Raw genomic sequence first — 144179 nt, forward strand, 5'->3', positions numbered from 1 at the left:
GTGGTAATATTTAATTGCGGTAATGTTTATGAGAATATGCAGCATAGCACCAGTACTAGCTGGGAAACTTCAAATATTCCTGATCCGCACCTTATTAGACGCTTTTTTAAGCACTTTAAAAATGATTTAATTTAAGCTAAGTTACCCACATCCCTTATTGTTAAATTAAATGTGGATGTTTCACATTTCTCAACAAACGTAAACATTTATTAAATACATATTTGTCTGGTTTCACACGACCCTGATACCTAATGTTACGTAAGGTAGTCCTAGATTAGGGCTAATCAGAGCCTGCACTTTACTTTAGGGACTTGAATGCTATTCAAAATGTAAGCTTGCATGATTATTTTACCATTTATAAAGAAAGAGCAAAGGCTTATCCTGTCCTTGTTTTCTTTTTGTTCATCTTGTCTTTCTCAATGGTGTCTTTTCTTGGGGGGAGTCAGTTCAATAACACTGCTGCAAGCTTTAAGCTATAATCACTAGTATTGTTGAGTAATTGTATTACTCAAGTAAGAATATGCTTTACATTCTTCTATTTTGAGGAAAGTGCAAAGACAAAGGGTCATTTTCTGAGAGGAATAAAACCATTACATTATACTTGCAAAAAACAACTTAGTAGACAAAGGCCAGCTGAATTATTGTTATTAGTAGTTTTTAACTAGTTGTATATTTTTTTAAAGTATTGTATTCCTGTCCATGCCATTGCACTTGCTTGAAAATTGGGCCATGGGAGCTTTAAGCAAAGAGAATCACAAATAATACCAAGATCAAGTAAGTACAATCCATATCAAGATAACAGATCTACAAAAATGATAATCGTGTACAGGTGAGCATTATACACCCAATGTAAAATGTTCCAGTGTGCTTTGTCACTGAAATCAAGTATTTTAACTAGCCTGACATAATACACAATAGTGATAATCAAAAAGCATGTAATGTTGTTCATTAGCTTTTATAGACAAAATGTATTGTGAAGTTGACCGGTATGTCTTACAGTAATTTAATAAAAGCTACACTTAAGATAATTATATTAATATAATTGTACATCACAGATTAAAAGTATAATTAAAGAGTATTGCTGGAAACATAAAAAGCACCATCAGTAGAGGCAGCCTAAATAATTACATATAAATAAAGATATATGTTGTAAACTGTGTTTTATGTATTATTCCATATAACCCTGAGTCCTATTTCAGGGATCTACATTTCCATTGAACTGACTTCCATCGCATGGTTTGTATTTCCTTAACTGCTCCATAAAGCCTGGGTTTGGACAGATAACAGGTCTGGCATTCTTCACTAATGAAAAAGCATCATCAAAATGCAGGTATTCAGTGGACATCAGGTATCCGATGACTATCGAGGCAGAGCGGGATACTCCAGCATTGCAATGAACAAGCACAACTCCATTCTGGAAAATGAAAACACAGGGGAAATGAATGATTACAACATTCTCATAAGCCTTAAAAAACAATGCCAGGGTTTTAACAGTACAGAACAGCATGCAGTGTTTGCAAGAAACGTATTACTTTACCGTTGCTGTAAATCATGTCTGTATTGCAGCAATCTATTTTAACACATGAGGTCATCATAGGTCATAAATCACCTGGGGAACACATTTCTCCAATTTTACTCGAGAGAGATACAGACAATGTTCCCTCCTGCAATTCTATTGGTAGTTTACTATTCCCACCAGCATTGTTGCAGGAGAGAGTATGAACTGGAAAAACTGATCTCCTGGTGAATGCTCCAGAAAAACCTAAGAAATATATTTCCAGCTAATTAAGGGCTCATGTGAATCTAAATATCAAAACAAATGAGGATTATGTTTAAAAACATATACTGAGGTACAGACAATGTTTCTTGTAAACACTGCAGGGTGTTCTGTAACACTTTAGATTGTTGCAGAGCACAGTGCAGCTTTATGAACAAACACATTACTTAGCATTGCTGTACTTATCTCATAACTACAATGTAGTCAACTACCAGACAATTATATCAGAAGCAATAGTTATATTTAACTGTGGCAACAGAGTAAAGTATTTTGGGAAAAACCATGTTCCCTAATTGCTTTGACGAGATAACTATGAATAAATGTATCCCAAAGATTATTGATGGGCAAAAAAAAAAACAGAGGTAATGTTAGATAGTGCTAAGAAGCCATCCATGTTTAATGATCAAAGGTGTATCATACCTGTTAATATGAAATATGCATTGGCAAAACAGTGGCAAACGCTTACTATTCATTTGCAAATGGAGTGGAAACTTATTTCTAATTGCTGTTGTAATTAGAAACCTACATGAGCTCACTTCATGCAACTGTGTCAGGTTGCTGGTAATGATACCTATGGCTTGGTAAAGAGGCTGTATACAAAACAATGGTTAGTGGCGATATGATCTTTTTACACAACACTAAATAATACATTGTGAAACACCTAGCACTGCCCTGCATATACGATACAGAGAATCAAGTTTGCGTGCATCAATGGATTCTGCTGCATCAGGTAAACTGATCTGTCAAAGTCAATCATAAAATCTACATAAAACTTCTCTTTCTGTTGAAACATCTGCCAACTGAAAAAAAAAAATCAAACAAAAGACCCACTCCAATGTTAAACATATAGACTACATTAATTCCTTTTCTGCTGAATGGTATCTGCAGTTTAGAATTATTATGATGTTCAATCATTTTTTTTTTAATCTCAGGTATATAGCATTTACTTTTTTACTACTAATAATTTGACAACAACTAGTTCTGTGTGGTCCTAAAGTTACGTATTGTCATTTCTGACCTCGAAGACAGTGTATTCGTCCATATATGTAACTTCAAAAACACACAATCAAAAATGGTAAAACTTAAAGAATGAAGGGACATAGACAAACATTTGGCTAGTTTTACATTTTGGCTAGTTTTTGAAGCTGTGATGAACACACCATCTAGAGATCAAAGATGTTTAGTTTATAAGTCAACACAGATCAGTGAAAAAAAAAAAGCTGGGCAGGATAACTTGGTGACTGATTTGTACTAAATGGCCTGTCAATACATCAATACATGAGATATGACACACATATTCCAAACCATGTACAGAATTTACCTGTGCCTTGGCTTTCTCTATAAACTTGGAGCAGTCTTGAAAAAATGATGTTATATCAGTGTCCGGAAGATCCAGTATAGAAAACGCTTTATAAACAAACTGCTCTGGAAAGGTGTTTTCAACTCCATATGCAACATTTAGTACATGTGAAACCTAAAACAAAACAAAAAAGTAACACAATTCAACTTCTTCCAAAAAAAATAAAAATAAAAATAAAAATCACTCATTAAAAGTCATTTATTGAACAATATTACATAAGGTACTAATCGGTAGTCCATTAATCTATGAAAGCAGCAATCATTTCAATATTCACTATAAGCAGATGACAGTGCCAACATATATTCTATGTACATTTTTACCTTAAATTTTTTCAGTGTCTCAAAATCCTGAGCAACGTCTTGTGAGGCTAGAAGAAAAAGGGTGTATTAATTAATTAATTTGTGTGCATCTTTCATACTTCTAACATTAATGATGAATTCAATCAAATACGTCACGTATATGTAATTACATTTGAATTACCAACACTAATATAAAAACAATTCGGTATAACACAGAATTCTGTAGGACTTAATTATACTGGTTTTGATACTGTAACTTTACCAATTCAAATGACACAAGATAACACATCTCCTACATTGTTTGACAACAACAATCAACTTGTCACATCTGAGATTAAATACCTGTCAGACAAACTATGATCACTTCACATATTTAGAGTTTTAAAATGTTGTGTTAATATTGGTTTAGTACTGAGTGTTACTGTACATAAGCTATAACTACTGTAAATAGTGTAATCGCTTTCTCTGAAGAATGCTGTAATAATAAATATGACATATTTCGAAAGCTTAAACTAAGGCGGAATAATTACACGTTTATCTCACCAATTAGTAGCCAGGGCTTTATAACTCCAACTTGAAGGTCCAAGCTGAGATCCTGGACATATCCACAAGCTCCCTCGGGCTGCGCTGCTTCTTCCACAACCTGGACTTTGGAATCTTTCCACGTTTCTATAATTCTCTTTCCAGTTAAAGTGGTTACCCTGGTGCATTGCTTCCTCAGAGCGTTCTTTGAAAAAGACTGTATTTCCTGTGCAAGTGAATGCATCACATACAGTAACAATTGCAAGGTAACAGCAACAAAGATTGTTTACAAAAATCCCAACAGCTTCAGGCGCTCTTCTCTGTCCACACTTAAATATATACTTAACTTCCACTGTATTCTGTAGTGCTAGTCATAGCTGAAGCAGAATTGACAGAAAAAAAAAAAGTTTAACCCTTCGTGTCATTTGAATGTGCGAGGTTCAGAACAGCACCACCTAGTTGCTTGGGTGGTCGTTTTGGTTCTTTAAATTAATTTTCCTGAATGAATGTGTCCAGAACTGTAATAATAATAATAACACTACTACTACGACGACTACAACTACAGCTTTTTTGACCGGTTCTTCAGTTAAATTAGTTAAGGATCATTCCTGTTAGCACCCTCAAGGGTGCTAAGTAGAATTTTTTTCCAGCTGTCCTTTGACAGCTGGTGTAGTTCCCATTTTATGAGTCTTAAATAGGACTACTACGACGACTACGACTACTAATAATAATAAGATATGTATACATATTAAGAATTATTTTGTGGTTATTGTTAGTCCTCCCCTGGAAATGTGTTAATGTCTAGTGTATGAATATACACATATTAGCGGTATATATAAAACAGCACCGGTATAGATACAATTATCTTCCCTAGTTGAGGGAATCCAAATAAATCTCTACATGTTGTTATACCGAATCTGGTACAATAATACTTGCATGTGAAATTAGCAAATTCCTCAAAATGAGATGAAATGAAATGTATCTCTCGTGCTAACGGTTGCCATGTGTGTGTGTATATCAGAACAGAAAGCAAACGAACCACACATATTTAATCAGCATGATTGTTGCCATACATTGGTGATCACTTTCAAGGTGAATTAGGATTTGTTTTATGCCAGTGGCATTTAATTATGTATTTAAAAAATAAACAAAGAGGATGCAACTGAAACCTGGCAGTATACAGACAAAATAGACCCTGCACCATATTTATAGAAGCAATCTGTGCCCAGCACTCAGTAATGTCACGTGATATGCGTCGGTGTTGCAGGAAACGGCCTCGTTCTGAGTTAGGGCAACACCTAGAGAAAACAGGGAGACGCTGGAGGGAGAGTAGGGGTCTTTGACAGGTTGTTTACCCATAATATGGGAAGATTTAAACACTAAATTGTGACATTTAATATAAATTAATCATTATACACCACAGAAGGAACATTTAAAGGGATCGTTTTTTGTAAAACACTAAGCAGGCAGCATGTCGCGGGGAGTGCTGCAGCCTAGCCAGCAAAAGCTGGCGGAGAAACTGACCATCCTGAACGACAGGGGCATCGGGATGCTCACCCGCATCTACAACATCAAAAAGGTGAGGTGGAGAGGAAACGAACACACTTCCCCTCATTGAAATAATGATTTCGGATATATTAATTAGCCTTTTGTTAAGACGATTGGGAGCCATAGCATGAAACATGACTGGGCAGAGACTGGATTTAGGAATGGGATGTAGACGGGAAGAAATGCAGCCAAGGCCGTGAAAATAGTATTACTGACACCGTACAGGCAGCCTGCGAAAAACAGATGGCAATGTTTTAATTTCCTATTTATATGTTGTATTTTATTTGAATCTATCTGTCTATCTATCTATATATATCTATATATCTATATATCTATCTATCTATCTATATATATATATATATATATATATATATATATATATATATATATATATATATATATATATATAATCTCTATATGGTGTAGCCTACAATCGGATCTACTTGTTATCGCATTCTTATGAGCATGTATGTAGTTAAAACCGTGTATGTAGGCTACAGTAACTAGCACCATACTGTAGCAGAGAGTGATCCGTGCATGTTGCAGCCACAGTGTTTACAGTACATTTTTATTTTAAAAAGATGTTGACGTTTGCCGCGATTACAGTCTTCAATTCGCAAAACTACCAATGCATTACACTATTTTTCATTGTTAGTCTTTTTACAATATTGCAGTCTATTTGTGGACCAGTAATTTACAGCTCTTGAAGAATGTTATCACTACATAAGAGTAACTGTAGTATTGTCCACAAAGTATCGGTTAGAAATTAACATACCAACCAGCATATTTAAATCACTGAAAGTTAGGATTTCAGGGACTTTGCCCATACTGTAGTTTGTGTCAGCTGTACTTGTTAATATAATTAGACCATTTAAATTCAATATTAAACCATGCTAAGTTGTAAGATTGTGTGATTAGTAGTTTGGGCAGCAATGCATTGGGGGCAGTATGTTTAGTACACACGGTAAGCCATTTGACTGAAAAAGTTCCAATTTTTTATGCAAGTAAGGGTATCATGAGCTTTTCCGCATCAGCTGTGGTTATTTACTCTCAGATGTCAAACTACTATGCAATGGAGTGAAAAATAAGATACTAAATGTAGCCATGCTTTGCTTTGAAAGTACAGCAGAGGACATAATTTGATTTATTTATGGTGTTTTTGTAGGTTTTATTATTTTAGTACAATGTATTTGTTACATTTTAACAGTCTGGGCATTACTGCAATAAGATATATTCTCAGGTAATACATTGCGTGTGATGGAGATCATAACAGCAGTGTGGAGTAGTGGTTAGGGCTCTGGACTCTTGACCCGAGGGTCGTGGGTTCAATCCCTGGTAGGGGACACTGCTGCTGTACCCTTGAGCAAGGTACTTTACCTAGATTGCTCCAGTAAAAACCCAACTGTATAAATGGGTAATTGTATGTAAAAAATAAATTGTAAGTCGCCCTGGATAAGGGCGTCTGCTAAGAAATAAATAATAATAATAATAATAACTTTGGTCTGTATTGCTCAGCTGTGATATTGGTGATCACCATGTTGAAACATGTTCAGTAGTAGGTTCAAAATGCAGACTGATTTTAAAGGGTGTACAGTATGTGAGGGTTACTTTGTATTATTCCACATTTGGAAAACATAGTTTAAGTTCATGAAATAGTCAAAACAGTATGTTAAGCCTTTTTGTAAAGTAACAGCCACATTTTAATAAGGTATCAGACAGGGGTGGGTTATTTAGACTTTAGAACATTATAGCCGGGAGCACTTTTAACAGAAAAATAAACTTGCCTTACCTTAAATATATAATACGACAAAGAATTTGAATAATGTGTTGTCTTTCATTGACTATCTGGTTGCACTTTTTTATGTTCCACATTTTCTTTTTTATTACTGTTTTTTATTATGGTAAATTACCAAGCTTATTTAGGCACGCTACAATTTGACTGGGGAAAGATAATGTAGGGTTATTGGAGTTCACAAAAAAAAAGGTAGCCTTTTTATTTATGTGAAGTTTTCAGGGCATTTTGTTAATGTATGACTGTTTTAGTTTTTTGCTGTTCTACATTTTTTTGAATGCAGCTGTTAATTTTAACTTTTTTTTTAACACAACAATACTCACACTTTTGGTCACCATCATAACTGTTGCATGAAACCGGAGTGTAATCACCCAGCACCTCTGCACTTGAGCATTTGTCAGCTGACAAGTGTTCAGCTGATATCGCATCATGTCTTTCTTCTTAAAGGCATACAGCCTCTATATATGAACCCCCAATATTTCTCACAAGCACCTAGGTAGCCTACATATTGTTACGATATCACAACAAAGGAATACGCTTTTTTTATTTTTTTGGTGCATATGTATAGCGATTATGTGCTATATATCACCTTACAGTACAATAATATGACCAAAAATGGACTTGATGATAATACCAAAAAATAATCTTGATATTTTTTTTAATAAAGTAGCCGGCGCAAATATAGTATTAGGTGGTGGATTGTGCCGATTGCCGGCTTATTTTGACCCCCTGTAATAATAATTTTTTTTTTTTTTTAGAAGTCATTTTTTAACTTTTTAGCCTCTCGAAGTTCTTAACACAGAAAATCCGCCCCTTCAACTCTCGGATTGGTTAAATGTTGTGTCAAGACGTAACACAGCTGCCATGTGGTTCCAATAATTTTTTTTTCACCCAGCAACGCGCAACTGATCTAGTTTGCTAGAAGCAAAGTCAATCCTTATTGTTAAAGGCACAGTAGCATCTGCAAGACAGGTGGATCGGGTTTTTTCAGGTGGGCGGCAACAGCCACCCGGCTGAAAAGGCCGAGGGAGAACCCTGAGTGTAGTAGCTTTTTGGGCTTAAACAAAGCAGGCAGCAGAATGATATGTATTTCCCCTTAGAATTCTATTATCATTATCATTTCTTAAAATATATATATATATATATTATTAGAACTACTGTGTACCAGCCAGAAGGTGCAAAAGAAGAAAGGTAATGTGGGTACACAAAAATATGAATTGATCAATTCTCAAGTCCTTCTTCAGCTGGATATTTTTATCTACCTACATTACCTTTTTCTTTTTGATTTTGCACCTTATGGTACACAGCAGTTTTCCTTTTTAAAATTATATATATATACACACACACACACACACACAGTGCCTTGCAAAAGTATTCAGACCCCTGACCAATTCTCTCATATTACTGAATTACAAATGGTACATTGAAATTTCGTTCTGTTTTGATATTTTATTTTAAAACACTGAAACTCAAAATCAATTATTGTAAGGTGACATTGGTTTTATGTTGGGAAATATTTTTAAGAAAAATAAAAAAACTGAAATATCTTGCTTGCATAAGTATTCAACCCCCACACATTAATATTTGGTAGAGCCACCTTTCGCTGCAATAACAGCTTTAAGTCTTTTGGGGTAAGTATGTACCAGCTTTGCACACAGTGTTGGAGTGATTTTGGCCCATTCTTCTTGGCAGATTTGCTCCAGGTTGTTCAGGTTGGTTGTACGACACTTGTGGACCGCAATTTTCAAATAGTGCCACAGATTCTCAATGGGATTGAGATCAGGACTTTGACTGGGCCACTGTAGGACATTCACCTTTTTGTTCTTGAGCCACTCCAATGTTGCTTTGGCCTTGTGCTTGGGATCATTGTCCTGCTGAAAGGTGAATTTCCTCCCAAGCTTCAGTTTTTTAGTGGACTGAAGCAGGTTCTCTTGCAGTATTTCCCTGTATTTTGCTCCATCCATTCTTCCTTCAATTTTAACAAGATGCCCAGTCCCTGCTGATGAGAAGCATCCCCACAGCATGATGCTGCCACCACCATACTTCACTGTAGGGATGGTGTGTCTTGAGGCATGGGCAGTGTTAGGTTTGCGCCACACATAGCGCTTTGAGTTTTGGCCAAAAAGCTCTAACTTGGTCTCATCTGACCACAAAACCTTTTCCCACATCACAGCTGGGTCTCATGCTTTTTGGCAAACTCCAGACGTGCTTTCAGATGGTACTTTTTGAGTAACGGCTTCTTTCTTGCCACCCTCCCATACAGGCCAGTGTTATGCAGAGCTCTTGATATGGTTGACTGGTGCACCATTACTCCACTCCCAGCCACTGAACTCTGTAGGTCCTTCAAAGTGATTGTTGGCCTCTGTGGCTTCTCTCACAAGTCTCTTTCTTGTTTGAGCGCTGAGTTTTGAGGGACGGCCTTTTCTTGGCAGTGCCTGGGTGGTGTGATGTAGCTTCCACGTCCTGATTATTGATCCAACTGTGCTCACTGGGATATCCAAACACTTGGATATTATTGTGTACCCTTTCCTTAATCCTATGCATTTATATTACTTTATCTCTAACTTCTGTAGAATGCTCTTTGGTCTTCATTTTCCTTCAGATTCACAGCCTGACCAATGATCCTTCAGCAGTGGGGTTTTTATCCAGAAAATGTGACAGCAACTTTAATGGTTCACAGGTGGAGGCCAATGGTAAGGTAATTGTGTCCTCGTTGGGGCAATTTCTTTCATCGGTGTAAACTGGAAGCTTCCACAGCACGGGTTGAATACTTATGCAAGCAAAATAATTAAGTTTTTTATTTTTCTTAAAAATATTTCCCAACATAAAACCAATGTCACCTTACAATAATTGATAAAATAAAATATCAAACAGAACGAAATTTCAGTGTACCATTCGTAATTCAGTAATATGAGAGAATTGGTCAGGGGTCTGAATACTTTTGCAAAGCAATATATATATATTAGTGCTGGGACAAACACAGGATTTTCATGTTCGGATATTCGCTCATAATTTAAATATTCGATTGGATATTCATTCGTCTTTCAAAAAAGTAATAAAAGCTATTATATTGCTGTGAACACAGGCAGAGAGAGCATAGCGGCAGGGGGAGTGGCTGTGGCCCCTGTGTGTGTGTGCACCTTTATTTTACAGCAAGACCTTACAATATGTAACACGTTAAAGTAGAAAAATATCCAAGGAGTAAAGAATAAGTTGTGTAGGACTTGCTTTACCCCAGTGAATTAACTACAAAACAAAGGATGCCAAATAGCAGTTCAAGTTAAACGTTGTTTTGTTTATTCCCAAAATAAATAGTACATAAAGTTGACAATTTTTAATTTGTCATTCCTTGCCATTGCCATTTCTTCACAGTAAACGTGGCCATCGACACGTTTTCATAAAGTAATAACATGAGGTTTACTTGTGCCTTATTGTAGCTGAACGAAACCAAACAAAAACTGAAATTTAACTTTAAACACTTAAAATAAAACAAATGTGGAAGAATTGCATTGTAAAATGAAGGGGAAAAAGACTCACCGTTTTGGTTCTCATTTGTTACATTCCACATAACAAAGTCACAACAAAAAATATATAATATACACAATCTGTATAAAAATCACTACACAACATTTTCAGCAAGTTGGGCACTGTTTAAGCGAGGCATTTCAGAATTACCTTTGCCTTTTTTCTGTCCTGAGATTCTCATTCGCGCTAAAGCAGCACAACGCTTTTCTGACCCAGATAGCTTTCTATAGAGAGCACTATGCATGCACACGCATAATCTGGTTTGTTTACTTTTTGCTGTCTAAAACTTTTAAATAGAGACTCAAGAGCTGCTGTGTTGATCCTGTGTTTTTATTTATATATGTTAATCTTGCATATCACACAGAGTTCTTTTTCATTTGCCATGTTTGAAACTGCAGCACAACTTTTGGTGATGCGGTAAATAAAGACTGTGCTATTTGTGTTCTGCCTTATAACGAGTATAAAAGGGCTACTGTAGTGGCATTATGGAGCAAATGGGAGCCAAGATCCTACTTTGTTATAACCAATTCCTTAGTATAACGAGGCACGTTATAACGGGTGAGCACTGTGTGTGTGTGTGTATATGTATATAATATATATATATATATATATATATATATATATATACACACACACTGCTGTTCAAAAGTCTTAGACATGTTGCATTTTTCTACTGTGATGCATTATGAGTATCAACAATTTACTCAAAAGTCTCCGCTAGTGTTTTCTATATATATTCACTTAAAGCAAATCGTACTGCTGACACCTCTTGGCATGTCAGTTTCTAGATGGCGCTGTGCATCTGACTGGTACCTTTTAAGCTTTTAAGTCCGATGCCATCTGGTGGTGTACATTATTTATCAGCGTTGGACACAATCAGTAAACCTATTATTTGCAGCATTAAGTTTGCTGTTATTATGATGGATTGGTGGCTGGTGCAAAAAAAAAAAAAAAAGGAAGAATCACAACAGCAGTGACATACAGAGAAGCCAGTGGCATGGTGGATTTATTACTGGTAGATGTACATGTGTGTGGAGTGGGGGTGTCAAGTACCACCGACAAGAGGAAGGGGGCGGAGTCCAAAGAGTGAGAACCACTGGTCTAGAGGCACACTCATTCGCTCTTGTTAGTGACAGTCAATGTTTCTAGCTGCCTGTTACAGACCTTTTGCTGCTAGTCAAACTGACAGGCGGCTTCAGTCTCTGCCCATCAACTAGCTTTTGAAACCTTCTCTTGACAGGTATTTACCAGTTAATGGAAACACTGATTGGCTCGTAGAACCACTGTGCCACACTGATTTACAGTACAGTAGCTTATAGCTTAATCATTACATTGCCCAGGTGGGTTAAAGATCTGGACTTCTCTGGTCAATTGTTTTTGCTATAAGACCTGGATAATTGTCTGTTTTTACCAGATTTGTATAACTTTGATCCTTGCTGCCCATTCATATACACACCATGTTTCCAAGTTCCCAGTGGACAGCTGTGAACTTGGAAAAACCATAGATGCCACACTGCCTATATGTATTCACTCCTCCAGCAAAAATCTTAGTAGTACAATTTGCACTTGCTGTAAACCATACAGTATTTAAATATTGACCTTGCATTGTAACCCTGTACTGCCCTGTAACACCTGTAAGTCGCCTTGGATAAAGGTGTCTGCCAAATAAATTAAATAAAATAAATAACAACATAACTGCCAAAAAATGTGTTATTACAAGTACAAAGAACAATATACAGCTTCCCTGAACTGCAATCAAGGGTGTTGGCCACATGTAACCTCCTGCTGCTACAAGCAGTGTTTCAGTGACAGAGTGGAAAGGCTTCAAGGAGGGAGGAAGCTTGTGTGCCTGCACCTGAAATGAAATACATTGGTAAAATTATGTCATCAGAAATTATATTTGACCAATATGATTGTGGAACACTGCAGCTTTAAAATATAGATTCAAATAATAATGAATGCCTCGTGGCTGAATGAGTAGCCATGTGGAAAATAGGATTAACAATAATACATTTTGACTAACGAACACAATAATTAAGAGCATTAAAATACCAATGATACATTTTTTAAATTGAAGCAGACTCATTTATAAAAACGCCATATTTCTGTATGATGCTGTTCTTGCAGGCCTGCATGAAAGATTTCACTCTAAGAATCGAAACATTGTTATTCTGGCAAAGAACCACCTCTGGAAACATTTGCATGACTCATGCATAGTTAATTTGAAGTTCATGATTACATAGCAGACTTTAAACGCATGTATTCGGTAGCTTTACTGTATATTTTCACTAGTGTATGATTTGTGTTTTTATTAGCAATTCATAATTGTCTTTTAGACACACTGCTTTAACAACTTTGTATAACATTTTGTTTCTCAATGTTTTTATTATTATAATTTTCCCCTAGTCTGCATCCATAAGCTCATCTGTTCAGCAAATAGCCACCAGAAAGATTGTGCTAGATTCTGCTCCAGTTAGCCACAGTATGGATTTAAAATTCCAGTTGTTAAAATACATTGTTAACGGTTGCGAACTGTGCTGTTAGTTTTTTCAAAATGACATTAAAACAACAAAGCCTTCTGAAGAAGCTGACTGCAGTATTAATATAGTTATTTAAACCTGAAAACTGCATTGGCCATTCATGCAAATGTTGTGATATAAAAAGGAACTATCAGTGGTTTGATGACAGCCATTCAGGGACCACAAATGCAATTGTGAGTTGGGACTATTACTTGTGGAATGATTTGACTGTTTTAAACTGTCCCATAATCTTGTTTGTTTTAAATTAATAGAACATTAAATTATACAAACTTGTCCAATAATTTAGATACATTTTAATTTATAAAATAGACATAAAGGTACAACAGAACAGGTTACCAGGGGACTGTCAAGATATAATAGGGGTTAGACCTAAAATAATAAAACCAGTTGTCAAATCCTCATTATTATTATTATTATTATTATTATTATTATTATTATTATTATTATTATTACCTTGCTACTTACTCTTTAACTGAGTTAAGCTATCAGTAACTGCTGTATTAGATATAATTTATGTGAACTCGTGCATTGACATAGTAAACTGCATAGGAGGCTGTATGGTCCAGTGGTTAAAGAAAAGGGCTTGTAACCAGGAGGTCCCCGGTTCAAATCCCACCTCAGCCGCTGACTCACTGTGTGACACTGAGCAAGTCACTTCACCTCCTTGTGCTCTGTCTTTCGGGTGAGACGTAGTTGTAAGTGACTCTGCAGCTGATGCATAGTTCACACACCCTAGTCTCTGTAAGTCGCCTTGGATAAAGGCGTCTGCTAAATAAACAAATAATAATAATGTTAAAAACAATAATTCATCTTTACTGGCAGACATTAACCAAACTATTGAGATACCAGTTGGAGGCATGACATTGTTTATGATAAACTTCGCTTCTGTATGAAAATATATATATTTTTTATGCTTTGAACATTTTTTTTTCTCTTTAGGTATTAAATTATTCATTGGCCTAGACAAAAAGTACCGTATTGATCTCCTTTGTTTTACTTGCATGTGTTGATCCTTTTACTAATCACATACTACCTGAACCTCTGTGAAACATGAATTGAATTCATAAATACACACAACTGCCACAATAATCAATATAGCATGGTGTGTATGTTAGCTGTGGGAACAAAATTATATGCATATTTGAGCTTTGTAAATTACATTGTTTAGTAAAGTTAAAAATATAATGCATTTGTTTCCAAAGCTAAATGTTTGAAATTAGAATTGCATGTTAGATGTTGGCAACCTGTGTTTATGTGTAATTTTCTCTCTTTTTGTTACAATGCTTCCCCAGCAAGGACAAGTTTGGAAGGTTTGCAAAGCTTTTCACCTCCCTCCCCCCCTCCCCCCTCCCCTCTCCCACTTTCTGACCAGTATCACATTCCATGACTTCTCTCTCTTTGTAATTCACAATTCAGAAGTAGAATTCAAGGCTATTGGCAGATCAAATAAATGCTAATACAGTAAGAGGAAATGTGATTCTTATCTAAACAGTACATTGTAAATAGAGCTGAGACAGCCCTGTCTTTTTTTGCCTGACAGCTGAGCAGTCCCAGGTAAACTCCATGGTAAGCTTGTTATATTGTTAAGTCTTATCATGGATATACACGGTACAAAGAAAAAATTCTCTTAACAAATGTATAACTAATCCATGCATGAGATTGCTCATAATCAGGCTTTTGTAGCTAGGAACTAGGGATTTGGTAATCTCCATGGTCACCTACAAATATAAATGCAGTGATAAACTGTATAAAAGACAAAAAATATAGTGTGTTTAATATACTGCATTTAAAGACCACTGTGACTTGTTTAATAATGGTAATTTAGTACTGAAACTTAAATTTGCCTTTTTAGAATTTTACTTTTCTAAACCTTTCATTCAGTTACTTTTTATTCTAGTTACTGATAAAGAAATGATATATTGTAGTCTGTTAATATTTAAGCTGGATAATTAATGTGGATGGAAGCGCCACATGACATCAGTTCTAATAAGTTATGTAATTTAGACATTAAATCCGACTTAAGTATTAAATTAGATTGCATGACTATACTACAGGACCAGTTTTTTATTTTTTTATTTTTTTTTCTTCCTTTCTTCCTTCTGTGATTTGGCCAAGATAAAGCTGGCAATTTAAAAAATATATATTTTAAATAATGTTGCAGTTTTAGACAAAGTAAAGGTGAGGTTGTAAATAAAATCCATCTTTCTTGAAATTTGTAATTTAATTTAGGTAACAGCCAAACTACTAACAAACGATGAGTAAACATGAACAGCACTGTGATGTGATGTGTGACCTGGTCTTGTATTAACCCCCTTCCCTTACCTGTGTTTTGGGACAGTTTTTGCAGCAGGTTTAGACATTGAGAATACTGCGTTTCTTCCATCTTTAGTGTTACATGATTGATAAAGTTTTCTGTAAACAGTATTACAGTAAGTGAGTAATCCTGACTTTACTCCTTCATTTGGATGCCAGGTATATAAGCGGACTGGAGGGGGAAAAAAAGGAATGTAGTTAGAGAAACACACATTTATTTCACAAAACAGCACAACATGCATGCATCCCATGAACCATGCACAGTCCTACCTCAATTGCACCTTTGTCTAATTTTTTACAGCATTGTTTCAGATAATCAGAGCCTTGTGTTGGCACTTTAAAGTAAACTAAAAACTCACCTTTTCTTCCTATAGGACTGAGTCTTTTCACCCTCCGCTGTGTTGCACTAACTGCTTTGAAACTTCCCATACAGTATCTTTCCGTAGCAGAGCATCTTTGTATTCTTTCTCCCATTGCATATCCAGCTGTGACAAACCCCTGCACCTTGCCTTCTCATCTTGTCACCTGTCCACTGAAAACCAATCCGTGTTTTACTCTACTATAGTAACTACTGTAGCTTTGCTTACAAAGGTATTCCTACTATAGCATTTGTATCTGTTTTTATTATTTCTACTCTTATTTTAGGCATGTGGAGACCCCAAAGCAAAGCCGTCATACCTTATAGACAAAAACCTTGAGTCTGCTGTCAAGTTCATTGTCAGAAAATTCCCAGCTGTGGAAACACGCAACAACAATGTAAGTGGTGAAATAAGCATGCTTTTCTATTGGTACTAGACTGCTCTACTATGAGGAATACAGTAAATGTGATTCTGTAGTACTGCTCTCTCTTCCATGCTCTCTACAAAAGACTATATGTGTTTTTTTGTAAATATGTATATATATATATATTTTTATATTATTTCTTGTTCATTAATATGTGTATAGTGGGCTATGAGGAACACTGCCGTGTACATTAGGGATGTGTTTTCTGTGACGGCTGAACAGTTGTGCTGGAGTCAGAACAAAACTATATTTTAAATGTAGAAGCAGTATAAAATAAGTATTTTGTTCTTGCCAATTTATTTTACAGTGTACATTGTAGGGTGCAATGAAATGGTACTAATGCTAATTAGGAGGAGAGGCATATATTTTAATACTACAGGAGCTACACCATTAATTTGTAACCAGGTTAATATAGTACTGTACAAATTTAATTTCCGTTTCAAGTACATTACAATGTATATAATCTCTGTGTTCCTTGTGAATATGCTGAATAATTAGTATATAAAGTATCTTGTTTCTGTAAGCAGTTATTCAAAGTTTAATAAATACATACACCTTTTATTGTTTTCTTATTGTTGACATACGTTTGTTTGTGGTAGTACAAATATACAATATTACAGTGCAGTAAACTTTATTTACCGGACTTTATTTTGCTTGATTAAGCACTGTGTCACAGCAGTAAGTACCTTTTTATCTGTAAGCAGGTAAGTTTCTTCTGTGATTCTTCAATATATAAAGATTCCTCAATATATAAATCACTGCTAATTGTATACTGTAAGTTTTCCTGTAATGTGTTTTCCACATCCTTGTATCATTTATGATATTTCAAATATATCTGGCATATCAGTGGTTTGCTAAAAGGCACTAATCATGAAATGGTTTTATAGTTTAACATTAGTTTAAAAAAAAGTCAATATTTGTTAATGGTTAGAAATTACACACAACTGAGGTTTTAAGTAGCTACTGGACTACTGTATTTACAGTACATGCCTCCAGCCTCATCAGTTTTATTGTATTACATTTCTGTTCATATTTATTTATTTATTTAATGCCTTTCTACTTTTCATTAAGAATTCGGACTCGCTGGATCCTGTTGATTCCCACCATATTATTATTAGTTATTCTTAATAGTTACTACTTTGAATCTTAACAACATTGTCAGTTACAGTGTGTGACAAAAAAAACTGCCCACACTTGGTAATGAAATTGCAAACTGACAGATTATGACTATGGCCCTCCATAGCCAAACAAACAAAAGAGATCCTGCCCTCTGCTGTGTTCTGTTGAGGGTTTGAACAGCACTGTAACTTGGCCTGGAATGTGGGTGTAGTCTTTTTACACACCCACTTTAAATGACCTCATTCCTGACCTCGGCAGCTGATTTCGTTTTTAGAACACAATTGAGACAGATAACCAGGAAATAAAAATGTATCTATTTCCTTCTCTATCAAAATAAATCTTTATGTGCCAAAACAAGTGTTTTTTTTTTTTTGTTTTGTTTTCAATTCATAAAAATAAACATCCCTAAATCCCAGTTTTAAAGGAACATCTTTCAAAAAATCATTTGATGCATTTCTGTTGGTGTAAACTGTATTGTCCGCTAAGTCAATTTGGCTTGCTTGTATGTGAAATGTTTTGTTTAAAGGATTTAACATGCACTTGTGCCTCATGCTATAGTGTTTTAATGACTTAACCGCTTATTTGGAATGCATTACTGCTGCATCACATGTAACTTGGTCTCTAAGTTTCTCTTACTGTATTGTTTTATGTTTTTGGTTCTACATTTTATTTTGCATGCGTAACTTGGCTTTTTCTGGATATTCTTTTGGTAAGTTTGAACCTTTTTGGATTTTTTTTGTTTGTTTGTTTTTTTGTTATTTTTTGTTTAAGCTAATTGTTACTCTTTTATATTACATATTTCTAATACTTGATCGTTGGAAATCCAAGAATTTATACATTTGCTTTCTTTGCAAAGGTAACAAGCTTACCTGTAATTTGAAATTAATTTCTCTATTATGAAAAGAACATACTTACTATACACTAATTAAGGTAAAACAATTTCTGAAGCAAAATGTAATATTTAAATTGATAAAACTTGTTCTTGGATTCCTAGATTAAAAAGTGTAGCCTAACATCTCAGATCACCAATTCATCCAACTGATCATCCTTCCTTCTATTCAAGTAATAAACCACTGACTAATAGTGAAATGTCATATGCACGATATGTAATATATTAAAATATCTAATATAGGTGCACTCCATTTATAATGGATCCTGTTAGAACGTTTACAACCAGACTGTTTACAATGTATTGAGAAAGCATGTTCCTGCTAAACATGGGCTTTAATGGGGAATTACTGTGGTTAAAACTGACTCGCTTATAACTCATATACCGTTTTAATACGTACAGTTTTCCTGTTCCACAGGCAGGTCTTTTGTGTTTAATACGTACAGCTTAATACATACAGAGCTGTTTAATATGTACAGTTGTCCTGTTCCACAGGTAGATATTTTGTGCAAATAAGGTACATCCGGGACAGTAAATGATGGTCACAGTGGCATTTGTGACGTCAGGCAGGAAAACAGTTGCTGTTTGCTTTTATTCTTCTATGTTTTTGTTGGCACAGCCGTTGTACAGTTTAAACGTATAACATACACAATTTTAATTGCATTTAGCCAAAATATAAATTCGTAAAATTGTATTACGTATTGCATTGTATGGCCCACAGGGGCGTGTTTTGTTAAAAATAATAAACTCCCATTCTTTGGTAGTTGAGCTTTCTTGTATTGTTGATATTTACTGGTATTCATGTATTTATTTGACTGGGACAACAAACAATTTTTAACATTTGACATGTCTACAGAGAGTAAATATTTAAGGTACTTATATTCACAGTTACATACAGCATTGTGTTTACTACGTACTTCGTTTATAAATGACTGATTTCCATTGACCCCACCAGTCCGTTATAAGTGGAGTGTACCTGTAATTGTTATGAGCTGAGATTGACTTTGAAAAATAAGAACTAAAGAAAATAACTAAATCCCTGAATTACATAACCTAAAATTCTTAGATTCTTGACTAAAGAAATCTATTTAATTGAATACCTCCACGTGGTGGTATGTATTCTGGTGCACAGTCTTTTAGTTGATTGCATCATTCTATCCTCAGCAGCTATTTTTCTGGGGGGGGGGGGGGGAATTACTACCCTTAATGCTAAATAGATGATGTTATGTCAGCACCCTTTTTTCTGCTTATGAAACATTTACACTTTTCACAAGCATGTGTGGTTTAAGTCTGGTCATTTTGATCTTTCAAGGCAAGTTCACTAAATCAATAATTTAACCTGACAAGCTTTGTTACCAAACTGTTTAACTATTGACATATCATATGTAAAAGTAGACTGGAAACAGCCAACCTGTTGAAAAAGCAGTCTGACTTTTTTTGAAAAAAAGGTGGTAGATTGCCTTAAAATAGATTTCAAAACATTTCTGCAAAAAATAAACCTATAGATCTTAAAGACTTTTAAAGCAATCCTGTATTACTGTTGCAAGTATTCATGTTTAAAAAAAAAATTTAAGTTATTTATATTTATACAACTTCCTTGTAATTACACACTGAGGTAGGTTAAGTGCCCATTTCATTATTGGTAATTCTCTACAACCACTTTTGCAACAAAGATTTTGAGAAACAACATATAAAGTCTCTGAGAAGTCATTTTTCTATTTAAAATCCCACACCCTTTCGGTTACTGCATGTATGCGGTAGTTGTAACATGATAGGTTTACAATTTATGCTATACTGTATAATACCCCATTGAGTTCACTTTACAACTGTGACTAATGGGGATATTCTGCATCAAGAATTGCAATGCTTTTAAGGGTCATTAATATAGTTAATTGGCAGATGCCTAAATAATGATGGGGTTAGCCTTTGTGAAATAGCCTAACACGACTCAAACCTTATAATTACTGAAGTAAAACATGCATAATATCTAGTCTACACTAACCTTGCTTTGCATTCAAATTTACTTCAGACTTTACGCACATCAACTTCGGCATACCAAGACAAAATACTTTTTGTGACTTATTTGTTAAAATGATCTAGTCAGGACCCTCTCGTAAACAGGCCTCTGCCTCAGTGTGTTAATTTCCTGTAAATATACATAAAAAAAAAAAAAAAAAAAAAAAAGCCGACATGGTCACTTTTTATTTGGCAACTTGTTAATGGTGTTTGCAACAATCTAAACCTGCACTTTATTGTAAGTTAATTTTTGGCTATTGCTAAAATGAACCCTGTTGATATGTTTGGTTCTGCTGCAGTATAATCCTGGTCACACCTGTTTACTGCTGTTTCTATATTTATGTTACAGCAACAGCTTGCACAACTACAAAAAGAAAAGTCAGAAATTCTAAAGAACCTTGCTTTATATTACTTCACCTTTGTTGATGTCATGGAATTTAAGGTAAGTACCATTTTAGCATGCACTTGCATATTTAAAATTTACCTGGAAAACACATTGTATTTCTGGAGGGAGAAGGCCCTGTGTAAATCGTGACATTAGCCCAATACCGCAATTTTTACAATATTCTTAAGAAATAAAAATAAATTATTTCATAATTATTTGTATTTCATACAAAAAGTCACATTAACAAAACTGTACAGCTCTGCTGTGTGCCTGCATGTACTATTCACCATGCACATAGTGCTGTGCAGTGCTTGTCATGTGACAATATGCATTCTAGGCAGGAACTTAAAATACTACATACTGTAAACAAGAAAATGGATGTCTCTAAAAAGGCTAAAAATGTGTCTGCAACAGATCACGTAAAGCAGTACCCAGCAGGAGTTTTACACAGTGATGGAGGTAAGCTCTTCTGTAAGTCCTGCAATGTTACTGTAGATCACTACCGAGAATTGGCTGTTGACAGGCATTTAGATTCAAGTATTCACCGAAAGAGAAAGGTGGAAATCCAGAGCAGTACTGCGACTGCTTTACTTGCAAAGAAACAAAAAACGGTGACTTCCATGTTCCAAAAGTCCACTGAAAACCATGAAGCACAGAGGCGTTTGTTTGCGCAAATATCCCTCTTGACAAATGGGAAGTAGTTACGTAAATTCAGACTGATTGTAGCAAATGTTGGAGTGATTCATTCATCAGCCCAGCTGAGACATGAATACTTACCTAAAGTTGCAGAGTATCACAAACAGAAGATTATGGAATTGGTAAAACAGTCTGGTTGCTTGTCAGTGGTCACTGACGAGTCGACCGATGCCTAAGATCAGTATGGGTTATACATTGTATTTGTTTTACAAAACCTAGATGGTGAACATGCATCTTATGTACTAGAACTGACAGCTGTCCTTGCAGATACACTTTACCTACAGGCTGTTAATTACAGCACCGATTTTGATGATGTCAGTGCATTTATCTCTATATTTGATGTTTAATAATAATCTGTACACATAATTTATAAAATAGTTCCGTGCACATTCTGTGAAGTACGACACTTTACCCGTGACACTGCCGTGAATTTTAAAGAAAATTCCAGTGATTTTCACAGTGCCTTAATCAAGTGCCGTTTTATTTCTTCACCTGAGGACCGGGCAGTTAGTATTTATTTTCTGCAGGGTGCATGGCAAGCTGGAGAGGCTGGGTTCTCCCTCAGTGCATTTCATGCACGGGAGCCGGGTCTGTGTTTCAGCTTCTTACTTTTCATTCATCCTTTTCCTATTTTTGGAGGTAGGTGGCATTGCGCCACTGCAGTTGTTGCATTAACTATTCATCATTTTTATTTTTCCCCATCATGGTTTGGCGGCTTTGTCTTTTGGGTGGAGGTGGCCCTACGAGCCACTTCCTATCCGCAGCACTAGACTACATGATGTCATCGTGTTTTCGCTAGTCGGTCAACATTGCAGATAGCTGTCAGCACCCAAGGCCAAATTCATTATCATTAATTCGTCTGTTCAATTGCAATTTAAATCACATTAACAGTATAGTTACATAAATTTATTAAATTTATATCAATCCAACTTCCTAGAAAGAAACTGTATTTTCTGAACAGTGTACCCTAAACATTTTAACACATTTAATGTCTAGGATTCTGTTTGAAAATGTTCTTCCTTTTCTTTAAGGACCATGTTTCTGAACTCTTGAACACTATTGATGCGTGCCAAGTCTTCTTTGACATTGTAAGTTGTTTGAGTTTAATTACAGTAAAATACATAACACATGTTTGCAGATTGTCTAACTTCTGCTTGTTTACTTTTTTCTTACAGACAGTCAATTTCGATCTTACCAAGAACTACCTAGATTTAATTGTTGCCTACACTACACTGATGATGCTGCTGTCTCGGATTGAAGAAAGAAAAGCAATCATTGGACTGTACAATTATGCCCATGAAATGACACATGGGTCAAGGTATAGACTTTATTCCATTTTCTAATTATTAGTATTGCATGCTTTTTAAAAGCGGCTATTAGTCAAGGCAAAGGGGATATGGTGATATCTGGCATGCTTACATTTTCAGCTTAATCAGTTCTGGTGAAAGTTGTCTGAATATTCCTGAACACGGGGTGTCAGTTTTTTACATTTTATTTTGTTGGAAGTTATTTCTCATACTGTTAGTGTAGGTTTTGACACCAGATGAGGCTATGTCAGTCAGGTTCCATTACCAGTGTTGTCCAGTAAAAATAAAAAAATGAAAGGTTTCACTGCTACATTGTTTAAAGCCCTGACCATACAAAACATCCGCATCTTGCTTTTTGTTATGCTTTGTTATTTGTAATGCCAGGAAAGTTTGTATCTTTTTTATTTTTATATAAAAGTATGTTTGTTGTTCTACATGCTGTTTATGTAGACCTTGGGACCTGCTTTTTTATAGAACTGACATCTGTAATATTTGTTTTTATCCTTGCCCAGTGGGTATAATAATCCTCGCCAACCTTTATTCATAGATTCCTAGTTTCCTTAAGGCCTTACAGATAGCACTTGAAACTGTTTGTAACAAACTTGACAAATATGCATGTGATTGAGGACCCTCCATACATGTGTGTACTGCTTTAGTTTTGCAAAATAAATCTGTGTTAACACAAGAATCAAAACCATATCAAGTCTAGATTAATTGATAGATAGAAAGATATTTATTTTTTGTTTCAAATGGCCAGTGACCGAGAGTATCCCAGGCTTGGACAGATGATTGTTGACTATGAAAATCCTTTGAAGAAGATGATGGAAGAATTTGTGCCCCATAACAAGGTAAAAACCTTTTGGTATCTGCAAGATCTTCAAAATAATGTTGCACAGTGCAGCAAAGGCTTAGTAATAATTTGAATATATGCATATGTTCAAATTATTACTATACAAGTTTCAAAACTGGAATTGGAATTTAAGGGTTCTATAATGTATATCTTTGATTCATTACATTTTTAATTTTAATCTCTACTATTTTTTTCATGATGTGTCATTTAGATATTTGTTTCATCCATAGAATATATGTACAGTATATGTAAAATCATATTTTAGTACGCTGTATTTAATACTAATTTGTCAAAGCAACTTTTTTATTTTTATTTTTGCAGGCCTTGTCCGATGCATTGCTTTCACTTCAGATGGTGTATCCTCGGCGAAATCTCTCCGCTGATCAGTGGCGCAATGCCCAGTTACTCAGTCTTATAAGCGCTCCGAGCACAATGCTTAACCCTGCTCAATCAGACACTGTAAGACATGTTTCCTTGCCATACGTACTAGCTGAGGTTTCCAGCTTTGTTAAGTCTTAATTGATTAAATAGTTTGCTCTCAGTGTAACATTGCAGCCCAATTTGGATGCATTGGTCTTCCTCAGCTAGCAGGAATGTAAAGTTTCTATACAGAGAGTTGTAAGAAGGAGTCGATAGAGGTGTGGTGCGAGAGGGCAGCAGAGAGAACGGGGTTTGAACTGAGGTTTTGACGGAAGGAGACAGAGGGGTTTGGCGGAGCAGGAAGGGAATGGAGTGACAAAGAAGATGATAAAGTAGTGGTCAGAGATGTCGAGTGACAGAGAGGGTGGGGGGCAAGCAGTCCCCGGTGAAGACGACGTCCAGTTGACGGCCTGCTGCGTGAGTCGGGGGTGACGAGGAGAGACAAAAGGCAAAGGAGTGGAGAAGGGGGAGAAATCCAGCAGAGTGGATATGGTTGGAGAGGTGGATGTTGGTCACCTTGTAGAACAACAGGGATGGAGGGAGAGGGGAGGGAGGAGAGGAGGAAGACAAGAAGGAGGGCGATAGAGAACAATGAGGAGGCGGCAACAAGGGGAGGTGATTTCAACAGCATGAAACTCAAAGGTGCTAACAGAGTGAGAGGAGAGAACAGGGGGGACAGAAAAGAGCAGGGAGGGAGAGAGCAGAAGTCCTGTTCCCCCACCCCGTCCAAAGGGGCGAGGAGAGTGGGAGAGAACAGAGAGAGAGGAAAGGGCGGCTGGAGTGGCAGTGTTATCAGGGGAGATCCAGGTTCAGTGAGAGCTAGGAAGTCAAGAGAGAGGACGGAGGCAAAGGCAGAGATGAAGTCAGCCTTGCTGGAAGCCGAGCGACAGTTCCAGAGGGCGTCGGAGAGAGCACGGGTGTAGGGTGAACAGAGGAAAGGGGGAGAGACAGAGAGATGAGGTTGGAGGAGTTATATTTGTGGCAAGAGGGAGGAGACAGAGGACAGGAATGAGGGGAGAGTATTACGGGGATATTAAAGAGTCAAGGTAGGGAGCAGTAGAGGAAAGGAAGTAGAAAAGACTACAGGGGAGGGTGGTGCCAAGAGGGAGGCGAACAGATACAGGAGGAGCGAGTTGTGCCATTTCTTGGTTTCCAAAATCATTGCTAGTTCAGTATGTAACTATTAGACTTATTCATTGTCAAACAAATGCTGATATTTCATGAACCTTAGTGGCCCAGAAGGCATTTGTTCATTAAAAAAGGGGTTCATTGCATAGATGCTAAAGATTTAGCATTCATATTCGATTTCTGTGCTTCCAGATTGTTTTAACATTTTAGCATGGAGATTCTATAGTGAAGACTAACAATTTTGTTCCATTCCAGATGCCATGCGAATATCTTTCTCTGGATGCTATGGAGAAGTGGATTGTTTGTAAGTAAAATCTTCTTTTAAGATTCCTGGTTCTTCATATTAGTCTTTGTTTGGACTAGTAAGTAAACTGGAGCAGAATACATTATTGTATAAATGCCTAATTGTTCACAAGGTGGTCCATTCAGATGAAATATCTGTAGAATGTTCCTATATGCAAATATAAATAGTCTACATTATACATACAGTAAATATTATACATGAATTGATACCCTCCAATCTTTTATTTTTATCAGATACAAGATTAGGTAGAAATAATGCAGTTTTCTATGCTTTGGCTCAGTGCTGCCTCCCTGTGGTGAATTTAAATAGACAAACAAGCAAACATTTTACATGAAAAGAGCCAACGTTACTTTGATCAGGAAATACTAAGCAACTATATTTTACAAATAAAGCTTTTTTTTTTTTTTCCCCTAGTTGGGTTTATTTTGTGTCATGGAGTCCTGAACACGGATGCAGCTGCACTTAGTCTGTGGAAGCTTGCCCTTCAAAGCAGCTCTTGTCTCTGCCTCTATAGAGATGAAGTCTACCATATTCACAAATCTGCAGAAGACTTATTTGTGAACATTAGAGGGTAAGTCATTTAGTTATATAACTACCATAGAGTGACCCTTTGCATCGTGTCACAATTATCAGCATACAATATGTCTAATTTAGACAGGTATGTTTTAACTTTCACTTGTTTTTTTAGTGTTTACTTTCAGTTTATGTGTGTGAGGTCCAGTTATTTAATGTAGTTCAATTTTTTTTTTCCAGTTCAATTTAATGTACATAGTGTAGGGTTTATCTTTAAAATTGAACCATTTACATAACCTTTTTCTAATTTAGAGAAATCCTTGTAAATGTGTCCTTGTGTGATAGTGTTTGTAAACTGTTAGAGTAGTTAAATTGGAAATGTATATTGTGTTTTCAATGTCTGCAACGTGAAAGTTTGATGTTGTGATGTATTCTCTTTTTTTTTTTGTTTCAGCTACAACAAACGTATTACTGACATCAGAGAATGCAAAGAGGCTGCATTAGCACATGCGTAAGTATGCATTCCAGTATGTTGGTATATCTTGTTGCATTCAAAATGAATAAATATATATTCTCAAACAGACCTGTAGTACTGGTCATTTAGAAAAGAAAAAGAAAAAACAAACAAACATTGGAACTTGTTTAGAACTGGACATAATATATTATTTCTAAAGTCACAATTTAACTTGAGGCATTCTGAGCATTAAACAGTTGTTGTGACGATGTCATCTTTTATCTGAGACAGAGCAAAAAGTATTTCTAACAGATCTCGGAACGACCAGGGACATATTGGTCAGCAGATATTGAGGATAAGGTTTAAGACCATATAAGGCATAGGTAGTAAGAAGAAGAACTTTAAAATAAAAATAATAATAATAATAATAATAATAATAATAATAATAATAATAATAATAGCATCATTAATAAGACAAACTTGAATGAGATGGGTGCATTAATTGTATCAATTAAATATGTGATTAAAACTAAGATTAACTAAGATAAAAAAAAATTCAATCGCAATAATTTTTTTTAAATCGCTGGACAGCCCTAACGTACGTGTGTGTGTGTGTGTGTGTGTGTGTGTGTATATAAACATATAAACAAACACATACAAGTAAAGAATGACATTGTGACAGGTCTTCCCAGAAACAAAGCTGGTTATTGTAGTCATCAGTATATGCAAGCCTTTCAAGGCAGAATTCAAAGGTAATGTAGAAGCAGTAATATGTGACTGTACTCTGCTATAGATCTTTATTATTTTTTTATTATTGTTGTTCCTTAAGTGGATCCATGCACAGAGAAAGGCGCAAGTTTTTAAGGTCTGCGCTGAAAGAACTAGCCACAGTTCTTGCTGACCAACCTGGATTATTAGGCCCAAAGGTACTGTTGTCCATTTCTTTCCCATGCCAGAAAATTTACCATTTTGTATATTAAAACAGTTTTTAGTTCCTTGTGTAGTATGAAAGTTGCACTTTGTTGATCTCATGAAATGAAAATAATATAGTGTTGGTTACCAAATTTCCAATGTTCAGAATAACTTGAGGACTGTAGAAAATCTACAGGCTAAAAGTTACCGTATATCCAAATATAAATGTCATTTGTAATGTATTCTCCATTTATGGTAAATAAAATAGAATAATCCTAATTTCTTCTAGGCACTTTTTGTATTTATGGCTCTTTCCTTTGCCCGAGATGAAATTATTTGGCTTCTTCGCCATGCTGATAACATCCAGAAGAAAAGTGCAGATGATTTTATAGACAAGTAAGTGGGAGTAAATGTATGTGTACAGTGGTGCCCATAAGTATTGAAAAACTACTATCTGCGAAATTATCTAATTCATGTTGATATTTTTACCACTTGCGTAATGGGGCCAAGTACAGTATGCATGGTACCATATTATGAACAGTCAACAATTGTTATTTTAATTACATATTGTTACATACCAGTATTGTTAAAAAATAAAATCGTAATGAATGTAAAAAGTTTTGAAAACAATGTTATTAATGTTTTTTCATTTCTTGGATTCATTGTCTTGTGATGTTGTACACATCCTGTAAATCAAAGGTAATCATTCTTGACTAGCTCAAAGGAATTGTGCTCAGTTAGTGTCATTTCTTTTTTTAGGCATATTGCTGAATTGATATTTTACATGGAAGAACTGAGGGCACATGTGCGGAAATATGGACCAGTAATGCAGAGGTACTACGTGCAGTACTTATCTGGATTTGATGCTGTTGTACTGAATGAACTTGTTCAGGTAAGATATGCTAAATTCAACCCTATGTGTTGTGGTTATAAAATAAATTGCTTCAGAAAATTGGTATTCAAGTAATGTACGTACGTACATACATACATACATACATACATACATACATACATGCATACATACAGTAGAGTGTCAGTTATCCAATCTTTCATCAACCTTACTGTCTAATCAACCGAACGCACCTGTAATCATGTGATGAATTACGTGTGGTGTATTACACACACAGCTTTTGCTGCTAAAACAGCTACGAGATTTTAAATTGTTGCAGTTAAGCAAATTAAATCTGTCACCTCATTCTTGATTTTTCTTCGATTTCATCAGTAAGGGCTGGAGATCCTGTCTGTTATTGAGCAGCTAAGAACTTTTATTTTATTCATTTCAATTGCACGTTATTACAATGCCTTAACAGCAAGTATCAAAGTATAGAAACAGAATTTTTGAAGTTTAATGATTCCTAAAGTTCTGTAATGTGTTTACTGAATTGTATTCTTTTGATGATTTTCAAACTTGTATTTGCTATAAAATGTTAACATATAATGAATAACACAAATAAATGATCTAAACTGTGTTTTTCATTTATCCTTTATGCTCTGTGTACTACATACCCATGTTCAATATAGAGATAAAACAAAAATGCTGCTAATAGCAATAATAATCAGTAAACAGTAATTATCAAATAAAAATCAAACAACGTCAAAATGTGTGCCATTATCGACTTGCTCTGTGCCATGTATTGAAATGTTCAATACAACAGAACCCGGGGTTGCCTTCGCAACCACTGCACATTTTTCTTGTGTATTTTCTTTTGTTTTCATTTTCGTAGCAGACCCTGCACCTTTTTTGTGGTCTCTGCTTCCCTTGTGTTGGAGGGATAGTCACAAATGCGTGTACACAGCTACTTTGTGCAGGCATTGTGATGGATCTGGCTGCTGCAGACGCCTGCTTTATTGCCTTGTACCCAGTGCTGTGTTTTGATAGTATTTCGTCACAGCACTGCCATTTCAAACCAAACAGCTTCCCGTTTGCAGCTGGCTTACCTGTAAAGTAGCTGCATGTTCTTTTGTTTGTACCGTTTGTACTGTTCTTGGCTCCACATCCTCTTCATCATCATCGCTGAGTGATAAGTCAGCATCACTGTCGCTGGTATCGAAATCCTCCGAACCAACTTCACTCCCGTTGCTCATTATAGAAAGACTACGTACGTTGCCATGTTTAGCTTTCGCTAAAAACTATATAAACTACAACTAAACAAGTAAAACTAATAATAAAACAAAAAATAATCATTTAAAACACTATATATATACTTGTAAAAGTTGAATGGCTTCCCGCAATATATCTGTCTTCTAAACGCCCACAGGTAGATTGGAATCGCTACATGACATGCAATTGGATACAAATGTCACCTGACCCTCCCCCGACTTTCATTGCACATTCCACAGTACTAGCACTGCCTTAGAGAATGAAACCTGAAATGCTAGACTGAGAAACTGATCATAGAATAGAATGGGAAACTTGACATATGCAGGTACAGCATGGTACTGTAAGAGGGTTTTTATTTGACGTACGTGCGTACGTCATGGTGTTGAAGTGGTTAATACCGGTTTGATTATCCATACAAATCGATTATGCAAACTAGTATCGGTCCCAGTTAGTTCAGATAATTGACTGTAATGTATTGTGTGTGTGTGTGTGTGAGATTAACAGATTAACCCGCTTTATATCACGATTGCAGTGCAGGCATACTTAGTGATATAAAGCCGGTCATGATATAAACCGGGTTTCATGTTTGTCTATGACAGCACATTACGAGTGCGAGAAAAAAAAGAAATAAAATAACCATGAATTAAAGAGCAGTGTTTTAATACTGTACATTTAGTCGTTCTTTACTCTTAAACAAATGCATATAGTTTGCTACAGGACAAATACGTTTTGTATCATTATCTGGAATGAAACAGTTTGTCTCTCAAAAAAATGGCATGAATTGCCATCTGATGAGAGCTATCAATTAGGCGTTGCACTTGGTGGGGTGTTTTTTGCGAATAAGACTGTTAAAAAAGAAATTTGGTGACATTGGTGTTTTGTAACTGAACTGTATCCCGTTAAGACCGCCCACGCAGCATATGACAGGCTGTACAAAATGTCAGTTTATCAGCCGAGATGATTATTTGTTGTTCGTTGCGTTGGAAATTAATTTTATTCTGTGGTAACTTAGTAAAGCCCAGCAACGCAGCATTTGACAGGTTTCACAAAACGTGACAATAAGTTGGTTTGTGAGATGATATTAAGAGAGGTAATTTCTCAAAGAACCTATGGTGCATGGCAGGGAGTTTTTTGCAAAATCGTGATAATAACCGTGACATGATATTAAGCGCGGCGATATAAAACGGTTTCATCTTTTTGACCATTCTTCAACGCAAAATTGTTCAAGTTCATTCAAATTCCGAGGACTTCTCTTGTGCACAGCCTTTTTCGACTTGCTCCAAAGATTCTCAGTTGGGTTTAGATCGGGACTTTGACTAGGTCATTCCAGAACTTTGATTTTATGCTTCTTTAACCATTCTGAAGTATTGATGTGTGCTTCGGATCGTTGTGGTGATTGGACAATATCTTTTGGTATGCTATGGAATCCATTTTACCATGTATTAGAACTAAATTTCCTGTGCCATTAGAGGAACAACAGCCCCATAGAAGGATATTACCACCTCCATGCTTGACAGTAGGTATGGTGTTCTTTTCTTTGTACGCCTCACCAGACTTTCTCCAAATGTAACAACTATCGACGTGACCAAACAGTTCGATTTTTGTTTAATCACTCCACAAAACCTTTGACCAGAACTCATATCCATCATTCAAATTTGCAGTTGTGCAAACTTTAAGTGATTTGTCCTTGTGACGTTTTCTTAATAGTGGCTTTTTCATCGGCCTGCGACCATTGAGACCTTCACCATGCAATACTCAACCTATAGTTGAAATGGAAATCCCAGTCCCACTTGCAGCCAGTTCACTTTGAATATCTTTGGCAGTCAATCTCAGATTGTTATTAACCTTCCTCACAATTATTCTACTTGGTTGTTCTTGGTGAAAGAACCTTCTTTCTTCCAGACCAAGGGAGTGTTGTGACAGTACCATGAGTCTTGTACTTCTTGATAATAGAAACAACTATTGAAATTGGGTTACTCAAATGCTTAGAAATCTTCTTGTATCCTTCTCCAGCTTTATGACAATAAATAATTTTCTGCCTAAGATTAGATAGCTACTTTTTCCCATATTGACTTATTAGGTAATGACAGCAATCATCCTATGCCTAACCCTTTTATACTCTGTAAGAATGTTCACCTACTATCCAGCATTTTCTACATCTATTGCTTTTTTCCTCATCCACAAAAGCAAAACTTTTGCTACATTTCCACTGGGGTATGTAAACTTTTGACTACAACTGTATGTGTGTCTCTCTCTCTCTATCTCTATCTAATGTAACCACTAGATGGGGTGCAAGTGCTTAAGTACTTTTGAGAAATGAGTAAGGATTGAGGCAAAGATATGAGATTTAATGCTTCAAAGCAGTTCTCTAGCATAACTGGAGCTTTTTAAATATATATATATATATATATATATATATATATATATATATATATATATATATATATATATATATATATATACACACACACACTTGTGCAAAAGTCTTAGACGTTGAATTTTTCTACTATGATGCATTATGAGTGTCAACAATTTACTCAAAGCCTCCACCAGTGTTTTCTTCTATTATAACAACCTTGACTTTGCTTGAACAAAAGTTATTGTATTTCTTGCTCTTATTGTATTACTTGTATTGTAACACTTGAAATGTATTTGCTTACGATTGTAAGTCGCCCTGGATAAGGGCGTCTGCTAAGAAATAAATAATAATAATAATAATAATAAAGAAGGAAAAACATTGAGTGAAATAGCTCGCATCACTTGATTTTCAAGGTGTGGTATCTGACACATAATCAACAGGTACAGAGAAACATCATCTGTAATTGACAAACCCAGGACCAGAGCAACAGAACTGGCAGAAGGCACAAGTGTCGTTGTCCATCCATCAACAGTCCAAAGCACCTTTGACCACTGTGCTATAGTCCAATTTCTGTGTTCTTGTGCATATTTTAGCCTTTTAGTCTTGTTCCCCTTTCTTAACAGAGGTATTCTGATTTCAAGAGTGACCTTTGTATTGTTGATTTGATGGACAATGACACCTGTGCCTTCTGCCAGTTCTGTTGTCAATTCAACGCTTGTCTTCTTTCTATCCCTTAAGGATATTATCTTCACGTATTGCTCATCCTTGTTAGACAGCTTTTCCAGTCCTGGGTTTGTCAATTACAGATGATGTTTCTCTGTACTTGTTGATTATGCTTCGGATACCACACCTTGATAATCAAGTGATGCGAGCTATTTCACTCAATGTTTTTTTTCTTTATGCAAGTCAAGGTTGTTATAATAGTAGAAAACACTAGTGGAGGCTTTGAGTAAATTGTTGATGCTCATAATGCATCAGAGTAGAAAAATGCAAAATGTCTAAGACTTTTGCACAGCAGTGTCTGGGTCCCTCGTCGCTGTTACAATTATATATATATATATATATATATATATATATATATATATATATATATATATATATTGACAAGTGGCGATAGGCAACACTATTTCTATTATTGATATTATTTAATGTATTACTGTATCATTCCCCAAATGCTGGTTCAAAAAGTAAATATATTTGTTTCTGTTTATTTCAGAATCTGTCTGTCTGCCCTGAAGACGAATCAATCATCATGTCTTCATTTGTGAACACAATGACTTCCCTCGGTGTAAAACAAGGTTTGTTATATGCTGCAAATGTCAGTACAGTACTGTAATTAGTCAAAGATGATCAAAACTTCTGTTTAACAGTGGGTTAATATCTATTTTGATCAGTGTAGTTTTTATTGTCCTTATTTTTTTCTTGTTTAAACAGATTCATATTATCCATGGTATAGATGAGAAAATATGTTATGCTTTATAACTGAGTGAAAATGTAATTTATTTATTTATATATATATATTCTCAGTTGAAGATGGGGAGGTGTTTGATTTCAGAGGCATGAGGCTTGACTGGTTCAGATTGCAGGTAAGTCCCTATATGTAACTTTAGACACTAACTCTTGAAAAGGCCTGCGTGTATCATGTTGCCTTGTATTTTATCAATACTATTTGTCAATGGCTGTCACATGTCACAAGGCTTCTAAGTGCTTTTATAAAACCAGTATTTGATACTGCATCTCTGGGCTTTAGTTACCTGTTATCTCTGACTTCTCGCTGGATGTTGTATTATGTGTGATGGACTAAAATAAGACTTTCACAAAATAAGACTTTCAAGAAGAAAAAGAAAAGAAAAAAAAACTCTAAAGCAAAATTCACTGATTTATGGGCAGCATTAAGGCCAATGTTGTTTTGCAATCTCTAAAACGGCATTCTTTTTCCAAGGCAATTTTGTGACCGTTATGGACAGTGTTACACAACGTACAGATTTACCCAATGGTGGTGTTCTGGTTACCAAGCAAAAAAAAAAAAAAAAAAAAAATATATATATATATATATATATATATATAATAAATGAAAAGGTCATGTAATGTCAGATGTTTTATATTCATAACCTTGGACAATTTATTGAAACAGTGATTGTATTAAAGTTGGCTGCCATTTAGGTCAGTTGAATGTGACCCACGGTCTTTACTTCTTAAAACTTAAGCTTATGATACCCAGAAACGTTAAGACAAGTCTGACAGGCATTTTTCTGGCAGATTGGACCAGTGCTGCTTGAAAAAGGAGATGCACTGTACTCTCCAGTATTACTTCTGACTTTAAAAAAAAAAAAAAAAAAAAAAAAAGGAAAGGAATGTTTTTCTTTTATGTGATTTGTTTGATCTTTTAAACAGCAGTAGCTTAAAGAACACAGCCATGGGAGATAGAAGCAGAGAACAGCCAGAAGCAGTTTACTGAGAAGAGTTCTTGATTTTTTGTTTTTGGAAAAAGCTTGCAGGCTAGTTTGGAGAACCGGTTTTTATCACAGCTGCACAACTATTTTCTCAAGTCAGTGTTTTTATTCACGGACATGTTTCCCCACAGGTTATCAAAGCAAAGATATCTGGACAAGAAAAAACTAATATTTAAAGTTTTTGAATATTGTATTAATATTTAAAATAAATGATTTGCTAGCGCTTAGTGCAAATTTAAGGAATACACACTACATTTGAGCCAATGTGAGAACAGCTGTAACATCGGTTTGTGGGCAGCAAAATAAAATGTAGATTGATGCATTTTTGGAAGCTGTGATAGATTTTAAAAATAATCCATGCTTACTGATTTACAAAGTTAATTATAGTCTTCAAGCTAAGTGAAAGTATATCATTCCAATCATCGGTGGTATCAGTTAGTAATGGTTATAATTAGGGATTCTGTTTTTTAGTTTTTATTAATTATATTTTTCAGTGCTTATTTTTAGCTATTGAGTTTTATGTACTTTTTTTCAGGGCTTTTGCTTTTTATGTACTGTTTGAAATTATTGTTTTCAGTTAATTTCCAAAATGCTTGGGCGTTTTTTTCTGTCGCAAAATGTATTAACTTGACAGTACTTGCACACTTCAGTGTATCTTATTTCCTTTGCTGCCTTCAACAACGAAATCCTTATGGTCACGGCCGTATTCTTCTGGAGTTTGTGTGTGTGTGTAGACATTTTTTTACATTTTGGCTCAATTTGCAATTCTGTTTTAAATTCCACGAGCATGGGGCTCCCGAGTGGCGCATCCGGTAAAGGAGTGCAGGATGCGCCGTATAGCCTGGAGGTAACTGTTTCGAGTCCAAGCTAGTCCACTGCCGACCGTTGACAGAAGCTCCCAGGAGGCGGCGCACAATTGGCCAATTGGCTGAGTGCTGCCGGGTGGGTGGGTGTGCTTAGGCCAGCAACCGCTGTAGACTGGCTGGGCGCCTGCGAGCTTGCCTGTAAGCTGCCCAGAGCTGCGCTGTAGCTCTGGGTTGGCTGCATGGCAGACCTACAGAGTGAAAAGAAGCAGTCGGCTGATGGCACACGATTTGGAGGACAGCGTGTGTTTGTCTTCGCCTTTCTCGAGTTGGTGCAGAGGTGGTAGCGGTGAGCTGAGCTTAAAAATACAATTGGACATTTCAAATTGGGAGAAAAACAGAGTTAAATCAGTTGGCAATTTACTACATTTATAAACAAAAACAAAAAATAATAATTCCACATGCGTGTAAGTCAGGGGTGTCGAATCCTGGTCCTGGAGGGCCGGTGTCCCTCCTGGTTTTTGTTCCAACTGTTCCCTAAATTACTTAATTAGAACAGTAATTGGTAATAATTGATCCAATTAAGTAATTTAGGACACAGTTGGAACAAAAACCAGAAGGGACACCGGCCCTCCAGGACCAGGGTTGGAAAGTGTAAATACTACCTATCGTCCTACTGTAATACAGCTTTACATCTCGCAGGCAAGAACATCTTGTTTTTTTAAACATTTTGCAGTAAAGTTTCCCTTTTATGGCTTTTAAATATTGCAAGGTGAATGCCTTTTCTTACCACCTTTGATGCAGAACGCACTCTTTTGTAACCTAAAAAATCAATTGACTTAGTGCTTTTTTTGCTGGTCATCCAAATAGACTTTAGTGCAGGTTACAGATGGTTCAGAATGCAGCTCATGTTCTAACTAAAACAAAGTGTGCTGCAAATTACACCTGCATTGTAATAGCTTGTGTCCTAACAACACGAATCACACCCCTCATCCAAACAAACACAGGATTCTGTAATGTTTTTGTAAGCTAATTGATTTTTGTGGTTTATCTTGAATATGACATCTTGTGTGGTGTTCATTTGTATACCTACTGTAATTCTACATAAATGGGCAAAAGAGTTGAGTAATGACTCTCTTTCTCACTCCACAAGCTAATGTTGATTTTGCTGTTGCAATTGTTTTTACCCTTGTCTGTTGTACAGTATGTGGTGGGAATAAAATGTTGACACTGGCCATTTTAATGGTGATTGGGCTAGATCCCACACTGTATAAAGGATTAATGTTTGAAATGTGTTTTGTTGGACAGTGGTCTTGCTACCATCTCTAAAAAAAAAAAAAAAACATACAATACTGTTATATTTGAAGGTCTGACTTGTTTAGCTTTAAAAACTACATTATTTGTATTTTGGGATCAGCACCTGTTTAATGTAATTTTGCATGTGGTAAATTCTTGGCAGTAACCCTACAGTTGGCAGTAATTAAAAAAGCTGTTGTAGGTCATGTCTGATTAACGACTGGCTATTATTTTTTTGCACTGACGTAATGTCTGATTCTTTCAAAGGAATGAGTCTGATTTATTTTTTTGTTATAGGAATGTTACGCTGTATTTTTGGGAATCTAAACCACAATTTACATACCCTTAAAGCAGCAAGTGTTTCATTTAAATATGATTGTGCCTTCAAATACTTTAAGTAATTAACAGATGAATAAAGTGGAAATTTTGCATGTATATATGTTACATTTTTATTGAGAATCATGGGTTTTGACGTCCATGGTGGTCAATTAAATATCATTAAAAAATAAAAACCCATTTTGTTAGGAATTGTCACCCAATTCACCAACTTTCTTGGCATAGAGTTTGTGTGTGTGTGTGTGTGTGTGTGTGTGTGTGTGGAGGATCTTTCAATGTTATCCCCAAGACATTTAACTCTGGAGATTTAAATTGGTGTGCAAAAGAAAGAATCCAGGATAGTTTCAGAATTTCTATAGTGTTCGGTTTTGTTTTTCAAGTGCATTGATAGCTGTTGCCTTACTTACACTGAAAAATACAAACACTGCCTATTAAATATTAGTTTAGTCTACTAACTACAATTGTGTTTTTTTGGGATAGGCTTACACCAGTGTATCCAAGGCTTCACTGGGTTTGGCAGATCACAGAGAACTTGGCAAGATGATGAACACTATTATTTTTCATACTAAAATGGTGGACTCCTTGGTGGAAATGTTGGTGGAAACATCTGATCTTTCCATATTCTGGTAAGAAAAATGCATTAGATGTATCTATTGTTATTATAGCATTTATAGTGTTTAATAAAACACAGCTTAATATTACTAGAGTGGATACCAAAGGAGGAACCAAAGTGCTTTTTTTTTGACAAGTGATTTATGAATTTATTTTATTTTTTTGGTGCATTGGAAGTAATTGTATCTTTTAATTTTAGATATTTGCATAGAGTATAAAATGTATTTACTCTAATAGCTTTTACAGTCGTGCTTTTGAGAAGATGTTCCAGCAGTGCTTGGAGCTGCCTTCACAGTCCAGATACTCCATTTCTTTCCCGCTGGTTTGCACTCATTTCATGAGTTGTACCCACGAGTTGTGCCCCGAAGAGGTAAGAATTTAATAGTACATAACCAAAGTATGCATATTTGTATGTTACCATAAGAATGTACTGTACTGCACAGTAAAGCTAAATTGTCTGCATCAGCAATTTATTTGGTAGTCTTGGCTTTCCAATGATTGAGCCACAAGCTGATGTGTCTGTATATCCTCCAAGGTCATGCAAGTGAATGTACTATACTGTGACACGGGTTGCTTTGTTTTATGTTCACATTAAGGCAGCACTGTATATAATCTATACCAGTATATGTTTTACATATACTAGAGAGCATACAGGGTTTCTTTTCCATCACAAGTAGATTCAAAAGCAAATGGTTAATCTCCAGTACTACAGAGCAGCTTTTATTTTTCAGTCTTGATAGATCACTAATTTCAAAGAGGATAAACGGAAAAGGGTAGATTTTGAAACTGTCAAACATTCATTTAAAAAAAGGGATTACAAAAAACACATGGCAGCCTGGGAAATGACTGCTTTCTGTGCTTATTCGTGTCTAACTGATAGGGTGATCAATCTGTGAGAGCAGGAAAGTATCTTACTGAGACTCAGGAAAGGAATAGAGCCAATATATGTAACTGGAACATTTTGTAATACAAAGTCAGAAACTGAGTTTTTATTGTTATGTTTTACTCAACTAAAATTTCATAGCTGGAGAAGTTTGTAGTTTATATAAGGCTAGGAAAACATGCTTTAATGAATTGGCAATTCAACTAAATACAATGATAAGCTACAGCAAGTGACTAGGGGTTATGAACTAATCTGAAAGTGCAGTTACAACCTTTTTGATTAGGCTACTTTCATGGAACATGAAGTAGTGTTGTGTCCCGAAGCACAACACTGGTAGTGATCCAGCCTTGTAAATAAAATATACGTTTTTGTTTTTATTACTATTTCACTAACTGGCATGAAAAAAATGTCTAAAAGGCATTGTAATGTGCTCTTTTTTTCTTTACACAACTATGAATCTGAAAGCACTTAAAGGAATAAAAGAGATTTATTGAGCCATACAAGGCTTGGATTTCCCTTATTCAAACATTCAACTCCCTTTCTCAGCATGTCTCTAAAATGTTCCTCTATGTCCACTCTAGACAGCTTTAGACAGCTGCAAACATTATTTATGTTGGAGAAGCACTAAAAGTTTCCAAGAAAATTTCCATCAAGGGCAAAAAATCTCTTTGAGAACAATTTATAGTAACAGTAAAGATCAGGAAGTTTGCAGAAAAGGTCATGTTCAGCGCTAGTTAAAATTAGACGCAGCCTACTGATACCTATGTACAATATATAATATCGCTTTTCCATTATACATGTAATGTCTTTAGATGTAATAATATTGTAAATTGATCTGTACGATGCAAGGAAAACAAAACCTGGAAAAGTGAATTTTAATGTGGCGTTACACTTCACATTCTCAGCCAAAAGTAAAACTGCTGACTACAACAGGATGTGTGCTTCAATTAAACTGAAAGCTGAAAACAGTCTCTGAATTTAAAAAAAAACTTACATCTAGTCTTGCATAACATTGCCAATTAAGAACAGATTTTGAAATTCTGGCGTAATTATTTGTAGAATGTCTGAAATATAGATTAATGCCACTCTTTCTACAGAGACAGATAACTCCACTCAAAACTGTAAACTAGTAAACAAATCTATTGTCAATTTGTATATATAAGCTTTGATATAAAGCTTGTATCTCATAGTCTAGTCTGTATGACCTTCTATCAAACAGTAATGTAACATTTTTAAACTAACAGTAAATTCAATGTCTTTTTTTTCTTCTTTTTACAGCGACATCATATTGGAGATCGGAGTCTCTCTTTGTGTAACATGTTTTTGGATGAAATGGCAAAACAAGCTCGAAATCTCATTACAGACATCTGCACAGAACAATGCACTCTTAGTGACCAGGTAAAATGATGATTGGTGAAATGGTTTCAGAACTATTTTATAAAAATAAAACAATAAGATTTTAAACTTTTAAATTGTTTTGTTAGTTTGTATCCTTCTGCCACTGCAAATTAGTTCCTATACTTTGGCTGGGAAAACCACACAGTCATGTGATCTTGTTTAGCCAATCATGGTGTTTAATTTATCTAAGCCATTTGATAGTTTTCATTATTGAAATTGAAGTTCTCTAAACAGTACCGAAACATGTCTGTAGAAATATGCTCACTGACACTCCCCCCCCACACACACACACACCTAAAGTCATTATTTTTGTTATGGAAATGTAACAACTGTTCTATGGGATTTTCCTTTTACTCTTAAATGCAGTTACTGCCGAAACATTGTGCCAAAACCATCAGTCAAGCAGTGAACAAGAAGTCGAAAAAACAGACTGGAAAGAAAGGAGAACCTGAGCGAGAGAAGCCTGGAGTGGAGAGCATGAGAAAGAATAGGCTTCTAGTTACCAAGTGAGTAAACTGTGCCATTGTTCCCTTTTAATTTAACAGTACAAAGATTAAAAAGAACACACTTACCTTGGACTCTGTGGAAGACAAAAAACGTCTGTGTTTGGTTGGACTTTGTACTAACAGAAGTAGATTGGAGTAAAATAGAGAAAACCTCCACAGAGAAAGGATGGCTATTTTTAAATGTAGTAATAGGGGCGCAAAACAAATACATTCCAAAAGTAGACAAATCAAGTCTAAAACAAAATGGCCAAAATGGTTTAATAGATAAATTTAAAAAAATATTCAGAGAAAAAAGGCACTTTACAGAGTGTTTAAAAGGGACCAAGACAAAGTACACAGAAAGAGTACTTGAAACTGCAAGTGCAAGTCAAAAAGAAAGCTAGAAAGGCCAAGAGAGCTAGAAATGAACATTGCCAAGGAGGCTAAAACCAATTCCAACAAGTTTTTCCAATTTTGTAACCGCAAAAGAACATTCAAGGAGGAAGTAAAATGTCTAAGAGATACAAATAGCAACATCATAGATGAAGAGAAAAAAATAGCAAATATATTATATGATTACTTTTCACAAGTTTTTACAAAGGAGGATACGGACAGCATGCCCCACATGCTGACCTGTTCCTATCCAGATTTAAATAACTTCAGCATAAGAGGCAGAAGTGTTAAAGGGACTAGGAGCTCTTAAAATAAACACATCCCCTAGGGCCGCTGAGATCCACCCAATAGTACTCAAAGAAATGAAAAGTTATTTACAAACCTCTAACCAAGATCATGCAACAGTCTCTTGAGACAGGGGTTGTACCAACAGACTGGAGAATTGCAAACATAATACTGATCCACAAAAAGGGAGACGAAACCAAACCAGGTAACTACAGACCAATAAGCCTGACTTCTATTATATGTAAACTGTAATATTATCCAAAATGGATAATTACCTATATGGTAACAGTATCCTGGGACACAGTCAGCATGGTTTTAGGAAAGGGAGATAGTGTCTAACTAACCTGCTTGATCTTTTTGAGGATGCAACATCGACAATGGATAATTGCAAAGCATATGACATGGTTTATTTAGATTTCCAGAAAGCTTTGACAAAGTCCTGCATAAAAGATTAATTCTTAAACTGAACACTGTAGGGATTCAAGGACATGCATGCACATGGATTAGGGAGTGGTTAATATGTAGAAAACAAAATACTGATTAGAGGAGAAACCTCAAAATGGAACAAGGTAACCAGTGGAGTACCACAGGGACCAGTATTAGGTCCTCTGCTCTTCCTAATCTGCATTAATGACTTTGATTCTGGTATAGTAAGCAAACTTGTTTAAATTTGCAAACGACACAAAAATAGGAGGCGTGACAAACACTGTTGCAGCAGTAAAGGTCATTCAAAATGATCTAGACAACATTCAGAACTGGGCAGACACATGGCAAATGACATATAATATAGAAAAGTGTAAGGTACTGTACAAGGCAATAAGAATTTCCATTATAAATACCATATGGGAGACATTGAAATTGAAGATCTGGGAGTTTATGTTGACTCAGGAATGTCTTCATATAGACTATGGGGAAGCTGTAAAAAAGGCCAACAAAATGCTTGGATATATAGTAAAAAGTGTTGAATTTAAATCAAGGGAAGTAATGTTAAAACTTGACAATGCATTAGTAAAACCTCATCTAGAATATTGTTTTCAGTTCTGGTCACCTCACTACAAAAATGATATTGCTGCTCTAGAAAGAGTGCTAAGAAGAGTGACCAGAATCATTCCTGGTTAAAAAGACATATCATATGCAGACAGGCTAAAAGAATTGAATCTATTCAGTCTTGAACAAAGAAGACTACGCTGCGATCTGATTCAAGCATTCAAAATTCTAAAAGGTATTGCCAATGTCGACCCAGGCGACTTTTTCTACCTGAAAAAAGAAACAAGGACCAGGGGTCACAAATGGAGATTCAAAACATAAAATAGGAGGCACATTTTTACACAGAGAATTGTGGGAGTCTGTAACGAACTCCCCAGTAATGGTGTTGAAGCTGACACCCTGAGATCCTTCAAGAAGCTGCTTGATGAGATTCTGGGATCAATAAGCTACTAACAACCAAACGAGCAAGATGGGCCGAATGGCCTCCTCTCGTTTGTAAACTTTCTTATGTTGTTACTGTAAAAACATTAATTGACATTTTGAATGAATCATAATATTTACAGTATTACAGACTTTAAATACTGTGCTGCAAATAGAGCTTGTGGTGTGGGAGAGACCACCATAACAGCCTAGTTTCTTGGTAAAGAGAAAGGTTGGTGTACTCAGTAGAGCTCTAGGCAAGAGACGTTGAGCTGTATTAAGACCCCCAAATCAGAGCTTGGTGAGGTGGAGTAGACAGGATGCTGATTTAATCAGCCACGTGTTAGGACTGTCATTGTTATAACAGGGATGGAGGGATTGTGGGTAGGGTTAGAGTAGTCGTGGTAACCCGGGTGGTGTGTATCAAAGGATACTTGCCAAACAGCAAGGCATACATGGCATAGCACCTTGCTGTTCATCCATTGATGAAGGTGTTGAAATGCTTTCTTTTTTCTTTAATGAAGAAAATCCATTATGGCTTGAGAGAAAATGAATTATTCCTATAATTTATGAGGGAAGGCTAATCTGATTTTAAATGTTGATGCTGATTTACAATGTTAAATATCCAAAGAAAATGGTCTTCTGCTTTTTGTTAATGCTGGTGGTTGTGTTTATTTATTTGTTTTAGCTTGGACAAACTACACACTGCTCTTTCTGAACTTTGTTTCTCTATCAATTATGTACCAAATATGGTTGTTTGGGAGCACACCTTCACTCCAAGGGAATATTTGACTTCACATCTGGAAATCCGCTTCACCAAGTAAGTCAGACTCGGTTATTTAGTTACAGCTACCATTACATTTAAACACTTGTCAATTCAAGGTGTTCAGGAAATAGTTTCTAAGAGTTTCTAATCCCTCTGTAATGCTGCTAGGGATTTTCAAAGAGTAAATGAGTACCTGGCTCTTACTTGGATTTTAAATATATCTTTCTAACAAGATTATGATATGTTTTACATTGTTTTCAAACATGCTGCAATGATTTACCTAGTAGGTTATGAAATATGTTCTAATGTAAAAAATAAAAAACACACACACTATATATATGTGTGTGTGTGTAATTTTGTTTTATATAATTTTATTTATTTTTAAATAAAGATCATAATGTAAACAAATGTTGATTCAAATTAATTTCAGATCCATTGTTGGGATGACTATGTACAATCAGGCAACACAAGAGATTGCAAAGCCCTCTGAACTGTTGACAAGTGTAAGGGCTTACATGACAGTGCTACAGTCCATTGAAAACTATGTACAAATTGACATTACAAGAGTGTTCAACAACGTCCTCCTACAGCAAACCCAGCATTTGGATAGTCATGGAGAGCCTACGATAACCAGCCTGTACACCAACTGGTTAGTGCTTAAAGAATCATATCATGTATTCGATTTCTATCAGAAACATTAGCTATGTTAAATTTATTTCTAATGTTTAACTTTACAATTTTTTTTTTTTTGTGAAATGCATAGTTGTTTGTGAAATGCATAGTTACTCCTGCATTACTAATTTAAATGTAAATGCAAATTCCAATTTAAAGGAGGTTTGAAGGAGGTGTGGGTCCATGTCACTACATTTGTATTGTAGCTAACAAGTATATATTAGAATTTTAAATCAGTGAAAATGTATTAACTGTAACCTTATGATTTGTGATGTCACATTTATGATGACATCAAATGAATAAAGAAGTCTATTTTCACTTGGATCATGGCAGTTACAATGATAAAATGCTACTGTTAATTAAGATGTGTGAAATAAGAATATAAGCCTAAATAAACAAATCAATCAACCAAAATAAAACCCATAAACCCAGACAAAGCACTTGTTTACACTGCTTAATTAGTTGGTCAATTCACAAACAGAATGTATTTGGTCTGTTTGATGAATACTAATTGTAGTACACTGATGCCTCCCTTTGTTACACAGACAGGTAAACCCCCTGTTGCGAGGAGGATGCGTTAGTTAGACCTCCTGTCTTGTTAATTAAATTCCAAAGCGTCAGCCGAGGATTTCAGTTAACAAGACAGAGCTAATTAGTGCACCCTTCGAGATTAAGTGGGTTTACAAATGTATGCCCCAAAGAGATTTTTAATGTCACATTTGATTTGTTTGCATGTTCTGTCATTGTTTTGTATTTAAAGTATGTTTCTAAATTGGTTGATTGTGAAGTAATTTGAGAAGCAGGTGTTGTAGAGGGGTGATTGGCTGGATGCAAGGCCAAGCAATGTTAGGTTTGTGGGTTTTTATCTTTTTGAGCATTGGAGCAGAAAGATATGTTAATTTGTCAGACATCTGTACTTCAAAAAGTGTCGCTTGTTGGCAACAGGATTTTCCATGATTTGGAGGCCCTGTGGAAAATACAAAAATACACCATGTATGTTTATGATGTTAAGAAAATATCTTTTTTATATATATATATAATATTATATTATACAGGTATCTGGAAACTTTACTGAGACAAGTGAGCAATGGACACATTGCATACTTCCCAGCAATGAAGGCCTTTGTGAATCTGCCTACAGAAAATGAGCTAACTTTTAATGCAGAGGAATATTCAGACATTTCAGGTAAGAGAACTATAAATGCAGTAGGTTACAGAATTAATAACACCGCCTGTTAGTCACCTTATGAGCAGATAATCTCTAGAAACTAATCCACACATTTTATATGAAGGGTCATCAATCAATAATAATAATACAAATTCCACAAACTGGATAAAATGTATTCAGATGTTTAATCAACTATCACTTACTGTAGATAGATTTGCTGTTTGGACCTTTGTTTCTTGTATTGGTTGTTATTTACTATTTCTATCTTTGCACAGGGGCTGTTAAGTGTCCTTTTATGAACTGGCCACTTATTTGACTACTGCATGTGGGGGTCATAATTCTGTATCCTACTGTATCTATACCAATATGCTGAATACGTGAGACCAAAAGAGCATTAGAACAGCCTTCCAAATTATATATGATTTGTGAAAGAATTAAGGTGGATTTGGTTATCCTCAATTCATATAAAAAGTACAAAAAATGTTGTCTGCACATTCTTGTTATACAGTTCATGTTTGTATTTGTATATTGTGTTTCATATTGTGTTAGTTGCTTTAATTAGTCTTACATTAAGAGACCTGGGTGTTACATTAGCTGTATTTTTCTCTCACAGAGATGAGGGCTCTTTCTGAGCTGCTGGGTCCCTATGGTATGAAGTTCCTCAGTGAAAGCCTGATGTGGCACATTTCTTCTCAGGTGGCTGAACTCAAGGTAAGGTTATGCTTCCATTTCAGCATTTCAGTATTGTTGGTTAATATCAGATATGAAGGGCAAGACTGGGCAACATAGCAGTGTAAATGAGTATTAGCTTCTCCGTCCAAACCTGAAACTTTTTGTATTGGCAATGAAAAGACAAGACAGAGCCAGTAAAAAAAATAATGACATTTTGGAAACCATGCTAACCCTATTAAAGTTGTACTTTTCATTGTTTGTTAATGAGGTGTTTCCCACAGTGCCAATGGAAGTTGCATAGGTAAAGTTCACTGATCAACCGAGTTGTTTTAACCTAGTTTAAGAAAATTTGTCTTACTGTTTTGTTAGTTGGTTGTCTGTGTGTCTTTTCAGCTTTATCTTTTAGTCATTTTGGTGTTTTAACACTTACTATTCATTTTTGTAATTTATATTAAAACAAAGAATGACGGTGACATCCTTTGAACGCTAAAGAATAAAGAGATATCTGAATACCCCAAATTGACTCCCTAACATCGTAAGATGTGTTGGTTAATGGGGGGGGGATAGTTTTAATTCTAGAAGTATTTTGATATTTTGAAAATAATTTATAATTGTTCAACTACATACACTGAGCCAAGAAACCTATCGGGAACTATTACATGGATCTCCGTGTCTTCAAGAAAATTGGATAGCAAGGACATCTGGTATTCATAAGTTCATTCTCCTGTTTGCCAACTTGAAAAGATTCTTATTACCATATTGAACATGTGTCTGACATTGCTTCCCTTTAGAAACTTGTGGTGGATAATGTTGAAGTGCTTACACAAATGAGGACCAGCTTTGACAAACCAGACCAGATGGCAGCACTGTTCAAGAAATTATCATGTGGGTACTCGTCAACATCTCAAACACTGGCAATAAAATATCCAATTCAACTCAATACATTACTCTTTACCAATAAACTGTTATTGCACTTAAATTGTGTTGAACTCCAGTGTTCTGTGATATAATCATGTATTATAAATTATATAGATCAGTGTGTTCACATTTGTAGTTGTTTAGGTTCAGATTAGAAAATGTGTCTTAAATTTTAAGGTACAGTATAAATTATATAGCACCTACACTGTTCAGTCTATATCCCTGTGAAGGATTACTATTTGTTGGTATAGAACATTTTATTTTGTTTGATAATCATGCATCCGTTTCAGTGCTTTGTGAGTTGGTCCCCTTATTGTTTGTTTTAAATTCAAGCCTAAAAACATTTTTGTTTTTCTCCTTTATATTTTAGCAGTTGACAGTGTACTGAAAAGGATGACCATTATTGGTGTAATTCTCTCATTCCGCTCACTAGCCCAGGAAGCCCTTCGAGACGTAAGATCATTTTATTTTTATTTTGAATTGTCTATCTGTTTGGCCATATTTAGTGCCATCATCTGTGCCCCCCTGGAGCACTGAGTGATTCAAGTACTCAAAATGACCTTATTTGCACTATATGACTTCATGGAAACCTTATGAAAAGTCTATGTAAGTCAATTTGAATAATTATAAATTATGTCCTGCACTCTCTCCACATTATGTATGCTTCTTCAGGTGTTGTCCTGTCACATTCCCTTCCTTGTAAGCTCAATTCAGGACTTTAAGGACCACATACCAAGGGAAACGGATATGAAGGTAATTATATATTCAACTGTCAGTGTTTTGTGTTATAATTTCTCTAGAAAATAAACTATGTACGCGCAGGACATATTCCACATTTGTCACTGTGGCAAAAGGTGGGAGTCCTAATTTACCAGCGAGTGTAGACACAAACTTGTCAATTTGTACAGGTTTTTTTTTAATTTTTTTATTTAGTCGTTCCCAATTATTTTTTTTATTATTTCTCCCAATTTGGAATGGCCAATTATTTTTAGGCTCAGCTCACCGCTGCCACCCCTGCGCTGACTCGGGAGGGCGAAGACGAACACATGCTGTCCTCCGAAGTGTGTGCCGTCAGCCGACCGCTTTTTTTCACACTGCGGACTCACCATGCAGCCACCCAAGAGCTACAGCGTCGGAGCACAACGCAGCTCTTGGGCAGCTTACAGGCAAGCCCGCAGGCGCCTGGCCAGACTACTGCTGTCACTGGTGCGCGGTGAGCCGAGGACACCCTGGCCGACCTAAACGTAGCCCACTACCCCCCCCCCCCCCCCCCCTCCCCCCCTCCCCCCCTCCCCCCCCCTCCCCCCCTCCCCCCTCCCCCCCTCCCCCCTCCCCCCTCCCCCCTCCCCCCCTCCACCCCACCCCCGGACGGTGCTCGGCCAATTGTGTGCCGCCTCCTGGGAGCTCCCGTCCACGGTTGGCTGTGGAATAGCCTGGACTCGAACCGGCAACGTCCAGGCTATAGAGCGCATCCTGCACTCCACGCAGAGCGCCTTTACCGGATGCACCACTTGGGAGCCCCTTATTTGTACAGATTATTAAAAATCTATGGCACACCTGCTTGTAAAGCTGTCTTTAGACCCAGCATATTTCTCTAATAAGGTGGAACTGATAAACAGCATGTCATCTAAGAATTGACAACAACATGTAATTATGACCCTAATGTTTTGCTCTCTGCACCTTTGCGTAGAGCTGACATGCATGACAGAAATGTGAAATATTGCTGTATTAAACATACACAGCCACAGACATTTATTATTGTTGTGGGTTTGTCATCAGGTGGCAATGAACGTCTATGAGCTTTCATCAGCTGCAGGCTTGCCCTGTGAGATTGACCCAGCCTTAGTTGTGGCATTATCTTCCCAGAAGTCTGGTAAGTCACTTGGCAGTAGAAGATTCAATCCCTGACTTGTTTTGTTTTTAAGGTGCTTAAAATATAACAACATTCCAAAATAAATGATACAACAATACCTCAAAATTGACTTTTGTATCCATGCCTACCTTTCTGGCCTGGCTTGTTTTCATAAGTGTACAGTAGACTTGACTACATAAGAAGCCAGGAAGTTTTGCCATATGTGCAAGATCTTGTCTAGTTGGGCTAAAAAGTCTGTTTCTTCAGAACCACATAACTACATTTTATAGAAACATACTATGAACGTCAAGTTTTCAGCTGTGCATTATAACAAGATATCTCAGAAAGCGGAGCTTGAAAGAAGGCTTCATGCTAAGGCATGGAGAATGTTTGTTTGAGAAAGGAGACCTACTGTAGTTCAATTCAGTGATGTATTAGAAATAATTGTAATAAACGACTTTAAAACCTCAATATAAATTATATTTGCTACTTTGCTGTAAATAGATTTTCATATATACACTTAGCTGACAGTTTTGCTTTTTTACGCAACAGAAGGGTAATTTTGGAGTTGCTGTGCAGCAAATGCAACCACAAAAGTATCTTCAGTTTGAGTCTCCTGTTGCTGGGCTCTAAAGCACATGCAATAACAACACTGCTAACACTCACAGAGCTTTTTGGAGCCTGTGGGATTTCAGGCCCGTCTCTGGTCTGTTGAAGATTTTTGTTATATGCCTCTGCAGTTTAACATAAATCCCTTGTTTGGTATCAAAATACTCCCTGTTATTAAACCTCAACTGACCCAAACATGCCTCCTGAATTGTTTCCAAATGTTGTACTGTTAATATAATTTACAGTTAATTACTTTGAAATATTGCATTTAGTTTGTTTTGGCTCTGTTACCTTGTAAAATGCTTACTGTTATTAAAATGTATATTGTATGTTACAGGTACATTACCAATAAACCTGAAAAAGTATTTAAAAAATCTAAAGAGTTTTAAAATGTATTTCTTATTATTTTCAGAGAATATCAGTCCAGAAGAAGAATACAAAATAGCCTGTCTCTTGATGGTTTTTGTGGCAGTTTCAATGCCAACCCTGGCCAGCAATGTGATGTCACAATACAGCCCTGCTATTGAAGGTAAATTAAGAATTGTAGAAGACAAAGCAAGTATAACATTTGTTACTATTTATTAATTGCTTTTATTTTCACATACCATGTACGGTGCATTGTAGTTGACATAAGTAATTTATTTTAAAGCCTGCTCTTGAGGAGTTATATCATGTAATTACAAATCCCATTTTGGTTTGATTTTAGGGCACTGCAACAACATTCACTGCTTGGCAAAGGCAATAAACCAGATAGCTGCTGCATTGTTTACCATCCATAAAGGCAGCATTGAGGACCGCCTCAAAGAGTTTCTAGCTGTAAGTATAATTCTCAAAATCAAGTTTTCAAACCCGTTTTGTTTTAAAAACCAAAAGTAACTTGCATCATGAATTGCAGTACCTTCAAACCCAATCGTTTGTAAACAGCATTTGTGACTTTTTCAAGTTTTCTGTTACTGCCCACACTAATCCGCAACATTAGTATGTATTCTCTTTGCTGTGAATGCTAAACAAGCATAAAAAAAACAACAGACAACATTGCACATTAATTTATAATTTAAATCCTGGTGATGTTATCGTGAATTATGCTAGGATAAATTGTAATAGGAACTCAAATGTTCTGACATTTGTTTCTGTAAAAATAATTAATTTACTCATGATCCACATATTGTTGTATTGAAATTAGTAAAGGTGTCTGATACACCATTTTGACAAAAGTTGCACTTGCATTGACGTGTTTTCATGGATGAACCATTTTGAAAATCTTACAGCTTCTACTTCACAACATACTCTTGAAACATGTATTATTATTTATTATTATTTTCCCCAATATTTATTATCTAATGTTCCATAAAAGCTACATATTCTTCTAAATAATTCTTAGTAACTTCAATTTTTTTTTTTCCTGGAACAGATTAAAGTTTTTCTGCACTGTTTAAGACATGTGTGCCCTATTTTCAAGTGGAACAATTGAAGCATTTGCCAGCAACACTGGTTTATGGTTGCTAGTTGAAATCTTTTATTATAGCCCTTAATATTTCTTGGTAAAAACCCATTAGCACAGGCGTTGTTAAGCCCAGTAATGCTGCTTTTATCAGGAAATCACCAACTACACTTTTTGTAATCTCCACGGGGCACCGTTTCAGTAGGAATTTCCCCAATGTATAAACAATGCCGACTAAAATAGCATTAAGGTGACATTCCAGTTAAGTCACTGTCTGTAAAGCCAAGTCACAGAGAATCCATTCGTTCTGCAGAAATTGCTGAATTTGGCCTTGTAACTAAAACTGGCAGATTTAGTTATTGTGTGTAACATGTTTATAAAAGTATTTTTGTGCGCTGATTGATTTAATATTTATTTCTTCAAAAGCTTGCATCTTCCAGCTTGCTGAAAATCGGACAGGAGACAGATAAGACAACGACACGGAACAGGGAATCTGTTTATTTGCTGCTCGATATGGTGAGTCGTTAGTTAAATTGAAGCTTTACTCATAACCTAGGGGATAGTGCTAGAGCAGAGTCAACAAAGGGTTTTCCGCAAACATCCATGCTGCCATAAGTCACGAAGCACTGGAAACACCACTTGACATAAGGACAATAGCAAGACATTTTCCGCTAAAGTCATCATTTCACTTGACAGTGACCTCACTCAGTTGCCTAGACATCTCTCTCTCTCTCTCTCTCTCTCTCTCTCTCTCTCTCTCTCTCTCTCTCTCTGTCTATTTTCAAATTGGAAATTAACTGGGAACTAATTTCATGGTAATGCTACGAATTTTGAGTTTATTGTGCCAAATAAGTACAATTACTTCATTGCAGTCAAGCTCATCAGCAAACATTTAAGCTTGTCTTTGAATCTATTGATGTTTGCACTAGCTTTGTAGTAGGACAAATACTACGTCATTGAAAGAGCATGCAGTGCACTGTTTGTTAACTTTACCTTTTTAATTCTTATCAAACAGGCATTTTTAGTGTGGTGCTGTATGGTGCTCTCTGAAAACATTGAAGCTGCATGGAATAGATTAGTCATTTGAGAAAAGAGATTTAAAATGGTACTTTGTGCGCAGTCAGTGGTTTTGACAGGTTCTTGGCAATTTTATTTTTTTTACAGATTGTGCAAGAGTCTCCTTTCCTTACAATGGACTTGTTGGAGTCTTGCTTCCCCTATGTCCTGCTGAGGAATGCATACCATGCAGTCTACAAGCAAAGTGTCACATCTTCAGCATAAATATCATCATTGAACTGGAGCCAAGGCATGACCAGAATAATCCTTGCTTTGGTAATAACATAACTGTGGGGTTGTTTTACATTGTAGTCTTAAAGGATTTTGTGAAATCAGATCACTTTTTCATAAAGTTGTATTAATGGCCAGTTGTTTCCTATAATGATTATAGTAATCTATAAGCTTGGTTGATAAGGATTAGTGGCACTACTACAACCATTTCTGAAAAGGACCTGTGTTAGAAAACACTACTTTAATTAAACTGATTTCTTGGTTGGATTTTAAGTATCTTCAGTCATGTAAAATATGTTGCTTGTTTATTGATAGCTTTGCCTAAATGATAAATATTGATATATTTTAGATGGTGGTTCTAGCTTTCATCTGTGTGGGTTATAATGTGCATTTTTTTGTGGATTGGCTTTTTTTCTTTTTTCTTTTGAAATATTTGCCAAATTATGACAGTATATAAAATCTCATTTTGTTCATTGTTGGGCAGAATTGTAGTTAACTACAAAATATTCCTAGCAACAGAACATGTTTGTACAAAGCATAGTATAATTTTTTTAACTAACTTTCATGGAGCCTTGTTGACATTAACATCACCATTGTACCCTTCTGTATGGTATGATAAACATTATTACATATTTATCGAATGTTGATAAATTGCTATCCCTTAACTACTTTTTTTTATATGTTTTAAATTTTTGAAACTCCTGTGTGTCTTCCATAACATAAAATAAACATTAGGTTATATCCTGTGAAGCTTCCTGATTTATTTTTCCTTAGTGATTTAATGTATTTATTTATTTTGTGTGTCTTTGTATATTAGTTTATACATGTCATATTTAAACTCGCTACCAATAGTTCATTTTTCATAGAGGTCTGATGATTATTGTAAAAGCTGATCAGAAACATGTAGGCTGTCTTTCCAAATACTCACTCACAAAGCGCATTCATTATCTGGTGCAATATTAAGTGTCATGTACTTTAATTAGCAGCAGCATGTCTATGTCTTCTAAAAATATTATTGGAATAGGTCAATTATTGTAAAAAAAGGAACTGTGGCACAGACCTAGTGCACCAATAAGATCGTCTGGATGATTTGTCATGTATCGTAACACCAGAAACACCTGGAGCAAAGAGCATCCCGAGATTTCAGAGCTAGTGAGAATATTGTTGAAACAATTACATCAAACAGCCTTATGAATGAGTGAAAGAAACACATAGGGCCCTATTTAGCAAAGTTCATAAACCCCAAAAGGCAATCGCAAAACACAGTTAGAGCACCAGAATCAGGCGCACCTGTGGGCAAACAGACTGCCCACCTATGTGATTTAGCAACACATGTTTTTGTGCCCACTCGATAAGTTAGCATCAGCGCTTGACATGGGCTGAACTTGGGTAGTGTCCTTCATTTAAATACAAATGTAGCGATTTAGCAAACCATCAACAGCGTTAACCTTTGCATTTCAGTAAACATGTGAAAACCAGGTCTAAACTGCGCAAATTACATGGTCGACTATAAATACCAGTGAAACTACCAGAGAAGCAGGAAAAGAAGAGAGACAGAAAGAGAAATAAAAGAAATATGAAGTGCACACTGGATTAATGTGATACTTTGTACTGTGATTTTTTTGTAAGTCGTCCTGGATAAGGGCATCTGCTAAGAAATAAATAATAATAATAATAATAATAATAATAATAATAAGCCTGTCGCACACAATGTATGCAGCGATTTTGCCTTTACAGACAAACAAACACTGACATCTGCCAACTGCTTCAGGCTGACCTGGAAGGAGACAGGCGGAGAGCACACAGTTTGCCTGTAGCGCTAAAGCACACACACCAACACAGAATGGGCACTTCTACGTAAAATCGGAAGAGGACCTATCCTGTCAAAGTGCAAGTAGTGTGTGATCTGTGATGCCAACAACTAAATCACAAATGTGTATGCAAACTATCGTTGCTCCACTCATGACTTGTTTATCATCACTAATTCACAGGTGGCAGCTGCGTTTCAGCGGTATAACAGTCTGAGAGGCTGGTGTTAGGGTACAGCAGTTGTCCACTGAAGCGGTGGCTACTGAGACCGCTGCCAAAGGTTTAATCGTACCTTTAAATGTGCTCATACTGTAATTGAGCGAGAATTTGGAATCCTCAAAATGTGATTCCGATGTTTGGATGTCTGTGGCGTAACACTACAATACACTCCTCAGAAGGTTACACAACATAGCTCGTCGTAATGGATGTTGAACTTACAGAGGAATAATTTGAGGGAAGCAAATGCTGAACGTGAAGCACCAGTGTTGGAGGTTGCAGATGCTGCAAGTGCCAGGCATGTCAGACAAAGCCTTTTAGACGGGTTCACAGGTACGCATGCGGCCCAATACAAAAATGCGGACTTTGTTATTGTTGTATAAGACGCAAATGTATACCATCAGTAGGCCTATATTTTTTTTTTTAACAGGAAAGCATTTATAATAAAGGCAGCGACGGTGCTCACGGTTCGAAGGTGAGCTATACATGCCGAACTTAAGGAAAACTCCTGATTCTACATTTTTGTGAACATGGCACTGGAGACATATTTGCTGTAAATAGGTTTGAAAAATGCTTTATCATTTATTTTTTAAATTATTTTTTTAAAGCTTTTCTCTACCTGAGGAAAAAGTAAATGTGACTGTTATTATTTTCAATCAATAGAATATTGTAACTACACACCAGTTCTGAAGTCTGATCATTTTGTCATAATACAGTATTAGAGACCATAATTACTTTAAACTGTAATTAGTAGCACAACCTAAATCCTGCATAATTACACAAAAAGAAGTGTACTCTTACCTGGTTGTAAATGCTGTATGTTACTATGTTGTACTAAGTACAGTAGCCTCTTTGCAGATCTTATTTTTACATGAGTGGCAAACAAAAATGTCTGTCTTGCAGTGGAAATGGCATGTGACACAGATTTCTACACACTTTTTTTTTTTTAACTGAAAAAAAGTGTTTTAACAAAGTAAAGCCCTAATGTGAAAAACTGGGTCAGTTGCTAACCTTTAGTAGTTCCAGTTTTATTATTTTGTTACAATAAGATTATGCAAGTAGAAGTAAATGACTTGTAATGGAAATGGCATGGATAATCTGCAAGTCCTTTGATCTAAAACAAATCTTAATACCTTATCCCTGTGAAGTGACCAAAGCACAATTATTAAAAGCTGCAGTGGTTAAAAAGTAATGTATGCTGCTGCATTATTTTGAATCGTCATTTCTTCCTAAGGCTTTTAACTGCAAAGTTAATGTGTAGTATCTCACACAAATACAACAATACATTGGGCAAAAATGTAATCTAACTCAGCCCTTCACTTTGACCTGGGGCTAATGTTATTTGGTTCCCTTTCAAGTATGAAATGTAACCATTACCATATGGGTATTTACCTCTTAAAGACCCAAAACTTGAATAAGATATATCAATGGTCCACCCCCGAGGGCATAAAATACTTGCAGACCTCCATGCCTGTTTCCTTTCAAGACAGACCTTTTCCTTTCAAGATTTTTGAGGACGAGGCTACCTTTATTCCAATTTTTTTTTTTTTTTTTAATTTAGATTGACCAATTATTAGTTTGGACTGTCCAATTATGTTTTTTCTCCTCACTGCAGCAAGTCCCCACACATCACAGACATTCTGAGGGGGTGTGAGTGTCCTCCGATCTCACAAGCCTAAAGCCAGAATCGCTTTTACACTCAGCAATCCAGAGCAGAGGTGTGCGGGCTACTGATCCCGGAGAACAGAGATCAGCCCTGCTTTTTATCCACTGTGAATGTGCTCAGTGTCTGGCCAGTAGGGTTCACTGAACGATGAGAAGGAATCCCTGCCGGTTTCCCATCCCCCTCCCTGGGAGCATCAGAGGCAATGTGATGCCCCCTTCGGAGTCCCCAGCAAAGTTCGGCCTCTTTGCACAGTCCAGACTCTATGACTCATCCTGTGCTCCCAACTGCAGCGCTTTAACCAGATGAGCCACTCTGGGACCTACTGAGGATTTTCTTTTTTGAAATCCAGTTGTCCTGGGGTCATGTGGCTACAGCTCCTGCTGTTCCCCGGTCGATAGACACCCTATATAGGGTGCATGATGCAGAGAAGCTGGGCCTGGCCCATTTTCTGCTGGTGGAGGCTTCAATTGTTACCTTGGTACAGGCACCTAATTTAGCCCTGCTGTCCAAGGACGCTACCTGCCCCAACAAGCACTGCCGGGTCTCGGAGGTGATCCTTAAGCGTGCCTATGTAGCCAGTGCATTCGCATGGCTAGGCAATTGTAATAGCATTCTGGTTGCCTACCAGTCCCATTTGCTGAGGTCCCTTTCTGACAGTCACAGGCCCTGTCCAGAACAGTTGGATGAGCTGCGCCTGGTTAATAAGAACATGCTCGAGTGCATCAAGGCTCAATGGGCAGGCTATAGGGAGGAACCTGGCTGTGTTGATAGCTGCACGTAGGCAGCTTTGGCTTTCCCAGGCATGCGTGCTTGACAGGGACAAAGCACCGCTGTTGGATGCCCCTATTACACCGGGGCATACATTTCGTCCCACAGTGGACGAGATGCCTCAATTTTTTAGCCCTAGCTACTTGTTACTGGGGTTACTATGGTAATGCACAAGGCAGCCTCTCGGCTTAGCCTTGTCATTCTGCAATCTTGCTTTGGTACACTCACCCATATGGTAATGGTTACATTTTGTACTTGAAAGGGAATGTTAGGTTATTATCATAAGCCTGGTTGTCTGAAATAGAAATGTAACCATTAACCTACAAGGTCGCTGCGTCCATGAATACAGCAGGCTTGAAGGAAAGATGACGTGAAGATCTGTGAGAGCAGTACTTTTATGCCCTCGGGGGCAGGCCATGACTGCGTCACAGACTCTTTGATATATCTTATTCAGGTTTCGGGTCTTTGAGAGATAAATACCCATACGGTTACATTTCTATTTCAGAATGTGGCAACAGTTTCTAGATGACGGAGACCAGACACGATGAGATACTGGCTTGATATTAGGTAGAAACATATAATTAAGAAAGTAAACAGTACACACTTTATAAATACTCCTCTATTGGTTTCCACACATCCATTTCTATCAGAGATGTCATTCCTATTACATAATGCCTGTGGGGCAATTAATTGATAGATGTATTATACATGAATTACTTGCTGTTATGTACTTGTGCATATATGTTTTAAAATAAAGCTGCCTGGTGGTTATTCTATATGGTACAGCTATGTAGAAAAGACTGAATATAACCTCTTAAAGCTGTTGGTTCCACCTGCTCTTTTCTATACTTGGCTTGTGGACCCAACTACAGTTGGAAGGAAATGACCTCCTACTACAGTATATACTTTGCATTCCACCACAGCAGTGTATTTATCTGAAAGCAATTTAGCAACAATAAATAATGTTTGTTTGTTTGTTTTTTTGTTCTTTCCCCAAATGACACTTCTTGTTAATGCAGAACTGTAGGCAGTTTCATTTGGATTGTAGTTGGTGCTCTATGTTGTTCAGAAAACAGTTTTTATCTCCCCTAACACTTAGTTGCTCACAAGGGCGGGAAATAGAATGGTAGCTCCTCTTCACTTCATTTGGTTCATTAGGAGAATTTGCTCTCCAAAAACATGCAACTGTGTGAAATAAAGTGAGTAGTATTGTAGTTTGAAGAAAGTGTGTTGTCAGATCTTTAAAATGTAGAATGTGTCTAAGGTAATGGGGAAAGGTGGGCATGCTTGCGCTGCAATCCGACTTTAATCAAGTCTTTTTTGTGTGAGCGCTAGTACAAATCACTTGAGCATCTAGTTCTGGTAGACAGTTAAGCACACTAAAAGATGACGTTTTATGGATTGCTGGTTTATTTTTATTTTTATGTGGCATCAATTTTGCACGCATCAAATTTCAAGTTATAGAAATTATTTTAAGTTGTTTCAATTAAAACCTTTAAAATATCATCAAAGTCGGGAAGGTTTGCAGATCCTACAAGAATATTACCTCGCAAGAACCTGCTTTTGAATTTCTTCTTTACGCCTTGAATCAGAAAAGGGGGTGCTGTTGTCAGTATATTGCTCTTTTTCATACAGTCGTGGGGGAGGGGTATATACCTAATGAACGCAGTTTTCTTTTAAAAAAGCATTAACACGCATATTAAACGCACCGACATTGCCGTGAAAGAGGTATCATATGTTAATTATAGTCGTAGCGCGGCTGAAGTATTTAAAGCAGAACTTATTTAAAATAAAACTTCCATTTAAAAAAAAGTAGTTGTTCTTTTTTTTTTTTATTTTTTAAATCTCTTCATTGTAACATTTTAAGAAGATATATTGTGGAACACAAAATAAAAGCAGTATCTTTGAATCTGACAATTTATTAGCATTTGAGGATGCATCTCATCTTTAAGGGTTACTAAAGAAACGCTGCTTCGGAATATGATGTCATTATGTTGTTAACAGCACACTTGGAAGGGAGGAAATGGAGTGCATCCTCTGGCCCATATCAGCATTAAGGCTCTGGAAATAAGGAGGAGGGGGGTCTGTCCTGTTAGGAGAAGGGATTTGCCGAATAAAAAAAGACCTATATCTGAGAAAGAGAAGTCATTTAACAACCACTGCTCCTGCTGCCACCAACTCTACAGCTCCACAAACTACAGCTGCAAAACCAGGAACGAATATGATAAGCATGGACCTTTGGTTAAAACTTAGTGATTTTAGGATTTGAATTTTTTTTTGTTGTTGTTCCCGAATGAAACCTTAATAATTTTGTCTTCCTTAAATTCGGATACAAAATCGTTTATAGTTTTAAAGAGAATATATAGGCTATATATATAATATTTAACACTGATCTTAGCCTAAAATATAGTTTTCGGATTCGCGCTTCAGAATTATTTAACAGGTATATACTAATCAACCAGTATTATTAACCTATTAAATCGATCTGCTGATTATTATTATTATTATTATTATTATTTAGTTTTCTTTTTTTTTCTTTCTTTTTTTATAGTACCAGGTTGTGGGGACATTTAAAGACAATGTATTCCAATGAAGTGATTGTCTCCTTACTCGTCGTTATGTGTCTGGTTGGAATGCCCAGAGCTCATGGAGCTGCATGTGAATCGATCAGGATCCCTATGTGCAGGTCAATGCCTTGGAACATGACAAAAATGCCGAACCATCTACACCATAGCACCCAGGCTAATGCCATCCTCGCCATCGAGCAGTTCGAGGGCTTGCTGGGGATAAAATGCAGTCAGGATCTGCTTTTCTTTCTATGCGCCATGTATGCACCGATCTGCACCATAGATTTCCAGCATGATCCAATAAAACCTTGCAAGTCGGTCTGCGAAAGGGCCAAAAGTGGCTGCGAACCTGTCATGAAGAGATACAATCACACCTGGCCGGAGAGTCTCGCTTGCGAGGATCTACCCGTTTATGATCGAGGGGTATGCATCTCACCGGAGGCAATAGTCACGGCAGAAGGACCAGGTAAGTTAAGATAGATGCACTGTTTTAGTGAATATTATTGCCTGTATACTGCCGCTACCGACCTCCTTGACAATAAAAAAGTAGACATTATTTAAAAGCAACCAGACAGGTGTCTGATCAACCATGATATTGTGGGCAAATGTAATGTTGAATGCAGTAATTCGGTTGTTATAAGGTGTGTATATTTAATTATAACAATATGTTCCCAATACCTGCCACAATTAAGGCAAATGAAAAATGGTTTAGACTCCAAATACAGTAACCATTTAAAAGGGTAAACTTTATTAAGACAGGTCGCAAGATAGTCAGCAACTATAGTATTCTTCTAAAATAAGACTGTAGAGTTACTAAAATGAAAATATATATGAAGTATACTGTCAGTGATGTGCACATTCAAAAATATGAAAATACCAGTTGTTAGTTTACCACTACAACTTATAATTACAGAAACAATTGAACAAAACAGATATCATTTTGGACAGTATAAGGTAATCCTGGTGGCAATCACTTGGAAAAGTACTGTACTAACCTTATGCTGTTTTAAATCACACCTGTCCGGATTTAAGAAGCAATGCCAGATTTCCCAATGGACTCTCACAATGGTAACTGCAGAGGCACCAACACTGGTAATTATTTTTCTTTTTTAACCTCCTTACACAATAAACAGTGCTTTACAGTGTTTAGGTTTATGCTATTGTTATGAAAGTGACATATATAAGAACTGACCATAAATCTATAAAATGATATATAGAGAGAGACTTTGTGTATGTATATATTCCTGTGTTGAATTTAAATTCAGATAAAGATTAAAAAAAAAAAGTAATGAGCTTTGTTATAGTGTACCAATAAAAATAAATGTGCCAGCAAAATCAAATATATAAATGAACACAGAATGTGTTGAGGTTAACACACATTTTGTTTGCAATCTTTCAGCCATAGTCACAAACCATTTACCATTGCATTAGAGTTTGCACCATTTTTTGTAAAATAAAACACAAACTGCTACAGAACTAGCTACAAAACACTTAGAGTATTTTAGTGGTGTTAGCTTATCACAGTTGTAAATGCTGTGTGCACATAATGTTATATGTAACACAAGTTCATTTTAATGTACAGCAACCATTTTTTATCATGTATATATAATGACAAGTCTATTGCTTTTATACATTTCAATTGACATTCCATTTCATTTACTGTTTGCTTTTTGAGTTATTTAGACATTTTATATCACAGTTTTACTGTCACTAGGGCTGTTTTTGTTTTAATGAGTACCCAACAATAAGATCACCCCTTGACTTCCTTTTAATATATTTAAGTCAGTTATTTTAATGAAGCAGATGTTAATCTTAATTTAAAGAAATAGCCATGATTTGTGTTTTTTAATCTTTTGGGGGATTGATGTCACCTGTTCTGAATGTCTGTTTCCATTTCATTTCTTAGAACGCTGCAAGTGCAAACCGATTAAACCCAATCAAAAGACGTACATAAGGAACAATTATAATTATGGTGAGTTGAGATTGTATCTGATACAAGCATGTTATATGATCAAACTAGAGATGTGTGTTTGGGATCCAGGAATCCAAGACAATTTGGCTTTTCCCATTTTGCCTTTATGCGTTCTGTATAATTAAATTAGCTGTCATAAAAAAAATATGCCAGCAGAATATTTTTATGATACTGTATTTTCCTGCTTTGTTTATTTAATTCCATTTATTATCAGGTACAAGTAATTGTTGACATGTTTGCATGCCCATAAATATTTACCCATCATTTTCTCAGTCTACGCTGTTGCCACGTTTTACTATGCTGGCATATAGACCTGCTGTTATCAGTGTGATAGTTTAACAGGTTTCTATTTCTTTTTTACAGTCATTCGAGCAAAAGTGAAGGAAGTGAGAAGCAGGTGCCATGATGTGAGTGCAGTGGTTGAGGTGAAGGAGATCCTCAAGTCCTCCCTTGTGAATATTCCCCGAGACATAGTGACACTCTACTCCAGCTCAGGCTGCTTGTGCCCGCCACTAAATGCCAATGAGGAGTATATTATCATGGGTTACGAGAGTGAGGAACAGTCCAGGTACAAATCCAGAAGCAATCAGAAGTTGCTTACAGTTTGTTTTGCTTCAGTCTCTATTTATCAGGAACCTGAGTCTACACGTTCAAGATTAAATAATTCATTGATCAGCGCCTAAAACTGTTACTTGATTTTTTTTTTTTCAGGTTACTCTTGGTTGAAGGTTCTATTGCTGAGAAGTGGAAGGACCGTCTTGGTAAAAAAGTGAAGGTAAAAAAACATGAATATTCTATACATAATACATAATACAGAAAACCTTTTACATTGCTTCTTTAAATCCACAGTTTCTCTGTTATAGTTTAAAGTGAAAGGGACACATTTACTAAACTTTTGTTCCACTGTAAAGTTTACTCTTCAAAAGTGGAGGAAACCCCAAACCATTTCCTATTAAAGATATAACCAGTAATTTACAAATATGTTAAAACACATATGAATGTGTTGCCCTAGTTGTATTAAGAATATAATTTAAAAAAAAGTTGAATTTTCTTTTTTTCCAGCGCTGGGATCAGAAACTTCGCAACCCAGGAAAGGGAAAGAGTGAATCAGTCTCTGGCAAAAACAACGCAAAACAAATTCGTCACTAAATGCAATAATTTATGCAGAATCAAATGGACGAAACATTGAGAATGGCATTCTTGAAGCAGCGAAGAAGAAATTGCACTATTGAGCGTTTTTGTTCTAATGTTGACTAAGAAGTTTAGTTGATTTTAGTTGTTCTTTTTTTTTTGGCTTTTTTTATTATTCTTTTGCACGAAGAATAGATTATTTTACTGCACTGTCTACAAACTGGCAACTGGCTTTGCAGGACAATAAGTGAAATTTATGGTTAAACATATATCTGATTTCTCCTTACAATGATACCCTGAAGAACAATGTTGGATATTTATTGAATGGGCAAATACGCACAGAATTGGAACTGTGGCTAGAGGAGAATTAATCTGGTACACAATAGCTCAACAGTGTCTGTGCTCGTTTAGCCTTACAGTGCAATATTTAACTAAATGGAATTTTAGCTTAAGAGATTTAGGAAAGTGGAGTAACACACTTGTAAGAAAACACTGTGGAACGAAAGGACAGTTTTTTGGCAAGGTTTGATGATAGAAGACTGGGTAATAATGACTTAAAGGATAAAAACCACAATTCTTTATTATTATGTTAGCCTTGATTCCTTTATTATTGTAGTCAATTGAACAGACCTGTTGTTATCCAGTTAACATTGCCTTCTGTTTCAGTTCAACATGCTTGTATTAAACACCTTGGAGTTAATTAAAGCATAAAAAGCATTAAGTTCTTGAATAATTCAAATGTATTTCTGTTGTTTTAATAACCAGTTGCAAAAATAACTGCATTTCATGATGTTTTCAGTTTTGAACCCTTGTTCATTTTGGTTTGTAAACTTAACAGCCTTGTGTTCTAGAAAAATCCTGCGCTTTGTTATTTTAAATATATATATTGAATGTTATTGACTATTTTATTTTGACTAGAAACCCTTTTTCATGGATTGCAAAACATGCTTAATAAAATGAAAAGGACATGCATAGAGATCTAACCTTTTAATTTCACAGGGGTTAGAAAGAAGTTGCTGTTAACAGATTATTTACTAAAATTCCTATACATTTGTTATCAGCAGTACAGTTAACATAGCATGACAGGATATAGAACGTATAAGCTTACACATTGCAGTTATAATGTTTAATGTTTAACATTGTGTATATACTTGACAACAGGAAATACATTACTAGAAATCATACTACGTGTTGAAAATATGACAAATTCTATAATCAACGACATGCAAAATGAATTGTAGCATCCTTATGGATGAAGCACAAAGGCAACATGCCATTAGAAAATATATTCATTATTTTCTGGGTTTGGCTTCGTAGTGCTGCTTGTGTATACAACACTGTTTTTTTTTTGCAGCAGCAGCAGCAGCAGACAGTATCAAAAGTGTTGTACCATGTGCATATTTACATGTTGTCAAGCAAGTGATGCTAATCAGGCAATGGGCTATAAAATAAAAGCCTTCAGCTTGAAAACTTTTGTTTAGCGTACTCATTATCTGGTATTTGATTTTATTACACCTTAACATAAATCTGGCTTGGATTACCTTTAATAATGCGCATAAATATCTCAAAGTACATTGGGGAATTAATCCAAAAACAACAGTGGCTTTTCACTTGAAATATTTTTGTTCTTATTGAATAATGTTCTTAATTTGCTACTTTTTGGTCATATTTAATCTTAATTTGTTGAACTATATCCTAAAATCAACTTTCCCTGGAGTGTATTTTAATAATTGGTACTTAAACCACGAGGAACATAAATAAAACCGGGGATAAAATCCAAAGTCAATATGCTGCCATTGCATTGGATACATATCAGTTGGCAGGAGCAGTCAGTGAACCCATAATACAATGTAGATTGTGCTACCCTCTTTTAGCTTTGAGAGTGAATAAAAGGTAAAGTGTTGCCAGATGCTTGGCCTGGATATGGGAATACATTATTCGGCCAGGGCAATCCTTCTACAGTATTGAGGCTCATAAGATTGGAATTAATCAATACACATGTTCACATTTTTGAACAACAGTAAGGAAGAATAACATACAGTATTATGAGCATGTGAGAGGGGTGCTTAGCAAGTTCTGAGGAGACCACACCTCTGTTTTGAGTTTGGAAGACAGTTTGTTTACTCGTTTCTCAACCATCATATCATCTGAAATTGATTTCTGGTCACGCATGGAATTAGTACTGTATACATGTAAAACCCAGCTGCTTCAGTGAACTCTTCCCAAAACCTGTCAACCATATAACTCTGACTTTTGTTTTACAGACGATTGTAGTGTTTTTAAACTAAAAGCTGTTCAGCCCCAAATAACATTGTGCAACCTACAATGCATTCATCACCATGGAATGCAAGTTTACACTACTTAGTAAAAGCACTACATATATTATAGTACCTCATGACACCAAGCTCAAAACTGGCAGTTTGTTGTTGCATTGCTGCTATTTTATTCATCAGTAGTAAATAAATAGCAAATTCAGCTAACCTAATGTAAATCTGTGATTTCTTGAAATGCTTCTCAAAAGCTCAATTTAATAGAATAGCTTAGTTCAACCTGAGACAGGAAACATTACATAAGTCAAACACTGACATATATACATGTTGTCGCTCACTATGAGCACACATCTTTTTACTACCTGTATTATAATGCAAGTCATCAGGGTTTTTTTTTTCTTGTCTAAGCAAAGAAACTCTGCAAGAATAACCTTCAGCAGATCAAAGACATCTTTTCAATGTTATCATATAAAAATGTGGATGATATCTGTCCCTCTGTGGATCACCTTTCTGTATTCTTGAAATGCCACAGAATAGAACTGTAGTTAAGCTGACATACCTAATAAAGTAGTGGAAACTTTATGTTAAAGTTCTATTTTTTTGCTTATTTTAAACAAAAACTTACTGCATTTAGTTTTTCAGCCAGTGACACTTAGCAAATCACCAAAGTGGGTAGCTAACAAATAGAGTGGTGTCCAAAGCAGGAAATCTAAGCTTACACAAAAAATGAGAGAGTTTCAAAAAGTCAAACATTTTTAAAAATCTGCGTCCCATGTAAGTTGTTACCCCTAACATTTGAAATTGTATTTCAGTGTCTCAATAATGTATTGTCTATGTACTACAGAGACTTGGGTTTCAGTTTAGTTATGTGGACGTTTTAAAACCGCCCCCCTCCCCCCCCCTCCCCCCCTCCTCCCGGCCTTGTTAGGCAACACCAAGCAGTGCATATTAAACTGATATATGACTTCATTTCTTTTTGTTGGCACGTACTGAAATGCATTACTGCTGCTAAACTTGACCTTGACAAATTGAGCTATCAGTGATTAACAAGGTGTGTATGTGAGTGATGACAATGATGACAGCTTTTTAAACCACTGCTGATTATAGCAGGAGCATGTAAAAGTATAACTCTTAAACTGTAATGCAATTCAAATTGGAAAATGCAAAATGTTAAGACAGCAGTGCAAATCAGACTAAAAGCTTCCTAGTCTAAATTTGCATTTGTTAAACATGACTAAAACAAGATACTGTCAAAGGAAAGAAAAACAAAACTACCAGCGATGTCTTTTTTAAAATCAAATTACGAAAAGGACTGTATTAAATTAATACATTTCTTTTCAGCACTGAAATTCTCAAAAAAAAAAACCAAAAACATGGCAATATATGTCTATAATTGTACACTATTCTCATTGCAAGAACACCATGTCTTTTTATAAAAGAAACATTATAATTTAATAGGAAACGTGATGTACGTCATGAATACGTAAGTTCTCTGAGGTTTCTGAAGCATTTTTGGGTACAGAATATTGACAGAAAATTCCCCCATATCCTGTACAGCAATTTTAACATTGGTCAGAGGCCAAATACTCCGATTCCTGAAACTGTTACATCCAAATCTGTACAGACGGGTATGTTTTACAATCAGATACATATTGGTATTTAGTATAGTATAATATCACAATGTTACGGTCTGTTTTTCAGCATACAGTACCACACAGTATACTGTAGCAAACTGTAGCAATACATTCATTAGTTTTCTGTATATTTCCAAAGTTCAAGCTGTTTACAAACCCAAACCATATTCCCATATTGAACATTCCTGGATCCATTCCTATAATTCACAGAGATGGGATTCTAAACGATTCAGAGGAAAATTTATGTGCAAGGTGAAACTCAATCATCAAGTGTGTAGAGTTTATAGGAAAATTAACACAAATGTATAATTTATTGTGACATAAATTCGGTCTGCTGCTGTGGGATCTGTTGATTGTAGCTCTGTGCAGCCATCTTGACTGCTGCAGTGTAATATATCATAATGCCCAGGCACATGATATAAGATGGTTCCTTAATCAATTTGGCTCTGAAAAGGACAGCCCTCAAATGCACAGATTAACTTGGTTAAATTATGTACCATGTGGGAACCATCAAACACTCCAGTGAAGATGTTAATCATTTTTATGTGTGTGAGTCTGTAAGTTTCAGATTTTTTTTTTTCTTCTTTTGCATGATCAGCATCTGGCGAACCATTATGTAAAACAGCTGATGAGTTACTGTATGGTCGTATTAACAGTATACAACGCATCATATTTAATGACTTCCATAAGTACTTCCACAAGCTACAGGCAGCTTGGTGTAACATTTCGCATTGCATTGAATGTCAAAGATTTCACAAGGTTTGATTTCATTGGAAATATTAAAGTACAGCCACTGGCAGTAATTAAATATAATCCATACTAGTGATGGCTGAGTGAGAAAACTAGAATACATATTTGAGTATACTGCACTGTTCAAATAGTTTAGTTTTCTGCTGGCAGGTGAGCTTGTGTTTTTATTACAAACCTGCAACATCATTTTTGTTTTTGTATGTTGATATGCTGTATATAAAATCTGTTTTGACGTATAACACCTTTATTTCCGAGACAATAAATACATTAAAGGCAATGGTTAGTTCAGTAAATGCATCATTCAAAATCTTGACAGGATAAATGGGGTTTCCTTTAATGCTACCAGAATAACTATTGACCATGTAAAGAATACCTGTCATAAACTGACAGTGGTAGAATTTAAAAAAACAAGCTGCTCTCAACAAATTTATAAATTCTGCAATGGAAAAACCTGCCAAGATTTTAACAGGCTTCAGAAATTGGTAGAGAAATGTAAAAGCCCTCAGTTTTCAAAACTCTTACAAACTGCCAGAAACTGCAACTGTTCTCAATACTGAGTAAAGAGAAAAGCCCAGATCCATTAAACAGTGTGGTGTTTGCACACATTTTCATAAATTAAAAAAAAACAAACAAAAAAAACACATTTTTGTTAATTTCAGGGATTTAAATACACTTTTGTTAGATTTGTAACATTAACAGTTTGTTTTCCCTTTTTTATTTTTATTTTGTAACACACCTAGATCCTTGTTAACTGAATATTTTTAAATAATCACCTTTTCTGTTAATGCGTTTGAAATGCAACCATAAGTAAACCCTACCATTCCAAAACACTGCACTTTCATACAACACACTACAGTATCCACTATAGGAATCTGTAGTGTTTTTGGACATTATTTGATAGGCAAATACAATATGTTATAAAAGTGATATAGTATGTCGACAACTGTCAAAAGATGTGCAATTACAAAATCCAGCAAGCAGGTGGAACAGTGTGCTATCCTGACAATTATTTTAGCAACAATAATGACAAACCTATTTTATTATATCTCTACTACTTGATTTTTGATGAAGATAACTGAGAAATTAAAGAACTGTTACTCTGCAAAACTGAGTAGGCCTACCGTCAACATCAGCATATTTATTTGATTTGATAAAATGGAAAATACATTTGCAAAAATGCATTACCCTATAATGTACTTCCAGCTAAAAACTTAAAACGGACCTCATATTGTAAACATTCAGAAATGCCAGCATTCATAAAAAGTCTTCTACATTTTTTAAGTTAATTTCTTTTTGCTTCTAATTAAATATTGCCTACTTCACACAATGCTTTTTCTTATTTTGGATCATGATACAACTGATTCCTGAACCAAGTTTGATCTCAATGCATAGTATTTGCTGGCATATTTTAAAAGCGATATCTTAACAAGTCACCCACTGAAAGAAAAGCATGTACTGTACCAGTGTAATGATAGTCTAGTGTGTCACTGTCCCCACCAAATTAATGAAATATTTTAAGTTATCATCACCTTTTCTGTTTATCCCTCAGAACTCAGCACTGGCAAACTGCCAACAATATAACTGTCCTCAGTAAATAAACAGTGAGAAACTGCCAGTAAGTATAACTGACCTTAGAATTTTACACTCAGAAAAACTGCTGACAAGTATAACTGTCCTTTGAGGTTCCCCCTTCCTCTCATTTCCTGTTTTACGGGGGCTGGTTTCATAATAAAGAGGCAACAATGAAAGTGCTAGGGGATCTGAAACATTTTAAAGAGACATATAAACTTTGATATCTTTTAACCAAGTTAAATATTTCCTAGCCATATATGAAAATATAAATGCTGTCGGATGCTGTGATTTAGAATCCTAACAGGAAATACCACATTTCTGACCCAGCCTACTAACAAATGTACCCCACTGGAAATAATGCTTGCCCTGCTCAGGGTGTGCTACCTCAAGAATGCCAGTTTTAAAGACAATCTGCTTATAGTGACATATGTGGTCAATGTTATAGATTTCATGTGTTATATTGCCTGGATAGAAAGATCTACTGTTTATAGAGAAGACTCTAACCCAATCTTGTTTTCAATACTGTCCCAAATGACAGTATTGATCGCGTAAATGTTTATTCAAAGTCCCCTTCTTTAAAAGTTTTTTTTATTTTTTGGATCCGCCACCATTCAGAACACTTGAATAAACACCTAGAACTGTTTCTCTGTCTGTGAACTCAACCAATGCCCCAGTTGTTGATAGGGAGCGCTGCGTTGTTTGAGTCACCATCAGTCAGATGTGCAGATCAACCAAAATCTTTTTCATTTGTGGACAATTCCATGGCACTTTTTTGAGGATCTGGGTTGTTTAACTTTTAATAAATATTACTTATTATATTTTCTGGTGAAATAATGATTTAATTGGTTCATGATGAATATAGGGTACACAGAATATAGGGTTCCCTTTCAATTCGAAGACGACCACCAACAATACTTTTGGGATATGCCTGCCACAGTTCAGGTATTCACTGGTATTCATTTTATGTCAGAGCTGCCGATAGGCCCCTCTGGGGAGTGACGTCCTCCCGCCTCCCAAGGGAACAAACGGTCACTCCACGGAGTTCACTTCCTCTTTTGCTTCTCACTGCGATAAGGTAAGGTACTAACCTGTCCAGTTGCTGTGACTGGGTCTGTATGAAAGAGCTCTCCCTTGAATTTTCTGGAGTTCCCCTGCAATATTTTATATCGCTGGAAGTCAGCTTGCCACTTCCCTGGAATCATAAACTCTGCTTCTGTGAACTATAACTGCTGCACAACTGCGCTTCGTTAAATCTGTCTTTCTTTCACCATTCAGCAGATTGCACTGCGTTGCAGACTGCTTTCTAACCCCACAGCATCTGCTGTTGTGTGTGTTTTTTCTCCTGCTATTGCAGCTAAAAAAAAAAAGAGAGATGCGTGATTTCCTCCACCGCGTCCCGCTGTTGAGTCGACTCCGGTGGTTGTCTCGGCCCGTCTGCTCACTCGATGCACTTGGCCCCAGAGAAAAAAAAACAACATTTTTTTCCACAGCCCACCCGCCTGGCGTGGTGACTGTTCTAACCCACAGCTTGGCTGTTGTGTGTGTGTGTGTGTGTGTGTGTGTGTGTGTGTGTGTGTGTGTGTGTGTGTGTGTGTGTGGGTGTGTGTGTGTGGGTGTGTGTGTGTGTGTGTGTGTGTGTGAGTGTGTATGTGTGTGTGTGTGTGTGTGTGTGTGTGTGTGTGTGTTTTTCTTTTACTCTTTTTTAAACTTGCAATTTAAAAAAAAAAATTTAGACAACGTCTGCTTCCTCCACCGGGGCCTGGCTCTACCTTGCCCCTATTACTTTCTCCCTGTGTATCCACCCCAGCGTATGCTACTCACTACGGTTGTGTTGACTACACATGGTTAAGGATAGGCGCCTGTCCCCAGTACCCTCGGTGCTTGCACCCTTGGTGTTCGGAGTCCTCTGTGCCTCAGACCCTCGGTGCCGTCAGTGCTTCGGCACCCCTGGTGCCCCGGTGTTGCGTACAGCGCTCCAGATGCCCTTGGTGCTCGCCGCCCCTTGATGCTCTGGCGCCCTCAGGGCCTCAGGATGTCTGAGGATGTAGGAGTACATTGGAACATTGGAACTCGAGACTCTATTGAAACAATCTTTAAAAATGAATCAAACTTTTGTTGGAAACAAGAGTCGTTTAAAATGGTCTGTGTTGGCAGCAAAAAAAAGTAACAAGCAGACAAAATCTATTTTTTAAAAACAACCTTGAATTTAGCAACATTTTTGAGTTTTGTAAACTTTTAAAATTTATGTTGACCCATTAATTACAATGACTGTGTAATTCCCATAGACTATTTTGCTGCCTTTAATCCCAAAATACGGGAGAAACGTTAACTGCCAACCTGAAATGACAAAACCGAAGCGTTTGTGTTTTTCTTTATAAAAGACACTTTAGGGAGATACTCGTGAGAGTCTCGTCTGAGTGTGTCATTGTTAGGCACATCTCCACAATTAGGGATTTTTTTTCATTAAAAAAGGCTGCACAAAGGCTTCCACTAATTAAAACGTGTTTCTCCACTTTCTGTGCTCTTTTTAAACAATCCTGTGATTGTGACCGTCTTGTTCATTAATTGTTTAGCCTGAACTTCGAGTTTGATTTTCTTGTTTTTGTGTACTGCGCTGTCATGCTTGTCAGTAGTACCTTTTTCTATGATCCAAGACACATTACAAGTTGAGCAAAACAGAATCCCACCATCTGCATGCAACCTCCCCTTTTCTTAGCTCTGAATGTGATCGTCTGTTGAAGTGAATTTAGCTGTTATTTATTTGTCAGCATTTTTAATGTTAATCATACGTTGCAAGCTAATAAATCAACACTATATAAACAACCATTTAAACTTCCAGCCTCTGATTCGCATGTTACGTCACTGTACAGTATAAGGAATTCACCAATCACAATGTCGGTATTTGTTTGACCCTGTTGCCGTAGTAACCAAATGTACGGCATTGACGCCAGACCGTGTACAGCTACAGTAGCGCTGCTTCTATTTGATAAAAGTATGAAATTAAAAGGGGAGGTGAAGAGTACAGTAATATAGAATACTGTAAGGAAAATAAAATGCATATTTTGCACGCTAGGTAAGAATATTTCTCTTTGATATTCGTGATATCGTTAATTTTCTGGGGCCCTACTTATAAGGTTAGTATGATCTGTGCTCAGTCTGTATCTAGTTATTACCTCCTCCTCACACAGCCCTAGTAACGTCTGCCTAGTCTGAAATACTCTCTTCCTGACTCTTCTTCTTGCTCTTCTGTTGGTTCTGTGACACCGCCTGGTTTCAATAAGCGGTACTTTTAACACACGCTGAGGCACCTAGTAAAGTTAGCGCTCTTAAGTGAATATGGTTTGCATATCAAAAACCTCTCGCGGTATTTTGTGACATGATTTGCATGCATTTCCACACATTAACATTATTCATTCGATTTAAATGACTCGAATGCTGTACTTTTTCCACGTGCTAGGTTGCCTGCCACTGGTTAGTGAATACAGCAGGTGTGCAAAACATGCAGTAAAGGGGCTTACTGCGTGCAAAACACATTACTGCTAGTGAGGGCCTTAATATGGCAGATCCTTCTATGCCTTCTTTAGGCATAAGGATCTTTGAGGTTGCACGCTCACACCACTAACCATACGTTCCGCGGTCTCAAGACGTCCCTCGTCTGCTGTCTCTGCTCATGCTCCCTTGAGATGGCTTTGGTATACTTTTCCCAAAAGTATTATTGGTGGTCGTCTTCGAATTGAAAGGGAACGTTAGGTTACAGATGTAACCCTGGTTCCCTGAAAGAGAAGACGACGACCAACCTGTGAGGTCGCATTGGTCACCTTCGCTGATTCAATGCAAAAGAGGAAGTGAACTCCGTGGAGTGACTGTTTGTTACCTGTTAAAAAAACAGTAGAGACCTTTAACTTATTTCAACATATTTAACAGCAATGTCGGGTTTACATTATTGTGGGAAATGTGAAAGCCAAAAAAAACATAAACACTTTTCTAATGCTATAAAGGTTGAATTAACTTCACCATGGTTTCCTTATGAACAATTAATAATTCACCATATGTTGATGCATTCTGAATGGCATGCACATTGTTGTTTTTGAGGCTTAAAGCTTAAAATTTCAAAATCATTGGTTGGTTTATCATGTTTCTCTTCTGACACCTAAATAAAATAAATCTTACATGTCTTAAATCATTTCTAAGACAACCAGTGTCAACGTATTCCATGTTCTACAGGTTACTGTTTCTCTTATAATTGGCTTGCATTACTATTTAGCCTTTGTCTGTTACAGTTTTACAGTTGTCCTTCAATTTTGTTTTTTCTTTTCCTTTTTTTTTTTTTGGCACTCACACCAAATGCTTTTGAATTCAGTTTTCCAGTACCATTGGGCAATCTAGTGCTTAACTATGTCTAAATAAATATACAGATATTCCAAGAAATGTTAATTAAGGTCTGCACGCAAAGCAGTCTTTAGATTTGGCCTTCTGACGTGAGCCAGGAGTCTTTAAATGTAACCATTTGTTAAAGACCAGCTTTTTGTCTATTGTGTTCAAAGACTACACATAAGGAGATTTGTTTATACAGAGTAATATAGAAATCCACATTTGTAAAGTTTTGCTAACTTGTAAAAAACAGTAGAACATTGAATTGCTCATTTGCCACAATAAAATCCATGAACTTATTAAATGTTTAATCAATATTATATATTTGTTCTCCCCAAAAGTATGCATTGTTTTATTTAAATAAAAACTAAAATGTCCTTGATGTGGAGGAGATAGGACCTTGGTTTTACTTACCCATGTTCATGGCCTAGTCCAGTGGTGAGAACTAACACCACTTCTCTATCCAAGAAATGACCAGGTACAGCAATTTGCTTTTAAAATGTGACTGTACAAATTAGCCAGCATACAATGTTTTTGTTAATTGTTGCTTGAGGCAATTTAAGTGATAAGTCACGAAGCAGTGGAAACACCACTTGACATAAGGACAACAGCAAGACATTCTCTGCTAAAGTCATTTCATTTAAAGTACCTTGACAGTGACCTCACTCAGTTGCCTAGACATCTCTCTCTCTCTCTCTCTCTATATATATATATATATATATATAGTAACAATCTCGGTTAATGCAGGCAGGTGCATCACTCAGGGCGAGGCAATCCACACACAGGCGGAGAGCAGGCGCGAACCTGGGACCTCTCGCACTAAAGCATAGCGCCGATACCGCTGTACAAATGTCTCTTTCAATTCCTTGTTAACTTTAAGACAGCACCCAATATATCAGTTCTAAAAGGTATATACAAGTTAAGTGTGTGTTCAAGTTAAATGTCTCAAGAGTAATTTCAGAAAAAATTATTCATTGTATTATTTATAGTCTTTTAGCCAAAATCTTTTTTTAAGAGTAGAAAGCTAAAGGCGGAAATTAAGTTTGCAAAGTTACACTGTAGGGTTGTTTTTATGTTTATTTAGGTTTATGTGCTTCATTTCAATTGTTTTTGGTCCAACCCTAAATCCCCTTTGTTAAACAAAAGTATAGCTGTTAAAATTTCCAGTCTCAGTATTAAATCAGCATTTTTCCATGAAACTTGACCTTGCTTTGACTGGATTTGTTGTTTTGATATATTTTCCATGTTTTTTTCTCTATTGGAAATCTACCTAAAAAATCTTCAAAATTGCAACACGAACAAAAAGGCAAGGAACTAGAGAAATATTTCTTAAAACACTAGAAACACGTGCTTCCTTGTGGTTCAGAAGACGCTGTAATTTTGAATCTTAAATGCAATATGGAACTGGTTTGTACATGGATGGCAGACCGAGTTAGGTTGATGCCGTAGGTGCCATCCTTCAAATAATATAAACAGTGCAATTTCAAAGAAGCAGAGGTGTCGGTCAAATTCCAGTACATGCCAAAAACCCTGGTCTGGCTTCTTCCTTCCATGGCTAATTTAATTTAAAAAGTCTTCAGTTCCTCAACTCTGGAAATAACACATTGTATCTCAGTGGATCTATTCTGTACAAATGACTCAGGTAGAAGTGACAAGTGGTGAAAGGACAAAGTGTGGCCTTTATCTTATCAGGATATCAGGGCAAATACAGAAGCTTTAAGAGTGATAATCATTTGCTCACAACAAACCTGTTAAGTAAATATTTTGTTATATTTTGTAATAGGTTTTTCCAATAACCAATTTGCTCTCAGTAAATAATGTAAATTGCTTTAAAAAAAAAAAGGGGGGGGTGGGTGGGGGGGGTAGTCATGACCATTACAGAAAGTGTTTGTAAAATGTCCTCTATCAGCAGGAATTTCAATTACTTCAAGATTGTAACCAACATCAATTTACTGAATGGACTGCCTCCAGACTTTTCACATCAGGAATCCGCTCCCTTCAAAGAATCATGCAAGTGTATAATGTCAGTCATACCATGTTCCAACTTTAAACAGTCCAACATGAAATAGATAAATAAATAGATACCAAAAGCCTGACCAATGTTTTCTTTGTTTTCTTTGATTTATTTTACTTTTATTAAAGAAACTAACATTCTGTCACCACTATATTGGGCTAATGTGTCAGTATAGGTTCATAGATCCATTGACCAGTATTTTTGTTAATTTGTTTTTTGTTCTTGACAATAAAGATATATATTTGTTTTTTGCACACTGTTGGTCTATTTTTAAGAATTATAAACTTGGTTGCTTTTCTGCAAGGAGAATCTGCCCCTAACAAACACAGGTGTTATTCTCTCATGTCGCTTCTTTTGTTTTGGCCTCTCAGTCACGTGCTGGCCAACGGCTTAGAACCTGGAGGAAGAGCTACCCTCAGCCACAGATTCCCTGAGGTGTCCCCCTACATCAAAAATTAAAAATATGTGAGTTGGGGGGTTTTCCTTACCTGAGTGCTGAGCGGTTCGTGTTTAGTTCTGCGGGGTGAGTGGTCGGGTTGGACAGGCTGGGCTCTCTCCCCCAGCGCAATCATGCTCTAGGGGACGGGCCGTGCCTCAGCTGCTCATTTTCATTAATTTTCCATATTTTGGGGGGTAGGTGGCAGTGTGCCACTGCACCACTTTTGGGTGCATTAATCATTATTATTATTTTTCCATTCATTGTTTGGCCGTCTTGTCTTTTGGGGGGAGGTGGTCCATAGCCTCTTCCTATCTGCGGCACTGGGATGCATGTAACTGTTCATGTTTTTCCAGCCGGCCTCTCGCAGGTAGCCCTTGAGCACCCACGGACGAGGCCTTCGGCCAAATTTATCATTCACTCGGCCCCGAGCGCCCATCACAGTTCATTAAGTCATCTGCAATTGCAATCAATAAATCATTCATTCATTGTGGATTCTCCATGCTGAACAATTATTTCAGCTAACGTGTTTATTTGAGATGTTAAAACAATACTGATACTTCACTAATTTTCCATGGCAACAGAAAGTGCATGATAACTACCTTTTTCAAGAGAATGTAAACTAAATACATATGGGAATGAATTCAAAATCACCTAATTGTACTCTTGCACTGTTAAACCAATGACACAGAAGCAATGTTATGTAAATGCTGATATTCAATGTGAATGTATAATTTGTCTTTGTAGATACTTCTTTTTTTTTATACCACAGCAATAAAGCTACAAGAATATGTTGTAAATCTAAACCACTTAATCCCCTACGTTTTTTAGAAAATGAATTATAAATGGTTTTGCATGTGCTCCAAACCATGTAAGATGATGTAATTCATGCCACTACACCACAGGCCGTGACAACTAATCTCTACTTGCCAACAGGAAAATAATGTGACTGTTAAACGGAATGAGCACTCGTCAGTTAAGAAACCTGACTCCTTTGCCAATAGACACCAAAAGACTTGTCTTTCTAAACAATTCAAAACTAAGTGATCTAAAAATATGGAAATACTGAAAGATAAAATAAAATGAATTCATCATATACATAAAAAAAAGAATACCGTTTCAGAACAGAGCCGGATTTTAAACAGATCTCAAAGCAAAAAAGGAAAAAGGAACACACTCACACACGAGGAATATTATACAAAAGGTACATTTGTCTTGCCATATGGAAAAAAAAATGTATATAAAATACAGTGTGGAGTAGTGGTTAGGGCTCTGGACTCCTGACCGGAGGGTTGTGGGTTCAATCCCAGGTGGGGGACACTGCTGCTGTACCCTTCAGCAAGGTATTTTACCTAGATTACTCCAGTAAAAACCCAACTGTATAAATGGGTAATTGTATGTAAAAATAATGTGATATCTTGTAACAATTGTAAGTCATCCTGGATAAGGGTGTCTGCTAAGAAATAAATAAATAATGTTGTATTCTGACCCTGATGTATGAAATATTGTATATGAGATGGTTATTTATGATAATAACAGACTATCAATATGTATTGTTATATAAAAAAAAAAAGTTAATTATAAAGTATATATGGCTATACCATGCTAACAATTTACACATGTTTGGTAACATGCTTTAAATAAACTCAAATATATGGAAACAGTAAAAAATCTGCTATTGAAGAACACTGTTTAGAACTAGTGGATTGAAAACACTTTACTAATTTTCATCCCGCTTGGATTCTTTTGCTTAATGAGCTGAATACCAAGTGGAAAGTTACGGAAAGTCATGCGATGTCTGTTCACATAAATCGCGTGTGAAGTGGCCAAAATTGTCTATTTGCATGCACTGACATTTAAGCAACAAAAAATGTATTTGTATGCCCGGAAGGGTTTTCTTGCTGCTCTTGAAACACAATGAGGAATTGCAGCATAACTATAGGAAAACGAGTGGGAACGAAGAGTGCCAACAAGTAAATCAAGCAAAGCTGCGGGAACTTGCACTGGCAAAAATACAGAAACCCAGGCTCCTGTAACCGACAGGTTAATGCTGTTCACATAATGTCAAAGTAAAAACCACTAACCTTTGGCAAGAGCTTTCTTCAGACTTCCAGTTTCTGCATACTAATTGATATGTCAATGAAAAGCCAAAGCACTGTGCACTTTAACCTATGCTAATTGCAGACATCTTACTAAGGGTTACCTGCTGAGCCTTGCCTGTACGTATGAAAAGCAATTCAGGAAAGTCCTGTATAATTATATAGTTGCTTAAGTCCAAGATAAGCTGCATGTCACAAACCGACAAAAGCCATAAAGAAATGCTGCAAATCTCTTCGAGAACAACTGTGCTATTGTTCAGTTTACAATGTGTGGTCCAATTAAAGAAAAAACACTTGACCTAATGTTAATTGTCTGGTTGCCTTTTTGCCGTCTAATAATGTCTAGTCTGAATGCTTGTTTCACCCAAGATATAAGAATGCCTGTTTCACTAAAGATATAAGAATGAAGCAAATATTAAACAGCATGATGATTTACCAAAAACTAAAGCTGGTTTAATGTTTGAGTTTCGTGATTGGGTAAGCAGACTTGACTTTTCCCATGCAAAGACAACCTAGTCTACCTAGGTTTACAATGGTGTCAACTGCCAGACTAAGGGGGTTTCAGGTGGTATCGTTGAAGGAGGAATTTACAATATTTAATGAAGACATTACAAGCTTAAAGAGTAAGTAGCGGGGTTCCGAAAAATATATTGTTATATGTCCTCAAGTGCTGCTACAACTGTTTAAATAACGTACCCGTAAATTATCTTTTCATTGTTAGCATCCTGACAACTTTTTACACTTATAACTTTAAAGTCTGTTTCAAAGCTCTTTTCAAAATGGCTGCTGTAGTGCACTGGGGTTGAGATCTGTCCTCTAAATCACTGCAGGAAGATTTTCTGTTTCATACCAGATGATGGACCGTTATTGCTGTTTGCCTGTTTGACAATGTGGGCAATAATCCTGCATTAGAGCGGCCATTTTGAAAAGAACTTTGAAACAGACTTTAAAGTTATAAGTGTAAAAAGTTGTCAGGATGCTAACAATGAAAAGATAATTTACAGGTACGTTATTTAAACAGTTGTAGCAACATGTGGGGACATGTAACACTATATTTTTTTAGGAACCCCGCTACTTACTCTTTAAATCTATGGCTTAAAATTCCCCACTGCCTCATGGAGTGCCGAGTGAATCAGGGGATTAGGAGAATCCCATTTGAGCTGAATCATTATAGTGACTTACATTTATCCACGATTAATGTTTACTTTAGTGCTCAAAATTAATTGTAAGTTAGTATAAGATTAATAAAGTTTTGACACTAAGCAATTCTCAAGAAAAGCTTTGTCTTTGTGTTTAAAGAAAATCCACAGCGCCCCCTTCTGTATCTTGATGAATGTACACCTGGTGGGAAAAACCACAATTGCAGCCAAATGTCACTGTTACGCTGGACATCTTTAATAATCCCCTGTATATGGAGAACTGCACTGGTCATTGTGCTTCCACATACTAGGGAGGGAAAAGAGTCTGGGGTTGGTTTGCCAGAGCAACCCTTTCTGGTCAGATGGCAAAACAGGCCAGGCAGAGACCAGGGTTCAGTAGCCTGGAAACATCCCCTGCTAGGTTCAGCATGTGAAAAGAAACAATTGGCTAAACAACTTGAACATTGGATGCTTGTCAATCAGCCCACCAGGGCATGTTTTGTACTTTTGCAATGGTGAGGTGACATTCACAGTCTGAGAGTATACAGAACAAAAGAAAGAAAAAAAATAGTTACAAATAAATAAGTTATCCTTATATTGTCTTTATGTTTACATATTATTCCACAAAATTACAAGGTTTACTGTCATTAAAACATACATACTGTATTTTCCTAACTGAGCATATTAATATGTTTAAAACAAATATATTCTGTATAAAAACAGATAAATTATGAATTTCCTTTTTAAGACATTGGAAGATAATGGTGCTTGACCCAAGATCCAAATCTCTTTTCTGGGTAACAAAAAAAATGTAATGCCTTTGGATCACTGACAAATCCAACTCCACTTACAGGTAAACAGCAAAACAAACAAACAAACAAAAAATGCATCAAAAAATATTGTTTCAGTGTAGTGTAATGTTTGAAATACAATTATTATTATTATTATTTTTACTGACATCAATAACGATTATTCAACAGACTCCAGTACTGGTACTTTCCCATTAAAACAGTATTAGGATTAGAAGTCACTGTGACACACTGATGCTAGCACTGCTCTGTGTCCAGCCAACTGAAAACCACTGCCAGCTTCCCAGGTTGAGGTTATTCACCTCTGGGCAGAAATAAACTACCAGTATTCAAAATTAAATCCAAAGACTTTCGCAGTCAGAACTTTCGATTATGACCAGTGTGGTATTTAACAATGCCTTCAAAGCACAGTGTAACCCCAATACATTTTAAATAGTTTAGACTACATCACACACTCTTATACCATATTTTATTTAGGAAATAGAACCCTGGCAGAGCACATTAGAGGCTAATGGCCGATAGTCAGAGTTTTATTGCGATTAGAAAATGGTAAACAGTGGATTTATTGTTTATTGTTTAAACATTTCAAATCTCTTACAGATGTATTTACCTTTTCAGTTTTGTTTTTTTAAAGCTAGACATTTTATCAAAGATTTTGGCAGTCATCTACCAGTTGGTGTCCTGGAATGGAGCTTAGTGATTGGTGGATGAAAGTTTTGTGTTTTCTAATCAAGCAATAGAACCGTGTTTAGAAGGTAAAACAGCAGATAACTCTGTTCTTGAGCTCCTGCTTATGGATGCATGGGTAGTGCTACTCTCTAAACCTCACATCTGCTCTCTAATTATAATAGTGGGATGGTTCAGTGTTAAACACCGACAGCACCCATTTAAATGCACCTTGTTAAATTATGGAAATTACTGGCAAATAAAGTGGCCAACATTTTGGGAAAAAGGGGCCTCATCCAAACTGTTGCTGTAAAATCTCATTAGTGTTCCATGCCAATATGAAGATATTTGAAAGAAGATTAAACCTAAAGAGCCATTGAGATGCTTCAAGTGCTGCTGCACTGCTGCTGACAGAGGCATATACAAGATATTATATGAATACAGCATCTCAAAAACAAATACAGTATATACATACTTATTTAACAAGGAGAGAACCCATTGAGATTGGGGCCTTGTTGACAAGCCTTACAAATACAGAAATCAAACACAGATGTAATATATTACACTGATAAAACAATAGCCATGATTAAAAGAAGTGTGAGCAAAAATCATAACCAGGGAACTATTCTATTTGGGTATTGTGATGGACAACGACAGCTTATTGCTGATAGAAACTCAACAATGACAATAAGCCATTTTTAATAGAAATTAAACAAAAGCTTCTCAAGCTTGAAGGAAAATCCATTCCAAGACTAAGTAGTTGAAAAGGCAGATGGCATTGAACCCAACTGTGTGTAAAATTTGAGAAGAAAGTTCTTAAAGGTTGTCATATTCCTCTAGATGGTTGCAACATGCCAAGGTGACACCGTTTTCAGGAGTTCTTTTCCTGGGCAGGTATCACATATTTAATGTTATCTCATGGTCCAATTTTACATTATGGAGATATTCCTTTGACACATCGTTGTCACACTTGATTAACATTTTGAACCAAATATGATCCCACAGCAGGACAATTCCAGAACATAAACTGTGTGCATTAGAAGAGGAAGATTTTCCTGTCCTGCCATGGTCTTGACATTCCCCTGACTCGTCATCCATTCAACATCTGTGGGATGAGCTGGGAAGGGCCTTGATCCAGAGCCCCCTCTCCCCGGCAGGAGCTGGCTACAGGACTAAGGTAGGAATGGTAGAACATTCCTCAAAACAACATTCAGATTGATTAACCACATGTTACAAAGGTACAAGGTTGGCATTTATACTAGGAGGCACAGCACCCTAATTAACCCATTGTGAACAACCCCAAGGGTATTGAAGATTCACTGAATTTCTTGCAACAGGGGACTTAGGTTATCCTAATGTCTTATATTGAGAATAAAATCATTCCAAAGACTTGATAGTTGCCCCTTTAAGCAGATTTAGTATAACATGCATCAGAATTATTTCAAACAATATAGATATTGCTGGATTTTGTTGAGCCTTATAATAAACACTCAACCATATCTACTGATTTCCTTAGAACAAGTTGAGATGCAGCACAACGTTCAGATATTCATCTTTACATGTTTTGTAAGTAACAAGTACTGTCTATCTTCATCTTTCTTGAAACAAAATCAAACTGCTAGAGGCCTTAACAGTAAAAGGGGATTTTTTCCAAAAGTAATGGCTGTTATAACTGAAATTTAATTTGCCATCGTCGGTCTTGACATTCAGAATTAGCTATATTTAAAAATAAGACAACGTAACATTTAAGAGTTGTTTATAGAGCTATTTGATTAAGGGTAAAATAATTAAGAACAGATGGGCTCTTGACGTTAAACCTGTATAATTATCAATAAATTAACACTTAACAGTATGTATGGCATTAAACCTCATTAGAATGTATGTTTCTATTTAATATTAACATCTATTTAATATTTCTATTTAAGAATATTTTACAATACATAAATCAATGTCCTAAAAGTGGGTTATTTGTTGGAACCATTAAAAGAATTAGGGAGAGTGAATAGATAGATCTAAATGTAATGTTAGTTTAGGATGAGGTCAGATGCATTTATATATACAATCGTAATCAACATAAAAGACTAACAAAAAACGGAAAAAACAAAAATCTTAATATAATGAAAATAATTGGAAATGTAAAGTAATAAAGTAGATATTGAAATGTTTTTTTTTTTGACATCAACGATATAAAAATTGGGAAAATCATGCTTGCTTAGTATGCTGAAATCTTAAATACTGTACGTCAAACTTGGTATAACACTTAATATTAACATCTGCATTAAATTACTTGTATTCCCCTGCTAAGTTTAAAAACATAATAATCATACTAATGTGTCAAAGCCACATCAAGCACAGTGTGCTTTTGATATTGCGAGCTACAATAACATACAAGGAATCATAACATTTAGGGAAACGGTTTACATTATAATGGAATATACTGATTAATTTGTTTCAACCGCAGCAATTTAAATGTTATGTTTGGATCGTAATTTTAGCAGCGATGATTTGTGGTTTGGTTTAAGAGAAAAAAGCTCTTCATACATTTAAGACATGCTAAATGGCTTCCTGAAAAATGTATCAAGGTTTTATTTCATTTTTTTTTTTTGCTTCACTTAAAGAAGAGCTGTCTTACAGATAAGCTAGACTTAAAATTCTGGTTGAAATAAAGAACATTATTTCTCTAACCTGCCCTAGATGTTGCTGCGTTTGGCTTTTCTAAACTGAATTCTTCCCAGTGAGGGTGGCATCACACTGTTAAATCTAAATAACTTTAATGTGTGGTGATCCAGGGTATGTTGTAATTTCTTTTATTGACTATGTTTACATGTAGCCCTAAATTATTTAACACTATTGTTATACATTGATGATTTCTGTCAGCCTTTTTCATGTACAATATTTTCAATCTTTGTGCCAAAATTTGATTAGGTTATTTAGACAATAAATTAGTGTGCAACAGCACCGAAAATGTATGATATGTGTATAGAGGAGTTCGTAGGGAACCAATCAAACAATTAATTTATCTTTTACATTGTTGGGAATAATAGTTCCAAGCACAATTAATATAATCCTCATGCACACTGAATCTGACATGGCTTTCCATTTCATGCAGTATTTTTTGGTTGATTGCATTAGCCCATTCAATTTTCTACCCAAACTTCACAGAAAAGTGAAGGCCAATGCAGCACTCCCTATTGGTCCAAACCCAAGATTTAAAATCCAGCGTAAACAGGATTCGAACCACACTTTCAGTGCTTTCATTAGGTGAGCTACTGGGCCCCTCGTTACAAACTAATTTTATTGGACTGCAAAGAGATTTTCCATAATAGCTTGAAAATTGTGTGACAACGTCTATAACCTTAGCTGTTGTGTTTAAGCATGAATAATCAAGTATTTGATTGCTTTTATTGGCCCAACTTTAGTGTCGCAAAATACAATAACTTGACTGTATCTGCAATGATGGTTGATGTTGCTTTTAACAGTTTATTCTACCATGTCTCTTTCCAGACTTCGGGGTGCATTCTGGGAGCAGCAAACATGATACGCTTCCGAAATTGAGAAAAAAAGAAGAAAAAAAACCCAGCCTTTGGCCTGTTTATTTATTTATGCTTTGTAAAGAACATGCCATCTTTATAAAGCAAAGCCCAGTGGTCCCAGTAGTCTTAAAGGAACCATTCATCTTCTTTAAAAAATAAAAAAATAAACTGACAGAAGAGAACTGACATGAATTTGATTAAATGATTACAGTATTATATGTGACCCAGGATCTTGCAGCGCCCATTAGACTCAAGGTGAAACCTTCACTGTTGCTGCCACAGTTCTCATGGCGATGGCAAGGACGAGGATGATCTATTGATGTAGTAATTATCTATTTTTAGCCTTTTTATTTTTTAACACTCGTTTAAACTCACTGACTGTGGCCCCTTCCGAAAAAAAGGATACAATAATACAGGCCTATGAACAGCAAACTGGATGCAAGTCATCAGCATTTTCAATTTGCTCAATACCCTGGTGTGGGGCATGCAGATTTCAAGTGCAGCTCATTAACATACAGCCATAGTTTCCAACAAAATACACAGTACTTTTACATTTATAATACATTTAATTGTACTGTAATTGAAATTTGATTTCATTGTTACTGCAACTTCATTAAAAACAGAGTATGCATTTGGCTAGATTCCTGATGATAACAATTACTGACAAGACAATTTGTTTGGCTGGTCCCTTAAAATTTGTACAGAGAGTTGACTGTATATGCATTTTTTCAGAATCAAAACTAAATGTCATAATTGAGATATGGAAGTATTTGTTATGAACCCAAATATGTATTGGGATTTGTCCACAGCTCTGCATGTGTCCATAACTAATAAAGACTGCAATGATCCAAGTTTATTTAGGAGTCCACTGCAGGTACATAGCACAGCTTTGCTTACAGCTATAATTATTTTTAGCACATGAATTATAAATAATATTACTAAATGGTTTCATAAAAAAAAAAAAATCAATTTACAGTCCATTTCCAGTTTGACATTTTCCAGAATTGAATTATTTCTTAGAAATACACTTCACACTGGGGGTAAAATGCCTTTCTAGAATCACTTGGCGTGCTTGTTCATACAAGCAAAAACCGAGTCAAAGATAAGTGTATTGTCTCTCAGTGCAAAATGTACCAAATCACCACACACAATAGGTTCAGCCAAAAGCGTTTGTCACTAAGCAGAGCAATGTCTCATGTGTCACTGCCTGGCTGCCAAAGGCAGTAAAATATTTTAGGAATGAAGACTAATTGAAATCAGTTGCCTAAGTAAAAATGCACACCAAAATAACTGGGTATGATTAAGAAATATATGATTTATTTTGTTTAAAACACATTCAATTGATTATCCTTATCCTGAAGTGTGATCAGAAGTGCAGACCCTGTTAAAAAATTATTCCAATAGTTAAAAAAAAAAAAAGAGCTTGGAAAATGCATTCTCTCACCTTTTGGGAGTCTTGGTGACAAAACTGGAAACTTTGGCAGTTTAAAGTACAGCACATTTATTATGGAGTTGGGTGAAGAAAGAGGGAAGGGAGCTATTCAGATACAGTATAAAGAAAATGGTGATATTACACAACTGTAATAAAAGAAACCTGTGACAAAAACAGATAATATACAGTACTAGTTTGGCTCATCACAGCCACATTACTGACTATTAATTTCTGGAGACTGCTGTATTCAAAGCATTGACAAAAAGATAAACTTGACAAAAACCTAAGATTGCAAAGCATTTACTGGTGCACTTGGTGTTTTATAAATACCTACCATATTTTCTTTTAAGGTAGCTTATTCCTGTTTTGTTTTTATAAGAGAAACATAAGACTTTAAACACCAGTGAAATGAAGTCACCCGTTCTTTAATATCATACCTTTAATTCAGCAAGTTTGTGCCTAGAGTGCTTCATGCAGGTGAAATTGCTAAAAAGTGTAAAGGCACCCAAATATTCTCTTAAGTTAAAATCAACAAAATTTGCTCTATGTCAAAATATTATGACACCTATGGGTAAAATGTCAGTGTGTTTAAAAACCAGGTTAAAAAAAAAAAAAAAAAAAACATTAAGTGGTTACATGTGAAAATCATTCTGATAAGGTCAAGAGCACCGAGACATGATTTAACATATCTATGAATGTTAGATGTATTCTCTAAGAGTTTCTTTCAAATAAAGAGGGTGTCCTAATTTACTTGATTTATGATTAGGCAGTACATATAATCTATTCATTAATTTTCAATTTCTCAGAAGTCTGCCTGGTTAAAACGACATTTCATAATTCAGAACAGCACTGGTTTAGATATGTATTGCTTTACTTTGCTGCCATCTAGTGGGCAGTTGTGGAAACTGTAAAAAATTGTAAGCAACCATTTCGAGCCAAGGCTATTCCTTTGCCAACCAAGGACAGAGGCTCCCAGGGGGCGGCGCACAATTGGCTGAGCGCCACCCGGGGGGAGGGAGGGTTAGGTCGGTCAGGGTCTCCATGCGGGCGCCTGCGGGCTTGCCTGTAAGCTGCATTGTCCTCCGACACTGTAGCTCTTGGGTAGCTGCATGGTGAGTCTGCAGTGTGGAAAAAAAGCAGGTGGCTAATGGCACAGGATTCAGAGGACAGCGTGTGTTCGTCTTCGCCCCTCCCAAGTCAGCGCAGGGGTGGTAGCGGTGAGCTGAGCTAAACAAAATAATTGGACACTGCTAAATTGGGGAGAAAATAACAAAAAAACTAAATTGGCGACTACTAAATTTAACAAAAATAATAAATTGTAAGCAATACTGCCGTCTTTGTGTACAGATTGTGCTAGTCTTATTAACTTAGACGCACACAAGTTCAAATGCATTATTGTTATTATTTAGTATTTTTTCTATCGTTTTCATAAATGCAAATTACCTTACAGTATATATTTAGATGAATTAAACTGGCTTCACCAACACACTTTACAAAAGAAAATCACCAACATAATGCTTTTTTTGTTTTGTTTAAAAAAAAAAAAATCAGACTTTATTATTGTTATAAAACTTGGCAGAAGGAATAATTGATACGACACAATGAAAGTGCAATCTAACTGCAACATAGTATCTTTGGAGTGTATTTTAAAACCAGTTTCTGTAAAAGGTATACAGAAGCATTCATATATCTCTTTAAAGTAAAAACAAACACACAGCAGCTAATATTGTTTACAGTGCAGTTATAGATGTTTTTTGTTTTCTGTTTGTGGCAGCCAATTTCCATAGGTTACCAAGAAGAGGAGTCAGGAGACATCTTTGCAGTGATTGTTTCTGTAAACTCCCCGATTATTTTGCTTTAGAAAATAAGTGGTTCGACGCCCTCTTCCGATAATTATTCTGCATTTAGTGTGCTTACATTTTGTAATTTACCTATAGCAAAATGTTTGCTGTGGCCTTTTAAGTAAATACTGCACACCATATTTATATTTCATAAATCAAAATAAAATTCTAAAACAACTACAATCCCAAAATAGACTTTCTTTACAAAAAAAAAAAAAATCCTAAATGAAAAAAGACTGCAGCAGTTTATAGAATAGTTTTAAGCTTATTTTAAAGGCCTAAATGATGACTTGTCTGCATTCATTGCTTTAATTTCTCAGCCTATTACAAGATCATTTTTTATTGCCAAACAATGTTCAATACTTTGCTGCCATCAGGTTTTGCTTATTTTAAAATACAGTTGCTCAAATTACCTAAAGAGGCCATTGTATGCGTGTATATTAGTAGAATTATTCCACCACCTGTCAAAAACATTAACCTCTAATTCAATCCTTTGGTGCAGTTCAAGAATGAATTACATGCCTCAATCAGATTATTTTTATCTTGATGTTAACAAAATTCAATTTAAATAAACTAACCTTTGACAGCCACAAGTAACAGCACAGTAATAAATGAAAAACACCTTTCCAAAGTAGAAAGCAAAGACTATCCCACATATACACATCATGTCAATATAACATTTTTTTTTTTTTTTAAATCCAAGATTTGCTTCGTCCTGAAAATCTTTTTGTTACTACATTTTGGGTGGTGCATCTCTCAAACGTTTAAAGGAATTTTGTGGCAGTTGTCCCAATCTGTTAGAGCTCATCCTACAAAAAATAAATACATACAATTAATTAAAAAAATGGAATGAAAAATACATTGTAAACACACATTTTGTATTGAAATAAAAGGGGAACAATGATGCATTTAAAATACTTTTACAATTTTTACTGTCCAGCTATTATAATTGACAATTTACAGAAAACAAAAAAGTTCAACAATGCTGGTATTGTTCTGTTAATCCCACAGCATGGAGCACATTTTTGCTTGCAATTAACTATTCAATCTCGGATGACTTAATTGTAATTTAATGTTACAGAATTTATAAACTGTGTGCTATACATATACAAATATCAATATTTGTGATTAGATTAATGCAATGTTTTTTTTTTTATTTATTTGATTTTGTATTAATTACCCAAATGGATGCCCTACCTATTATTTTTCACAAAAGGCACCCGGTTCCACATTTTCTACCCATGCTGGCATCCAATTTACATTAATTAAGTGCCATCAAGGCAATAAAAGCAGCTACTGACAAATGACTAATGCTTTAATTCCATTTTTTGCTTTCATTACTCTTGTCACCATGAATTAGGTAGGATTAAAAAGCATGGTAATGGAAAACTATATATAATACAGAGGCTTACCTTGAGTTTGGATTGGTCCTGTAACTGAGGGGATATCTGTTTTAACCGCATATTCAGAAGGTTAGCTATCACTGTGGCTTCTCGACTGTTTATATATTCTCCCTCTGCACTTGTCTACAAAAAAAAGACAGAAAATACACAGAATAAGTACCATGTGACACAGCAGCTACCACTGTACTGTATATCATGATCATGTTTTGGAAAGTGGGCAGACAGAGTGGGTGGGTGTATATAATGGGTTGCCAATCCATGTTTTTACTGATTTTTTGAGATGCTTCTGGATGCATTTCAGATAACTTTTCTTTTTTGTGCTGAATAATACCAACTGTATTGTGTCTTTGATGACTTGTTGCAACAGCTTCTTAGTGTTTTCGTAATGGTTCAAATCAAGTTTGGCTTGAAACATTCATTATGTTAATTGATATTAATGCTTACCTTCTTTTCCCCAAGGTGGGGGTACATTTTGACAGTAGGATAAGCCTTTATTCCAGCTCCCTGGCATGTTTGTGGATAAGCTTGACAATCCACTTTACCAGCTTTTACACGTCCTTTAACAGACTGAAGAGAGAAGAAAATCAAATCAACCATCCTACATTCTCTATCCATTTAAAAGTATTTGCTTCAATTACATTTTCACCACAGCTCGCGAGCCGTATGTGGCTCCCGGTGAAATGCTGGATGACTCACACTTTGAGGCTCGAATGAAATGAAGAAAGAATAATAAACAAAAACGAAAAAAGAGAAAAAGTAAAAATAAACACATAAGTTTATTATTTGTGTTAGCTGTATTCATTCCTGTTAATTATTCTTTCTTATCTTCACTTCTCCATCTTCAGTTTCTTTGGGCCTGCATGTTCACTGCAAGGACATTTTTTTCACTTGATGACCTTCGACACCGCGCACTGACGCATGCGTATTTCAATCACCTTGAGTGAAAGCCAGATGTGGTGTTGAAAGTCAATTTCATAATTCTGAATTAAGTGCTCCTTCGTTTGGTGGACACAATGGCATTGTGCAAACCATCCATGAGTAATAAACAGAAGTATGAGGCTTTAAGCCAGAATGGGAGAAGAGTTTGATTTCAATGAAAACAGTGGTAAACCTCTGTGTCTCATCTGCAACAAATCGCGAGCAACCTCACACGTCATTATGAAACAAATCACAACAAATCTGAATATCCTCTTGGATCAGACTTGAGGTGAAACAAGCTGGCCTCTTTAAAACCACGACTCAGCTGTAAGCAGATGCTGCTTTCGGAGTTCAGTAAAGAAGCTGATTTAACGACTCAAAAGAGTTTTGTATGGCATGGAATATCGCTTGTGTCAAACGTCCTTATTCAGATTAATGAATCTTTTCATAAAATTGGAGAGTTGGCGCTAGACTAGAGAATGCCTGTTTAAATGTTACACTGCAGGTCTAAAATGAATAGTATAATTACATATTTTACGTCTCATCATGAGCAGGTACTAGTGTTGGAAATCGAACCCTGATGTTGACATCGATTATCGTGCAAATTCGAACGAAGATTATCGATCATTGATAGAAGGAAGGCTTATTGGCTGGGCACTGTGGGAATCTTGTAGAACATGAAATCATATCAGTTTACAATGCAGTTAACACAGCATCTCTCACTGGTAAATAAATTGATGAACTTAAAAACAAACCACACAGAGGCACTGAGCTTTGTCTACACATGGCTAGACACAGTCACTCATGCAGTCAGGATATGCATGATGTAACTTTACTATGAGAAGAAACACTGTTTTTAAGCTACAGTAACTTGTATTTTGGGGTACACATGTGTTTTGTAATGAATAGCATGTTAAACCCTGGTTTGATGGTTGCTGATAGTACGGACTAACATGCACAGTTAAATTATGTATGTGGTAGTTGGAAGGGTTATTGAACATCCTGTAGTGTTTACAACAAGTGCATTACTTACTGTTTTCAACTATGTAGGTATGACCTTAATATTAACATATTCACCATTGCTTTGAATTTGTAGTCACATGCTTTCATCAAGTAGGGACCTCTCAGTACATTAAACTTACCCTGGCTAGAAGTTCAAACTCTGGGGCAAAATTCTGGCACGGCCCACACCAAGGTGCATAGAAATCAATAACCCAGTGGTCGTCTCCATTCAGTACTTTCTTATTAAAATCTGCAGGTGTTAAATCAACTGAAGCACGAGGAAGAGTTCTGTAGAAAGAAACAAGGTATATTTGGCACAGTTTGTCACACTTTACAACAAGTGATGGTTATTCAAATGTAGGAACTTCCAAATATTTATAAATGATAACCATTATTAACACAAACTACCACTTACTGTTCAGTGTTAAATGCACATTGTAAACTAATTAAATTACCAATATTAAAACACCTACTTTTAATAGCACAAATAAAAAATAAAAAAAAACTGATCTTCATGAAACTCTGAGGCCTCTGATTAATTTAAGATATTGACACAATGGTATGAAAGTCAAAAATACATTTCTCAAACTTACCCTAATGCCCAAGCTTTTAGTGAATGTGCATCTCTGTGCCACCCATTGTAGCTACTGTAAAAGAATAAATAAAAATAAAAAAGAATGCATCTTTAGAACTGTAACACTGCTGATGTCTATGACTTTGTCATGTACTTGTCTTACAAAATGTCTGCCTTTAATTGGAAATGGAGGGGGGGTGGGGGGAGAGATAGTGACAGTCAAACTATCCTCCAGACAGGATGCTCTCGACACAGTAAACCTCAGGTGAAATATCTATTTAATAATGAATAAGTTAGAATGACTTTTTTTTTTTTTTTTTTTTAAGACTTTACTAGGCTGTTTTAACATCAATGAATCGAAAGTTATGTTATATAGATTAGAAAATGTAAAAATGCTATACACCTTGTACTGTGCCAAGAAGAAATGTACTAAATTCAAGCTCAAAAAAGAAAATAAAACAATAAAAATCGGTACATTTCAGAATAGATAATACATACTGATAGTCATCCCCATTTTTAGATTTTGGCAAGTAGAAGCGTATTTCAGGATAGGCACGAACACTTTCTCGTTGACAGAGGGATTGATACTTCTGACAGTCAACACTTCCAACGTTGATAATTCCACTCAGAAGCTAAAATAAGACGTAGTAAAATAAATAAATAAATATGTATTTACCTACATTTAAAATAAAGATGTACTGACAGTATTTTTCTGTATTTACCCTGGCCATTCTCTTCCATTCGGGCAACAGTGCCTGGCATGGACCACACCACGGGGCATAGAAATCCACCAACCAGCTCTCACCAAGTTTTCTGTTTTTTACTAATTCATCAAATGTTTCGGGGTTAAATGTTACTACTGAGGGATTCACAAGATCCTGTGGAAATATAGAGGAGACATTTGATGTAAAAGGGCTGCCATACACTTTTCTTGTATTTTACAACATCTTTATTTTTCAAAATGTAAGACCTCGCTGTAAAACTGTTTAATAATTCAATCTACATTCTGGAAAACAAACATTAACCTACAATAACCCTGGCCCCAAAAAACAAGCATGGTAGAACAGTTTGGTACCAGACCGGCATTCATCTTTTAACTTAGGAACAAAAACTAGGTTGATCAAACAGAATTCATTTATATGTCATGAGTCCGGGACCATTAAGGGCCCAAGCAATTTACCATACGTTTTGGTTTATTGACTCGTCGCAGAAGTAATTTGCCCCTATAGGAGACAGGCCTAGCATGAGATACTGATGTACTGTTGGTTATATAATTGACAAACTCTTAAGCTTCATCTGCAGTATACCTCAATGAACTCCAAAATCCCATCAGCAGAGTGGTGGCCTTCGTACTCATGAATGCTTGACTGGTTGAATATAACTGTTGTTGGATAGGCCTGGATGTTGTACTAAAAAAATAAAATTAAAAAAATATATAAGTGTAAATTTACAAAGTATAAACAGACATATTTTTGAAAGAACAAAAATTATAGTTGAAGTACTTTCCATGTTACAAATAGTCATATAAAATATATAACGGCAGTAAAGATAATAGTATTTTTTAAGTTTCCACAAAATATTACAAATATATAATTGCCCACACATACTAATCAGTATGCATAAACCTCTAGACATGCTGCTGTGAGAGCAGGTTGTGTAATACAGTGTGATGTGTAGATATTGTTGGTAATACAGTTTGGATATATTTTGTATAATATTCTTATCACACTGCAAACCTCAGTATGTAGACATGCTCCTGTGAGGGCAGGTTGTGTAATACAGTTTGATCTGTAGATAATTTTGGTAATACAGTTTGCATAATATTCTTACCATACTGCAAAGCTCTGTATGGATAGTGCAATCAAGCGTGCCAAACTTCAATTTACCAAAGAGATGTTTCGAAGCTTTCCTTAACTCTGGGAGCAGAGCACGGCAAGGAGGACACCACTGTAAGAGATTACAGCTTCAAATAAGAACAAGCACACAGCTAAACACGATTATATTACTCCTCATACAAATACATTATCTTAAAAATGTATGTGTATAAGTTTGCATATAAAAGAAACCAAACTTACTGGTGCAAAGAAGTCCACAAGCCAAGGCTCTTTCTCTTTGTTTGGGAAGGTTTCTGGTCCAAGTGTTGTAACATGGGCACTAGCACTATCTTTTGCAAAGGCAACAATATTATACAAAATGTTCTTCCCTGGAAAAAAAACAAAAATAGGTCTTACATAGAGGTATTCATGTTCCAGACAGTAAGTTGTTATCTTTCGCCAAGTTATTACGCTTTATAAAGAAGCATTTGCACACGGTAATCATTTCTTTTCAAACTGATTCTTACCATGGTGGATCTCAAAATGATTTATGCCGGTGCCCTTAAAGACTGCTATGCTTGGATGGTGGATGTATAAAGAATTACACAAATCTGATTCTGACTGGCAGTCAATCCTTCCAACCTAGTTAACACAAAACATATGTTTAACCTTAACAGAACAGGATTCTCAACTTCCAACTCCTTTATCAATGACTTTCTACAGGGTTTCTACATGCCCTTGTAACACAAAATGTATATAACTGGATAGGATTTTAAAGCCATAGGAGCTTATTGAGAAGCAAAATTTAAATACACATACAATAAATACTGTACGAATAAACAAATTAACATCATAGGCGTTTAAATAAAAATGCAAAACATATCTGCATGCACATTTTATTTATATCATGACCATCAGCCCCCACAAACATCAACATACCTGTATATTGTCTTTTTTTAAAAGCGCGTTAAGCTTTTTGTATTCATGTGTGCCTGACTCCTTCTCACCAAAAGTAAAACGCAGAAGCCAGCGATGATGGGCCAGTTTCTCCTAGGGAAAAGCAGCACTTTAAAATTTCTGAAACTGAAGATGTTTTTAACTAAGAAATACACAGATTTTATTTGCAAATAATAAAAATAAAACACATTACCTTAAATGTTTCTCTTGTAAGCTCTTCCAAATCAGGTAAATGTTGCATAACTTCAGTGTAAATCTCCATTCTATCAAGGGTATTAAGAAACTAAGAACAAGAAAATGATATATAGCATTAGGTTTGTACACTTTTACATTACACAAACTGCAAAACCTTAATTAACGGGCCATGTGGTCTTTGCACTGAATTTTAATTTGGTATATTCCTCCATTAAAGTGAGCTGCAATCCAGATGGAAAATGGTATTATACGGGCCATTATAAACTTGTACATACCAGCACACCGTCTTTAAGGGTAGCTCCGGGTGGGAAATAAGCTGTAGTACTAGATGTGACATCAAAACTGTCACAAAGCTGGGCTTGCATGGAACAGTCCATCCACCCCACATTAACCAGGCCTTCCTACAACAAGACAACAGAAAACAAGTGAAAACCAAGCTGTGTCAGGGCTGAGGCCTTGCATATAGGAATGCATGTTTTTGTTTTGTTTATTTTCACTCTGTGGTTTTTGTGTGTTGTACATAGTATCATGTAAATAGTTTTGTTGTGAATAATTGAGGGCGGGGCTCTGTCTGGGACAGTTACCTGCTGTGTTTGGTTGCGGGGGGAAAAGCAGCTGGTGAGGCCAACTGCGGATCCCTAACCAGCAGGTGGGCATGTCCCACAGAGCATCTTGAGATAAAAAGGGGTCAGCTACACACCGAGGCTGCTCCAAGGCCATAGGAGCAGCCGCTAGCCGGACAAAGAAACTTAACTTTTGTGATTAAGAACTCATTCAAGCAAGTTATTTAAGCAGGACCTCCGTTAAGTAGCCCTCATTGGATTCACGGCATCCTTTTGGTTTTTTCAGCGTTTTTTTTTTTTTTTTTTGCGTTTCCGTTTTGTTGTCACTCAGACGTTACCATTGCCAGTAGCGTCACATGGTTTTGTATTTCCTGTAAACAAATCCTGTGCACCCAAGCGGCGTTCTCAACTGCAACCTCCATGCATCTCCCTGTCAGTGGATAACCCACACCCCCTGTCACACAAGCATTCAGCATTCTAGGCCAAAAATGGCAAAAGGGACTTTTGATTTCTAGAACATAAAACCTTAAACCCAAACTTATTTTTAAAAATGCAATCATTAAAAAAAATTAAAAATGAGGGTAAAAACTGATAAAATAATAAAATGCCCCTAAAATGCCTATTTACTATATGGTTTATTGGCTAGACCATCAGCATAAAAAACAATGTATTTCAATGTACTGTAGCAAATGTAGTATTGCTTACCAGCATCCCAGCTAATTTGAGACGAGTTTCTGATCCCAGGCAGTCTAAGAAACAACATTTTAATATTATTTACATTTATTATAAAGACCAACTGTTACAACAGTAATTAATTAATGAACCTCAGTAGCTTACAACTTTATTACACGTAAAAAACATTACTTCTGGTACTAGCTGGAGCCACATACAGTACATATAAAAACTGACCACACACAGTACGCTGCCTTACATTGACACACATGTTTGGAGAATGTTAAATTGCAAGCATATGTTCTTTACCGTATAGTGGGCACCAAACATAGTATGTTTGGTTTTGTTTTTTTTAAGGCATTCTTTTACAAACATAGTGCCAGCTAGTTTCCATTGGTACATCTCTTATCTCGCTCTTCGCTGTTTCATCAGTACAGTGGGGGTCTGTATCCTGCTACTGTGGGAACTGAAACTGTTCTGTTCAGTGAAGCTCATAGAAAGAGGTTAGCAAGCACCACATTACATATTAATCAAAAGCTTGTTTAATGCAATTTGTGAAAATGTAGCTATCATTTTAGAAGATCTTTTTAAATTTGCAGTATATACTTTTTACAGAATAGATTAACCACCAAGGGTAAATGGTGGGTGGTTTGTTGTGCAATGAGCTTCTTTCCAGAACATCCCACACATATTCAATAGGATACAGGTCAGGTGAACATAATGGTCAGTCCATGCACTCAATTCCTTATCCTCTAGAACAGGGGTTCTCAAACCCAGTCCTGGGGACTCTGGGTTTTCAGATTTTCATTCCAACTGAGCTCTCAAATCACTTAACAAAACCCTTCATTTAACTGTTAATTTGTTTAATTAGATCTTTTTCAGCTCTTCAACAGTTGCAGAGTTAAAGTCACTTATATAATGTTACAGCTAACTTGAAATTGCAACTGTTTAAGAGCTGAAAACAAGTAAAAAGGTCTAATTAAGTAAATTATCAGTTCAATTAACACTAGAACCGCCACGGCAGTCATTTTGACGGTTTGACAAATTAAAATTATCATGCGTGTCTGAAAGTTATGCAGTTGTCCATTTATGACTTTTCCTAAATACATGTATTAAATACTGTCGTTTGAAAGGCAGGATTGCAAAAATGTTTTTATTTTAAATATAACCTACAATATTCTATTTATATATATATATATATATATATATATATATATATATATATATATATATATATATATATATATATATATATAGACACACACACACACATACATACAAGCCTGCTGTTGTCTCTACTGGACCCTGTCAGCCATCAATTCCTTCGTTTTGTAAAGGAATGCACCTGGAAAAATATCAGTAGGATTGACTTCATCTTGAAGCTAGCCACAGCGCTTCGGCACTTAGAAGCATTTAGATCAGAAAACTGCAAAGCAGCAGGCTGCTGCAGCTCAACATGGATTCTGTGCTGCACCGAGTGCCACACGCAAGAGAAAACATATGTTACTTTATATGTATAACCGTGTCGGTTCTAGTGTTAAGGGTCTAGTTAAGCAATTGAGAGCTCAGTTGGAATGAAAGCCAGCAGACACAGAGGGTCCCCTGGACCGGGGTTGAGAAGCCCTGCTCTAGACACACAAACATAAGAAACTGAGCATTTACAGTCAATATAGCCAGTCCATGTAGTAACTAAAACTGTGAATCATCAGATTGTGGAACAAAGAGGGAGTGCTCTTTTATTTTTAAAAATTCACACACTTAAATTTTCACATTCTATAATATTCAGTATTACCTCCTGATTCTGCACAAAACGTTATTAGCCATCCAGTTCTTGAACTAAAAGCTTTTTCGACAGCCTCCACAAAATTGCCTAAAAAATGGTAAAGCATTGTAAAACTCATGGTTAACCAATGTAAAGCAAGACATAAACAGAGCATAAAGCTGAGGAAAGCATGATCAACTACAACATTACAGTGCAAATTAATTTTGTAAAATTGCCCATTTTGCCCCAAAAATGAGAGATTGCACATTGTAGTAAAAAGCTTTGATAAATAGTGGGCATTGTGCTATTGTGAATTTAGGAAGATGTTACACCAGTGGTGACGTCACTTTCATTCTTACTAACAGTGAAAACCAATTTAGCATAATATTTATTAACATCTAGGTAATTAAGGCAAGTAAATGTTCTAGACGAACTAAAAAAAAACAACATAACGTTAATGGTCCTGTTCTTTTAATAATTGGGGCAATGAGATGCATCTCTTTCTGCTGAAGTATCATTTACCTGCCCACAGCTCTGTTACTTTGCTTTTCACAAACTGCATAGCAAAATCCTGAAGACTTTTCTTTGTTCTGTCTCCAAAATACTTCTCTGGATTCTAGAAACAAAAAAAAACAAAACATTGGCGCGCATCTCTCTCTCTCTCTCTACACACATTATATTAAAAATAAAACATATGGTAAGAATATCATGCTTTTGTATTTTAGATTCAAGCAACATGCATCAAGCTCTCCCAAATAGGTATTGATGGAAAAAGTGAAATTATGGCAGACTAGTACCAACTACTCAGGCACATCACAGAAGCACTTGCATTGTGTCTTGGTATTTGGCAATTGTCCAGTGCTATATATTGTTCATACATACCATTCCTGCCTTATAAATGTACAGGCTGGGATAGCTGTTTATTCCATTCGATCGACAGAGCATTCTGTTGTCACCGCAGTTTACAGCCCCGATCCGGATCACTCCATCCATTTCTTTAGCAAATTCTCTCCACTATAATATATATTGCAGTATAGACTGGCATTTAGCTGTAGATGTGTTTTATTGTATTATCACAATATACTGTATATTACTGGAAAATGGAATAGGTACAAGAACAGAAGTGGTTCAAAGCAGCTCTACAGAGGTAATTACAAATAACAAAATATAATTTGTTTTTTACAAACAATAGACAGACAGGTAGAATTATAAACTAGACACAACATCATAATTGTATACAGTTAACCAAGATAGCCTTGATGATTATGCCAGCGATGTTTAAAGATTTCAGTTTAGTACAGTAATGTTAAAATATAAAATTACCGTTGGTGCTAGATCATGGCAGTGCGAACATCGAGGGAAGTAGAAATTCACAAACCACAGTTCACCAGAGTTAACAGCTGCATCTGATCCAACAAAACACAATCAAAACATGAACACACAATCAAAAAATGAAAACGAAATGAATTAAGTAAACACAAACACTGTTTTGATGACAATTTTCTTTTAATATTACTAGAGTACTTACCAAAGTCTCCTCTGTCCAAGGTAATGATCTCATGATCATCGTCATAGATGCCTGAACAAATGACAAAAATCAGGCATCAATTTAACATGGTTGCCCAAAATAATACGGTTTACTTTCTTCACCAGAATGACAGCAATGAAATGGCAGGAAAACAGACATAAAAACTCAGGTTTCTGGTTATAAAAATAGGATTCTGAGGCTGACAGCAATACTCAGAAACCATAGAACACAAACATTTGGGTGTCTAATCCCCAGGCTTTAATCAACAATGTTTCTGCCAACCCTGCTCACTCAAACTACGGGAAGTGATTTCACAGTTTTTTCACAACATCACTAGAGTCTTGGAACCCAGATTGGAATCCTCAGGACATGTGATCATAGATCCATTTGATGTACAAATATACGTTTCTACAGTAGGTGTAATAGTTTATATATTTTTTGCCATGTGCAAAACACATCTTAAATTTTACTTAGAAAGGTGCATATCTTTTACCAAAATCATAACGGTAGAAATTCCAGCTTTCATATCTTCCTCCTTCATGGTTGTCCTCAAGCCCCTTCTCTCCATATTTGTCATATTTCTTTCTGAGATCTTCATCTTTTAAAACTTCATAAGCTCTGTTTATTTTCAAAAACCTGTCATGTGCCTCTTCATCATTCTGGTAAAATAATAAAAAGTTAATTTCACCTTTTTGCATATACTGTACTAGGCGTGTCAAAATTTGACATCCCCTTTGACCACCAGTTATAACTGTATTCAAAGTTAAGATCCCAAAGACAGAATACAGTTAAAGTACTTTTTCACTGCACACAGATACAAACACAGGATGTTATCTAGCACTGAAGCATCATTCTTCACTAAATTGTTATAGTTTTTGTACAGTTTGTGAGTCCACGAAAAAAAAATGATACATTTTGCCACGTTAGAACCAGGCTTTTGATTGATATGACAAATAGAGCAGTTCATTCTAAATGAATGCTAATCCTGGGGAATAGAAAACATTCCACTTTAGGATTAATATATTGTCTGGAAAAGCCTACTGATTCGGTGTCTTTACAGTGTGATATCTGCTCTATATCCAATATTCAGTGATGTTTGTCAATATGAAAGAAGTACCAACAGTTACATGCATCTACAGCAAGGCTTCCCAACCCTGGTCCTGGGGACCCCCTGTGTCTTCTGGTTTTCATTCCAACTTAACTATACCCTTAATTGAACAAATAATTTGCTTAATTAGACCTTTTTACTTGTTTTCAGCTCTTAAACAGTTGCAGATTACAAGTTAGCTTTAACATTTTATAAGTAACTTTAACTCTGCAACTTTTTAGGAGCTGAGAACAATTAAAAAGGTAAAATTAAAGCATATTATTAGTTCAGTTAAGGGTCTAGTTAAGTAATTGAGCACTCAGTTGGAATGCAAACCAGAAGTCACATGGAGTCCCCAGGACCAGGGTTGGGAAGCCCTGATCCACAGCATGCATGCGAGCAGCATGTACAAGCTGGTGTGTACCAGTTCACTCCTAAGCCCCTTTCACTCTTGCATGCTCTACGCGGGTCAGAACCTATCTGGTTCAGGACCTAGTGTCATGCGGGTCGGCTACGCAATCTCACACTGCTTTTGATACAGCAAGGCTGACCTGGGTGACAGATGCAAGTACACAATGCACGTATCAGTGCCCTGGAAGCAGCTTGTTACTGACGCTTCCATCCAAGCTTCTCTGGATTGAACCATCGGCCACATTTTTAATTAGAGCAAATGTTTCTTCATCCCTGCTGCAATCTGACTCTTGCTGTGTCTCAATCAACAAAAATATGGCTAAAAAGAATAAACAGAAATGTTCCTTGCGGAAGTGAAACCTTCACGCAGGCGTGGCTGTTTGTTACCGTGTCGGCTCAAGAACGGCCGTCAAGCATTTTGTCTCGCTCAACCCGGATCAAAGCGTGTAGACCCACATCATGAGGTGGGTCACTGGGACCCTGGTACGGACGTGGTTTCACACTACACAGGATTGTGACCCGGTTAGCCATGACCCAGGTCTGGACCCGGGTAGGAGTGCCAGTGTGAATGGGCCGCTAGTGTCAATATATGGATAACACACTAGAATGAATACACTGACTGATTAGACACCCACAGTAGTTATCTGAGAAGGTCTGAGGCAGGCGTCACAAAATCACTGGAAATGTGTGTCAATGTGACCTGTTAGTCATTCTTTTTACTTACTGGGTTTTTATCAGGATGCATCTTCAGGGCAAGCTTTTTGAAGGCCTGCCTTATTTCTCTCGTACTTGCTTCTCTTGACACTCCAAGACGTTTATAATAATCTTCATCAGTGTAAACGACAACAGTTAAACAAATCACAACAAATAGATATATAACTTTCATGTTTAAATGTCTCTGGTTGGAGCTACGGAAATGTGCATTAAACAGAGTGCTTTCCATTGTGCAGTTCTGTGAGCTTAATTCAAGCAGTCTTCAGGGTGTAGGTAGTTCAAATGTTTTTTGTTTTTTTTATTTTTTTATTTTTTATTGGCAAACAGCATACAAGTTCCTCATTGTCAATGATTTGTTAGGATGTGCTTTCAAGCTTTTCAGATGAACTGGTTTCCTGCTGTCTGCGATCTGTAGAAAAAATAAAAATAATGATTACATATTAGTACATGTAGTTTATTTATAAAACAATAACACTTTGGAAAATGAATTGATCCACAAATCGCACTACAGCTTACAGCGTAATAGCACACACAGGTTGGTCCAGTCTGCCTGTTTCTTACATGCTTTACATTAAAATAATAAACTTACTACGGTCCCAAATTAACCCATCCTAATTGTCCTTGCGGGCTTCTCTGAAATTGTGGTCTCCAGACCTTCTCCTCCCTCACACATATACCTTCAATGGATAATGATCACCCTTTGATCTCACTGCTCTGGTGCTAAAAATCTATCAAGAGTTATCAATTGCTCTACAATGAAAATAGGTATGCAAGCTTCTTGAAACATACTGACTACCTATTGCTAACCAAGACAAGACTTGTGAATGAACTACAGAGGAGTTTAATGTTATGTAAACAATCCAAAACATAATCTGAAAGAAAAGAAAAAAAATATTACTAAAGTACAGTGAAACCTGCAAAGACCTTTTAGATTAGCTTCTTTCCTCTGCCTCACATGCAAACCAGCACATCCACACAGTAAACCCAATCGCACCTTTTCTACCGGAAATAAAAAGTTGATAAGTGTTTAAAATTAGTTTTTTTAAAGATTTTATCTACAATGTTTGCAAATCAAACAAGATCATTATCTGCAGCAACACACACATAAATCATCAGCAAACATTTGAGAGGTAGCATTTTCCAAAAACACACTTCTGTTCAGCAGTCAGAAACTATTTATTTATCTACTCATTTTTTAGATATGTTAGCGAGCATGATTTCATTATTTTACTTATTTACTTATTTATTGGTTTGTTGCTAACTCTAAATAAACTGGAGATCGGAGAGAAAACTTGAAATATGAAGGCAACACACCAGCACACCTTTGATAAACCTCTGGCACACGCCCTCAGCGTGACATATTGTATGGTACATTTTTACATTCTTAAAGGACACTCGTTTAAAACAACACAACAACTTAACCGCATTACTAGGACAACTTAGGATGCTGCGTTTTACCGGTACCCATGCAATCGCGTACCGGATCCAGTACAATAGAATTATGACAAGGTAAAGAAACACATAGCATGCATTTTTCGGTACTTGTAGACCTACGTTTAACTTAATAATGAAAAGTTAAACTATTGCACCAGCTAATAACATTACATTTTTTTACACACCTAACCGGATGCGGATCCTGATTCCTGTTCCAATGCCGTTGTGATACTACCACTTTTTACTCGGAATCACTGACTGAAAAAGATATTGATATGACGTCAGTACGTTTTGTGAGCGCCACGTTGATCACAAACCCTGTTGCAGTAGCCAATAGGAAAGCGTCTAAGATATTTGCAGAAGGAAGTTTCATTAACATAGCAAGCTGGAATTTAATAACACTGGCGACACCTTTTGGCCTACCAAAGTATACATTGGAAGACACGAGTTATACAGTATGTATGAATAAAAAGGCTTTTTTTCTGAGAAAGTGTTATCTCGTTATCCCGGCTGGTTACGCTCAGACTCGCCTTGCAAACTGACCTAACAAGTTTTGTCACACCACGGGTTCTGCAAAAATAGTTATTTTGGCGAAATACAAAGTCTCATTGATCATTTAACATTTCAACAATATACGTGTTGCATTAATTAAATGTGCAATACACATAGCGTTAGTTTCAATGCATTTTCTACCACCGTCCACCGCACCAGGTTATTTGACTGTAGTTATATAGCATATTGAACAATTATTAAATCACATTACACCCCCGCTACAGCTATAAATACAAAATTATTCTCCGCTACAGCTATGAATACAAAATTATACTAGCTATCAGCATGATGGAAAAGTTGAACAAGAAATTAAAATTAGTAGTTAAATACAAATTTGGTAAGTGTTTTTTCACTAAATGTCATAAGGTGAAGCATAGTGTTTCTATAAGTATAACTTGGCTGCAGACATTTAGATTTAAGAAATACTGTACTCTTTCTCTTTCTCTCTCTCTCTCTCTCTCTCTCTCTCTCTCTCTCTCTCTCTCTCTCTCTATATATATATATATATATATATATATCAGTGGTCCAAGTGGTGCAGCACTTAATGTATTAAAGCAATGAAAGTAAAGAGCTGTTAGAATGCGTTTAAGTTCATTTAAATTTTAACATATTTTGAATGTTGGTTATCCTTTCTATAAAAAAATGGGGGAGGAGTCACTTGTGCTATTGTTTCTGGTCAGTGACGGAATATAGTTGTAACAGACTGAATTTAAAAAAAAAAATCAATTGAAAATCAACATGGCAGTGGATGCAAAAATATTGAGCAGAGTCCATTTACAGTTATTATTACACTAACCAGGCAGAGAACGGATGCTTCTTCCCAACTACACTGCTGCTTTCCCCATAAAAGTGACGTAAACCCACAATGCATTGCTGTTGGTGAAAAGCACATTGTATTTCCGCCATTATTTGAAATTTTGAATTGTGACTAAAATAGATTAGGTTTTTATTGTACTATTGTTTCTCCACGTGTATATGAGTCTTCAAATATTCTGTATTGTCTCGCTATGGAATTTCAAGGTGAGTTTCTTTGTCGCTTCTTCTTTATTACACTATGGAACCCTCACTGTCACTATATTGTGTTAGGTAAAAAGTATTCCCACTTGCTCGCTGTTTCATTTTAACGTTTTACGACTGTTACTTAAGTACGTATATTTAGCCGTATGCATATTGTCACAATAATCTGATGTAACATTACAGTATTTTTGAAAAGTATACATACGTTTAATTTAATATTGACGTCTGTAGAGCCTGACAACTTAAGTTCAGCGAGTACTAATATATATATAATTTCTTAGCAGACGCCCTTACACAGGGCGACTTACAAAAAATACATTTCAAGATTTTTTGCTGTTGGGTAGGTTTAGCCTGAAGTTTAAAATATGTGTTTCTGGAGGAAAGGGGGTAGGTAATGTGCCTGCTGTAACTTGCTACCGCAGACCGAGGCTTGCACTCCCAGGCACCATCTTTTAATTAATGAGGTTGGATTTATATAATGCAGTGGGACCGGTTATATTTGTATTGCCCGAACTTTGTTCTGGAAACGTTTATTTGTGTACGAGCAAACTGTTGCTCATTCAAGATCTACGGAATGTTGGACATTCCCAGTGCAAGAAGTGAGCGCGCACCCATATAACTTTTGGCCAAAGATATTATTATTATTGCTCCTATTTGCTCTTTTAACAGATGCTTCTGGGTGCTATTTAAAAACAGTCTGCAGTTGGAAATAACTTTTATTGCGTGTTTAACAAACATACCTTAGTATTGCCGTAATAGAATGTGGAAACACTTTCTTTTTGTTTTTTATTTAAATTTACACGGATATCTTTTATTGTTCTTACTTGAATAAAAAGTGCTCCTGTTCCATTCTGTTGCTGAAACAGAGATGCATTTATTATGAAGGAAATGCAAGTAGACTTGTTGTTAAGACTTGTTATGATTACATTGTTATACTGTAATAGGTGCAGAACCAATGGCACTCGGATCCCCCACCTCACCGAAGCCCGGAACAGGCGCTCAGTTCTTGCCTGGATTTCTAATGGGAGACCTGCCAGCCCCTGCATCTCCTCAGCCTCGTACCTTCGGCGGCTCCATTGCAGGTGGAATGGAACTGAGGTCCCCACTTATGTCAGGTGAGCCTCCTGGCACAGTTTAACTTACTTTTGCGGACCATCCCAGTTAACAATTCTGTGTTTTAAAATCATTGTGACAATGTTGAGTTATGGTAACGTTGGAATTCAACGTTGCAGCAATGTTAATTTGTGTGGTTTGAAAAACGTTGCCACGCCGTTGGAGAATAACGTTGTTGCCAAAACCTTGTCAGAACATTGTGAAAACGTTGCCACAATGTTACAGTACTTTTACATTTATACAACCTTTTAAGAACAATGGACTATTAAAGAAATGCACATTATGATATTTAAATAGTTATTTCTACTCGCAACGATTGGTGTACAAATATGAAAATAAAATACAAAAGATTCAAATGAATGTAGTGTAGCATTAATGTTAGCTGAGATATACATTGATTTTCTTTTTAAAATAGTTAGCTATAAAACTTTTAAAAACTGTATTCAAGATTTAATTGATTTTATATTTTGTTCTTAATTAAAAAAAAAAAAACACAGAACAAAAACAAACAAAAAAAGGAACCTAAAAATTAAAACAAAATTAAATTAAAAATAAAAAGTGTGGTACAGTGTATAAACAAAAAAATATTGTGGTGATCCAGTCTTGTGAGTTCTAGAAATGACACTGAGACAGGGTGTCAAATGAAATGTTCTTTTATTGTCCGGCCCAAACGTCAGCAGAGACTGAAGTGTTTCCCGTACAGTTGTCAGCTATCAGGCAGAGACAGAATGACTGGAGAACAAGAGGTAAGTGGGAGGGAGGAGACATGGAGACAAGCCAACTCACTCATGGGAGACATGCACACAACACACAGTAAGGTACATGTAGGAATTGGAGAGATACGGACAGGGCAACTGCCGCAGGGGAATATGGTAAGGGGCAATAAGTTTGAGGCAATCTCTGTGGCAGGGAGCAATAGCCGCTCAGAGCAAGAACGTTTCAGAGTCTGACGATGACATGATTGTCAATGCTGACCCATATCTGTCCCTCACTGAAATTACCAATGCCGTGATTTTCATCTTCAACATTCGGCCCGAGCCTGGTATTATCCAGTTCTATGTCACTGTGTGTATCATTTGATAGTATATCGTCATTGACATTGTCATCACTCTACATTCATTTGGGCCTCCTGCCTCATGACTGATAATGATGGACTTGCGGATAACCATTTTCTATTATACGCTAAGCGCCTCCTCTTCACTTTGTTCATTGGGATTATCCTGAAAAGTAATATACTGAAAATTCAAGCTCACCAGAGAAAATGGAAAATCAATTTATTGCACACCAACCTAATTTTGTTTTTAGTTGCTCTTATTTTCCCTGCATTCAGTAATGTTTAACTTTGTATAGCATCTACTTTGGAGTCCTGGATAACTAGTGTTGTGTAGATAATGGCAAATTTTTTTTATATATAATTGATTTTTTTCCGTTGTTATTTAATCTAATTGGGAAAACAAAAATGTCTTGGGACATTTAAATGGGAAATGATGGTCATTTAGCTGTCTGTGAATCCACATTGTGCACCATTATCATTTTCCATTACCGCAGTCACAGCAAGGGTTTAAAGAGAAAAATTAATGTCACAGCCATGTGTGTTCAGAAGTAGTGCTACACACAAACCCAGTTCTCACTGGCCTGAGAGTTGAAAGCCATTGGATAAAGAAAGGACATACCCCCCTCCAAGCTGTAGTTTCATTTAAAATAGTATTATTAGTATTATTAATATTATTATGGAATTGTTTGTTTATTGTTTTTTGTTTTTACCCTTAACATCTATTCAGGTGGCTCACCTCCTCAGCCAGTTGTCCCTACTCCAAAGGACAAGAGTGGAGCACCCCCAGTTAGAAGTATTTATGATGAACTTGCAAGTCCAGGGGTTGGTCTAACGCCAATAAGTTCAAGAAAACAAGTAAGTAATTGATCGTTTTACTTATAGAGTTTATATCCTGTTTATCTCCTGATTTTGGTGCAATTAATTCTCTCTTATCCCACAGCCTGCCTATTCAATTATGCAGACCCCATTGTCTGGGATGACTCCAACCACCCCTGGAACAGGTAAATCTTAAAAATAAGTTCTAGGTGATTTGTAATTTTTTTTTTCATAAATGGTGCATTTCTGTGTCCTTATTTCAACCTTCATTGTGACTGCATGCATAATTGATCATGTTTCTGCATATGCTGCCACAGTAAAATTGCATGTATTTGTTGCATATACTTGAAACAAATTTATTCATATCACACACCTGGTCAGCATTCTAGTCAAGGCAGGCAACTATCAGCTTTGGCTATATATACTGTGCCATATTCAAACCAATGAAAGTACTGGGGATCCTTCTTGATATGGGTTGTAACTTTAGTAAAAAATATGTCTAAGATGATATGCTATGGTTGTTTAGATTTGTGATTTGCTTTTATAACTGGTTAATTTGTTTGCCTTTTAGCTTCAAGTGTGTTTAGTCCTGCTGTTGGGCAGCAGAGGAAAGCCACCCTCTCTCCGGCTCAGGTTGATCCTTTCTATACTCAAGGAGAGGCTCTTTCTTCAGATGACCATCTAGATGACAAATGGGTTACAGTTTTTGGGTTGGTATTGCTTTGTTGGTAAACTGTGTTTTTATTATGCAGCTTTTTCTTTAGGATATTTCACCTTTACTGCTTGTTTATTCGAACAGTATCTCTGTATAAAATAATCCATAAAAAAAAAAAAAAAAAATATATATATATATATATATATATATATATATATATATATATATATATATATATATATACACAGTACTGTGCAAAAGTTTTAGGCAGGTGTGAAAAAATGCTGTAAAGTAAGAATGCTTTCAAAAATAGACATGTTAACAGATTATATTTATCAATTAACTAAATGCAAAGTGAGTGAACAGAAGAAAAATCTAAATCAAATCCATATTTGGTGTGACCACCCTTTGCCTTCAAAACAGCATCAATTCTTCTAGGTACACTTGCACAAAGTCAGGGATTTTGTAGGCATATAGTCAGGTGTATGATTAAACAATTATACCAAACAGGTGCTAATGATCATCAATTCAATATGTAGGTTGAATCACAATCATTAACTGAAACAGAAACAGCTGTGTAGGAGGAATAAAACTGGGTGAGGAACAGCCAAACTCAGCTAACAAGGTGAGGTTGCTGAAGACAGTTTACTGTCAAAAGTCATACACCATGGCAAGACTGAGCACAGCAACAAGACACAAGGTAGTTATACTGCATCAGCAAGGTCTCTCCCAGGCAGAAATTTCAAGGCAGACAGGGGTTTCCAGATGTGCTGTCCAAGCTCTTTTGAAGAAGCACAAAGAAACGGGCAACGTTGAGGACCGTAGACGCAGTGGTCGGCCAAGGAAACTTACTGCAGCAGATGAAAGACACATCATGCTTACTTCCCTTCGCAATCGGAAGATGTCCAGCAGTGCCATCAGCTCAGAATTGGCAGAAAACAGTGGGACCCTGGTACACCCATCTACTGTCCGGAGAAGTCTGGTCAGAAGTGGCCTTCATGGAAGACTTGCGGCCAAAAAGCCATACCTCCGACGTGGAAACAAGGCCAAGCGACTCAACTATGCATGAAAACACAGGAACTGGGGTGCAGAAAAATGGCAGCAGGTGCTCTGGACTGATGAGTCAAAATTTGAAATATTTGGCTGTAGCAGAAGGCAGTTTGTTCCCCGAAGGGCTGGAGAGCGGTACACGAATGAGTGTCTGCAGGCAACAGTGAAGCATGGTGGAGGTTCCTTGCAAGTTTGGGGCTGCATTTCTGCAAATGGAGTTGGGGATTTGGTCAGAATTAATGGTCTCCTCAATGCTGAGAAGTACAGGCAGATACTTATCCATCATGCAATACCATCAGGGAGGCATCTGATTGGCCCCAAATTTATTCTGCAGCATGACAAAGACCCGAAACATACAGCGAAAGTCATTAAGAACTATCTTCAGCGTAAAGAAGAACAAGGAGTCCTGGAAGTGATGGTATGGCCCCCACAGAGCCCTGATCTCAACATCATCGAGTCTGTCTGGGATTACATGAAGAGAGAGAAGCACAATTTATTATAAATCTTATTTAAGAAGAACTGTGGTTAGTTCTCCAAGATGTTTGGGCCAACCTACCTGCCGAGTTCCTTCAAAAACTGTGTGCAAGTGTACCTAGAAGAATTGATGCTGTTTTGAAGGCAAAGGGTGGTCACGCCAAATATTGATTTGATGTAGATTTTTCTTCTGTTCACTCACTTTGCATTTTGTTAATTGATAAATATAAACTATTAACATGTCTATTTTTTAAAGCATTCTTACTGCATAAAACTTTTGCACAGTACTGTGTATATATATATATATCTGTATATATATATCTATATATCTGTATGTGTGTAATATATATATATATATATATATATATATATATATATATCTATATATCTATATATATATCTATATATCTATATATCTATATATATATCTATATATCTATATATATCTATATATATCGTTATATAGTATTTGTGAAATAAATTACTTTCTTTATCAGGATAAGGCAGCATTATTTAGAAGTAGCACAATAATATATTAACAACCCCACCCCTTTTTATTTTGTAGGTTTCCTCCAGCATCTGCTTCTTATATCCTGCTACAGTTTGCACAGTATGGAAACATATTAAAACATGTGGTAGGTGCAATTATTTGTTCTTACTTAATTTGTAAGATTAAACAACTGAACTTGGTCTGCGTGTAACTTGTACATTTAAATTATTGAATCGGTACATGCAAAAAATGAAACCCTATTTGAAATTTCCATTTCCTGAATGCTGTTCTCGGAATCAATTCTCCATAGCAAACAGTACACATTGTTTTCCCTCTCGCTGCACAGTGCTTAATTCAGGCAATCCTCATTAAGAATTCTAGGTAAAAATGTTGAAGTACAGGTAGCATGAACTTAGTGTTCAAGCAGGATACATTTAAACATGTCATTGATGGGATTGTGGTGAACATGAGTGAAGATCCTAAACATTTGACATATTTGATCATTGGGAGGCTTCTACTTAAGTAGACAGTTTCTTAATGCAAGAAGAAACCACTTTTGTTTTTGGCGCCACCAGCATGATTAGCAAGAACATTCTAAAATTTAAAAATTATGCTTATTTTCCTTTTAAAATAACAGTAGATTTCTCACACATGTTTACACATTCATGCCACTGCTGAATTGTACAAAATTCTTATTTGTAATATCTGTAGATGTCTAACAATGGAAATTGGATGCACATGCAATATCAGTCAAAACTCCAAGCTAGAAAAGCACTCAGTAAAGATGGAAAGGTCTTTGGAGAAGCTATCATGATTGGGGTTAAACCATGCATTGATAAGGTGAGTAGTTATTATGATTTTTTTTTTTTTTATATTAATGAAATCCATCTGGCCATAATGCAAAAGTGTTCCACAACAATCTAGCCTTTTAAAGATGTCAAAAGTGTATTTGCTGTTCATTTTAAATATGTATAACATTTGTAATACCAATAGTACTATCGTTTGTTTTTGCAGTGATAAACAAGTTGATTGTTTTTGCTTTTCCTTCAGAGTATCATGGAGAGTTCTGATAAAGGTTCAACATCTGGCTCCTCAATAGTGTTTACTCCTCCAATTAAAATGATTGCGACTCCATCCCATCCTGCAAATACACCTCGATCGACCTCCATGAGACCTCTTGCTGCTGCATACAAAGCCTCCAGCAGTGACTATCAGGTATATAACACTACTACACAAATGATTAATTGAACATTACGTAATTGTCAAATTGTTTTGAATGCAAAGCGTACTCTGATCCTAAAGGTACTGGCAAAAACATATGTCTACATGTCAGATTGATTACTCTAACCTAATTATCTTTTTTTTTTTTTTTTTTTTTTTTTTAATAAATATCTTTTTAGGTGGTTACTGACAGACAGACCCCAAGGAAAGATGAGAGTTTAGTATCGAAAGCCATGGAATACATGTTTGGTTGGTAGTGATAAGAAAAAGCCCTTGATTGTTCCTCGGTCCAAAACGGAGTACAGCGGAGATGGAGATAATTGCATTAACATTTCTCTGGTTTGTTCTCCTGCACTGCTATTGTAACTTGGTTAGTTATATAACCACTATTGGCAGTTTAAAGACATGTTGAAGCCTTTCTGATATAGACTACATGTAATTAGTTGGCACTTTATTTTGGGAGTGGATTATACAGAGTTGTATGAACTTTACACTGTTAAGAATTTCAGTATTTAATTGGCCTGTACGTTAAGGCCAATTACTTTAAGAGCTAAACAAAGCAATTTAAATGCAATACATAGAACAGGAAATTTCTGAAATCAATGCAAACTCACATTTGGTCTTTATATATTTTAAGGTGACCAGTAGACATTTATAAGTAGTCATTTTAAATCAATTTCCACATAATTGGGAGAACTTTGATTTGTAGAACCATGTTTTCTGGAAATGAATCGGCTTTTGTAGTCTTTCCAGGTCTACTGTAAGCATCATTGATGGTGAAAGTATGAAGAGAAAGTATTTACAAGAAACAGCATCACTCGAGTAAAACAATTAAACAACACAAAATACAAATTGCTACTATTAAGACCAGAAGTGAGTAACAAATGCAGGTGGAAGGTGTGTGTTTGTTTTTTAAACTGCCTATTTATCAGTGTGATTGAGTACATTTTAAAAGAAGGCATATCTTTGGGCGACTTGTTTTTATTGCTACCCATTAGTGGGATGATTTCTCCCTGTAAAATAACTATTTCTGTCTTGTTTTGTTTTTCTTTCTATTTCCATATACATTATCTCCAATTTTTTAAATAAGATTTATAATAAATTGTGGGCTACATAAATAAATGGTGGTCGTGTTTTTGATTGAACAATCTGATTATTTAATCACTTAGAATTATTAAAAAAAAAAAAAAAACAGGATGTCCAGCAAGTGTCTTGAAGTCCCTACCATTAACACAACACTGTACTGTAAAAAGCTTTTTTGGGTACACCACGAGTCTCCAGTGCTGCAAGTATTAGGACCCTGTCTTTCCTATTTACATTCTGTGCTGCACATAAAGCTCTTTGTAAGGAATGAGTACTCTAAAGATCTTGCATCTAAACCTAATCAAAACATTGGAATCTTATAGTTCCCTAAACAAATGATTCTTCCATGTGCAGATTAATGTAACTATAATGCTAAATAAATAGTGAATACCCTAACTAACCATAATTAATTAAACAACGTTTGTACTGGATTAACTTGAGAGAGATGGTTTTATATATCTATATATATATATAATTTATTTATTTTTATTTTTTATGATGGCGCTACACTACAAAGTGGCTTGTCAACTTATGTGATCACTGTTATTTGCTTGTCAGTATCCTGCAGTTGCAAAAAGAAGGTTTTTAACAGCCTGTACTTTTACTGGTGGAATATATTAAAGCTAAGCGTTTTTTTGCTTAATTTTCTCAGTATTGTTGGGTCCATCTTGTAATCAATAAATAACATTAAACCAGGATCCTGTTTTCAAAATAAAGAAATCCTAGTATGGTGTGATATTTTAAGATTAAAACAAGCTGGGCACAATATATTTTACACTCCTTAAAATCCAGTGTAGTTTTTAAACTTGAAGCTCTCTTACTTGGAGTTGTTTTGACAATTTCCCTGAAAGGAATAGGTCTTTCAAGCAAACCTGTTGCAAGTCTTTTATTTTTATTGTGCACGTTCCTTTTGCGTAATGCAAATCTTAGTTTTTAAACCAGGGGTGTCCAAAGTTGGCCCCTCCACTCCTGGTCTTTGCTTCAACCGTGTTCTAAGCTTTAATTGAACCAATTAAACCCCCATTCAGACCCTGAATGAGTTTATAGCATTTTACCTGTTAAACCTACAGTGGAATGGTCCTCCATGGCCATGATTGGACACCCCTCCTTTAAACATACCAATGCAGTGGTGGCTGTGATATAAAATTACACAGTAAAAAAAAAAAAAAAAAAAAAAAAAAAATGTGTTGTATCACTGGGCAAATTGGATCTCAAAGGCTAGATTGCTAGCTATTTATATATGAAAAGTAGTTACTGTTGCCATGGAAATTACATGTGTTACTGAAACAAATGCTACATTCTTAATGAATTCAGCATAGGATTAAGTGTTGCTATTTTTGTAGGGGGAAAAAAACAATTTTTTAAATGAATAAACACACTTAGGAGGGAGCTTTTAACTGCCTGTGGAACGGTAGCGTTTTGGTCAGGCAGGCTAGCAACGGGAGTAGCAAAGGCAGGAGTCAAACAAATTTAATAACAACAAAATACGAAACAATGCTAGCTTGTTGAAGGGCCTGAAGAGCACAGCACCTGCTGCTCTGTTACAGACTAATTGCTGAGGAGCTGTCGCCCTGCTCTTCTTTTATGTATGTGGTCAAGCAAGCTTGGCAACAATTATTCAATCTAGTTTGAGCACATTCTCGCGTTGTTTTTAGGCAGAGAGGGTTTTGTTAACCCTTTTCTGCCAATCCCAACTAAATTATAGTATTTTACTTCTGCCCTTCCACACTGTCATGCAGAACTAATAATTAAAAAGCACTGCCAGCCCATACTCCAGGGTAGTGGCAGGCATGGACTTGCCTCAATTGCAAGAAAGATTCATGCAGGTTGGTAATTACTGGTATCTGGTTTCTGAAATCCACTCCTATTGAAACATGAAGCATTCTCTTAACATTTTATACTACTGACTTCTTAAAACCCACTTCTTACCCAGGTTTTAAGAAGTCAGTAGTATAAAATGTTAAGAGAATGCTTCATGTTTCAATAAACCTGAAACAAACTTGACATTTTATTTATTATTTTTTTGGAATATGGTGGATAAGGAGGCTGTGTGGTCCAGTGGTTAAAGAAATGGGCTTGTAACCAGGAGGTCCCTGGTTCAAATCCCACCTCAGCCACTGACTCATTGTGTGACCCTGAGCAAGTCACTTAACCTCCTTGTGCTCCGTGAGACGTAATTGTAAGTGACTCTGCAGCTGATGCATAGTTCACACACCCTAGTCTCCGTAAGTCGCCTTGGGTAAAGGCGTCTGCAAAATAAACAAATAATAATCAAGGAGAAAGCACCTTATCTGCTGTAATTGCCTAGGTGTAAGTTGTAGAAATGTACATGTCAACATTTATAAGGTGTCCTCTGGAGTTTGGACTGTTCAGACTGTATTTCTGAAAACCTGTAACAGGAAATGTCCAAATTCTGTGAAATGAAACTGCAAAGACTACGTAGCAAGTATTGAGTTAATTATTTAAAAAACAAAAATAAACACTATATCTGTTTCAAACCATGTACAGTAGTTTTTAGATGAACTTAGAGAACAGGTTTGACATTGTATGTGCAGTTAGGGGGAAATGAAATACATATCTAATTAATTATTTTAAGTTTCTGAATAGTAAGTCATTGCTATTATTACTGCCCCCTATATGAAATCCCCACATTTCAGTATGTTTTAAATACATGAAACATTAGATAATGAACAGTTGCTTTGTGCTAGTTGTCTTCACAAAGTTCAGCACCCATTATTTTAATTAAGCTGCTGATGTAAACCATAAGGTAATATGCTAAGTAAACAGACTGGCTCTACCTGTACATTTAGGCTTCTTGTCTTTTTGACATAACAATCTATAACTAATTGTTATGCTTCACTCCTTTAACCTGAAATGGAAATCCATACTAATCCGTATAATCCGTATTGTCCTACTTGAGTCCTAGTTTTAGTTTCTAGGTTGTTCATTTATTGCCTTGTCAAACCAAGACCTGTATTGTTGTTGGTTGTGCTGATTGTATACAATAATCCTTAACCCCATAACAGTCAAATGATAGATAAGAAGATACACTAAATACATGATGTCTGTCTGTCTGTCAGCGTCTACTTGTAATATATGCAGTATATTGTCACCCCCCCCCAAACTATCAGATTATACTGGAGAAATCTTTGAGGTAGGTGTATTTAAATGGCACCTTCAAGCTTTGTATAACTCAGAAAGCAAAACAGAAATTTAAAAATTAGATTCATTTTTTTTTTTTTACCAAATGGTGATAATATTTTACAAGTAACACAAACTGTATAGGTTATAGCACACAATATTGGGTGTATAAGGTCACAACCCTCTAAAATATGAATTATTAGAGTGATGGATTTAATCACAGTGGACCGAAGACAAAATGGTGATGGATAACGCTGTAAAAGCAGAAAGGATTTTTCTTTTGTGTACTGAACTGCTTTATCCTATCAGTTGGATTCTGATACGAAGAACCCATTTTACAGATTTTCAACTGTGCCAGTCCCTATGATGACAAACCAGTATGAGCTCTGACACATGCCATGGATTGTTGATATCGTTTTTATTGTGAAGGTGGACATGTGATGGATTATACTGTAGCAGCAATAGCAAATATGTCATAAACCATGAAATCTAGCTGTCACTAAGTTAATATAGGAAGCCCTGAAGTTAAACATGTAGTTGATTATACAAGTTCTAAACTGCTGTTCTATTTTATTCACTGTAAAGATGGTCTCAGTAACCCAACATTAAAAGTATCAAATACCAAAATGCTTTGTGTTAATAACAGTTAATTAAAGTATACAGGTCTGTACTTGTCTGTACCATATATTGAATATGGCCTTGTTTGAAGCATTGTTAGGTGAACTATGCCTGCATGATTTTACACCATAACCTGCAGGAATGGAAAGATCAATGCGTCAGGTGGTTTCTGATTTAATAAACATATTAAATAAATATGTGTTTTAATAAACACACACAGCTACAGGTAAAAAAATAAATATATTTCTGTGAGCCTACGAATCATTCCAATGATGTAAAACAGTTCATACTTAGCACAGGTCATTTTCTGCTTTGAAAGAATATGCCTGCATTTACAGGGGTGGATCAGTAAAGTAATATATTTTTTTAGAATGTAAAGTTGACCTATTTTATTGACTTCCCCAGCTGAATGCGTATATGTAGACAATTGAGACATACTTTATGGTAATAAGCATGTTTATGTTTGAAAGGTCAGAACCAGGAGGGACCCAAGTCAACTACTTACAGCCCTGGTGCAGATATGTGTGAACATCTGCCAGGAACTTTGTGAGCGCGAAGGTGACAGATTTCCGGTCACCAGAGGTGAAACATGAATTCATTTCTTTGAAACTAATATGAAGTGTCAGATCACAGTAATAGGATCATGGATATCATGGTGTAATACTTCTTGACTAACTGGTTGTTTTACTTGGGGGAGGGGGGCTGACCCATTTTCTGAGGTCCTCGTTCTAAAACATCACCAGTTGACATTCAGCTGTCAGTTTCACATGTACCATACTGCACTCTACTATAATCATTCCATTACAGTACTTTGCTTTGACTTTTTTTTTAAATTGATCTCCAGGAGGGTCAATTAAATAATTAGTAACTGGTTGAAAGTCCTACAATAAAATCATATGAAAGAGCCAAGTTACTTACATTAAATTGATTGAATTCTCATATAGAAATATAATTTGTATCTGTGTTTTTTTTTGTTTGTTTTTTTAAATACAGCCAGCAGGACTAAATCAAAAAATAAGTCTCTTTTACCCTCCCTAAGTTACCACTGTAATTGAGAGTTTGCGTTCATCCCAGGACATCTTGTAAACGAGATGTGTCATTTAAATAGTGAAAATAATGATAAATATGCTCTTGTTTTATCTTTCTATATGATCTAATGATCATTATGTCCATTTTGTCTGTATAAGGAGTCAGGAAATTAGCACATTTCCCCCCCCTCTGTTGTGAAATCTAGGCTGCAAAGTGTATCATACAGATTTTAATTATATTTGTTACTTTTCATGTATTGTAGCTAGCAGTATATCCACAAGGTGGCATCACCCCCCTTTCTCTGTTGTTTAATTCCAGTTCAACATGTGGAATCTGTGCCAATGGGAAATTGTATGCATCCTGTGTCCAGTGAATAGTCATGAATTTGATCAAATACCTGCATATACTGTACTGTATAGCAATGGAATGAACATAATTCTGATTTATTTTTATTTTTTAAACAAGTGTTGCACAAGAGAGAAAGCGTAGTAAATCTGTCCTTATTTTTTTATATGAAAAGCCAGTATAGTAAGAAAATTGCCACATCTCTAACCAATGCTTGAAATCCCTGTAACAACCAGCTTAACACTGCAGGCCACCTCAGCATGGACTGGATTTGAACCAAAATCTCATATTAGGGTAGAACTAATTTTGCTTTTCAATTACCATGCATTAAAGATTTAATAACATTAACTTAAAATTATTTTTCAAACATTACATAGTGCAAGGATTTGGTTATAATCAGCCTAGTGACTAGGGGCATATAATTAAAGACACAGATAATTACAGACTCACAAAGCATGGCTAAAACTGCAGATTTAATTTTGACAACATAAACTATTAGAAAGATGAGCAATTAAACAAATTATATCCGTGATGCATAGCAGAGCGGTTTGTGAAGATACAATGAGTTCTTGAAAAAATATATTAACAAAACATTTTAATGGATTATATAGAGGGTTAGGATTTATCATACAAATGTTTATGTTGGACACTCAGTACAGTATGTAAGAATGTTTTGTTGGGTGGTCTAATTCAAATTGCTTGTGGAACTTGTACTGCAGATTGCCTAAACAGCTTTGGTTTTGAAAAGGTCAGCCTAGTAACCATGCAAACACAACTAAAGGCTCTCCAATTAAATATATGCATATTTTTAACTTCACATGTACAGAATTTTCTTGTAAATACAAAGTATAATAATAACAATTATTTCTATTATTAATAAAATTTACCAGACAGCAGCAAAATCAAATAATAAATGAATAAATACATAGATTGTCAGGTCCAAGTTGTAATATGTCATGAATATGGCATTTGAAAATATTGTGTTTTATACAGTGCAATACTTTGAATGTTACATTAGCATATTGTTGTTTTCTTGTCAGTCTCGCTTCCGTGACTCTAGAGAGTCTCCTGGTCACTGTTCACAACAAAGGAATGAAAAGTTTCCAGTTGACAGCAGTTACTTTATATGGACACATGATAGTGCCCAGTTTTGAGGGTTAAGCAACAATTAAAACAGTCAATATTGGAATTTATTCCATATAGAAAATAATATAATTTCACAATTGTAGGGTAATCATCTTTGTTTATTAAAATACTATTGAAACAGGAGCATTAATGGCCCATTATAAAACCATGGTAAACTTGCACACTAATTTTATAGCCTACCATGCTTTCTTAAAGATTATATTATGCATTTATCATGTGTTACCATAGTTTAGTATACTTCCAAATTGCTGCTCCTTTATCATGTTTCCAGTATGCATTTACAACAATTTGTAATACTTTGCATGTTTTAATGTAGTATAACCTTTGAGAGATATACTGTACATAACCAGTCCCCCAAAAAGTCTGTATGTACGGTAAAAAATCTATTATTTCAGATGTTCACACCTATCATAAATACAATTAAGTACGTACAACAGACTAACTAAAACTACGGCTGATGTCAATAATGGGAAATGCAGGGTGAAGTAATGTACAAAATAGATGGAGAATGCTAAGAAGACACAGCAAATCCAAGAAAGAGAAGGATGCAGCCCTTCTGTTCATTTAAGTATAATCTAATATGAAATAGATTGAGTCAGAATTTATGGACTGGTGTGCAATTGCAAATCTGAAAGATCCTATGAGTTTGTTAATATAAATTGAATTAAACCCAAGCATGCAGCAATATAATGCATTAACCTATTGTTTAATCAATTTAGACTTTAATGTGCATGTCCTGAATATGTCAACAGACCAAGAAAAAAAATAGATACAATTGCTTGATTTCCAATAATGAGTAAATTTAATTAATCAAAGCTGGTTAAGGTACAGTGGGCAGGAAGATGCTTTGTTTAGAATGCAATGGAAAAGGCAATCAATAATAATATCTGACAATTACAATCATCAAGGTTCACGCTTCCCTTTTTAAATAAATATGGTCCATTTTTTATATATGCTGTGAGGAAAGAATACATTGCCTATTCTGTTAATGCTTACAATATATGCCTGTATTAAATTAATGAGTATACTGAATCTTCCCAAATGCATGAATATGTACATTATTAATATAGATTTTAAAATGTTTTTCCTGTGTATTTAATATAGTATGACTAATTATAACTAACTTAATCTCACATACCATGACCAGCACCATCTTGGTATTCAACCTTACATACTGTACGGTAGATGAAGCCCTGAATCGCAAACTTTTTGTTCTGCAATGATAAACAGAAGCAAAAACGAACTACTATTTTGGAAACAGAGTTTGAAGGAATTATAATTCAAGGGACAAACATTTTAGCTAATGACTTCATCACTGTTTGTTAAAATGTTGGTCTACTGACTATTTTTGATTTTATTTCTAGATTTCCATTTGGTGCTAAAATAAATAAAAACAAAACTAAATGAAACTTTTGAAGCGCTGTGTTTGAGTGCAGCCAGGGCCTCATTAGACCCCAGCTTTTGTGATATCACAGCACTTCAAACCACCCTGTTGTACCATATTGCTGCACAATGCTTCTGTGTTGAAGTGATTTTCTGAATCCAAAAGCTGGTGCAACCAACATCTGACAATAAATTGGCAGCAGTGTGGAGTAGTGGTTAGGGCTCTGGACTCTTGACCGGAGGGTCGTGGGTTCAATCCCAGATGAGGGACACTGCTGCTGTACCCTTGAGCAAGGTACTTTACCTAGATTGCTCCAGTAAAAAACCCAACTGTATTACTGGGTAATTGTATGTAAAAATAATGTGATATCTTGTAACAATTGTAAGTCGCCCTGGATAAGGGCGTCTGCTAAGAAATAAATAATAATAAAGTTTGGTGTTCAAGCTTGTATGCAACTCTGGTATGATGTAAACAAAAAGTGAGTGAACTTTCATTGCAAAACTACATGCATGTCATATGCTGTTATGTTCACCAGCCATCAGCTACAGCAGCACAAAAGGTAAACACACAGTCTTTTGGGACAACCAGGCACCCAGGACCATTAAAAGCATTGCCTCTAAAAAACAACTTCATAAGAGTCAGATCCCAAAAATTCACTGTTTGTACAAATAAAGAGTGCTATGGGACAATTACAGGGTGTTTTCATCTTGCTTTATTTCAAGCCCCTGTTCCTTAGCTTATATTTGATCTTTAAATGTACCCACTATTTTACTGCTGATGCAATATAATGTAAATATATTACCAGCATGTTTAATGCCACAATGTCGACCCAGGGGACTTTTTTGACCTGAAAAAAGAAACAAGGACCAGGGGTCACAAATGCAGATTAGATAAAGGGGCATTCAGAACAGAAAATAGGAGGCACTTTTTTACACAGAGAATTGTGAGGGTCTGGAACCAACTCCCCAGTAATGTTGTTGAAGCTGACACCTTGGGATCCTTCAAAAAGCTGCTTGATGAGCTTCTGGGATCAATAAGCTACTAACAACCAAACGAGCAAGATGGGCTGAATGGCCTCCTCTCGTTTGCAAACTTTGTTATGTTCTTATGTTCTTATTAACATAACTGGATTGACCTCTTCCCCTACCAAAGCACTCAGGTGCATCAGCCACGGAGCTTGCAAGTCTTTATGTGTCAGTTTCTGTTATGTGCAATATGTAACCGGGGGATGGAATTGGTCTTTTTTCAATGAATGGCTACTTTTAGCAACAGCTTGTACTAGACAACCCCACCATTTCTTGAAACCTCACATTTTATATGACTGATTCAAAAAAGGCTATTCACTAACACACAGTGGAGAGTACTGTGCAAGGCATGGGGCATTGCTCAAATCATTTCAGCAGACACTGATGTTACACCTAATGGGTACACAGTGCCCATTTGAAAAAAAACCCCAAAAAACACTCATTTCATATGACCTTACACTTCAAAAGACAGGTAAGTGACTGCAATGATAAACATATTGAAGTAAGAATTATTAGCTGGCAGGAAAAAAAAAATTAAGATCAGCAGAGAAGGGCTAGAGTCCTAAGTGGTGAAGTTGTTTGAAAAGATGGAGGCAGATTTAAAGCATGTACAGAATTATGCCGGAGCCTAGATATTACAATATCTTTCCCCCCTTTTACTCCTGGGAACTTGTTATCTCAGAATTGACCAAAGAATGGGAAACTGCCAGAAGTCTATCTCTCACCGATCAATCAAATGTGCACTCACCCTCGATCTATATAAATAACCTCTGTTTTTGAACAGATGGAGCCTACAGCCTTGGTATTAAAAACTGATACATCCCTTTGAAAAAAAACAAAGATTGTTCAGGTGAAACAATCATTCTGGGCAAAGCTCCAAGCACGTAGGCCACTGTCCTGGATTGTATAATCTGATAGCAAACAGCTAATCATGTCAAGACTGTGTCATACCTAAAATAAACAGAGCACTTCTGAGCATGCAGGGAGAAAAAACGCTTGACCTGCTATAGACTTGTTTTACTTCCTCTGAGTGTAACACCACTTAACTCTCCACTCTTCAGAGTGTACAGTGTTTACCTTTCATCTGTTGATAAAAAGTGTTCTTCTGTTTTATTAATTTCTTCAAGAGAGAAAATTCCACTCGCTGCTACTGGATTATTGCTCCCTTACTGAATCTATGGGTTTTTCTTCCCGTCAGCATTTGTTGACTGACCAGGACCTTCCACAGTGACGCTGCTGAGGCAGTTGTTTTGTGGGGTTTAAACCTGTGAAGTAAATCACTGCTGGGAGAGTTATTTTATTGTAATATGTTACCCCACCAACTAGCATCCAAGCAATACTACTGGTTGGCAGCCATTGTTGCTATGGTCTTGGGAACGGCTGGATTGCACCCCCCATAGTGTACAGGTATCTAGAGCTATCTTGCTTGTGGCAAACTGGCTGTTTCAGCGTGTACATTTTTTTATTATTCTAATAGTCTTCTGTACTTTGTATCTATCTTGCATACGCAGCTAATGTAAAATATATAATATATTTGAATTTGCGTATGTAATGTGAATGATTGCCTTTTCCCTCATGAGACCTGATAAAATGAAATGATGCATCTCATGGGGGCTTTTTAAATAAACAGATATGCCTGTCCAAATAATAACAGTAGCAGGAGAATACTGAGCAGCAGTGATGGGGAAAGTTCAGTATGGTGTTGTTTTGGGGTAAGGAAATTGTTTTGGGGTATGGCAGCTTGGCATTACCGTATGTTGAGTCTCAATGGGTTTGTACTGTATTGCTTAAGGCATCTGTATCGACTTTGGAAGGAACCATGGGACTGAACTTCTGCAATGTTTGTGGTACAACAAAGATACACACTGGGCACATTGACCTCTGCTACCCCCTAATCACACATAGTTTTAAAGTAGCATGATCTAAATAAAACAGTGCACATAAAATACTAAAAAACAGAGATGCACTGTCTGGAACACAAACACCATTTCCAGTACACATGCTAACCCAGTGGTATTACATATTAACTGTTACATTGTTTCCACCTACATTCTTTTTTGTTATATATCAAATTCTGATTAGTATACATCAACTATTGGTTTTAATTGTGAATACTAAGTTGTTACTAAGTAATTACTGTATTAAAAAAAAGTGTTGCCCCAATTCTTTGGTATCTACACTACTATAATACTATGAGAATATTTAGTAGAATTTGAGGCCAAGTGTTCAAACTTGTAACAATTTAACAAATATACTATTTTTAATAATAATAATAATAATAATAATAATAATAATAATAATAATAATAATAATATTATTTTGCTCTACAGTATGAGCATCTGACAGAACAGAAACTTACATAATGTTTCACACAATTAAGAACATTTAAAGTAATTTGTTTTAACCACAATAATGATGTAAACTGAGTGTTTCTCAGTTTCTATGGAGTGTTTATTCCAGTATTCAGTTATTCTATAGAAAAAAAATAATTAACTTCTGCCTTCCAAATTTGAGATGCAATTTAATTTCTTAGACTACTGTGCTTATCTTTGATGCTCAAAAAGGGCTTTCGAGCATTCTTGTATCCTGCAAATACACAGCCCTGATACATTTAGTATTTATCCAAGTTATACGGAAGCTAGGAATGGGCTTATCAGACACAGCCAGAAATACTTATTTTAAGTCAATTCCACATTGGGGATTAGGTGAATCCTATTGCATCTGACATAGTTTGAGTTATTTGAAAATCAGAAGAATCAAAATAACCTACATCCTTGTTGTAAATCTGCTGTATTTTTATACAGATATTGTTACAGTTAATGCAATGTTCTGAAGGCTTCTGTTTTTCCTCTACTCATTTCAGAGGTCAGAGTTCATACTGCATAGACAGTGTAATCTAGCATGGTTAGTGCAACATTCACACATTTTACCTTTAAAGGGTCCTCTTTTTATCATTTTACATTTAGTCTTGCATATGAATCTCATTATGTTTAGTACAAGAAAAGAAAATGTAAATTGTTTATTTTTGTAGGTATTCTTTATCCAGAAGGAAAGTTTAATTGATGATTAGAAGCATGGGTTTCTGTTGTTAGGGATGCAGCTTGAGCCTTGTGTAAATGTGCTTAGGCAAGACTTTTTGTACTATTTTATGAATTTTTAATTTACCACAATTGTATCATTAGCAATTCTACAAAGACTCAAAAACAGTTAAAATTCAAGTCAAATCAAAGATTGTTATTGTGAAACAACACAATGCAAGCCTTGTGATATTGCTATATACATGTATACTGTACATCTAATTTGTTATTACCTAATTGATGCACAAAAAAAGAGATAACTTTAACCCTATCCACACTACCGAAATAATATGTGTTGTAACAATCACGTTTTCAAAGCATACTGATTGCACACTACATAGGTCTTGTGAATAAGGTTTCAGCATGGTTCTGTTTTTCTGGTAACACCTTTAAAAGGTGGTGCAAGAAACAGGACAGGGTGCAGATCAAAAATAATTCCTTACTTCTACTTTGGCTGGGTTTTCCGAGACCACAATTTAGATGATCTAATGTTGTCTTTCTTGTTAGTTTTATTTGCATTGCATTTATGATTAAAGTTTATGATTAAACAATTGCAGTGGATTTAACCCCATACCTATAACTATGTATGATGTGATAATTGTCACACAAATTGACTTACCAGGCTTGGTGAAGTCTATCTTTTATTTGCTGTTTGTACCAATTTCCCTCTGCTGTCACTGAAATATAATAGAAGAGGCTTCTTACACAGCAATATGTCTCCGTTATGGCTCATACTGTTATACAGTGTATCCTTCTAATTCTCATGCACTTTTAGGCAGATTTCAAGATTATGTTTTGTAAATGTTTTGCTCCAAGAAGTGTTTCTATATCATTGTTTGGTTGTTCAGTAGTGGAAAAAGTAGGAGTTTTATTATTCAGTATTGCCTGCAGTAATTCCTTTGAAAGGATGTGGGGGATTGAAAAAACAGATTCTTTGCAAATAAAAAGCCTGTCATTGCATGTTCCTGAGTCAGCAGTGAACACTTTAGCCCAACCATATCTGTTGACTGCATGTGGATTTAATTCCCTAGGGGGTAATACTGGCAGAAGAACCTTGTCTAATGTGATCAAGACTGGTAAATGCGCTTTACTCTCCTGGGTGAATCAGCTGAAAAGAGACTCTATAGAAGGGGTCTCCAATCCTGGTCCTGGAGGGCCAGTATCCCTCCTGTTTTTTGTTCCAACTGGACCCTAAATTACTTAATTTGACCAATTAAGCTTATAATAAGCACTTAATTGGTCCAATTAAATAATTTAGGGTCCAGTTGGAACAAAGACCAGGAAGGACACCAGCCTTTCAGGACCATAATTGGACACCCCTGCTCTATAGGATGCTCATTAGCAATTTCCATAAATTCACCAAACTTGATTTTGTGTCTGACCTGAACAAGTATAGAATGAACTGAGTTATTGAGAATAAGCACAGTATATCATATGGTATATGGCTTACCTGTCTAAGGCTTTTTTTAATGTTAATCGACTTGTGATTTTATATTATACAACTATCAGTTTAAAAAATCATATATGATTATGGTGCCACACCACGTTGACTATTTGTACCAGCACACATCAAAATGAGCTTTGTGAATATAAAGCCCACAGTCTTATTTAATTTGCTGGCCCTGTAATTGCTTGCCGAGAGACAGGAATGGCTGTGATTTGTGTATATTTTGTGTCTTTGTTGTCTTTCATTGAGTTGTACCTTCAATCTACACAGCTTCTTTTAATTATGCTATAACATTTTATGTTGGGCTTTATTGGAGCAAGGTCTTGTTGTAAATCTGCTGTCTAGCGAGAGCCTGTCAATATGTCAGGATAGTTACCCTGTTTACAAATGTATGGTAAGTTAATTAAAACAAAAATACAATTCAAAAGCTTTAATGTCCAGAATATGCTCATGATTTAGTTACACACTATAATACTATACTATACAGAAGGAGACTTAATAAAATCATTCATTAGAGGGAATATTACAAAGATTGTTTGTTCATTTTCAGAAATGCATTTAGCTTTGAGGCATATATGCTTTAATAACAAACAATAAAGATATATCATTAAAATTAAAATTCTCATTAGCAATCTCATGAAACAAAATCTCATTAGTGACCAACCGCAATAAAATATACATAATTTATTGGGCTATTATTCATATACTGTTTTTATATTCTTGATTATATATATATATATATATATATATATATATATATATATATATATATATATATATATATATATGTGGCGAGCTCATTCCCTCTTCCCCTCTCACGATCCCCACTCCTTCTTTGATGTAATATGACAAATGACTGAGGTTTAGTACTGGTTGTCTTTATTTAAAGGTCAAAAGAATCACAGTGGGACATTCATTTTTACAGAAAATAGGGATTGATTGCTTTATTTATTTTAAATTGGTCAGAATTGAACAGCAGAATAGTTTTGTAGGAGGCACAAAACTGAATGCTGAATGTCAGTGCTGAAAACCCAAAATAGAATAATGTCATACCAATGCAATAATGAGAAGCATATTTCTATTAGCATATTTCCATATCAGTAATAAAATACATTATTTATTTGTTTAAGTCATTGTAACAAACAGATAACAAACAAACAATTAACAACCAACCAATGTAACACAAAGGCACCATCATCCCAAGCACACCAAAAGGAATGGAGGACATCTGGGACCTGAAATTTGCCACTGACTGGCATTTTCAAAATGGAAATTGGTTTCCGGCTGACCAAATTGGCAACATGGGCAGTTTGGGAGTGGAATTATTTATGAAACATTTATATGGAGCAGCATACGATTATGGAATCATATTAATTGTTAACTTTTTTGCTGGAATTAGACCAAATTAATTCCCATTCAGAGATTTCCCCTAGCTTCTCACAAACAGTATTAGCTACAAGAAGTGATTTGCTGGTGTGATTTGATTTCATATGAAGGCCACTAAATCAAACCCCCAGTCTTGTAGGATGAATCCAGTGAGACGTGGGATGTGATGATGGCACTATTCCACATAACCCTTTATTCTTTCCGTCTGTTTTAAGATGTTAATAGAATTAGGGTCTATATTCATGAGAAAATACCTTATTGTTTCTAGGGCCTGAAAAGGGAGGTAGCCTAAGATACCAAAGTGTAAGGGCTGTAATCGCAAATGCCCAATGGTAGTACTTTAGATTTGGTCTGACCTCCCCCCATTATGTATTTCAGTATTTTTCGCTGGATCATATGCAGTTTTCCTTCCCAAATGAAACTGAATGTCATAGAATGTGCCGCATCACATCTATGTATTCAGGAGGCGAGAGTAAGTGAAGCATGAAAACAAGATCAAGTGTGATGAACAATTAATCCCAAAGTCTATAAGGTCATTATTTTGTTGCTGGAGAGGAAGGTCATGATTATTGATTTACTTTTTAAGAGCATACAATGAATTATAATTTATTTTGTAAGCTGAGATAATCTAAATTAACCTAATAAAATAACAATGCCATCCTGTGAACATGGGCTCTGATGTAGGGATTCATTTAAATATAATTATTTTCAGGTTTCCACTACAGTTTGCAAGTATCAATTGCTTGTTGCCTTAAGACAGAGAATTCATGTATTAGCACTAATGTTGGTGTTGTTTTGTTAATGGCTAACGAATGATCACTTGATTAACTTTATATTGTAAAGCACAACTCAGTGCCAAGTAATGATGGAAACCAAAAAATTGCAATTTTAGACATTTTTTAAAAATCTTTTCGGACTGTGGCACTCAACAGCACTGGAATTTACCAGTGCTGTTGAGATTTATTATACAGTAAGCTATTTCATCAATTCATATTTTAACAGTGGTGTTAGAGCCCAGCACCAAACTATACAAGAATTGAATCTCTCAGATGGGTGGCATGAATAGGATACATTAAATTGGAAAAAGGGATGAGATTAAATACATTTTTACCCTATTCATACCTTTAGAAATGTTGACCCAACACATGGACCTAGATGGAGGTTTATTTGATTCAAATAAACATTTAAGAACATGATTGTAACAAAGACTTGAGCTGAAAGGCCAGAGTTGCTCACCCCTGCTTTAGAATAATAATAATAAAAAAACATACAATGGCTCTCAAAAGGATTCACCCCCCTTGGACTTTTCCACATTTTATTGTGTTACAACATGATCAAAATGGATTTAATTAGGAGTTTTTGCCACTGATCAACACAAAAAAGTCCATAATGTCAAAATGAAAAATAAAATCTACAAATTGTTCTAAATTAATTACAAATACAAAACAGAAAATAATTGATTGCATAAGTATTCACCCCCTTAAGTCAATATTTGGTAGAGGCACCTTTGGCAGCAATTACAGCCATGAGTCTATTTGGATAAGTCTCTACCAGCTTTGCACATCTGGACACTGCAATTTTTGCCCATTCTTCTTTGCAAAATTGCTCAAGCTCTGTCAATTTGGATGGGGACCTTTGGTGAACAGCAATTTTCAACTCTTTCCACACATTCTCAATTGGATTGAGGTCCGGGCTTTGACTGGGCCACTCCAGGACATTGACCTTTTTGTTTTTAGCCACTCCAGTGTGGCTTTGGCTGTATGTTTGGGGTCATTGTCCTGCTGGAAGATGAATCTTCTCCCAAGTCCCAGGTCTCTTGCAGACTTCAGCAGGTTTTCCTCCAGGATTTCTCTGTACTTTGCTGCATCCATTTTTCCCTCTATCTTCACGAGCTTTCCAGGCCCTGACGCAGAGAAGCATCCCCATAGCATGATGCTGCCACCACCATGCTTCACGGTAGAGATGGTGTTCTCAGGATGATGTGCAGTGTTAGGCTTGCGCTAAACATAGCGCTTAGCGTTGAGGCCAAAAAGCTCTATTTTGGTCTCATCAGACCATAGAATCTTCTTACACTTGGTCTCAGAGTCTCCCACATTCCTTCTGGCAAACTCTAGCCGAGATTTGATGTGAGTTTTTTTCAACAATGGCTTTCTTTTTGCCACTCTCCCATAAAGGCCAGTTTTGTGAAGCACCCGGGCTATTGTTGCCGTATGCACAGTGTCTCCCAGCTCAGCCGTGGAAGACTGTATGTAACTCCTTTAGAGTTGCTACAGTATATGCCTCTTGGTGGCCTCCCTGACTAGTGCCCTTCTCGCCCGGATACTCAGTTTTTGAGGACGGCCTGTTCTAGACAGATTCACAGTTGTGCCATATTCTCTCCATTTCTTAATAATGGACTTTACTGTGCTCAGTGGGATATTCAATGCCTTGGAAATGTTCTTATAACCTACCCCTGATTGGTGCTTTTGAAGAACCTTATTCCGGATTTGCTTTGAATGTTCCTTCATCTTCATGATGTAGTTGTTGTTAGGAAATGTACTAACCAACTGTGGGACCTCCCAGAGACAGGTGTATTTAACCTGAAATTCAACTAATTATGTGACTTCTAAAGACAATTGGTTGCACCAGAGCTTATTTAGGTGTGTCATAGCAAAGGGGGTGAATACTTATGCAATCAATTATTTTCTGTTTTATATTTGTAATTAATTTAGAACAATTTGTAGATTTTATTTTTCACTTTGACATTATGGACTTTTTTGTGTTGGTCAGTGGCAAAAACTCCTAATTAAATCAATTTTGATTCCATGTTGTAACACAATAAAATGTGGAAAAGTCCAAGGGGGGTGAATACTTTTGAGAGCCACTGTAGATAGGTCCAAGGCAGTTAGAGACAGCTATTGAAAAAATAATATTGCAAATATCAGCTACACTCTGACAGTATATTGTGAAGCTCTACAGTATTCTTGTTTAAAGTACTTACTGCACTACAGACACATGGCCAGATTTATGAACACATTATTGCTTTGTTGTAAATTTTTACACTTTATAGCAATCTCTATAGAATTCACCATAAAACGGTCATTCACTTTGAACAAGAGGTTGTAATAAAACACACTTGAGGACTTTCCAACTTTCCAACAATTTTAAAACAAATTAACTCTAAAATAAATGCATTACCAGGAATTGTTATAGGGTAGATAATTAACATCTTTGCTGGTTTAGGAATGTAACAATAAAACTGGATAACTTAAGCTAAAAGCTAATCAAAATGACAGAGGATCAAAAGTGATTTATTTTTCAGATGAGCACCTTAGCTGTGCTGAGCAATTTCAAATTGTCCATAACCTTTTCAGTGCCTTTGAAAGAGGTCTTGTCATTTTACTGTTTCTCCTAATGTGCCGTTTTTATCTTGTTGGAAAGTTGAAATCTTGTGTGATGTTGTAGCCGACCAGGTTAAATGGATTTAAAATACAGATGCGCAGGATAACTGCAATGGTCTGAAGTTTGTTTTACAGCAATCATTTTAAGATAATGCCCAAAACAGTAATTATAACCTTTATAATTATTACATTTATAATAATTATACATGTATGCAACACACAGACATTCTCTGACTTACAATTGTATTTGTTATATGCATATCCTGTATATGCTGGATATAGGAGGCTGTGTGGTCCAGTGGTTAAAGAAAAGGGCTTGTAACCAGAAGGTCCCTGGTTCAAATCCCGGCGCAGCCACTGACTCATTGTGTGACCCTGAGCATGTCAGTTAACCTCCTTGTGCTCCGTCTTTCGGGTGAGACGTAATTGTAAGTGACTCTGCAGCTGATGCATAGTTCACACACCCGAGTCTCTGTAAGTCGCCTTGGATAAAGGCGTCTGCTAAATAAACAAATAATAATATAGCGCCCAGTCTCGACTGTCCACCCGTTAATAAATGCCCACGCTCTCTCAGATGAAAGAGCATTTGGTGAATGAAGTAACCCCCTCTTTATATATTTTGTGATGATAGCAAATGCGCAAACATAAGCAAAGTGTTAGTTATTTTGTGACAGAGCATTACAAAAATTGTTTTCTATTCAAGTTTCTCTGTTATTCCCCCACTTCTACTTATTGTGGCTCACAGACAAGCTTCCTGCAGTATCCTTCATTTTACCATTACGATTTAACCATGTCATGTGTGATGGAGTACGCGTTACCAAGCAGACATATACTCCTTCTCCAGTGGCACATCCGACCCGTGAGGGCTCGGTATGGTACGGGTACGGGTGGTTTTCAGCTGGCTATTTGTCGAGCTGAGTGAGAACCAAACTGTGAAACTCTGGTCTCCCAAGAAGTTCTGGAGTCGTGTGTCAGAAATGAGAACGTTTATGCCCCATTTTTTATGACGATTTGGAGCAAATGGACAGATACCGCGGGTACTGTACACTCAAACACTCAAAAACACAAAATTCTACTAAATTTCTCATCCTTGACCGTTATTATATTAATTTAAAGAAAAAAAAATTCTAAACTTATTTACAAAAATATAGTAAAACAAAATACAGCTGTACCATACACACAACTACAGCTCGCGCAGCTTCTTTTTTTAAGCACCCAAACGAAAAACAACAACTATCCTTAAGCAGTATATCTTTAGCAAATAAGATTTTCTTTTTTCCACTTCAGCAGAACTAATTGAACTTTATTAATTCAATATAATTAGTACAATTTGTGGATTATAAATATATTTACAAAATATAGCGATACAAGATACAGCTGTACGTTGGTCTATTAATTTTTTAACACCATTTTTTGTGCATCTTTTGGCAAACAGAGTCAATTAATAACAATAATGAATAACAACTGTCTTTCGTTGCATGTGATGTCAGTAGCATGGCTCAGCTCTGCAGTGGAGAAACAACCCAGGCTCTCCTTAACCGCAACGTGAGGGCCCAGTACAGCCCCGGTGTGTCTCGGGTGTACAGTGGAAAGGAGGCATCAGAGACCAGAAAGCTTACAGTTCAAGCATTTATTTTCACATTTTTTTCATGTCACAAAAACAACTGACACAAAAACCACCACCCCATTTCTTCAACATCACAATCCTAATCCTAAACTAACCACAGGTAATAAAAATTGGACCAACAAAAAAAACATGCTCAAAATGTGCAGTATATATGCAGAAATACAGTCTAAATAGAATGTGCTGTCTATTACAGAAAACAAGTTCCTTAGAGCAATTTACAAGACTTCAATCATATTTGCTTACTTTCAGATCTTTGTTTACTTATTTAATTCCAATTGAGCTATTTTCAGCTCTCACAGGTATTGCTCATTGTAACAATGCCTTGTGGTAATCTGCAAGCTAATCCTTCTAATTCGTTATCTTTACATTTCAGATTGTAGTTCAGTTACTTACATTTAACACCTGCTTTTCTCAGGAATAGTTTTGTTAAAGGCTTAATTCTTTTTCCAGTGCACTTTTTTAGTTTTCAGTAGATATCAGTTTGAGGTGTACACATTTTCTATACAGATTATAGTCTGTAAACTAATAATAAAATGACAGTGAACTATTTTTGTTTAGTACAAAACAGTCAAGGAAAAATACCATTATAGATAGATAGATAGATACATAGATATAGATATAGATAGATAGATAGCCTTTGAGGATGCTCTGTTCATTTATTTATGAACCTTATTATTTCAACAACTGTGTAATGAAAAATAATTTACTTTATTGAAGAAAACACAAGATAACATCTAGGGGGTAGATTCAATCTAAAACTAATGAGGATGTGCGTTCTGAGAAGCTGCAAAAATGTTGCGGCTTTCCATTTTGCAGTTTCTCTAATGCAGCATCAAATCAAATAATTCCTGAAATTTAAGTAGCTGTAAAATGGGAGGAGAGATATAACACAGGGATGTTTTACCTTTAGGGAAGGAACTTAAGTTTCATTTCCATGTATCAGACTTTAACTAAAAAAGAAGGGGCTGGAACCGTGCAAACCCTTGCGTTAGGAGCATGAAAACATCAATTACAAGTTATTTTACTGTAGATGTACCATACCTATGGGACATGTCTGTATTTTTACAATATACTTATTATACACTTAGACAAGAAAAATCACGGTACTTGATGCCAGTCTGCACAGTAAGGTTAACATTGGTTTTAGACAGACAATTACATAACCGACAGGATTTGGTCGGAACCCAAACATTATGCAGATACAGAATGCCGGTATATAAAGGTACAGAGTTAGACAGATTTTACTGTGTATTTGGTCATTGTCTCTTTAAATAATAGTGCAATACAAAAAGGCAGAAAACAATGTGTCATTTACACTTGTATTGTCTATAGTTGTGTTTGCTGTACTTTTATGTAATATGATGTCCATTTTATATTTAATTTATATGTTTTGTTATTGTTTTTTTAAACATGAATCTTCAAGAGTGAATAAGAGCATCTTGAAAGCTGTCTTTAAAAAAGGACCTACTTTACCTAATTCTGGTTCTACAATGGTTGCACAATTGTGTTTTTATACTACATTAAAATGACACAACCCCTTAGAGAAGCCACAAAATTCCCTTTGTGCAGAGCCTTGAATTTTTGTTTTAATACCAAGTAATTGGGGAAGCATTGTGAATTTTGTTATAATGTCAGAATTTATCCTGCCTTAGCTAAGTTGGCTCACATAATTTAGATTTAATAGGCCCCTAGAGTAGTCTGGATAAAATGGAATGGGTTTCTGTTACACATTCAGGAAGATATAAAACTGTTTTTGTATCCCACAGAACATTTGCTAAAAAAATTCACTCCACAAAAAAAGAAGCACTCGTTGACATGGAAACGGTGCAGGCGGAATAAATTGCTGGGGTGGCAACTCAGAAATGGTAGATGGCAGAAGTTGTGGAGTATTGCACCTACACAAACCCTAGTGATGTCGCTATATAACAGAAAGCACGATTAACAGGAAGATTTTGTTTGCATTAAGTGTTCTCAAATGCCCAGACTCCTGCTTTTGCATTTTCATAACTATGTCTGCTTCTTCTGCAAAGACATGGTGGAGATGTAGTTCTTGGCAGACCATTCCCTTTCTCTGTTTTGCACAAGTTTGCTGTGAGCCAGAAGGCTAAGGATAACACCGGAGAGCAAGAGATCAAGTTGAATGAATTTTTTTGTTTTCATGAAATAAAGTGGCCAAGAAATGTCAAAGAGAATCTGGGGCTGTTGGAAAGCCATTTAATTAGTTTTGCCACCTACATGGTCCTGGAGGCAGGCATCTGCAGTGAGACATGACTTTACTGTGGATCTGTTTGTTTTGCTTGCATTGATTTAATTTAGTCATTTAGCCTAAAGTGTGGTCCAGTGGTTAAAGACAAAGGCTTGTAACCAGGAGGTCCCTGGTTTAAATCTTGGCTCACTCACTGACTCACGTGTGACCCTGAGCAAGTCGCTCAACTTCCTTGTGCTCTGTCTTTCGGGTGAGACGTTGTTGTAAGTGACTCTGCAGCTGATGCAGAGTTTATACACCATAGTCTCTGTAAGTCGCCTTGGATAAAGGTGTCTGCTAAATAAACAAACAATAATAATAAAGTGTTGTGCTTAAAGGGGTTTGGATTAAATTGTATATTTATATTTTGATCTTGCTTCAGAATACTTTGAAGAAATCCAATGCTGTTTCATAGACAGAGCTGTCTCCCAAATCCTATGCTATTTCTTTTTTTCTTTCTGTCTTTTGTTATGCTAGTAACTAGACTGTACCTCTGAAAAGTGAATCTGTAAAATAAAATCATTCCAACACTCTGACCCCTGTGAAACAACCTTCAGTCCTTGAATCAAAACATGGAAAATACCAGCAGTGCAAGGCAAATTAAATTAGTTAATACAAAATCTAATTCAAATCTCCAGCTAATTTATTTTTTAAAGCTATTTGTGCATATTAGTGGCAAATGGCAACTGGATTTACCCATCTGCTTGGTACATAAAAATAAATAAAAATAGCGTTAATTTTGTTTACCGGTAAAAACGGGGCAGCAGAAGGTAATCCATTTAGATTTTCTAATTGAAATCTATATCATGTAGATATTTTGGTGAACCAATCGTTATGAGAATGCTAAGCTCCAAAGCTGAATGAAGAGTCATAAAGAACAGTGACTCCAACTTATATAGCTTATAGTTACGGCTGTATTTTTATTTCAAGATAAAAAATGTGCTTATTTCACAGTATTTCACTGTTTAAAAATAGGTATTTCAATATATTTCATGATTAAACATAATATTTATTAAAGCAAAAAAAAAATAGTGGTCACATTCAAAGTGGATAATTTTCTCTACCATTACTATACAGTAAATGTTCCTAAATATTTAAATGCTTACCTGAAATCCACTGAATGCTAAATTGTATTTCATTATCTATGTCCGCCTTTTTAAAGACATTCTGTTTTCCTCATTTGTGAATTATCAAACACAATAAAAACATAAACAAATGTAAAAATGACGACACGTGAAATGTCTGCCACCCAAGAATCTAATTGAACAGAATTGAAGAGTTGAAGATAAAGCTAGTAATGTAGTTCAATATGCAGCTATAGCAGCTAGAAGATGAAGTCCAGGCTGCTGAAATTATATTTCGTTAAATAAAACAGTTACAAAGTTTGAAAAAAGTCTGTAGACTGTAGTATGGGGCCGTTTCCTGCTGCTCAACAGCAACTGTGTCCTTTTTTTCTCCGCCCTTTTGTCTCCATTGCCACTCAGCGATACCGCTTGTCTGTCACCCACGGTAATCTAATATATGTTTGATATGTTCTTGCTGTTCTTATGCTAACTTCATCCTGTTCTTTGTTTTTACATAGATATATTTTAAATATGCCTCAGAAGCTTTATCTCATTACATCCTACCTAGTTTCAGCCCACCATTGTGAAAAGCTTCTAAATGCCCAGGCACACAGCAGACGGCTTGCATAGTTGTTAGTTAGTTGTTACTCTTCTTCAGTTACACATTTTCATGTCTTCACTGCTACAGTGAAGACATGAAATGTATTACATGTATTTGGCTTAAAAAGTGCCTATCATTAGGGAAATAATCTGGTTTAATTATGACAGGAAAGAATTGCTGTACTTCCAAGATAATTTTACCAAAACTCTGTTAGTACGTATACAGTTTTTGCTTCCTAATGGTAATATTTTGCTAAGCATTGCAGTAAAATATTCTAAATCATTTCTTTTGTCACAGGTATATGGAACAAAAATGTGTGCAAATCCACTTAATTGGGATTGACTTGGTACAACTAAGCAGTTCTCTATTGCTAAATAAAAATAGTATATTTTTCTAACATGTCCAGCAGGGTATTATCATTATCAGATATTACAAGGCAACAACAAATTCCCTGCAACAATTACTTCTCAAATAGTCTGTGTAAGAAAAGCCTGCTTGTTGTTTAATGACCTGTGAGTCAAGCTGTTGTTTCTCATTTGCCTCCTGTTTGCTTGTATCATTAGTTTAAAAAAAAAAAAAAAAAATTCATGGCAACTTCACATATCAAATGAATGTTTAGAAGCGTGTTGCTTGAGGGATGGTATTTGTACAGATGACAGGGTAGTTAGGAAAAGTTAATAAAAGTTTCGCCCAAGAAACTGTATGAATCCTGCTATGTAGCACCATAGCACCATTTGAAACGCTGTAATATGCTTCTATCCAGGCATTGAAGATTTCAATAAACTTTCAATTGATTTTATTCCTGCAACTGAATCTAAATCCACCCTTGGCAATTATGAGTTGAAAATAACAGTTCATCTGGTCCTTATTACAGGTTTATTAAGTAACAGAAAACAGACTAACAGAAATATAGGACAAACTCTACCAGTGTAATTGTACTTCAAATATTTTCCAGTTTTGCTTAGTGTGTGTATTTTGCAATTACTGTACTACATCTGTAGGAAAGAAATAAACAAATCTGTAAATAATTCAGAATAATGCAGTACAGTAAATAAACTACCAATAGACATATAACATGTAAATATGGTAGGATACACACAAACAAACATCCATACTATTTAGATAATGTACAGTTAACAATACATGGTTTATTTCACATTGTAATCCATGTTTGGTTCATGAATAATCTGTTTTTACCAATTAATGCTGATTGATCAGGATTAATATATAATGGAAGAAATCCACTTAATAGTGTTCTGGTTTTTTATAATAAAAAGTAATGGGGCTGAATAGACATGGAAACTGAATTAACCTTTCAACCGACTGTATTAGAGAGTAGTCCCTCGGGAGAGGATTGTAGCACACAGTGAAAAGTCTGGCATTATGCTGGCCTGTGCTACACCTAGTAGGTAAAAGGTTTGAGACCCCAGTGCTCATCTTACACTCACCACACATGTCATGCCAGAAATGGAAAAGCAACATAAATAGAAAAATGGGCTGCAGTGTGGAGTAGTGGTTAGGGCTCTGGACTCTTGACCAGAGGGTCGTGGGTTCAATCCCAGGTAGGGGACACTGCTGCTGTACCCTTGAGCAAGGTACTTTACTTAGATTGCTCTAGTAAAAACCCAACTATATAAATGGGTTATTGAATGTAAAAAATAATGTGATATCTGTAAAATATGATATCTTGTAACAGTTGTAAGTAGCCCTGGATAAGGGCGTCTGCTAAGAATAATAAATTAATTTAAAATTAAAAATGTAATAATAAAACTAAACACAGTAAAACAAATGCATGTTTATATGTATTCATAATTAGGTCAAACTATTAGAAATGTATATAAATAAAGTGGTACGTGTTTGTAACCTGACATCCAGAGAGCCATAAGGGTAGTAACAATTTCCACACATCAGAGGTCTTTGCAGCACTGCTGGACTTTGCAAGCAATCTGAATAAATGAGCCAGATACACATGGCTTCTGCCTATCATGGTTGTATGCTTTTTGCCTGGCTGCATATTACATTAAAACAGCAATTTGAGGATATGCAAATCAATGTCCACAGAGCCTGTGAATTGGATCAAATGATTTTTTTTATTATTATAGTATTATTAAAACAGGATTGTGTATTATACCACCGATGTATACTCACTATATAGCAGTATTGTTAACATAGTTTTAATTTAATTTATGTTCTTTCATTTCTTCTTCTGGAATTAATTAGAAAGAAACATGAAAGCGTGTACTAGATGCGTGCAATTAAGAGGCTGGATATCTAGCAGCTGTGAATTTGATCTATTTACTTTTCATGTAGAACGAAAAAGCTGCAGAAGAAAGCAAATCTGATTTTGATTCACTGTGTTGTACTACTAAAATAGATTGCTTCTATTTTTGCACTGGCCCCTAGATCATACTGTGGACTAGGACTATGTTAACCTTTCCAGTATGCATTGGCTAAAGTGGAAAGTCTCCAGTTTCTCTGAAATATCAGGAAATTGTGGTATATGACAGGAATTAAGTGATTTATCAGAGCAAGGAACAACCAGGGATTGATCATGGCTTGGAAAAGTCTCATGATTCTTTTGTATTAGAGATGAGCTTTTATTAGCCAGATGTCAGTGAAACTTGATCCTTTAGCAATCAGCAGTCTTACATTTCTTGTGCTTATGATGATTTTTTTTTTTTGCTGTACCATTTGTGAAACCTTTCAGTATCTAAACTTAATCAAAAAGTTAATATAGGATACATTTGTTAAATGGGTAGCATTTGGTGGTACAGCGTTCACTGTATATCTAATTCATCATTCTCTGTATGCTACAAAATGTGTTAATGCTTTACACTAGAATGACTGATAACCTTGCAAAGAACTTCAGATTAAATCAATTTCTCTGATGAAATTCACTTTATAAGAAAAGCTATTTTGCGGCTGTCAGAATCATATTGCACTATATTCTTAGATGTACCCCCGGATTGGACTGGGATTGACCCATAGAGTGCTGAACCTTTACGTTCCTTTTTTTTTTAACATATGAAATTGTTTTTGGGAACACATTGTAAATTCCATGGCAATACACATATTATAAAGGTTATCCATCTGCATTAAGATTTTTTTTTTTAGAGCAGAGAGAGCCGAGAGTGAATTGATTTTTAAATACTGTAGTTTAAATGTACAGTATTCAGTTTGGCCCTCTAGAAAATAATATTTTTCCTTTGGTCAAGGGACAAAGTTCAAAGGGCAAGAGAAGCGTGTTGAGACAAAGTTCAAAGGGCAAGAGAAGCATGTTGAGACATGTTGAACTTGCTGACTTTCATTGTTGCAGAACAAGACACAATTAATGTTTTAAGGTCTAGCAGCCTCCAAGTGAAAAGCAGAGACAAAACTAAATAAGTACTGGTCAGTTTTGTTTCAATTTCAATAATAAGTATAACCAAATTGCTACAGATTGTTTTGAAAAAAGCAGGACATGACACCCTTATATCCTGGATCAATGATGAATGCAGACTTGTTCTATGTCTGTGGCTTGGCCTCTCACTTTCCTTTCACAATACATAATGGACTCATAAACCTCAGGCCCTCATTGATCGAATAACATCAAGCATGAAGAAGTACCTAATCCCATTACACTGCATTCCCTTTGAGAATTCAATGGCTTGTTTAAATTTTACAAGAGATCATTTAACAATTACTGGGGCTTATCTTTTTGACCTTTAGATTTGTTTAAAAATGTCAGTGATATTATCTATGACTGGCAGATATAGGTGTAAATCCCATTAGAAGAGAAACAACACATTTCATTCAGCCCAATGAAGTGTATGGCTCTGCAGCTAATGAAGTAATTTGGAAAATGTTGTTAAAACAGAAGAAATACATGAATTTTCAAGACTAGTTAAACACAGTGAGATGAAGGTTAGTACATTGGAAAAGGTTAATCGTGGGGATGGCAGTGTCTTGTCATGAAATGTAGAGAATTCCAGTCATCTTAAATATTTATTTTAGAGGCAGTGTTCACATGGCTTTAGAAATCCAGTGGGGCTGTAAATACTGAAAAGAAGATTAGAGCAATAATTATGTTTATGTTTGTCACACAAATCTTTCCGACCACAAATCACATCAAAAAGGCATTAGCATTCATTATTCCCATTGACTGACAATGTGTAAGAAACTGCTGCAAGTCCATTTACATTCATCTCCTTAGGAAACAAAGCAAAACCCCAAATCTGAGCAGTACAATGATATTGACAGTATTTCATAATTGAATTCTGTACCCTTAGTTCTAGAAAGTACTGCCCATCTAAGATTTGCAATTTTAGATACAATACAGTGCATTGGTGCTTAATCACTGAAATCAAGAGGACGACGTATCCTTGAAAATGAGGAAAATTATCTCTGAGGGAGTTAAAAAAAACAAATCAGAACACCTTGTCACGGTTGCTTAGTTGACAAATGACATGCAAACATGCTTTGCATGTGCTGCTCTCAGTCAAACCAGCAGAAGCTTCTATCAACTCTGGATTATTTTCTAATTGAGGAGTAGGTGCATAAATGAAACAGACAATGCATCTTTATTCATCAAAGTACCATTCTGTCAGTGGTATCAACTCACACCTGGCTGTAACTAGACGCTTTCCAACACTTTCTATATTTTGTTATTCAGATATCCCCTTTTTGGCATTTGCCATCTATTTCATATCTCAATAGCAAAAATATATTATGAATAATAAAAAATAAATTCAAACAATAGAATGACTCAATACGTAGTATTGACCAATATTTAATAACATATTTGACTTGCTAAGTATCATTTCCCCATTATAGAGTACAATGAAGACAATCTCTCAACATAGTTGTTTGCTTCAGTGAGGCAGTGGAGGATAGTGAATTGGAAGATCATAATCAATACATTGAAGATGCATTGCATTTGGGTTCTGCAATTTTAATTGGAACCAGATGCTTCTGACACTGCAAGTGCTGCTGCTGAAGAAAATAAAATGTATAACTTTAAAACAAAACTAACCAACAGTATGTAAATACATACAATACAATATGTAAGGTTTCTGAGCTATATCCATACCTCTATTGTGTATGTATTGTGTGTGTCTAAGGTGGTGACGGTGGTGGCCTATATCTATATGTCGCTGTGTTTTTTTATGTAAATACATCATAATTTAATTCACTTATCTGTCGCAATATATTGCACTAATATATAAACAGTAATCTTTGTGAAATTATATTAAACCACAGTCATTATACCAAGCATATCAATGCGTTCCTTGTTACATGTAAAATCTTGTAACATCCAAAGTACAAATGGTTGAATTCACATTTAAAAAAATAATAATAATAATAATAATCTTGCTTTTGGCTTCGTCAGGTATCCTATTTAGGATTTAGACTTTTGGTATGCCCTCCCTGGGACACAGTTGTGTGATGGAACGGCATATGACTGGGACGTGAGCAGAAAGCAAAATTAATTTACATGATCCTCTACAGAATAAACGTCTCAGAGGAAGCAATCATTTCTTACATTAATTATTTGGTCTACTGTTGATGGCGAATGTCATTATTGTCCCTACAATGTTTATTATTAATGATGTATATATCTTATACATTACAATAACACATATCACATTTCTGATTCGTGAGCATGAAGTCTATGCTAATAACCTAAGAGCATTTTGAAATAAGCAACCTCTTTTAAGCAACAGTCAAAAAATGTTTAATTAATACCAAAATGTCTTTATTCAAATCAGGCTTTAAAAAAGCCAATCCTTAAAAAAAGTATGAATTTTGTGAATAGGGCCCATAATATATAATGTAAATACAGGTTTATATTTGGTTCTAGCTGTATAAAGGGCACTTGAAGTGATCATAAAAATGATCTATTTATCAATACTAATATGATTAATTACCAAACCTGTCCAATTTAGGAAGCTGACCTTGAACTTTTAATTGATAAATAGCACAGGTTACAGGGAACTGACTGACATCAATATAACAGCCACTTAGAAGCTAAAGTGTAATGTATCAAAATTGAATTACACCCATACATGAAAAAACCGCCAATTAAAAGGCATACTTATAGACTCCATGTTGAGTGTTTGTTTGATTATCTTACAATGTGAGTAATCTGTAGTCTTATTCTGCATACTTTGGATAGTATATCATATGACGCCACTACCTAAAGATATTAGAGATAGCTGTTCTATTTATGTCCAAACTAAAAACACTTGATCTCTGGGGACATGTCATGACTGCGGGATGGGCATGGGTTTTGTTAGCTTTATTTTTTATTTTAGTTTATTAAATTGTATTGTGAAGCAAAAAAAAAATAAAAATGCAATAAACAAAGCGTTATGCCTCAGTACTCAGTATACTCACTATACTTTCTTTATTTGTTTATACAGAATTTGAAGTACACTGCTACTCAAAATCTGACTTCTATATCCGCCCCCCCTGTTCCTGACACAAACACACTTTCAGGTCTTGTAGCTTTCTTACAAGGTTCAGTCCAGTGTACCTTTTTGGAGTGATGACTCCACTCCCTATAACATACCTTTGGGTTGATGGTCAGACCTAAGTGCTTAATTTTCCTGAATATATCTGTCAGGTGTGCAAGATGCTCTCCCCACGTCTGGCTGTAAATGACAACATGATCTATATACGCAGCGGCGTATGCGTCAGTGCCTTGAAGAATTTGATCCATAAGGCATTGGAATGTGGCGGTTGCCCCATGAAGATCAATCGGCATGGAATGTGATGTCGTTCCAGTTTGGTACCCCCAGGTACTCCGCAAAACAACCATGGAGGAATACAAGCTGCAGCTTTTCTTGCTGTGCCCCTGAAAGATGAGGCGTGTCAATCCTGACCGTTTGCTCCTGTGTTGTGGGTAAGTATTGCTCTGGCTATTCTTCTTCTTCCTCAGCAATGCCATCTGTATTTTCACGGACTCCTCTCGCAGTAAACACTTTTTCCTTTTTTTCTCTCTGGCATTGTGATCTCGTAAGTGACCGATCCAAATTTCCGCAGTACTGCATATGGCCCTTGCCATTTGGCAAGAAGACCACTTTCTACGGTAGGCAGCAGCAAAAGCACTTTTTGGCCTGGAGCAAATGTTCGATTCCTAGAGGCATGGTTGTACCAGCTTTTCTGGGTTCTTTGTGCTTGCTCCAGATATTCTTGTACCATTGAAGGACAGGTGACTTAGCTTGTCCCTCATCTGAAGAACATAAGTTAGGATGTTCACCTGTTGTTGAGGCTGCTCTCCTTCCCAGGCTTCCTTGAGCACATCAAGTGGACCCCTCACCTGTCTTCCAAACAACAAGTCGAAGGGTGAGTAGCCAGTTGATGATTGGGGCACCTCTCGGTAGGCAAACAGGATGTAGGGCAACCACTGGTCCCAATCAGCTCCTGTTTCAGAAACAAACATGAGCAGCATGTTCTTGAGAGTCTGGTTAAATCATTCTACTGATCCATCAAAACTCAATCAAGTTTAAAATCAATATTAACAATGAGCAAGAGTTTGCAAGTCCTGTTGTTTTTTACTGTTTGTACCGTGATGGAGTTTGGGTTTTACACACTCCATCACACAGACATTTAAAGATTGTACACAATTAAATCTGTCAATGGCAGGAACAATTTAGCGCTAAGTAGATGTAGTCATTTATCTTTCCAAGAGAGACAGCAAAGCTGCTACACTTTTTTCTGAACAAAAATCCACGTTCATACAATTTGTTGTGTTGTTTTGTGTGGAACAATGTCTTATATAGTGTTCTAAAATGCCCTATATGTGTAAGTTAAATAAAAAATCCCTCCTCCTCCCCTTGCACATCCAACCCCACTGTGTAATCTCTCAGTGTGCAATAGTGCCTTCCATATACTGGGGTTTGGCAACAAACAAACAAACAAACCAAAAAACAGAGGTGTAGCTAGGAATATGGGGAATCAGTAATGCTAATCTTTAAAACTGGCCTGGTTTTACATGTCCACGTAATTTTACTGCTTCACTGACTTTGCCATGGAAACCAGTTACATCACTTAATTGCCTGATGTCTTGGATGAGTTCCCTAAAAATCAATGTCTAATATACTTCAGAATGTTCAAGACTACAAGACATGTGTAGCACAGATGCCATCAACTTGACACTCCTTGATAAAAAAGGAGTTATACACAATTTGTATTCAACTTAAGTGAACTCCCTCAAAATATTAACAATGCATGATTTTGAAAGATCAAAATTAAAAATTGAATTAAAAGAAAGAAATATATTCACATAAATGTAATATATATATATATATATATATATATATATATATATATATATATATATATATATATATTACACTTATTTATAAAAAAAGTGACTTCACGAGAGTCTTGAGGGACACTGATTAGTTTATTTAATTCCAGAACCGCCGTCATATTATTGAATTGTTTTGTATTCTGATTTCCACCTCATGTGCACCTTATCGCTACAAAATGGCATGTAAAGAAACGGCAAATTGTTTCTCTTGCTACAGAAAGTTGAAAAAAACCTGAATCAGACACAATTCGCCAAACAATTTGGTGTTTTCCGTTCTGGTGAGTTGCTTCACCATTCTGTTAAATAATGTGCATGCCTTGTATATTGCTGCTGCATTTTGTATCGTGTGTAGGGGTTCTGTGTTAATTTAGTTTGACAGTTAGTTTTTTAACGTTAAGTTAACCCTAAGTAATGCCCATTATTTTTTACTCTGCCATTGTGATAGCCCAAAACACCCCTGGCTGCTAATTTCATATTATGTAGTGATTTAAGCTTTTTGACCATGTTGTTTTACTATAGTTTTATTAACATTAGTTTGTCTGTTACTTTATTATTACAGTTTATTAACATACACTTGCCTACTGTTTTGTTTTTACTTATTCAGTTAATTTCATATGTTGATGCATGTGCATCATGACAATTAATACATATGTATTTATATATTTATTGATTTTTATTGTGTCTGGTGGCTAACTCCATCTTAGAGAACACTCCGGCTATAAGAACACTTTGCTTGCCTCCCGAGGGGTGTTCTCTTAGCTGGAGACTACTGTATTATTATTATTATTATTATTATTATTATTATTATTATTATTATTATTATTGAATTATACTTTAAAAGTTGTCTGAGGGCCCAATAACTGGCCATTGGACAAATAATCTACATTTTGAAAGAGCGCAAAGAGAGTCAGTTTAAACCCCATATTTAGTTAGAGTAGAGGTGTGGTTTTGATCCTGTCCTGAAGACACTGAAAATGGACAATGGTGATGAAATGTAACCATTTGTCTACAACACTATCATTTGTTTTATCACTATTGCCTACACCAGTTTACATTGATATCTGACAATATTTTCAAAGCAATGTTTTGTTTCACAAGTGCTACCACAGTTTCCCTCTTCTCATTTGGCTCATTGTTTTCAACAAAAGCTTAACTTTCCAATGTTCTATCCTATTTATAAAACCAGTCATGGGTGTAGGACCATGTTACATTTAAATTAAATAATCTCTGATCAGCTCATACCAACTAAAGTAAGATTATATATAAGTTTTAATGTATCACTCTTTTATAAAGAACTAACACAAGTGAAATAATAATAATAATAATAATAATAATAATAATAATAATAATAATAATAATAATAATAGACTTACATAGGTAGTTGGAATTTAATGTGCAAGCAGTTTGAAAGGACCAAGAGTATATTTTATTAATTCACTGGCTCCCAATACAGATGTATAATATGA

At 35.9% G+C, this 144179-nt stretch overlaps 5 protein-coding genes across 14 annotated transcripts in view; 3 read left to right on the forward strand and 2 right to left on the reverse strand.

Annotated features, from left to right (window-relative positions):
• LOC117404188 (dual specificity protein phosphatase 19-like) overlaps window positions 1-4556 on the reverse strand; it is a 6619-nt gene extending 2063 nt beyond the window's left edge. The window contains exons 1-4 of the mRNA XM_034006974.3: window positions 3980-4556; window positions 3458-3504; window positions 3099-3251; window positions 1-1414 (exon numbers count right to left, since the gene is read on the reverse strand). The exon at window positions 1-1414 is cut by the window's left edge and continues 2063 nt beyond it. Coding sequence (XP_033862865.1) covers window positions 1196-1414; window positions 3099-3251; window positions 3458-3504; window positions 3980-4202 — 642 coding nt within the window. The 5' untranslated portion in view covers window positions 4203-4556 and the 3' untranslated portion in view covers window positions 1-1195. The remainder of the gene's footprint in view (window positions 1415-3098; window positions 3252-3457; window positions 3505-3979) is intronic.
• Window positions 4557-5175: 619 nt separating this feature from the next.
• LOC117409662 (nck-associated protein 1) lies at window positions 5176-52394 on the forward strand. 6 transcript variants are annotated; one of them, XM_059032220.1, is made up of 32 exons: window positions 5176-5537; window positions 14656-14673; window positions 16322-16432; window positions 20833-20925; window positions 22596-22652; window positions 22740-22882; window positions 23629-23719; window positions 24043-24180; window positions 25525-25573; window positions 25988-26144; window positions 26541-26597; window positions 27370-27466; window positions 27742-27848; window positions 28212-28344; window positions 33129-33210; window positions 33440-33498; window positions 37281-37426; window positions 37650-37782; window positions 39574-39693; window positions 40060-40199; window positions 42952-43083; window positions 43460-43678; window positions 44757-44887; window positions 45483-45580; window positions 46333-46426; window positions 46830-46912; window positions 47132-47212; window positions 48239-48332; window positions 49333-49449; window positions 49627-49736; window positions 50788-50877; window positions 51526-52394. In XM_059032220.1, the coding sequence occupies exons 1-32, from the start codon at window positions 5430-5432 to the stop codon at window positions 51640-51642; spliced, it is 3405 nt and encodes a 1134-aa protein (XP_058888203.1). In that variant the 5' UTR covers window positions 5176-5429; the 3' UTR covers window positions 51643-52394. The 6 variants fall into 6 exon arrangements, with proteins under 6 accessions (XP_058888203.1, XP_058888204.1, XP_058888206.1 ...); XM_059032221.1 differs by having other exon boundaries at window positions 46833-46912; XM_059032223.1 differs by having other exon boundaries at window positions 37659-37782.
• Window positions 52395-58076: 5682 nt separating this feature from the next.
• LOC117403865 (secreted frizzled-related protein 3-like) lies at window positions 58077-63249 on the forward strand. 3 transcript variants are annotated; one of them, XM_034006337.3, is made up of 7 exons: window positions 58077-58550; window positions 58659-59140; window positions 59710-59766; window positions 60581-60646; window positions 61010-61214; window positions 61358-61421; window positions 61709-63249. In XM_034006337.3, the coding sequence occupies exons 2-7, from the start codon at window positions 58687-58689 to the stop codon at window positions 61793-61795; spliced, it is 933 nt and encodes a 310-aa protein (XP_033862228.1). In that variant the 5' UTR covers window positions 58077-58550; window positions 58659-58686; the 3' UTR covers window positions 61796-63249. The 3 variants fall into 3 exon arrangements, with proteins under 3 accessions (XP_033862228.1, XP_033862221.1, XP_034780075.1); XM_034006330.3 differs by having other exon boundaries at window positions 58087-58550; window positions 59707-59766; window positions 61709-63248; XM_034924184.2 differs by lacking the exon at window positions 58077-58550 and having other exon boundaries at window positions 58568-59140; window positions 59707-59766; window positions 61709-63248.
• A 23418-nt stretch (window positions 63250-86667) lies between these two features.
• LOC117412781 (dnaJ homolog subfamily C member 10-like) lies at window positions 86668-102744 on the reverse strand. 2 transcript variants are annotated; one of them, XM_059032227.1, is made up of 23 exons: window positions 102726-102744; window positions 99954-100352; window positions 98225-98390; window positions 97732-97782; window positions 97527-97609; window positions 97086-97217; window positions 96726-96819; window positions 96234-96311; window positions 94475-94518; window positions 93482-93607; window positions 93205-93294; window positions 92994-93104; window positions 92582-92696; window positions 92316-92443; window positions 92071-92187; window positions 91548-91649; window positions 90963-91118; window positions 90739-90872; window positions 90260-90313; window positions 89807-89954; window positions 88191-88313; window positions 87756-87869; window positions 86668-87152 (listed from the first exon to the last, which is right to left on the reverse strand). In XM_059032227.1, the coding sequence occupies exons 2-23, from the start codon at window positions 100170-100172 to the stop codon at window positions 87141-87143; spliced, it is 2397 nt and encodes a 798-aa protein (XP_058888210.1). In that variant the 5' UTR covers window positions 100173-100352; window positions 102726-102744; the 3' UTR covers window positions 86668-87140. The 2 variants fall into 2 exon arrangements, with proteins under 2 accessions (XP_058888210.1, XP_033877246.3); XM_034021355.3 differs by lacking the exon at window positions 102726-102744 and adding an exon at window positions 101563-101706.
• LOC117412791 (nucleoporin NUP35-like) lies at window positions 101730-110941 on the forward strand. 2 transcript variants are annotated; one of them, XM_034021375.3, is made up of 9 exons: window positions 101730-101832; window positions 103891-104061; window positions 105841-105968; window positions 106054-106114; window positions 106501-106639; window positions 108674-108743; window positions 109310-109438; window positions 109649-109813; window positions 109999-110941. In XM_034021375.3, exons 2-9 carry the CDS (start codon window positions 103902-103904, stop codon window positions 110074-110076), a joined length of 930 nt encoding a protein of 309 aa, XP_033877266.2. In that variant the 5' UTR covers window positions 101730-101832; window positions 103891-103901; the 3' UTR covers window positions 110077-110941. The 2 variants fall into 2 exon arrangements, with proteins under 2 accessions (XP_033877266.2, XP_033877257.2); XM_034021366.3 differs by lacking the exon at window positions 101730-101832 and adding an exon at window positions 102778-102949.
• The last annotated feature ends 33238 nt before the right edge of the window (window positions 110942-144179 follow it).

Source organism: Acipenser ruthenus, chromosome 10 (genome assembly GCF_902713425.1).
Source record: "Acipenser ruthenus chromosome 10, fAciRut3.2 maternal haplotype, whole genome shotgun sequence".
NCBI classification, from domain to species: domain Eukaryota; kingdom Metazoa; phylum Chordata; class Actinopteri; order Acipenseriformes; family Acipenseridae; genus Acipenser; species Acipenser ruthenus.

What these genes read in the sequence shown, in the direction of transcription:
- LOC117409662 (XM_059032220.1), top strand. Translation starts at nt 5,430, where the DNA reads ATGTCGCGGGGAGTGCTGCAGCCTAGCCAGCAAAAGCTGGCGGAGAAA. An exon ending in TACTGAATGAACTTGTTCAG is followed by an intron (nt 28,345 to 33,128) that starts GTAAGATATGCT and finishes TGTTTATTTCAG; the next exon opens with AATCTGTCTGTCTGCCCTGA. An exon ending in ACCAGCCTGTACACCAACTG is followed by an intron (nt 43,679 to 44,756) that starts GTTAGTGCTTAA and finishes TATATTATACAG; the next exon opens with GTATCTGGAAACTTTACTGA.
- LOC117403865 (XM_034006330.3), top strand. Translation starts at nt 58,687, where the DNA reads ATGTATTCCAATGAAGTGATTGTCTCCTTACTCGTCGTTATGTGTCTG. An exon ending in AAGGAACAATTATAATTATG is followed by an intron (nt 60,647 to 61,009) that starts GTGAGTTGAGAT and finishes TCTTTTTTACAG; the next exon opens with TCATTCGAGCAAAAGTGAAG. An exon ending in GAGAGTGAGGAACAGTCCAG is followed by an intron (nt 61,215 to 61,357) that starts GTACAAATCCAG and finishes TTTTTTTTTCAG; the next exon opens with GTTACTCTTGGTTGAAGGTT.
- LOC117412781 (XM_059032227.1), bottom strand. Translation starts at nt 100,172, where the DNA reads ATGGAAAGCACTCTGTTTAATGCACATTTCCGTAGCTCCAACCAGAGA. An exon ending in TCAAATTAGCTGGGATGCTG is followed by an intron (nt 93,608 to 94,474) that starts GTAAGCAATACT and finishes GTCTTGTTGTAG; the next exon opens with GAAGGCCTGGTTAATGTGGG. An exon ending in CCCTTAAAGACGGTGTGCTG is followed by an intron (nt 93,295 to 93,481) that starts GTATGTACAAGT and finishes TCTTGTTCTTAG; the next exon opens with TTTCTTAATACCCTTGATAG.
- LOC117412791 (XM_034021366.3), top strand. An exon ending in TTAAACCATGCATTGATAAG is followed by an intron (nt 109,439 to 109,648) that starts GTGAGTAGTTAT and finishes CTTTTCCTTCAG; the next exon opens with AGTATCATGGAGAGTTCTGA. An exon ending in CCTCCAGCAGTGACTATCAG is followed by an intron (nt 109,814 to 109,998) that starts GTATATAACACT and finishes ATATCTTTTTAG; the next exon opens with GTGGTTACTGACAGACAGAC.